Source organism: Nomascus leucogenys, chromosome 12 (genome assembly GCF_006542625.1).
Source record: "Nomascus leucogenys isolate Asia chromosome 12, Asia_NLE_v1, whole genome shotgun sequence".
NCBI classification, from domain to species: Eukaryota; Metazoa; Chordata; class Mammalia; order Primates; family Hylobatidae; genus Nomascus; species Nomascus leucogenys.
The window spans coordinates 87788697-87893965 of NC_044392.1; the positions used below are offsets into that span (position 1 = coordinate 87788697).

Sequence of the window (105269 nt, forward strand, 5' to 3'; positions counted from 1 at the left end):
TGGCTTTGTAACTGTGACTTCAAAAGGCCATTCCACCGTTCTATCAATCCAGCTGCTTCAGAACGTTGGGGAACATGCTAAGACCAGTGAATTTCATGAGCATGAGCCCACTGCCACACTTCTTTGGCCATAAAGTGAGTGCCTTGGTCAGATGCAATGCTGTGTGGAATACCATGATGGTGAATAAGGCATTCTGTGAGTCCACGGATGCAGTCTTGGCAAAAGCAGTTCGTGTAGGATAGGCAAACCCATATCTGGAGTAAATGTCTATTCCGGATAGACACTTATTCTATCCAGTGAGGAAAAACCTCTGCTCTTTCCATGATAAAAGAGGTCCAATATAATCAATCTGCCACCAGGTAGCTGGCTGATCACCCCAAGGAATGGTGCCATATGGAGGGCTCAGTGTTGGTCTCTTCTGCTGGCAAATTGGGCACTCAGCAGTGGCTATAGCCAGGTCAGCCTTGGTGAATGGAAGTCCATGTTGCTGAGCCCATGAGTAACCTCCATCCCTACCACCATGGCCACTTTGTTCGTGGGTCCATTGGGCAATGACAGAGGTGGCTGGGGAAAGAGGCTGAGTGGTGTCCACAGAATGGGTCACCTGGTCCACTTGATTATTAAAATCCTCCTCTGCTGAGGTCACCTGTTGGTGAGCACTCACATGGGATACAAATACCTTCACAGTTTTTCACCACTCAGAGAGGTCCATCCACATGCCTCTTCCCCATATTTGTCACCAATTTTCCAATCATGCTTCTTCCAAGTCCCTGACAATCCAGCCAAACCATTGGCTACAGCCCATGAATCAGTATATAATTGCACATCTGGCCATTTCTAATTTCATGCAAAGTGCACAACAAGGTGCACTGCTGGAAGTTCTGCCTACTGGGAAGATTTCCCTTCACTGCTGTCTTTCAAGGATGTCCTAGAAAGGGGCTGTATTGCTGCAGCTGTCCACTTTCGGGTGGTTTCTGTGTATCGTGCAGAACCATCTGTGAACCAGGCCCTAGTCTTCTCTTCTTCTGTAAGTTGACCATAGGGAACTCCCCATGAGGCCATCAGTGCAGGCTGAAGAAGAGAAGGCAGGGTGGCAGGAGCAGAGACCATGGGCATTTGAGCCACTTCCTCATGTAACTTACTTGTGCCTTCAGGACCTGCTTGGGCCAGATCACATTATATACCACTCCCATTTGATGATGGAATGCTGCTGTGCACAACCCACTTTATAACTAGATGGATCAGAAAGCACCCAGTTCATGATAGGCAGTTCAGGGAGCATGGTGACTTCATGACCTATAGTCAAATATTCAGTTTCCACCAAAGCCCAGTAATGGGCCAAGAGCTGTCTCTCAAAAGAAGAGTAGTTACCTGCAGATGATGGCAGGGCCTTGCTCCAAAATCCTAGCTGTGATTCACCTATGGGGACCTGCCAAAGGCTCCCAAGAGTATCCCTATCTGCCACTGACACCTCAAGCACCATTGGATTTGCTGGGTCATATGGCCCAAGTGGCAGAGCAGCTTGCACAGCAGCCTGGATCTGTTGCAGAGCCCTCTGTTCTGGACCCCACTCAAAACTGGCAGTCTTTTGGGTCACTCAATAAATGGGCTGGAGTAACACAGAAGACATACAAATAGTCAACAATACATGAAAAAAATGTTCAACGTCACTAATTACTGGGGAAATGCAAATTAAAACCACAATGAGATATAACTTAACACTTATCAGAATGGCAATTATAATAAAGACAGTAAATAGTTGTTGGCGAGGATGTAGAGAATAGGGAAGCTAGCATACTGTTGGTGGGAATGTAAGCTAAGACAGCCATTATGGAAAACAGTATAGAGGTCTCTCAAAAGACTAAATTATCATATAATCCACAATTCCTCTTCTGGGTATATATCCAAAAGTTTTAAAATCACTATGTTGAAGAAATATTTGTGCTTCTATGTTCATTACAGCATCAGTCACAATAGCCAAGTTATGGAATCAATCTAAGTGTCCATCCATATATAGAACATTTTATCCATCTGTTTGGATGATTGTATGTGTATCTGTATATGCATATATATACAGGTGTATATATATATATATATATATATATATATACAGGTGTGTATATATATATATATATACAGGTGTGTATATATATATATATGTACAGGTGTGTATATATATATATATGTACAGGTGTGTATATATATATATATACAGGTGTGTATATATATATATATATATATATACACACACACACCCACACACCACATATCTATATATTTACACAATAGAATACTATTCAGCCTTAAAAAAAGAGATTATGTTATGACATGGACGAACCAGAAGGACATTATTCTAAGTGAATAAGCCAGGTACAAAAGACAAATGTCATATGTTCTCACTTATATGTGGAAGCTAAAAAAATGGAATACATAGAAGCAGAGAGTAGAATGGGCATTAACAGAGGCTGGAGAGTTAGGGGAATGGGGAGATGTTGGTCAAAGTATATAATGTTTCAGCCAGACAGGAGAAATAAATGATAAGAATTTGAGGTGATGGATTTCTTAATTAACTGGATTCAATCATTCCATATTGTGTGTACATATATATATATATATCAGAATCATTTTATACCTCATAAAATATATACAATTATAACTTGCCAATATCCAACAAAAAATTAATTAAAAAATAATTCAATCCCTAGAGGAATTCCAGAGTATACCTGGAAGTAGATTTTGCCCAGCATGACTAATTCCAAGATGTAGTAATATTTGGAGAAACCGAGGTTTGATTAGGGTTATTTTGCTTCATTTCTTTCTCTTGCTTTTCTCTTCTCATTTTATACATATACCCAGACATCATGAAAGTAAAAGGATCACTTTCTCTGGCAGATACCACATGTGGATTAGGTATGCAAAGCATGAGTTCCTATAATATGTGCTTCCCCTGAAATAGACCCTACATACTGTGCATTGCTTTGTTTGTTTGTTTGTTTTTAACTTTTATTTTAGGTTTGGGGGTACATGTGAAGGTTCGTTACATAGGTAAACTTGTGTCATGAGGGTTTGTTGTACAGATTATTTCATCACCCAGGTATAAAGACCAGAGGACAATAGTTATTTTTTCTTCTCCTCTCCCTCCTCCCACCCTCCATCCTCAAGTAGGCCATAGTGTCTGTTGTTCTCTACTTTATGTTTATGAGTTCTCATCATTTAGCTCCCACTTATAAGTGAGAACATGTGGTCTTTGGTTTTCTGTTCCTGCATTAGTTTGCTAAGGATAATAGCCTCCAACTCCATCCATGTTCCCACAAAAGACAGGATCTTGTTCTTTTTTATGGCTGCATAGTATTCCATGGTGTATATGCACCACATTTTCTTTATCCAATCTATAATTGATGAGAATTTAGGTGGATTCCATGTCTTTGCTATTGTGAATAGTGGTGCAGTTAACATTCACATGCATGTGTCTTTATGGTAGAATGATTTCTATTTCTCTGAGTAAATACCCAGTAATGGGTTTGCTGGGTAAAATGTAGTTCTGCTTTTAGCTCTTTGAGGAATCACCATACTGCTTTCCACAATGGTTGAACTAATTTACACTCCCACCAACAGTGTATAAGTGTCCCCTTTTCTCTGCAACTTTGCCAGCATCTGTTATTTTTTGACTTTTTAAAAATAGCCATTCTGACTGATGTGAGGTGGTATCTCATTGTGGTTTTGATTTACATTTCTCTAATAATTAGTGATGTTGGACATTTTTTCATATGCTTATTGGCTGCATGTATGTCTTCGTTTGAGAAGTGTCTGTTTATGTTCTTTGCCCACTTTTTAATGGGGTTGTTTTTCTCTTGTAAATTTAAGTTCCTTATAGATCTGTGCATTGTTAAGTGCCTGTTTGCGTGATTGTACTTTAGTTGGCAGAAACCATATAGCTTATTACCCATTGTAAACTTAGCGTCTAACATGGAACTTGGGATACAATGTGGGCACTTTAAAAATATTTGCTGAATAGATAAATGAATGTCTCAAGCACACAGACAACATGCTTAATGCAAAGCTAAAGGATTTCACGGCAGGTGTGTTAAGAGGTGGAAGTTGAAGGAATTGTCAAAGGAGGACTTGAAGTGACATCCCAAGGCATACAGGGGCCATATAAAGAAAAAGATGATGGACCAGGTAAAAAGAAACAATCAAGTGATTAGAGTCATCATGAAATTACAACGTCAGTTCAGTGGGGTAGGAAGTGAACAGCACGGAGGGTTAGGAGGTTGTGTCCAGAATAGGATACTGGATTTTAAGATTTCACAGGTGCAGTTGTTTCAGGTCATTACTAGGTCAAAGTGTGGTCTTAGCAAGGCTTGCTCAAACCATATGGAATTGCCAATATTCAAATTTTTTACTTATAAAAATACACTTTTATTATTCAAACCAATAGTTTGCTAAATTTTAGTGGAGGTGGGGTGACGATCAAGGAATTTTGAGGCTGAGATATGAATTGACTCATTCATATAGATTCTGAGACCTCTCAGAGTGATTTTAAGAGGTGAGGGGGGAAGAGTGTTGTGCCTAGCTTGGGTGAGGGTGGTAGATAACAGTGAAGAGAAGGGATAAAAAACAGCATAAATCAATGACATAGGATGGAAGCTTTAAACAAATCACATTAGATCATAGGGGTAACAGCCTAGCCTGGAAGTTGCAAAGGGGAGCTTGGAGAATATTTCTCCCTACCCTCTTTTGATGCTGGATACTTGGATATTAAGAGAAGTACCAATGTCTGGGACAGATTTACCAGATTTACTCACTCACTTAATTGACTTATCAGAAACTAAGGTCATTGTGGGTCAATGATAGCATAAGGCAAAAATTTGACTTATTTTATCACCTATGACAATACAGATCCATTTTGCAATAAACTTTCCTATAACCCAGAGTACATAAGAATGTTTTTTCTTTGTTGTTCTCTACTTTCTATCTTATCTACATGCTAACATTTATCTCTTCTTCTCCAAAGTCACATGGTATGCATCTCTGGTTTACTACCATATCCCATGCTACATTTCACTGAGTTCACCCAAATGGGAAATTAAAATCTCAGTGAGTGACTTTTTGGAAAATTTCCAGGCGAAACCTATGGCAACCATGTTCTGCGAAGTTGGGACCTCAGGCTCATTTGTCACAAAGTGGCCTTCTCATCATGTATGTGCTTGGTTTGGTTTTGTAACATTCAGAAGAGGACCCCAAACTGATGCTTGCAGAGCTCATAGCTTGCAGTGAACGCCAAGAATGAGTTCTCAGACGATTCTAGCTGAGTCGAGCGGGGGACCACTCTTCTGAGAGAGTGTCACCCCAGAATCCATCCAAGTATTTATTGAAAGGGCTTGTTAAACTACAAACATCCACTAGATGGCCTTTTGAGGTCGGGTGGTGAGGGACCTATGGCCTTGTAAAAGCACTCAAACCACATTCTCAGGAGGCTGTTTTCAGCGTTCCTTATGACACACTCCATTCCTTGTCCTGTTTTCAGGGTCAAGGAGTTACATTTCCATGCACAAATAACATACACACAGTGCCTCCGTCTTTTTCCATGCCCCTACCTCAGATGCCTTGTACACAAGCTTGAATGTGTTGCCATGCACCCCCGACGTCTTCCCCTTCTTTAATTCTTAGAGCATGCTGGTCATCCAATGCAAGGTAAACTTCTATCGTTCTTCCCTGGTCGTCGATGCGCTGGGTAGCAGCAGAGAGCCATCTGCAGATGTCTAGCAAACAGATACAAGAAAGAATAACTATAGCGGCCATCACCCAGATGTGCATGTTTAACCCAGACAACCAAGTGTTTGGGTTTAACCATTGAAAGCCTTCTTGAAATTGCAGAAGGGTACTTGTTTGTGATTGCTGTGACCATTCTTCAAGTTGTTTCTTTAACTCACACTTAGGAGTAGAAACTTGAGAAGACAAACGGTCACGATAAGCCCCTTGCAGATGTGTGTTCACTCTCTCCCAAGCATATTGGGAGCTATTATACGGCAGAAGTGTGACACAGATAGAATTATATTGCCAATCACAATGTAAATTTTGATGGGTAATGAATGCCTGCTGCTGATTCTCTAGCTATTTAACAGTGGCTTTAAGAGCCTCCAGGCGAGACAGAATAGTTTTATCAATATTTACCTGTTCTTGAAATTCATGGGTTACATTATATACAATGTGGTTCACCACTGAGGCTGTGTGAATAGATGCTGTCAGAGAAACAGCCACAGTAGCGGCAGTTGCTAATATAATAATAGCTGAGACTAAAAAGCAATTAAAGTGGCCAGAGATCTTTTTTTCTGAGTATGAGACAGTGCTTTTCTAAATAGCTGCAGAGTGGAATCTCCTTCCCAGCTCCTGGTTAAATTTATGGGCAGCCACAATTCTGCATGCCATTTTACAATCATGACATAGGTTATATTTAACTGTGTAATGTTTTGATGAGACAAGCATGTAGCATACCAACTACTGGAAGAGACTTTAATACTATAAAAGGATTGATTCTGCTCTATGTTAGGAACACTTTGCCCAAACAAAAGTATATAGGCATGCATAGTACAAATCAGGACTGTGTCAGTGACATTATTATGCAAAAAGAGGGTATAGTTGCCACTGCTAGTAATACTCACCATGTTAAAGAACCCATTCAATAAAAGGAAGTCCTGGTCTCCAAATTTCGCTATGAGCAGGGCTTAAAGCTTGTTTCCCTCTTAGTTATAATATTGGTCCTGAAAGCCCATACTCTGACCAGGTGACAAAACTATTGGGAGGACTCCAAATCCAATAGTCTGATTGGCACACATAAGATAACCACGGGGACCCCATTATCAAACAGAGGCCCTTGATGTGGCACAGGCTGTCTGCGTGGCGAGCACTGCACGACCTCAAACTTATATTGCCAGTCTCTACTCAGACGGCATATAGGAAGATCAGGCCCTTTGTAGCTTCATTAGAGACCTCAGTAAGATTAGTGGTAACAGCAGAAATAAAGGTCAAGTTTGCAAGCTTAGTATCCCTTTCAGACTGATGGTAAAGATACTCCTGAAGAATGAGAGGAACACAGGAGCATCCATCGACTTCCTATCCAAGAAGTAGCATTAGATGACAAAGGCGGGTCAGCATCCCACCATGTAATAACATTAAAAACATGGGGATTTAGAACATGACTCCAATAAACATGTTCTTGAGCTGATCCCAGTTGGCAAAGGATAAGAATTACCAGCCACCCCAACATCCATGTCTGTCTTACTTTCTCAGAAGTTTCCCCAGTTACCACCAGATACATAAGAAACCGATTCTCTGCAGTTGCATGGGCTTCCATGGCTGCAAGCAGGATAGATGCCTATTGATCCAATCTCTTTAGCTGTCCCCAGGTAATGTTAGGTGACTTCTGAGTCATCATCATCATTGTTGGTTGATTCTCCGACAGTTCCTATTCTCGAGAACAGAGCCCCATATTCCCCCTTTTTTGTTTATTAAGATTTATTTTAAGAGTTTGATGAACTTATTTAACAATGGCCTGACTGGCTGAGTTAGAAGGAATACCAGTTTTGTGTTGTATGCGCCAAAGTTGCAATGCATATGCAAACTGAGCACTAAGATAGCAAGGTCCATTATCAGTTATTATAGTGTGTGGAAAGCTTAGAGTCATAATAGAATTAAACAAATGAGCAAATGCATCTTTAGTTTTTTTCTCCAGTCTGGGGTGTAGCATGTATCAGGCCTGTATAAGTGTCCACGGTAATGTGGAGAAATTTAAAACTTCCAAAGGATGGATACTGAGTAACATCAGTTTGCCAGATAGTATTAGCCACCAGACCTCGTAGGTTAGCACCAAGCCCTAAGGAAAATGGGGAAAGAGAATGCTGTTGGCAATCAGGACAGTTTTAATAATCATTAAAGCTGTGGTTATTAAATCACATATTATTATGTGAGCTTAAGCAAGTGTCAAATGAAACTGTTGTTTAAGACTACGGGCATTCTGATGGAAAACAGCATGATCAGCTTGAGCTCAGAAAAAAGCAGGAGAATCTGCAAACCACATCTGTGGTTGTACCAGAGCATCAGCTCAAGCATTCCCTTCTGACAAGGGACCAGATAGCCCAGAATGAGAGCGAATATGTGTGATGTAAAGAGGGTGATGACTGGCACAGAGGAGTCTTGCGCTGCAAGAAACAAAGCTAGGAGGGGTTCATTAGTAATGCCCTTCACATGTGCAAGATCTAAATGAGTAATACTATACACCACATAAGTGGAATCACTAACTATATTTATGTCTTGGTGAGGAAAAGTTTGTAAGGCCAATATCAGGGCACCTAACTCTGCCTGTTGTGTAGTTTTTAAAATGCTCCTGGATTCTGTGCTGCCAGTTTTGCATGGTATCTTGCCACACTATAGCTGCTTTTCCAGTTTTTCCTGAACCATCTGTAAAGAGAGTGATGGCATGAAGTAAAAGCTCAGAGACAACAATAGATACAAATTTCACAGGCACAGTTTGTAAAAAGTTCAGGAGCTTAGAGGCTGGTAAATGGAAGCTGATATTACGAATAAAGTCAGCCATTGCTACTTGCCAATCAAGATCACGAGCTAAGAGAGTATGAAATTGTTCCTTGCTTAAAGGTAGGAAAAGAGTAGCAGGGTCATATCCTGACAGCTGGATGCAACGTTGGTGTCCCTTTATGAGAAGAGAAGCTATTAAATCTGTAGTCTTTTGTATATGTTTAGAGGGATTATGAGACAGGTACATAACAGATGTAAAATACAGAAATGGCAAAAGGTAAAGCCTACCTGTTAAACTAAGGCATGGAAGCAATGGATATTTTAAATGATTTTTACTATATTTTGGCCCTTGAAAGTCATTAGAATGTGACTGCAAGTAGCCAGCATAATAAACCTGCATTGAGTTAGCTTAAGTATGTAAAAACAAAAAAAACAAAAAAAACAAAAAAAACACAAAACTCAAAAAACTTTTAAAAATGTCCTTTGGTGTTGGCCATTTTCCCGCATCAGCCTTTAGATGGAATGTCTTAGAAGTGAGCTTGGGAAAGTAGGGCTGTGGCCAGTTTCTTTTTATTCGTTCTGGGCTCCTTAGGCAGCTTCTGTTTTTAATAGCTTGCCACTTGTTGCTGCCCTTACTCTGAAAGAAAGGAAGACTACAAGTGGCAGTAAGAGGCCAAAGAATGACCGGGTGGTAAAGTGCGTGTGTAAGCGCAGAGGCTGGAGGCAAGAAGGTAACAGGCTGGGAGAAAACCACTCCGCTTATCTTCTAGGCCACCTACGCTTGAAGCCAACCCTGTTAGGTAAGGTACTGAAAATAGACTGGGCTTTTTATTATTTTTACCACCCTCAAGCAGAGAGGCTCAGGGGAGGAGCAGATAGGCAGCACAGGGTCTGCTTTGAAGTTTCTTAGCTCCAGTGTTTTTAAACATTTTATAAAAAAGCGAAACAAACATTCCTTACTGCTGCGTCTATCTTCTGACGATGACAGCAGCTGGCAGAGCTCATCCACCTCAGCCTAGTAAGCGTTTAACATATGGCTGTGGGAAAGCGTCCCTTATTAGCGGGCTCCTCCCACAGGGCTCTGTACTCTAGGCTCCTCCGCACTCCTTTGCCCACCTTAGGCTAGTAAGGTCGGGGTCACATGGACTGTTTCTTAGCCCTTTCCCTAGGGGGCCAAGGAAGACAAGGAATTGCTTGTCAACTAAGACATGCGAGGGGTGGCAGGGAAGGGCAGAAGTAGGAAAAGCAGCAGCACAGCAAGCAGCAGGCCACTTCCTGGGCACAGTTACTAAGGCACGTGACCATGGTGAGGCGGATCCTCAGGACCGGGCTGGAGCTGCCTGCAGCCACCTGGGGACTCGGTTTGTGCCTCTCGGCCTCCCCTCCGTCACCACAAACCCAGAAAGGGGCAACCTGCCCAGACTGCCAGTGACTAAATGGGCACTCCATAGCATCTTAGCAACTCTCCTGCCCCAGGCCTCTGTGGGCAGCAAGAAAGCCAGAGCTATCTAGGATAAAACCCAGGAGGCAGCATGTAAGTTCCCCTTATACTCCAGGGAAACAGAAAACCGACAAGGCCAGAGAGGCTGATGCTGGAAGTAGGAAATGAGAACTTGCATATTAGGAAGACAATCATAACCAGCCACTTTCCTTCCCTCTTGGAGGCACCCCCTCCAGCAGGGAAGTTTGTCAAGGAGAAGCGGACACCCGATCATACAGATGTTCGCAGACCGGGGGTCTTATCTAAGAACCGTCCCTTGGGCAGTCTCCAATCTCCTTAAGGGGGATAGGAGGCGCTGTTGGCTAAACGGGGCCAGCAAATGCAGGTCCGTTTAAGGGTGGAGGAAAGGAGGGCAGTGGCTTTTCTATAGGGGGAGGAAAAGGCTCTGGTCCGTCCTTATCCTCACTAGAAAAAATATCCTGCTCATGTCCTACGGAAGGGAATGAAGTAGAGAGAGGAGCACCCCCCTGCTGTTCTGGTTCCTGTTTTTCCTCACTAGAAAAAATCTCTTATTCCCCATAGAAGGGAATGAAGAGGGGAGAGGAATCTCTCCCTTTAAATCTTCTGAATTCCTTTCAGGTGGAGATAATGGGCGGTCTGACTCACCGCAATCTGGCAGATAAAGAGGATACAACGCAGAGCTTACCAGTGCCCAGGTGGTCAAAATAGTAACATTTGCTCATATCCTCTTTTCAGGCAGCGACCTACCTGCTCCCGTAACTCTAAATCTAAGGTTCCTTGATCAGGAAACCAAGGGCACCCCTGCCGAATTAAAAGCATAGGCTTGTGTAGAGCTCCAGGCCCCACAGTGCACTGGATAGTCTTAAGTAGCTGTTGCACTGTTTTAAAAAATACTTTCTGTTCTTTGGTCATTTCCTGACCCATGACAACCCAACCCCTGGTATTTTACGCGTGGGTCCCGTCCTCCTAATGGGAATCAGGACTGTCCCTTACTGGGATTCCCCAAAAATTAATGAGTTTTCCTCCTTCACGTGTAACTTCAAGGCGATCACTTCGGGCGCACCACTTGTAGAGCTTATAGCTTGCAGTGAAGGCCAAGAATGAGTTCTCAGACAATTCCAGCTGAGCGGAGCGGGGGACCACTCTTCTGAGAGAGTGTCACCCCAGAATCCATCCCGCCAAATATTTATTGAAGGGCTTGTTAAACTACAAACATCCACTAGATGGCCTTTTGAGGTCGGGTCGTTAGACACCTGTGGCCTTGTAAAAGCACTCAAACCACATTCTCAGGAGGCTGTTTTCAGCGTTCCTTATGACACACTCCACTCCTTGTCCTGTTTTCAGGGTCAAGGAATTACATTTCCATGCACAAATAACATACACACAGTGCCTCCGTCTTTTTCCATGCCCCGACCTCAAATGCCTTGTACACAAGCTTGAATATGTTGCCATGCACCCCCAACAACCCTCTGCCCATTTGGCTGGCAAAGCAACTGGTTGTGCCCTCAATAAACAGTACTGACTTTGGGAACATCAGGGTCTTCCTAGTCTTGGAACTCCCTACTGTTCAGTTTTTATAACAAATTTATATGTAAGAAATACGGGTCCTAGAAAACAGCCTGAAGGACACGCAATCCATTCACTCCAAATTTTACCTCTGGGGCAAGCTCAAGAGCTAATTGCTAGGCCTGCATTTTTTGGGTCCCTGTATAATTGCCTTTCCTGAACAATGCTGTGGTGTTACTCCTTTGGCTTACAGTGAAGAATGTAATTAGCCCTATATTAAACTTGTTGTTATGATTACTATACGGATGCTGCTTTGGCTGCAGCCCTTAACATCACAGTGCCCTAATAAACTGAGGATCCGTAGATAAAACTTCTTGTGGGTCTTATGACTAGGAAAAGCCATGCTTCTCCTGAGCTGCTTCTGGCTTGCTTTTCACTATAGACTCTGTTAATCTTGTTACTATATACACCTCATTTGTCCTACCTACTTGTCACAAAGTGAAATATGTGACTTGGCTGTAGCAATTGTACAGAACATTATATTATGCATTTGATGTGGTGGTTTTTCCTCTAGTTCTTTTTCCCCCATGTATTCTTTATAGGTTTATACCTGAGCACTTCTTCTAGTTTCTATTATATATTTTATTTCGTTATTTTTATGTTTATTGCATGTATCACTAAGATGGCTCAAATCTGATTTTGAAATAAGAAAGGTCTACAAATAAAGAAATTTTGGGTCTACACAGAAATGATATGCTAGATATTTTGTTTTCAATCATAAAGAGAGCCACCCACATCTTGACCTCATTGTGCTAATAACTGAGAACTCGAAACAATTTTCACAGGAATATCTACGCCTGCAGGCACTGGAATCTGTGCCTAGTCCTTCACGAGGACCGCCATACTGCTAGGCCTATACTTGCAGCCCTTTTTCCTCTTCTCCTTCCCCTTTCATCTGTCATGCTGCTGGTCTTTCTCATGCTTATTAAGGCCTTTGTGTGGTTCTCAAAGACCCCCTTCTCAAGCATATCTCTGAGCATATCTGCCTCCTGATTTCAAAAATAAATCCTCAAATGCTCTTTTTAGTGTACAGGAAAAAGGCCAATGCCTACTCATCTTTCTATCCTTAGAACCAGCATTGGCCTGGAAAATAATAAGCAGCTGGTGACATTTGTTGAAAGAACTGAATTACATTAAATAAACTAATGCATATAAGGCATTAGTTGGGCGCTTGGACAAAGTACACAATAAATGTTTATTTCTCAATCACTTTCCCTTCACACCTGGCCTGAAGCTACCTTTCCCACCTTATCCCCACTGCCATGGCTTAAAGCATCACTAACTCTTGTAATTTCATGCACATAACATTCATTTCTGTGCCTAAGGAACTTTCATTAAGCTGTTCTTTCTTTCTTCAATGCCATCTCTTCCTTAAATGCACCATCATTGCTCAAATTTAGAGAAAATAAGACATATTCCTGGTGATGCTGGTCCAAAGCGCCTATAAAACAAATCATGTTTTTTATATTTAAATAATTTAGATTGGTCTTTTCTTCACCAAAAGAAACCAAACAACTTTTAGCAACTCTGTTAGATTTATGCAATTCCATGTTGTTTTTAACTGGCAAAGCTCCTTAAAACAAATAAAACTTCCATTTATTGATACAAACCTTGTTTCTTTCTAGTATTCAAATTCATTAGTAAAAGACTCAATGATTATCAAATTTTCGGGTTTGGATAGTTTTTATGCGTATATACCCAGTTGTTTAGCATTTTATTTTATCGCCCCCTACAGGAAGTCTAAAATACATTTAGTATATTGGCCCCTGCAGGAGTACATTTCGTATAAATGTACTATACACATTTAGTATATCGCCCCCTACAGGAAGTCTAAAATACATTTTAGAAAATTTTATAATTAAAAAAGGATGAATGATTTATTTTATTTATCTCACAAAAATTCAGCCCTAGGCTATTGACAGCTGCAGTTCTCCTATCCACTTCCACATAATTTTTAAGATGTGAATGCCAGGAATGGTGCTGTTGATATGAATATTAGGACAAGGAGCAGACATTTCATCAGGACTAGGTGTCTCTGGCGGAGTCTGTGGAGGAATAAACAAAGATACTCGTGCAATGTTGGATATTTCTGATTTCAGATCGACCTTATCAACAGCCTGAATAGCAATGAAAAGATCTGTGCCATTTTCAAAAGTAATGTTTTCTGGTTTAAACAAAAAGACTTCCTCAGAGTTGGCTTCCTTTGGGATGAGAGCAGTGGTATTCACTTGAAGAGATTCATTGAACTTGTCTCTGAGATCAAGAATACTTGTACTTATTCGAATGATATACTTGTGAGCTAAAAAGAAAAAAGAAGAATGTGACTTTAATTCTGAAATCTTAAAGAAACTTCTTAAGCAGTAGAGCTTTAAAAAATATTTTAAAAGCTTTAAAAGTCTATTGGAAATTATATCATCACCCCATAAGGTTCCCAAATAAATGAACTGATGGTCCTATTTACAAGGGTTACTATCTCTTTTACATTCTTGTTTGTATATAATGACACAATGATAAGCGTAAAACTGGATTGGGCATGACGTAAAGCCTTGGTCAGCATTTCTGGGCATAGTGCCTGGCAGAAAGAAGAGATTGTTTAACAACTGTTTATTATTTTATTATTTATAGAGGGATTTTGCACCAATGCTTCTCAAACTGTAATGTGTGTACAAATCACCCAGGGATCTGAAAATGCAGATCTGAAAACACTTTCTAACAAGTGTTCATGGTATCTACATGCTGCAGTCCACAGACCGCACTTTGAGAGAGAAAGTCTGGTAGGACCTGAGGTTCCTTCCAAAGGAGCTCTGCTCTGTAGACATCTATGCTCCATTTCCAGGAGTCACTGCTACCCAGAAAATGGAGTTTGTCAAAGGACAGTTTGGCAAGATTTCAGAAACAAAGTGAGGTTTACCTTTCCTGGCTGAAACCTCTTACTCCCAAAGTATACCAGTTTTTCAGGTTTTAAATCTCTCTTCTTTAAATACATTTATCCCTCATTTCAAAGGACTGGCAAGATCCCTCCTGCCTTCTGCCCCCTAAGCCTAAGAACACGGCTGCCTGCCTCACCCGCTTCTGCTCCTCTACTTGGCTGGTAAACTCCTTTACAGGGTCCACACCAGGTTCAGCTTACCTGTTCCATGGTCATAGTCATCCCCGGGAGCTGTCCAAGTCAGATTAATGAGACTGCTCCCGTGAATTTCCGCCTTCAGGTCGGTGATTTGGCCAGGTGGGAAGAGATCAGGTATGGGAGCATTTGGGACATCGGAAGCCACAAATGAGCCTCCTGAGGATGTTCTGCTGAAACACACTTGCTTGTGTTGAACATCATCCTTATTAATTTCAGGTCTTGGTGGATTCCATTGTATTTCATCTGCATTAAAAAAAATACTCAATATGGTAAGCAGCACCACTAAATGGTGATACCTCCGTCTGTTTTCTTATCGGATCACCCTCTTCCTATTCCCCACTTCTACTTCTTTCCATCCACACACAGAATTAATTTTAAATATTTGGAGACAAGACCGCAAATACAGTTTCATCAGAGGGAAAAGAGCAAACAGAGAATCACAGGTTTTTTTTTATCTCTTAGATATTTCCTGGATATTTAGTGGACTAACCTTTTGGAATTTATTTTCATGACATTTGTCCTGAAATTGCTTATTTTCCCATCTTTTTGCCCATCCTGATCTTGTCTTCCCACCAGGTCAGTTTAAATACTACATTTGTTCCTTCCTTCCTTCCTTCCTTCCTTCCTTCCTTTTTTCCTTCCTTCCTTCCTTTCTTTTTTTGTTTTTGTTTTTGAAACGGAGTTTCGCTCTTGTCATCCAGGCTGGAGTGGCGTGATCTTGGCTCACTAAAACCTCTGCCTCCTGGGTTCAGGTGATTCTCCTGCCTCAGCCTCCTGAGTAGCTGGGATTACAGGCATGTGCCACCACACTGGGATAATTTTTGTATTTTTAGTAAAGATGGGGTTTCACCATGTTGGCCAGCCTGGTCTTGAACTCCTAACCTCAGGTTATCCACCTGCTTCAGCCTCCCAAAGTGCTGGGATTACAGGAGTGAGCCACTGCGCCGGGCCTAAATACTAACTCTGTTTTAAACCTCAGACTGCCTCAAGAAATGTATTCCTCCTAAATAATAGTGTGGGTTTCATTATCTTTCCTTTTATTTGGCAACTAATCAACTGGACCTTCGAGAATGCCTTGATTGTTTATGCATATTTCTTTCACTTTCTCGATGTTTGTATTTCATTTTTCTTATTAAATTTCAGTTTTTAATGAAATGTTTTATGTTAGAGGTTCCAAAATTTTGTAGTTTTGAAAGACTTCTCATTTCCTCAGTGAATGCATGGGAATCTAGTTCTTGTAGCGATCCCAATTTCATTCACATTCTTGTTGAAGAATGTATAAAAGCAATCCTGGAACTTAAAAAATACCCTGGTCTGTTCAATCTGTATAGTTCTCAGGTTCTCTTTTCTTTTCAATAAAAATATCTCATAAGATCCTAACGTGGCATTACTTAGAATTTGTTTTCTCATAAACTCTACCTCTTTATAGAATTTTTACCTGTTAAAGACCGTTTAATCTTCATACCCATTAATCTGGTCTTGGCAAAGATGAAGTGAATGCTCTAGCAGGTTCAGGGTTCATGTTGAAAGCACCAGTAGAGACTGCCATTAAGGCTTATTGAGGGATAGAGGGAAGAACATGGCCTTCTACTGTTATGCCAGGCACTAACACTATTAGTTATATGAACCCATAACCTCTCTAGCTTCTGTTTCCCCATCTTTAAAAACGGATACTTCCAAGAATGAAATGTATTACTGTAAGTAAAATGCTGTGATAAGGCTAGACTTAGCCACTAAACCAGTCCCCTTCCACCTCCTTCCCCTAACTCAAAAAGCAATGGCATGGGCCGGGCACGGTGGCTCACGCCTGTAATCCAGCACTTTGGGAGGCCGAGGCGGACAGATCACAAGGTCAAGAGATCGAGACAATCCTGACCAACATGGTGAAACCCTGTCTCTACTAAAAATACAAAACTTAGCTGGGCATGGTGGCACGTGCCTGTAGTCTCAGCTACTCAGGAGGCGGAGGCAGGAGAATCACTTGAACCCAGGAGATGGAGGTTGCAGTGAGCTGAGACTGCGCCACTGCACTCCAGACTCGCGACAGAACAAGACTGTCTAAAAAAAAAAAAATGCAGTGGCATCTTTTAAAACATTTCCCTCTATTATCACCTTTGCATGAGGGACACCATGTGTCTCTGAATCCTCTCTTCACTAAGCACACACCCAAGTTAAGATGACAGTGGGAAGGTTCTCAAAGGAGCTCTTCTCCTTCCCACACACCAACCTCAGGAAAAAGCCTGCCCAGGACAGGGTGGAGATTAATGGAAAACTAGTCATGGAACCCACTGGACACAAACTTGGTCTCAATTCCTTCTCTAGTCCAGGGCAAGTGTTTGTAACCAAAAGTGGTATGGGACTGTCTGTTTCATGGACATAATTTTCCCACCTGCTTACACGTGGGCTCAGTGTGCTGGCCTGCATGAAATTCATCTACTATGCTCCCTGGCCTGAGCAGGAGGAGAAAAGAGGAAAGACAGACAGTGGACTTGGAAAATGATATTGACGTAGATAACAAACCCTAAATTATTACTTCTTTATTCTGTGGAAATGATTCATTATGATAAATTAGAAATGCTTCAATGGAAAGAACTTCATTAAAAGTGTTTTTAAAATAATGATAAAACCTTTATTAAACACTATTTACCAGTAACAGTTTGTTAGATGTATTTAGTTGTTTATTCTTTGTGACCATCCTATGAGGTAGCTGCCATTATTATCCTTATTTTACAACTGAGGAGAGTGAAGTACAAAAAGATTACACAAAATACTGTATTGGATAGAGGGCTGGGCTTTGAAGTGAGGTGGTCAAAAGCTATGTTCTATCCAGTGATTTTCAGCTGGAGGCTAGTTTGCCCCCCTAAGGGACAGTGGACGACATATGGAGACATTTTTGATTGTCATGACTAGGGAATTGCTATTGACGAATAATGGATAGAGGTTAGGGATGCTGCTAAACATCCCACAACGTGCAGGAAAGTCCTCCACAACAAAGGATTGTCTGTCTCAAAATCTTAATAGTGTCAAGGTTGAGAAACCCCGATTTAATCATGCACCATTCTGCCCCACAGGCTTAATAGTTTCCTCTTGAAACCAATCCTTTTGCACAAGCCAGGTGTGTTATTACAGATTACTTGCCATTCTCAATCCAGCCAGGTATGTACAGTGCTCCACTCTGCTGGGGTATCTCTCTCCATCTGGCTGCGTTAACTCCTCCCAGAGCCCTCACTTTTACACTGTATCTACCATTCGTGTCATAAGTTGTGAAATACCTCGAGTAGACACCGTCATCCTTAGTAGCATCAGCACCTTGATAAAGAACGAAGGAATTAATAAATATCCTAAAGGTAACGGGGAGGGTATTTGTATATTTCCAACTCATATGTAGGCTATGAATTTTCAAAGCAACAAGAAATTCAGCATTAGCTCCTAAAGACCTTAAGATTTTGGTGTGTTGAGGGTAAGCCTTACTTCTTTCATCACTGTGTGTATAGTGTGTGTGGTTTTATGTGTATACCTTCTGTCTTCTTAAATTGTTGACTTTCTTTTTGAAATCTAAGATGATATTGTTTCTCTGTTACACCCAATGTAGCCCAGGGTAACTACTCAATAAGTATCTGTTGAACTAAATTAAACTGCTATATGCAACTGTGGAAGAAAAAAATGTTGTATGATTATTTAATAAAATTCATGACTTCTCCCCAGGGTAGATTTAGGTGGGAAATTCATTCACAAGAATCATTCTAATAAGGTTACTTGCTTCACAGTAAGCAGATATGTTTTTTTTTTTTTTAAGTGTAGAATTCTCTTTCTCTCTCTCTCTGATAGACTTCTTAAAGACAAGTATAATGGGCAGAATTTTCACTTTTGGGGCAAGCTAATATAGAGTCTGCATAGATGAAGGAATCATATAGGACTGTGCTTGAATCTATCTCTGCTGCTTTCTAAATGTGAAAGCCTCAGTGAAGATATTATAAAAACAAAGATTATATATGTCTTTGTATATATGTATTTGTGTATATACACACACTCATATGTGTGTATGTATGTATGTATGTGTATATACAAAGCACCTAACGCAAGATGATTATAAATTTTCCTCTCTTTCTTTTTTGGGGGTTGTGAAATACGCTATGACAATTCCCTAGAGACTCTGAATCTATTGAGCTTGAGCCATTAATGTGTTTTGGGCCTTGCAGAAGCCTTCATGTTTTCCAGCAGTTTCAAATGTAGGAATTGGGGGGAAATGGAGAACTCTCCCAACCAGACCTCAGTGCTGTGCTGCCTTGCCTGTCTAACTGCCCTCACCACACCATGCCCTCTTGGCATTCCCTGGTTGCTTCTTGGAAAAAGAAATAAATATTTTCCAATTTCTTGGGTGATTACCTGCTCCATTATCCAGTAGTTCCAAGGTAACTGTTTTTCCATTCACTGATTCAATCAGGGCTGTGACACTGGCCCTGAGAATTGGGGAGGCTCCTTGGCGAATATTTGCATAAACTATCATAGGGCTGGGGAATTTGCCGGCGTCCTTGTTCATTTTGGAAGTCACTGTAATTGGAGGCAGGGTAGCATTGGATGCACGGGACGTGACAGTCAGAGTCAAGGTTTGTGAGCTTGCTTGCAGACTGTATTTCCAAGTGCCAACCTGACCAAAACACATGTAAACATTTCCAGTGAATAACTTCAGGTGACACAGACCTGACTTCAGTGTCACATACAGGAAAAGCCTCCGATACAAGCATGTTGGAAGCATATCTAAGAAGAGGTGTGCATATTTGATACTCTGTCAGCCACGGGGAGCTTCAGTGTGTTTGAACTAACTATATCGTTCCCATTGTCAAGAAAATTCCACGGGGGGTGGGAGGGGGATGGTGAGGTCTGAAAGCTATGTGCTTATTGTTGCCTTGGTTTTATAAGAGACGAGTCTCTGAGATAAAGGAAATAGTGTTTATGATCCCAAAACGTCGAGGATCATTTTGCATCTTGATTACTATGTAATTTGAAGGTTCTCCTTTTAGTACCTGGACAAAATATTACCTATTTCCTTTCTCTTTACTTGCTGGCATACTGAGTGATTTTCATTGGATGGAGATCTTTTTTCCTCTTTCTCTCTTTGATTCAATACTGACTCTCCTTTTAGCAACCACCAACATTTAAAATGCTACAATTATTCTGTAAAAACTTTATTTTATCTTGTTGAATTATGAGAAAGAAAAAAAGCTGACTCCATACCTTAGCAATGCCTGCGATTTGGAGGTAGGCCATTTTGGTGTTTTTGTCCACTACAAAGCCACCTTGCTTCTGTCCACTGGGATCCCAGAGAAGGATCTGGGGAGGCTGCGTTGTCCAGGTGATAAGAAACAAAGTGTCCTTTCCCACTGTGCTGTCCACGATCACTGTGCCATTCATCCACTGGCTGTTCTGGAGGGTTAATCCCTTACTCTCAAGCTGTTAAGAAAAACAGCTCTTACTTTCTGGAGAATACAGCTCCCATCACATGGTCTTTTCCCTTCTGCCCTTGTCTCCCCAGTGCCCCATTAAAAAGACTTCAGTGATGCCTGAGTCCTTAATTTGGTGTTAGGAGCAATTATGATGCAGTTCTAAGTTAGCTTTCTAGCCTTAGCTTCCACAATTTTCCTTCCTCCACCCAAGTAAGACCACTTCCCCGAAAGGTCCTTGTGAATCCCTGACTCTTTGACTTTATTATCATACTCTTTACTTTTCCTGGAAGGCTTTACATTTGTCTTCTCCATGTATCTAAGCCTTCTTAGTCTTCTCTATTTGTCTAAACCTTACCCACCCTTCAAAATTCAAATATTACTTTCTCCATGAAGGTTTCTCTGCTGTCCATCTCATTTACCAGTTGTAAAAAATCTCCCCTTCCTCTGATCTCCTATAGGATTTTATTTCTATCAATCCTTTGACATTCATCACATTGTGCTTCACCCTCTATTTATTGGTATATGCAGCTCATCTTATTTACTAGACTATGAACCCTTAAGGGGACTCACTGTGACTTATTTTTTACCCACACATGGATTGTCTGAATTACCTAATTGCTAAGTCAGGTGGTATTGCAGGCCCCGTGGAGATAAATGACATAAGCCAAGGCCAACTTGTTTGGAATAGAATGAGGGAGCTGCAGAGTGGGAGTGAGGCAAGGAAAGATTAACAAGGCTTTTTTAGAAAATGTGATTTTGAGGATTATCTCCTAGGTAGTTATTGTCTCAAAGTTAGCACCTATTAGAAGACAGAATGGGCTGGTCATGGAGCCAGATTTCCTAGTTTCACAAGTAGATTACAAGCTGGCGTGTGGAGAAAGTGAAGGGCTATTAGACCTGGTTCTTGTGGCATGCTGGTGAATGAGTCTTGCTTATTTCTCCATCTACCTGTCTCTCTGTTAGGTTTCTTAAATACAAAAATCATAGGCAGAAATTTCCTAAATGTGAACTTGTGCTTTTATCACTTTAATTACTTTTCTAGGACACATTCCTACCTTTTCCAAAGCAGGCCCTTGCATTTAATTTTCTAAATCTGAACCAGAATAACCCAGATGGGTATAATTGCTGTCTTCCTAGATTGAATAGATGCTCCATTGGTAAGCCAGAAAGCCTATGGTTTCAAAATCTCTCATTATTAGGCTTTGACATACAGTTTTCCTTTACCTTTATCTGAACTTTCATCATAAAAATTATAATTCACACCAGTGTGAATGCTGATTGTTCACTCTCTCTAATTTAAAAATTAATGTCAATAATTTCTGCAATTACTAAAAAAGAGCATTGAAAAAATACATTTTTTCTTTTTTCTTAATAGTTTCAAGACTTTTAAAAGGCAATTTGGTTTTCTTGAAATTTTAGAACCAGATGGGCCATTGGAAGTTTTCTGTCTACACCTGGTGGAGAAATGAAGGTCCACAGAGGTGAAGTTCTTTGCCTAGGTCACATAGTTAATGGCAGACCCAGGACCAAGATCTGGGGGTCTGGACTCACACCGCTGGCTTTTTACAGTACAAAGCACTTTCTGTCCATTATATGTAAATCTTGGCAAACAACAGAAATTTGATGTAATGGAAAAATAAAGCAAGTAATCCCTGGACACTTGTCCCGGAAAATTTGTAATTGAGATGATCTACTCTGAAGAAAATTCTGAGCCAATTATATTGCTCTAGTTGCTTGTTCAGAGATGTTAAAAAAGAATTCTTGGACCTATGACAATTTATCTGCTGATTTCTGTGAGGAAGTCACTTGGTATTGCTTCCAAACGAGTAGACACTAATTGCCTTGTTTAAATGAGTAGTGTTGCATTTTAGGAATAATGTTTAATATCAAACTGGACCTTCTATTTTAAGTTTAATTCAGTACCAGAAGAGTGGAAAACTTAAAACTTTTAGCCATTAAATTCTCCATCTTGGCTATCATTATGTGCAAATATGAAAAACCAAAGATTAAGAACTCCAACCTGGATGGAGCGCTGAGAGACAGCTCCATTTCCTGATGAAAGGGCCCCAAAAGCATCAATGAGGCCATTGTTCTGAACTTGATCTGAAGCATATGTCTGTAAACCTCCTAAAATACAATTACATTTTCAGAAATTATTTTCCAGAAAGCAAATATTTGCAACATTTTAGCTGTTGTTTAGAGAGTATACAATATAAATATCCCTTTGCGTTATTAAAGTATAAATAGATCAACATCAAATAGGTGCCTACATTAACACAGAATTTGATACTTTTTTTTTTAACTTACTTATTTTTTTCTAAGACAGGCTCTCACTCTGTTGCCCAGGGTGGAGTACAGTGGCACGATCTTGGCTCACTGCAACCTCCACCTTCCAGGCTCAAGCGATCTTCCTACCTCAGCTCCCAAGTAGCTGGGATTACAGGCATACGCCAACATGTCTAATTTTTGTATTTTTTTTTTTTTTTTTTTTTTTGAGATGGGTTTTGCCATGTTGCTCAGGCTGGTCTTGAACTCCTAGGCTCAATCAATCCACCTGCCTTGGCCTCCTAAAATTCTGGGATTACAGGAGTGAGCCACTACACCCAGCCACTAATTTTTAAATCTTAGTAAATAATAGCTTCAGCAACATCTCGGTCACCTGGCTACTTCAACTATCTGCAAAGCAGCCATGAATCTCTGATATGATTTGATATTAATTTATGATATAAATTGATGTCATAAAATCTACATATTAAAGGTCCTGCACTTTTACACGAGAGAAGTCATTAAGCTGTACTCCAGGACTATTGATTTACTCTTATTTGAAACATAATTCTAACAAACGTGGCTTTAGAGTTTTCTTCTAAATGAGGAAAGGCACATATGTGACAGCAGCAAGAAATAACAGTGGACAAAGGGACAGTTACAGAATAGTATATTGTAAAAACAGGATTTTACACCAGGCCAGGCAGTCTTGGGCTATTTAGAATAGGTGTCACTAAATTAGTCGATGTGAAAGCACTTTTTAACTATTATAATTCCATCTGAACTTAAGGAAATAATTTCAGTAAGGCTGTTCATGCCCCACCCACATCCCCTTACCCAGCCAAGTGCATCTCTTCCCAGCTGCTCTAGGCACTGGCTTATAGCTGCCTCTTCTTCCAGGGAAGTATCTTACCAAAAGGGGCCATCCTACCTAGAGAGATAACATGCCCCTCTCCTCTGCCCTGTTCTGACAGTCCACAGCCAAAGACTGATAGACACAATGGTGCAAAAGGCCACCCTCCTGCCTCAAGGTGAGACAAGTCTGTGATGTACTTTCCATTCCAGAGTCCCCTGTGGGCGCAGCTAGACTCCGACCAGGTCTGCATCAATGCTTAGCTCCTTCCCTGGCCCTATCCTTTCCTCCTTCCTTTTCTCCTGAGAGCTCTCTCTCCTATAAATTGCATGCACCCAAATCCCTGTCTCAGGCTCTGCTTCTGAGAAACCCAGCCTAGGACAGGTAGTATTAGGAATAAACAGCTCTGGCATTTTAGTGGCCTCAGAAGGCAACTCAGTATAATAATTGAGATCCACAATATTATCCCTAAGTTAAAAAAGAAAAAAAATGTGCTCACCTACTCTGCTAAAGAAGCTGGTGACATATGGAATCTATTTTAACCATCTGTCTGTGTATGGGAGTTAGACACACAATACGTTAAGGTTTTATGGAGAAACTGCATTGTATTCCATTTTGGGAGTGATCTTTTGCCTTGTTTAACATGCCCTTTGCCCTTCCCTGCTACTTATTCTGTTTGGTGAATGCTTCTTCTCTAGGTAAAGTTAAAGGCTCCCTTATTTGTGCTTTATTGTACTTTCTGTTGCTAATATAGCACTCATGCCATGGTGTTATATAGTTAGTGGCTTGTCATCTGTCTCCCCTAGGTCTCTTGGCCAGCTGCCACTGGAAGGTAGTGGTTCCTGGCCCGGGAAGAAGGTCCTGAGTCCTCACTAGAGTGCTGTGCTAGTTCCGTCTTCTCCAGGCTGCCTTAGTCCTAGACACAAAGCTTTAAACTAAATGGGCAGAGTCCATTCAAACAGTCATTCAGGGGTAAGGGTGGCTAGTTAGCCAATTAGGTTATCCTATCTCTCTCCATCCCATCTTTCCCCCACTCCCCAGTTCACTGGAGCTCACAGTGCAGTAGGAGAGACAATACTGGGGGTCTCAGCAAATCATCCCTCACCTGTCATTTTGGACAGCTCCTCTAGTTCTTGAGCTGCAGAGGGCCCCAAGGCGACTGTGTGGATGATGGCACCACTTTGTTTGACCTCATTAAAGCACTCACTTATAGTGTTGTCTTCCCCATCCGTCAGCAGCACAATTTCAGATCCATCGGTTGGATATTTCTTCTTAATCACCTAAGGATGGAATTTAGGGCACGAGTTATCAGACTTAGCATGGCCAAAGTGTTTATGAAAATTCTGCTTACAGGAAAGGAGAAAAGAAATTCCAGATGGAATAACAAAAATTGTCTGGGAATGACCAAATATCTGTCTGTCTTGAAATGATACAATCTTAACCCAGCAGCATTCATGGAACTTGACCACTGTCTTTCCCCTTGGCTAGTCTGCTGCAGAGAGGGATGATGTGGGATGCAGGGCAACTCTAGGGGTGGACAGCACTGGGGAAACAGCAAAGGTGTTCCCAGTTTCCTTCACGTGGCCTCTCCTTGATAGGTTTTCAGAGCTTCCAAGATGCCTTCAGAAACCATCTCATTTAATGGGGATTATATTGGGGGGATATTAGACCCAGGGCAGACTTTAACTTGTATGATACTCACCAGTCTGACAATACCAGCATTTATGGCTGGCATTGGTTCTGATTGGTCATTACCTAGGTCACATGAGTTGTCAATATTTTTAACAGCCTTTCTGATTAAAGCAAAACATTTCATTTCCATTAATCCTCAGTTCCTAGTTGTTCTGTGACACCTATGTCTCAACTATTCCTGGTATAGTTGGATTATTTATTTATTTTTTTACATGGTATAGAGAGGATACTCTTCTGCCAATGTTGAATAAGATTAGGACAGGAGGAAAATTAGATAAAAGAATAATGCTATCTATTTAAGAAGAGAAAGCAAGAGTCCACTCTTCCCCTAAACAGAGTGGAAGGAGAGACCCAGAATGAGGGGAAACAAGAAATCAAGCCTAAGCATCTCTCTGGCCTAGAATCTCAGAAAAGAAGGCGTCCTCTGAAGGTGGAAGGGAAAGCTGAGGGCAGAGGAGGCTTCCGCCTCACTCACTGTTTCAGCCATTAGAGGAGGCTACCTTGACTTCCTAGAAGAGAACAGAACAGTGACTGTTGCTGTTGCTGTGTCAAAGAGCCCAGAGCCCAGAAGCCTGTCAGCTGTGATCATAGCCTTGGCCTTACTAAGCTACAGGCCAGAGAGGCCCAATTTGGATTTTCTTGTCGCACTCCCCATAACTGCTGTGTGTCATGGAAAACAGGCAAATGTTGCCACATATCCTAAAGAGGAGACAGAAGACAGCTGAGTTGAGTGTTGGCAGGTAAGAGAAGGATAATCCTGCCGCAGAGGCTGAGGAGTATACAGTATGGCTGAAGGCTGGATGGAGGATAGGGTGGTGCTCAGGGCTGTGCTCCAACAGGGAGAGCCAGGGTGGGGCTGTCAGTGGAGGAGGACCACTGGGCCCTGAGCAAGCCAAGAGAACAAGCCAAACTCGTATGGCCACAGCAGACACCACTGCAAGGAGCCCAGGGCAGACCTGACCAGGGCCTGCAGGAGGGACTAGCAGGGATCTTGAAGATAGTATAAGATCCAAGGTCCTTTGCCTCATCACCCTGAAGCCACATGAGCTTCTCCCACCCCACACCCAGACTCCACCCAAGGGGGCATCCTAAATTCCACTGGTATACTGCACACTCTCTCTCACTCATCTGAATGGAAAATGCAGAATCAGAAGTTCTCTCTTCACCACCATGCCATCTGGCATTAGTCATCTCCCCTAGGGTCTTGCACAGCAAGGGTTTGGTACAGCACATCAGTGATTTTATTGTCTGTTTTCCTCCCTTATTTGCTCCCTTAGTCAAAGCTTGGGTGGGTGACAGGGGTAATAAAATGCAGATGCATGCAGGCATCTGGAGAAGTGTTTCATAGCTGACTGTGTATGCAGTAGAAACCACTTTCAGGGAACTGATCTTCAAAGTGGACCAAAATGGTCAGAGAGACAGAAAGCACTTGAGGAAATGGTCAAGCCCATTGTCCACATCAAGCCATGTGAGCTGGAAACTACATATTCCTGCTGCCACATGGGAAACAAACAGCACTATTGAGTGTGATGTGCCCAACGAGCAGGCTTAGGGCAAACCTGCCTAAGACACTGCAAGGTTCTGAGACCTTATGCCTGCCAGCCCCTTTCAATCTCCTATTCTGTTTCATGTGGCTAAATAGTCTCCAAGTAAATAGGGAATATTGCTCCTTGGTTATCTCATCCAGTTGGACCCTAGGCATGTATGGAAACACTGGAAATGAAAGTTTGTTAAGCAACATAAATTGCAAACATTCCAAACTACAATAGAAAAACACATCTCACAGTAAATGCTGATCGAAGCCCTCTGCAGATGGACGTCCCTCCTGAAGCTGCTGCAGGTAATCTTTTGGCGAGTGTGTCCCTGTCACTGCCACTGTTTATCTGTATGAGTTCACTTTGTACATGGGCAGCACTGTCAAATGTCACCATCCCAACCCAGGACCCCAGCTCAACTGTCTGTAGCAGGAAAAGCTGGCCTGCTTGATTCAGTCGATTGAGGCGGTTACCAGTCTAAATGGAGAAGCAAAAGAAAAACAGGTTACGTTTAGATGGAAAGACTAATAACAGAAAAGGCCATAGGGAATTTGGAAGTGGCTGCCTTAAGGTACAGCAAATAACCACAAGCTTACTTGAGGCGTATCCTATGGGGAAAAATTTGTTATTTATATTTAGCAGCACCTTTGGGTAGAATTTTAGGGCCAGTGTATAAATAGTAAAAGATAAAAACAGATGACATAATCATTAAAGTTCAATGCATTAGTAATAATTCTAGATAAATTCTGTATCAGGTGATATGGTTTGGCTCTGTGTCCTCAACCAAATCTCATCTCAAATTGTAATCCCCATAATCCCTACACATTAAGGGAGGGACCTGGTGGGAGGTGGGAGGAACATGGGGGCGGTTTCTTCCAGGATGTTCTCGTTACAGTGAGTGAGTTCTCATGAGATCTGATGGTTTTATAAGGGCCTAAGGGGCTCTTCCCACTTTGTGCTCTCTCTCTCTCTCTCTCTCTCTCTCTCTCTCTCTCTCTCCTGCTACCATGTAAGACATGCCTGCTTCCCCTTCCACCATGATTGTAAATTTCCTGAGGCCTCCCCAGCCATGTGGAACTGTGAGTTGATTAAACCTCTTTCCTTTATAAATTACCCAGTCTTGGGTATTTCTTTATAGCAGTAGGAGAACAGACTAATACATAAGACTATGGACCTATAGACTTATATGTTGTCAGTGAAACACTACAAATGTTAAGCTCGTATAATTCATCAGATCTTGGCTCATAAATTGAAAATTAATTCAATTTGGCAAATGAGATAGTTGATGCTGAATCTTTGTTGAACAAAGTTGAAGTGGGCATTTCTGAAGATAATGTTACAGTTATAACTATTCTGGCCCTCGGGTTATGTTTATTCCCAACTAGTTCCGAGTCAGGGCCCAGAACATGCATATCTGTGACCAGCATCCAGAAGACCAAGACTCATTGAACATACCGCCATGCTTCCAGATTTATCAAGGACTAAACACACAATTCTTTGTCCAATCTGCAGCAATGAGAAGGTGGGATTGGGTGGCTGTGTTGTCATAGGAGTGGTTTTCTTAAAGTCCTCAGAATCACGGATCACTTCCCATGTGCTTCGGAGACTGCATTTTTGATTTTGCTTGTTTGGAGCTTCTTTGTTGTGGTTTTGTTCTGTACAGAATTCAACTACCTGAAATTGTCAATGAAATTATATAGATAATGGTAAACTATGTGGTAAAATATTTAATAGTTTGTTAGACCTGTCTGCTCTGCTAATGCATAACCTTGGCTCAATTGCACAATCGCTGTAGAACAGTGCTGGGGAAAATCACAGTAATAATGCAGATTTCCTACCTTAAACCAGGCCTTCAATCTCATTGGACCCTCAGTGCTCCTCAGCAATCCATTTACCTCCTCTTTTTGGTTTCCTTCCTACTCCTCAAATTTACCATTTGAAGCCATCACTACTCTCTCCATGGCACCCTCTCCAGCATTCCTCTCTTGGAACCATCTTATCTCTCCACCTTTATACCACCAAACTCCACTTCCTTACTTCCCACTCATTTACCAACACACTATATTCCAACCTTCAACTCCCAATGTTCCAGCTCTCTCCAAAATCCACTTGGATGTCTCACATGCTCCTCAAACTCCACATGTTCATTATTGACCTTATCACTTTTCTCCCATCTGCTCCTCCTCCTCATGCATTTCCTAACTTGATGTCACCACTATGCACCCCATCACCAAAATTAGGAAACTGGAAGTTTTCCTACCTTTTCCCTCCTAAAAAGTACCCAAGACCAATACATTTCACTATATCTCAATTTCATCATCTTTTCTCCATCTTCAATGAAATATCCATCACCCAAGCCATCACAGTTCCTCCCTCAGACGATTGCAGTTTCCTTTGTGACTTTTCCATCTTGTTTCCTCTCTGTTTGGTCCACCTCACAGCTGCCTGAGAGTCTTTCCTCTTACTCCTCTGCTTAACACCCTTTGGTGGCTCATGATTGTTCATACATTACAATCCGCTCTTCATATACCAATGGCAAACTCTATGACTTGGAGCTTTGCTTCATTCTCCATTCTCATTCTGGCTGTGTATTCCATGTCTCTAATTTACCCCACTATAGCCTGTCAGTTCCCAAACTTGCCAGCCTTTGGCATCTCTATTGCTCCTCCTCTGTCTTCTACATTGTAAACTCTACCTTCATGTTCAGCCAAAAAGTCACTTCCAAAATGTTTCTCCATTTTCTACTCTTCCTCCTGACAATTTCCATTCCACCCTTTATAGCTTCACAGTATCTTGTAGAAATTTCAGTAAGGCCCCTTTAACATTGCAGTGCACTTACTGGACTGGAAATCCATCTGATATGGTTTGGCTCTGTGTCCCCACCCAAATCTCATCTTGATTTGTAATCCCCACATGTCGAGGGAGGGCTCTGGTGGGAGGTGATTGGATCATCGAGATGGTTTCCTCCATGCTGTTCTTGTGATATTGAGTGAGTTCCCACGTGATCTGATGATTTCGTAAGTGGCAATTTCCCCTGCATTCTCTCTCTCCTGCCACCTCGTAAGGTGTGCCTTGCTTCTCCTTCGCCTTCCACCACGATTTTAAGTTTCCTGAGGCCTCCCTAGCCATGTGGAACTGTGAGTCAATGAAACCTCTTTCATTTATAAATTATCCAGTCTTAGATATAGTTTATAGAGGTGTGAAAATGAATTAATACACCATCTATTACAGAAACCTGCTTACTAAATTTTGCTTCCTCAAAATTTAGCTCTAGTGCCTGACACATAACAAAAACTCAATATAACTTTGTTGTTTTTTGAGTAACCTTAACCTCTCTGCACCTGAATTATTAAATCTACAAAATAGTGATAGTTATTATGCAGAGAATAAATGAGAATATATGCAGTAAGGTCAATACTAACACAGCCAATAAATGATGGTTCCTTTCCCTTTCTTATGTCATATAACACCTGCTAGTATTTATATCCCTTGCATGTGGGGGATTTTTTTTTAAGGCATAGTATACAAAAGAGAAGTAATATGATTCCTCCTCTCAGTGACTTTACAATATTATAATTCAATTACAAATCCTAATATCTGGGATTCTATTAATTTAGAAAGTAATCATTAGTTGTACAACATTTTTCTCTTTATGTGCATTTTTCAGGTCACGTGTTTCGGTAATGTTTTTATGTTATCAATATGGATACTTTTTAGGAACAAGACCTGAAAAACGTTTGTGTAAACCCCAGGCAGAGGCTTCCACACCTGACTAGGCATCAGATTTAACTCTGTGGCTAATTGAAAATATATAATCTGGGCCTCCTCCTGGAAGTTTCTGAATAGGCCTGGGAATGGACTGCAATGCCAAATAGAAGGACAATGGGCCTGGTGAGCCATGGCGCATCACATTTTAAAAACTTATGCTCCATTCCTATTGACAGACTCTTGCAATTTATTGCACCCTCTATTCCAAAAGGAAAATGTAATTTTATATGAGACTGGAAGATAGGAGAGACTTCCCACCGAAGTCAGTTAACTGATGCCTTCAATCTCATTTTGCGCAAAATTTCGGATTTATATATTTAGCAGTAATATCAATAACTGGCCAAGTTCATTTTATGACCAGTTAGTCACTAAAAAATTAAGAATTTTGAAACTATTTAAAGCTATTTAAACTATGTATAAACTCCCTAATGTAACCAACACTCTTAACAAGATAGAAAATTTCAGTTAACAACCAAAAGCAAACATGCAGTCTGAAAAGAGCTCTCTGAAAATTAAATCAAGAGCCTACTGATCATGTCTTTATTAACTAATAAAAGGAACTGCCTAATCCCCCTGGGTAAAGTCCTTATTTAAGTAAGAATGTGTGTGCTTGTATGCCTTTGTGAGTATTTAAAGTAATCCTAAGCACTTGAACTAAAAACTAGTGGGAGGGAGATGATGGAGAAGAAAGCGTGGACACGAGGAGAGTGACAGGAAGGAAGACAGGACTTTATCCTTGACTTGCACGCCCAGCTTGTCCCAGAGATAATCCACTGCTCACTGATGATTTCTCTAAACTTTGATTCTCCCTTGGAGCACTTGGATTAAAAGCCTCACTAAATTCATAAGAATCTGAGGGAGGGGGTGAGAACAAGGTACTTACAGAATCAACATGTTGTGCAAACATTATAGAAGCCTTCTCCGTCTGGTGGGATTGGAGTACAAACTCACATCCTTTTTCATAGAGTCCTGTTACTTTATTGAATGTGCATCTTTTGGTGTAACAGCTGCCTCCCTGACACTTCTTTACTACATTTGTACCAGTAATACCTGCTGAACATCTGAAAATATAGGAAGGTTAGATGTTTAGGTGATGTTGTCATTTCAAAGGGTCAGAGTCTATGCTCAGTTTCTGACAGATTGCCTTTCTGTGATTTTCCTCTCATGATCCAGGAAACAAGGACATCCCATCATAGCAAAATTGTTAAATTGTCATCAGAGTCATTTCTGTTTGCCGGAAAGTATCTGAGGGGATTACAAAAATGGCATCAGAATGTATTTCTGTGCAGCAGAAAAGCCAAGTCTGGCTTAGGGCTGTTGTTAGCATTAATACAGACTAAGTCCTCAGGCACCTTTGAATCTATTCCCTTCATCCCTAGAAGGTCAAGAGCCCTCTTTTATTTCCCACAAAAGATTTGCTGACATTTCTTGTTTGTTTGTTTTCTAATTAGTTTATTTCATATGGTTTTTGTAGAGTTCTGGTATGTTCATAGGTATTTTAAATGTTTCCATGTACTAGGTATTTATGACTTTTGTGGCTGTTATAGTTGGAATGCTTTCCCCCACATCTTATTGTTTAATTGTATTTTTTTAAGTATATAACAATGCATGAGCGGTATAGAAAATTTGGAAAATGGCAAAAAGCATGAAGAAAAGAAAAAAAACATGTCTCACCATCAGAAATGAGCTACTGTTACCATGTTGAAGCATTTTTCACTTTGTATATATCAACATAACACTCACTGCACAGATAGCTTTGTTTCCTGCTTTAAAAAAACTTAGCATATTTAATTTTTTAATACTATTATTTAATATTTTTCAAAATGTGGCTGGGTGTGGTGACTCACACCTGTAATCCCAGCACTTTGGGAGGCTGAGGCAGGTGGATTGCTTGAGGCCAGAAATTTGAGACCAGCCTGGGCAACATGGCGAAACCCAACTCTACCAGAAATACAATGAAAATTAGCTGGGCATGGTGTTGCGCACCTGTAATCCCAGCTACTCAGGAAGCTAAGGCACGAGAATTGCTTGAACCTGAGAGGCAGAGGTTGCAGTGAGCTGAGATTGCGCCACTGCAATCCAGCCTGGGAGACACAGTTGGGACTGTCTCCAAAAAAAAAGAAAAAAACAATTCAAAATATGATCTTAATAATTTTATATCTTTTAATACTATCATATGTATTCAGACTAACTTGTTGAACTTAGTTTCCCCTCCCAATTTGTCAGTACTAAAGTAAAACATCAATGAATAAACAAAATTTCATATCTAATTTTGACTGTATTTCCAAGTTTGCCCTGTGATTGATTCCCTGAGTAATTACTAGATCCAAAAGTTTGAACATTTTAAAGCCTGTTGATACAGCTGCTCTATCATTTCCTTACAATGCATTTTTAAACATGAAATCACAGGATCAAGACTTTTTTAAATTTGATATGTGTCACCCAAATTGCTTTCCAGAAAAGTTGCATGAATTTATGCCTCTAACAACCATCTCTGAGAGCTTTCATCCCACTAACAGTAACTTACTAGACAATAAATGCATCTCATCCTTGTCAAATTTACATCTCTCATTACTAGTAAGTATGAACATTTTTATTATTGGACATTTTTATTTCATTTCTTTAATTTTCTTTTTCTTGAGACAGGGTCTCACTCTTGTTGCCCAGGGTAGAATGCAGTGGTGTGATCATAGCTCACTGTAGCTTCAACCTCACCCCCAGGCTCAGGTGATCCTTCCACCTCAGCCTCTCAAGTAGCTGGGACCACAGGCATGTGCCACCATGCCAGGCCAATTTTTGTATTTTTTGTAGAGAAGGGGTTTCACCATGTTGCCCAGGCTGGTCTCAAACTCCTGGGCATTTTATTTTCTTCTTTTGTAAATTATCTATTCTTCTCCTTTGTCTATTTTTCTATTTGGATGTTACTGTTTTACTGATTTTTCAAAAGCTCTTTATGTGTTACAATACTAAGCTTCTAAAGCCTTTCTTTTTTGTTTTTGCAAATATCTTTTTCTGTTTTTTCCTTTTTATTTAGTTTATGTTTGGTTTGTCTGCAACAAAATTTTTAATTTATATGTAGCCACATTTATTATTCTCTTAGTTATATTTTTCAATGATTGAATGCATTGAAAGAACTTTGCTATCTAGGGATTTGATACTTATCAACATTCTTCCAGTTTTCATTATCATTTTGCTTTTTATCTTTAAAGAGTCTGTTAATTTTTTCCCCACACAGTTAAAAAATTGTCTATCTCAAGAAATCCTTTCTTCACAGACTTGTAATTCTACCTATAATAACTAAATTATCATACGTGTAAATGTCTGCCCACATTGTTTGTTTGCTTTTTGTTTTTTTTTTGAGATGGAGTCTCACTCTGTCTCCCAGGCTGGAGTGCAGTGGCGTGATCTCGCCTCACTGCAAGCTCCGCCTCCCAGGTTCATGCCATTCTCCTGCCTCAGCCTCCCAAGTAGCTGGGACTACAGGCACCCGCCACCACGCCCGGCTAATTTTTTGTATTTTTAGTAGAGACAGGGTTTCACTGTGTTAGCCAGGATGGTCTCGATCTCCTGACCTCGTGATCCGCCTGCCTCGGCCTCCTAAAGTGCTGGGATTACAGGCGTGAGCCGCTATGCTCTGGCCCACATTGTTTTAATTAATGTAGTTTTATAGCATATTTAAAATTTGAAAAGTAAGAATTCCCTTTATTACTTTCTTGTCCCCAAAATGATCTTAGCTACTGTCTACGCAATGAACTCTTGGATTTTTTTAATGAGGTAAAAATTGATGTACTTTTGACTAGAATTTCATAAACCCTATATATGAATTTTGTTGGAGTTTATATCTTCCATGAATCGAATGTCTCTCAATTTACCTTGGTTTTCTTTTAACCCTTTGAGAAGGAATTTATAGTTTTCTTTAAATACGTCTTCCACATTTCTTAGCATTGTTTCTACTTTTATTATACCTTTCATTGCTGTCTTGGAGTATTGTTCTATTATATTTTTGAACTGGTTATTGCTAATATATGGAAAAGTAATTTGAATATTTATTTTGTATCTGGTCACCTTATTGGCTTCCCTTGTCAATTTTAATTTCAATTTATTTCCTTGTGTTTTCTACGTGGATCACAGATCATCTGCATAACAATGATTTTCTCTCTTCCTTTCCATCTTTTTAACCTCCCCAGTTTTATTACATTGGCCACAATTTCCTAAGCAAGGTTGAATAATTGTGATAATAGTGGCTATTCTTAGTCCTGCCAGTGTCTCTAGTGTTTCCCTATTAAATATGAGGTAGATTGTTGGCTTTGAACAGATGTTCTGTATCACATGAATGAAGTAACCTCCTGTCCTGGGCAGTGCTGTTATTTGTGTGATTGCTTCTAAGCCTTAAAAATAATTTAAAATTTTGGAAGATAATGAGCAATACATATTATTAATATATTAAAATTAAAAGTTTTAAAGAGGACATGGCAATCATGTCTTATCTGTGGAAAGAAAAACGTGTTGTATATGTACTCATTTCTAGAATATCTCTAGAAGGAAATACTATTAATCACCCTTTCTGCCAAGGCAATATATGGTGTCTAACTGGCTGGAAGCTTAGGAAAGAGAACTGGGAAAGAGGTATCAGGTTTGGAATGGTGCCCACTGGGTTTGAAAAGTCAAAGCAAGGTATGATTGCATCAGAGAAGCCCCTCTGGGCTGTGGTCCATGTAATGCAGAGTGTACAGGCTGAAGGCATCAGGAAGGCTGTGCATGGCTCTAGGAGGCAGCAGTGCACTTGATGTCTCTCTCTCTCTCTCTCCTTTTTTTTGGGATGGAGTCTCGCTCTGTTGCCTAGGCTGGAGTGCAGTGGTGTGATCTCGGCTCACTGCAACCTTCGCCTCCTGGCTTCAAGCAATTCTCCTGCTTCAGCCTCCTGAGTAGCTGGGATTATAGGTGTGTGCCACCATACGTGGCCAATTTTTTTGTATTTTTAGTAGAGACGGAGTTTTGCCATGTTGGCCGGCTGGTCTTGAACTCCTGACCTCAGGTGATCCTGCCTCGGCCTCCCAAAGTACTGGGATTACAGATGTGAGCCACCATGCCCTGCCCACTTGATGTCTCCTTATGCCTGAAGAGATCCAACAATGAGGCATAATATAATGGAAATGGGCCAAGTGTACAGAGTCTGACTGTTATAAAGAAAGGGAAAAGTAAAGAGCAGTAATGGTCCTGTGGGAGAAATGGAAGCAAAAACTGTTCTGAGCCCCTTTTGAAAAAACTGTACTAGGTCAAGACAGTTAGGAATCAAAGCTGAGTGCACCTCCTTAGAGAGCCATCAGGCAAGCAAGACCGGAAGCAGACATGGAGAGGGTGTTGTACCAACTTCTACTTAAAAAGAGGGTGTTGTTTTTAAATGCAGGAATAAATGTGCATTTTTATCAAGTTTCTTTTGAGAATCTATTGGAACAATCATTTATTTTCTTCTTTTCTTCATATACTATATTCATTACTTACTATTACAACATTTTTGGATTTCTGGAAGACATTCTTACTTGGCTTTAATATGTTTGTTTTTCCCTTAATTTTGCCAGATGTAATTTACTATCCTTTTATTTGAAATCTTTGCCTCTATCTTTTTAGAGAGCCTGTAGCTACAGAATTTTTTTCATTCCATTTGTCAGGTTTTAGTATCTGAGTTATACTAACTCTTTAAAATAAATTAGGAAGTTCGCCATCACTTCTGTTTGCACTAAAGCAGTTTTTGTGCACTGAGACGGCTGGTTGCAAGAATTAGCCCATAAATTCATGGCAGCCAAGCGTTCTTTCCAAGTGTTGTGCTTGATTTCTACTGACATCGCACAAGGTTTAATTCAAACTGGGAGGAGTTTCTGTTTTGCTTTGATATTCGGATTGTTTTTCAGGTAAGTTTCACAGTCCCTCCCAAGCCCATTCATACTGACAGAGTCCACACAGATACCATTCTGGGCCGGGCATGGTGGCTCACGCCACCATGATGTCAGAGGTAATCCCAGCACTTTGGCAGGCCGAAGTGGGAGGATCTCTTGAGTCCAGGAGTTCAACACCAGCCTGGGCAACATAAGGGCACCCTGCCTGTACGAAAACTTAAGACCAGCCTGGGCAACATGGTGAGACTCCATCTCTACAGAAAATATAAAAATTAGTCTGATGTGGTAATGTGTGCCTGTAGTCCTGGCTACTCAGGAGGCTGAGGTGGTAGGATTGCTTGAGCCCAGGAGATTGAGGCTGGAGTGAGCTGTGATTGCATCACTGCCCTCCAGCCTGGGTGACAGAGTAAGACCCTTTCTCAAAAAAAAAAAAAAAAAAGAAGATATTATTCTGCCCTCAAGGCACTAAAGATCCTCATTAGCTCTGCTTATGTCACTGATGTTGGTATGGGATGATGGAGATACTAAACACAGCAACTGTAGATTTTTTATAGTTGGTACAGTTAGAAAAAAAAAGGAGGCAAATGATTTCTAGCTGCAGAGTGAAGAATTCAATTAACTGAACCACTTGTAAAGTAAACAAAATGGTAGTTTTGTGGAAATCTGAAAAAGAAGGCACTAAGAATGAATTTGAATTAGAAAATAAGCCAGGACACACATTTTTTAAAGTAATCAATTCAAGAAAAAAAAGATTGCAATTTAAAATAGTTTGGAACAAGTTAAATCAGAATATACATACCTTACTGCTTGGATTCTTCCATTGGATAAGTAGAATTTCTCATCATTATTGTACTCATCAAATACTCCCCATCGTAGATGAGCCCACTCATGGACAAATGCCCTACCTGTGAGAAAGTATTTTAAAAAACTGATTACAATAAGAATGGCAAAATTACCTTCTCACACTGGAAGAAAGCAATGTTTGGAATATTTATGCTTTGCTGTGTTAATTTTTTAAATTAAAGACTTGATTTCTTTAGATCTAATATCATAACTGTACATTTTCTTAAAATATAAATACTTATTTTGGCTTATCAAATGTTAATCAGGCACCTAGTAAGTGCCAAGCCGTTATTCAGACACAGAGAAACAGCTGCCCTATCCTCACATAGCTCCTGGCGTAGTGGAGGGCATGTGTGATTAGAAGCTAAAATGCCTGGTGGTGCAGGTATGATGACAGAGGTCAGCAAAGGCGGCTATGGGAGCCCAGGCATTCCTACAGCAGCCAGGGCAGCATCCTCAGCCAATTCTCCTCCCTCATGGCTCCTATCCCATCAGACCTCAAGGTCTCCTTACTCCATCTCTGTCTTTTTTATTCATTTTCACCTTTCCAGGCCCATTGCCACTTACTCCTGAATTGCTGCAGTAGTCACCAGATTGGCCTCCATGTCTCCATCCTTCAGGGTAAGTCCAACTTCTCAACATGGTGTACAAGGTCCCTGATGCCTCAGGCCTGCTCTTCTCTGCAGCCTTATTTCTTGCTGTTCTCCACTCACTTCCCAAAGTCTAGAATTAGGATGAATTCCTGAACTCCTTTTTTTCCTAGGTCATATCATGCTCTTGTTCAACTCTGGTCTTTTTTTACCTATGTTTCCTTAGCTTGGAATACTTCCTTCCTATCTTTGCCTGGATAACTCTTATTCTTCTTTGAAAATCAAGCTTCTGTGTGCCTAGAAACCTGCCCTGAAATCCTCATCCTAGGCCCAGTACTCTGCGTTTGCATTTCACCATCTCCCGTTAGGCACTTAAAATGATAAACAGTCATTGCTACTTACTTGCCAGCCTCCCACAATAGAAAATTGTCTCCATGAGGACAGACAATATGACTTCTTCACTGTCATATCTGGGCATATAGTGTCTAGAACTTAGCAGGCATTCAGTGATATTTGTTAAACTTGAGTGAATGACTTATGTACAGCTCAGTTTTTCTGGAATGTAAATTCCAAGGAAGGCTGAATTTGGAGGGTTATGTGAGGTGGGATATTCTGTGGAAACTCTAGTATCCCACACTAAGGATTGGGACTTCATTCTGTAGGTGTTGGTGGTCTCTTTAAAGATGATCGTGAGAGAGTTGGAGTGGAGTCGCAATACAGAAAGGAGACATTATAAAGGAATGGTTTTATATATGATCATGATGGCTGGAGTGGGCTCAGGAGTGGGATGGGGCAGTCAGGTCAGTCAATTCAACACTTGTTTGTTGAGCCATACATTGAGAATGTTCTGTTCCTGTTATGGAGGTGAAATGTGTTGCAGAACAACAAAGAGGTACGCTTGACACATCCTCTTGACCAGGTCTTTAAGCGCTCTAGTGTGTTTGGGGATGGGGCTTGGATAGCGTTCTTTCGTTTGCTTCTTTGCCTTATATGTTAAAACAAAATCAAGCTGGTTCCAGGGGATCCAAATCTTTTTTGAGGTAAAGATATCTAATGCTAGTTATTTAGTAAACAGTCACATTTGATTCTTGGAAAGTACATTTTATATATATGTCATTACTTGTTTAATATTTCCTCCAATAATTGTTATATGTACCTCATATATAAATGATAAAGTTTATTTATCATTGGAGTTTTTTCTTTAGTTACATGTTTTTGAGAGCTGAATTGCAAAGGTATTCTGTCTGCTACTCAAAGTGTGATCCACAGACCAGTAGAATCAACATCTCCCGTGAGCTTGTTAAAAATGCAGATTCTTGAGTCCCACCCCACACCTAATGAATGAGAATCCACTTTTTTTTTTTTTTTTTTTTTTTTTTTTTTTTTTTTGAGACGGAGTCTCGCTCTGTCGCCCAGGCTGGAGTGCAGTGGCGCGATCTTGGCTCACTGCAACCTCCGCCTCCCGGGTTCACGCCATTCTCCTGCCTCAGCCTCCCAAATAGCTGGGACTACAGGCATCCGCCACCAAGCCCGGCTAATTTTTTGTATTTTTAGTAGAGATGGGGTTTCACTGTGTTAGCCAGGATGGTCTTGATCTCCTGACCTCGTGATCCGCCCGCCTCGGCCTCCTAAAGGAGAATCCACATTTTAACAAGATTCATAAATAATTTGAATGCACGTCTCAGAGCACTGCACGTATACGCCATCTGGTGGCTATTGTATGAATTGCAGGTAGAAGATTTAATTCCGTTGTCTCCTTACATATCCTTAGAAACTTAATACAAATTAAATTCTTTTACAGTTATAGTATGATGCTATAATAATAATTTACGAGAATTCAAAATACCATATTTATACATGTATCTAAAGTAAATTAAATTCATAGCTGAGAAATGCTGGAAATTCTAAGTGAAATGCATGTTCTATTTTAAGTGAAAAATGCTATGATATTTTATCTCTAATAGTTTGGCTTATACGTGCTTACTCACAAAGATAATGCTAGTGTTGATACACTTTGAACATAAAATAGTTAAATTGTATGAGAAGTATGGTAGAATATTTCATACCTTGTGGTCCATATTCACGTAACTTTTTTCCTGCTATGAAATCAGGAGTGAGGTGGATCCTTTCACCCTTCTCTCCACAGTTGCCCATCTGCTCAGTGTAGGGTTCATCATTACCTGGAGGAGTAGACTCAGCAACCAGAACATCAGCCTGAAATTTAAGAAAAAGTTTTTATCATCACAAAGTTTCAGCAAATGAATTAACCATATTCGTACTGGAGTAAGTTTCAAACAATCACATTTCATTCTAGAGTATTTTGATTTTAAAAAATCTTGGTTACAGGAGAAAGTGGAATTTTAAAGAAGAACTTGATATTCTCACATTTTTGTAGGTCTCAAGTTTTGGTCTCACATAGTCAGCCTTTGTCTGCCATGTTTCAGGAATCAAAATGGCAACATTTTTGAAATAAAATCGTTTTCCTGTAGCTTCAAACAGATACGGAGACGCCTGGGTCACCATGTCCTGGGAAGAAAAAAAAAGCATACATAACAATTGACTGAAAATAAATTAAATTATCAGTCATTCAAATTCACATCTGGATTTCACATTTTCAAAAACTAGTTTTTTGTTAAGATGGGAAGAAGAAATGTAGAAATACCTTGTAATAATAATAGCTAAGCTTTGAGAGCATTTACCAAATATTCTGTGTCACCGAATAATCAGTAACAATGCAGACTCTGAAGACAGACTCTAATCCTGGCTGCACCACTTTTTATGGAACATTTGGCAATTTCTAATTCTGAGCCTCAGTTTTCTCATTTACAAAATGGAATATTATATTATAGTGACTGGCTGATAAGGTTGTGGTGAGGAACAAAGTGAAACATGTGATGTGCTAGGAACAATGTTTACTTCACACAAGCAAGTATAAAATATTAGCTACGCATTTCACTTGCTCCTTTGAGGATCCATAAATCTCTGAGGGTGAAGCTGAGACTTAGTATAATTCTCAAGGTCTCACAGCAAGTAGTAATGAAGAGAAAAAGTGAATGTGATTTTAACACCTGCTGACTCTTGTAATAATTTTGGGATTATATACTAAGTCAAATTAAATGTAATACTAAATGTTGTGGTATTATTTATTTATTCATTTTTCTTTTTTTTAAACTTTGCCAAGTGCTGATAGAAATATTTATTTTTTGTGCAGTGTGGTACTAAGAGACACAAGAAAATAGCATAATTATATATTTTCAAATTACACCTAATTTTACTTCTCTAAAATGAAATAGCTACAGTGTTAAATTATAAATGTGTCTGCAGATTCCCTGAGATATGTTAACACAGTAGAGTAGGGAGAGTGATAGAAGATACTGTTATAGAAAGGGGGCAGTGTATCTGTTAGGACTGAAAACCATTTGCTTCGAAAGTGAGCATAGACCGAGGAAAGAAGAGGCTGGAGACTGAGCCCAGGGAATGTGGGGGACCCCAGCATTCAGAGGTAGAAAGAGGAGGAGCCAATACAGGGGCCTCAGAAGGGCAGTCAGTGCCTGTAGAGGAAATGAGGAGCTGCGGGATGAGAGTGCTATAGGGAGGAGGGCGTGATCATCGGTGTCAAGCACTGCTGAGCCATCACTTCATATGAGGACTAAGAACTGATCACTGGACTTGGCAGCATGGTGAGCCCTAGTAGCAGAATAAAGACAGCAGCTCCGTAAGAGTGGATTCAAGAAAGTGGGAGGTGAGGCAGTGGAGACAGTAAATACAGACAACAACAGGTTCAGAAGTTTTTCTGTGAACTAAAGGGGAATGGAGAAATTGGCAGCAGCTGGAAGTGGACTTCAGGACAAGACAGTTTTGTTTGTTTTAGTGGGAACTATTATAAAGTATTTCTATGCTAATGGAAAAAAAAAACCCAAAAATGTAAAAGAAAAAGGGGTCATTGCAGGAGCAAAGTCCTCGTGGGAACAGACCAGAGTGACTAGACTCCATTGCCTAGTGGGGGTCGTGTTAGGAGCAGAAACGCTTCATCATTTTATGGGGAAGCAACACTTGGGTATTAGTGCATGGGTAAGTCCTACTGTGCCTCTTCCTAAGGGGTAAACTTGAGGAACTTATTTTATCTCTGACCCTCTGTTTCTCCCTTTCAAATAGTGATAATTATGGTTGCCTCTATTTTTTTTAAGTGTTCTTAATGATTTACGTTTTCTTCTTCTAAAACTCCCAGATTTTTAATACTCACTAGGAGAGTTTAATATTATGTCATTTTAAAAGATAAAATTACAAAATAAGCCAAGATCACCAAAGACTTGAAAAGTAGATATAAAACTTCATATATTAGAGTATTTTACCATTTGACTTGTGAAATGTGAATTTCCAATATCTCCCGGGAAGAAGAAGTAGCATGAAATGCTCTTGTCTTCCACATTGTAATAGAAACAATAATAAGGGATCTTTGTTTTGGCATCTGTTCCAGATTTTCAGAAAATCACCTCGTATCCTAATACACACTTAGACTCTCAGGCTGAGAGAAGGTTGGGGGTGACAGTTTATAGGATGGGCTAGAAATTCCGTCAGGACAGGGACAGTATATTGACCACTGGACTTCTGGTACCTGACATAATTTAGATGCTCTGTAAATATTTGTTGAATGAATAAACAAACGAATAGATAAATAAAGTGGGTTTGGTAAGTGGAAAACTGGTATAGAAGTGCCAAGACAGGCAGTGCCTGGAGTCCTGCATATTGCAGAGACTCCAAAATAACCCTATTGTGTACCTTCTTGTGTGTGTGTGTGTGTGTGTGTGTATGCGCGAGTGTATGTCTGCGTGTGTGCATGGGCTTGTGTGTGTGCACACGTGCTTGTGCGTGTGTGTGTATGTATATTTGACGGGGGAAGAGAGAGTTTCTCTCTGACTCTCCTTCCTCATCTTGTGACATGTACTCCCCCTGCTAATATTAGCAAGAATGCAGTGGATGGAAGTGGTGCAGAACCATCAACTGCTCTTGTAGGCAGGGAAATCTGGGGACTGTCCTGCTGAAGCAAGTATTTTTAAAGCTGACTTAGGGGCTTCTGTCCCCACAGGGGCACCAGGGGAAAGTCTCTCATCAGCAAGAAGGTTGTTGGAGCAGAGGGAGGAATGGTTGGGAAAGGTCTCCAAGCCCTCGATGAGGTCCCTCAACTCTGCAGATCTGGGACATCGAATAGGAAGGAGTTAGGGACTCTGAGCATTCTATTCACTTAAGTGTTCTTGTTACAGAGAAGGAAATGATGGAAGCCAACTTATCTCACCCCCAACTTTAGGATCCATACTGGAAAGCCAATTTAATAATTGTAGCGAGAAGTACGTACCTCAGGAAGAAAATCTCCAAGGACAATGAAGTGGAAGCACTTTGAAAGCTCTAGTCACTATATACTGTAGATACAAATTACCACGGTCACTGAAGATGAATACGGCATCTACATTCTCCTGGCATATTGCTGAACCCCATTGTCTAGCCAGAGACCGAAACACACTAGTCATGTGTTTGCTGATGCCACTTCCAAATTTAGAAACAATCAAAAACTCCAAAAACTCACTCAACATTTTAGATGATTGAGAGATTCAAGAGGTCTGAATCTCCCTTTTATCACAGACAGCCCGATCCTCTTTGGGTTAAGTAGGTAAGCTTTATGGTGAGTGACACCCTTCACTCTGTTCCCCACCCCCTACTGCTGCAATTCTCTAACCACACACTCCCAGCAGGTAGAGATGGTTTTCTTTCCAAACATTATCTTTCTGTATTTGCCTCTGCTTAGAGCAATGGATCTCTGGGGAAATCCCTCTGGGCCCTTGTTCTATTAATTTTCCATCTAGAGAGAGCCAATGACTATATCCACCATTTATTGAGCTCTTCCTATGTACCAGGCACTATGCATGCATTTTAAAGTTATTTTTTAAAGTTCCAAGATAAATTTAGATTAACAGAAGACATGCAAAATATTGCACATATTCTTACATACTCCACCCAGCTTCCCTTTATATGCATGCATTTTTAACTTTGATCCTCACAAAATCCAATAAGGGAGATATTTATTATTATTATTCCCATTTTACGGACTGATACTCTTACTAGTACAGCACTGCCTCTGGATGTGTTACAGCCAGATTCCAGGGCAATCTTTTATAAAGCATTTCCCCCTTAGTTTTGGCTGTGGTTGTTGTACAAGACCTTCTTCAAGAGTATAGATGCCCCTGCCAGGACAGGAAGTCTTCTTCCTTTCCCTTCTGCTACATAAGAGGTAGCAAGAAATCTCTGAAAGGATCCCTTGAATTGGGGCTGATAAAATGCAAGGTTTTCTCCCATCAGAGGGTCAGGGTTGTTCTTACATCAGAGATTTGCATCTGGGGCTCCTTTTAGGATCACAGGGAAGGGGGTTCCAATTAGGAGAATAAAAGGAGAGTCTGACTCATGCCAAGGGTAAAATCAGGCAAAGGATCTGTGCATCTCACCATATCTGTCAAATGTAGCTGACTCTGCCTTACTATAGAACTAAATAATTTCCAGTGACATAATCCACAGCAGTACATACCAATTTATCATTTATCAATTGCCAACAATGTATCACTCTGAGTTACGTGCATTGCATTTATTATCTGACACAAGAATCCTAATGGCTAATTTATTATTATTTCCATTTTACACATGAGGAAACTGAGACTTAGACATAAAAATACATGCCAGTGTCGTGCAGCTGGAATAGGGCACTCATGTTCTCTCCATATTTTTTAAAAAGCATGGATAATTACTATGAACTTACCTTTATTTGTTGAAGGAGTGTTTCATCTTCTGGCACATTGGGGTCGATTGCAACGACAATGCCTTCGTAGCCATTGTTGTTCAGCTGAATGAGTGAATTACTCAGGGCCCCTTCTAGAAGGTGAAGAATCAAGATGAACACAGAACTCTTAAATGGCCCCATTGCTGTACATCTCCCTGTGATTTCTCTCTTTGGAAAATGCGGGTTACGAAGGTGTCTTTCTTTACCATTATATATATACAGATATGAAAATATAGACACACGTTTCCGACTTATCAAAAGTGGTTTATCACAGGTCTTTAACCCCCTGACCTGAATGTGTTTTACTATTGCTCTTGTCTTCAATAGGAGAATGATAACAATATCTTAGTCTCAAATTACATACTTGTAAATATTTCAATTTGCCTTCAGCTGTGCCGGATGCTGGGGTGAGGGTGGGGGAGCCCACATCCGGTTCCTTGGAAGCACTCACAGGTGACAAGCAGCTTGGCTGTTGATAGGTTTGTTTACTTCCTGGAAATGTTTACCAAGCCATGGACATCAACCCACCCAAAGCCACCCCAACCCCCTCCTGCCCAGGAAAATCCAGACTGTTCTGCATATTCAATAAACATTTTGTAAGCCATATATCCAGTTATCCCTCATGGTGGTCTTTACCACAATGGTCGTTTTGTTTACCTTGACATAACCTCAACACCTCTTCATGCTCCCCTTAAACAAGAAAATATTCAATTATATTCCACATCCATTTGTACCAAAAGCATTAGCAAGTGATATAGATATTATTGACTATTTTATAATGGAGAGTAAAGATAAAATGTATATCTTACTTTGCAAAGCATACTCCTTCAAGTTCCTCATCAGACTTCTGCTTTCTCTATTGCATAGTTTCTACCAGTCAATAAAATTCCAGTTAACATCATTAAATTATTTTGCTGAAACTAAATGTCCCTAGGAACATGAATTATGGGCTGTCAGTGGCTGTATATATTCTTTCAATTTGCCAAACCTCAGTTGGAACCTCTAATTAGCCCCCCATTTTCTTGTATTGAAATACTTGAAATATCTCTTTGTTCATAAATTCATTTGGTCTTCAGATGGTGGTAAGCATCAATTTCATCTTGTCTAGCATAATCTTAAGCAATTAAAAGGGAAACACTGAAATAGAGTGGAAATACTCAATTATAACGTGGTTGTCCAGATGATCCAAAATATGCTTTTATATCAAAATACGTATACGTTTATTATTCATACAAAATTTAAAAATTTAGATTCCAAGATATCTCAGACCCCAAATGTATGTGTCTTTGCCTGGGTTCCCTAAAAAACAGAGCCTAAGGCAGGCATATGTGCTAAGAGTTTGAGAGTTTAATCCCAGAGCAGTGGGAATGAGGGAATGGGGAAATGAGTCAGGGAAGGCTGGGAAGCAACTAAAGGAGGAGCATTACTAAGCCCTGCAATGGAGAGACCCAGCAGGCCAGCCCACAGGTGCCCTTGCCTTCCTGTGTGGGATGTCTCTTAAGGGGCTGTGCAAAGAAACCACGCCTTGGAGCAGCCCTTTGGAGAGAGGAAGGAAAAGCGTTTGGCTCCTTCTCATCTTCTACAGGCGATCATCTCCCCCCAGACTTCCTGGCTGTGTCATCCAGCCCTTTTGGCAGTCACTTAGAAAGAGAGACCCCCATGCCTTGTGGTATGTGAGGAGCCAGGGGTTACAAGAGGTGGAAGCTTGACCTCGGGCAGTGGAACTGCTTGCACCTGCAAGGAGTGGATAGTGACTGAGGTGAAACAAATGACTGAGTGCCCAGTAGACAGATGGAACCAAGCAACTCTGAGGAAGTTCAATAAGAAGAGTCTGATACAGTCCACTCTTTGAGCTGCTCAGATTCACTCTAGTACTTTCATCATATCAAGTTCCAATATTATAATGTAGGATTTGTATTTCTGTGTGTGTGAGCATGAGCTGTCTCACTTTTTCCCTGAGAGAAGGTACAAGTTTAATCATTTACAGAATCTCCTTCAAAGTGGTGGTCAATTGCAATCTGCTCAAATGCATAAGGCAAGAGGGTTATTGAAATAAATTGCAACGCCTGCTGTTACAGCTGGTCTCAAGGCTTTTATAATCTCCCTCCTTTATCACCTATTTCCCTCACTTTTACTCAGCGTTTTGGCTGATCTGTATTGTTTGTTCTCTTGTTGGGGTAATCCCACCCTTCATCCCTGAGTGGGGTCTTTAGTTGTCCTGCCCTTGTTGGCTGCAGCTGCTGCATTTCCCTATGACAGAGGTCATCTGGTGTGACAGACTCAGTTTAAGGGCTCTCCAAATTTGCTTGGCATTCCCTGCAAGCTGGGTCTTGGCTGCTTGCTCAGTGGAGAGTTCTGGCTGCTGCTAAAATTCACACATCTCCTAACACCAGTGTTTCTTCTTAGCTTTCCCCAAGAAGAGGGCCTAGTTTAGCATGGCCTTCACTGTGCAGACTGTGTGGGCAGCTCCTCCATTCTCTCCCGTGCCCAAGTCTGGATTGAATGGATGCGCGGAGGCTTTGGCTCAGATAAAGCACTACACCATGGCACTGGGATCTGGCTTTGTCAGAGGCAGCCCAAATGGGCCAAATAACACAAACCAGAGATGCAGGGAGTTAGCACCCTAAGGGACAACCTTTCACCAAAGAATATTTCCAGCATTCTAGAAGTTTCCTTTGCGTTCCCTTCCAGTCAATCCCCCCAAAAGATAATTGCTATTCTGACTTCTATTGACACATAGGTTAATTTTGCCTGCTTTTGAACTTCATATAAACAGAAATATGCTATAGGTACTCTTGCATTTCGCTACTGTGACATAACATTTTCTATGTGAGATTCAGTCAAGTTGTTGAATGTAGCAGTAATATGTTCTTTTTCCATTCCATTCCACTGTAAAAATATACTGCAATTTACTTACCACCCGCTCTTGATGAACATTTGGACTATTTCCAGTTTGGGACTATTATGAATGAAGTTGCCATAGATGTAAGCATTGATTTCAGTTGCGAATATACAAAGAGTGACGTTGCTGGGTGACAGGGTATACATCTATCTAGTGACAAAGACTCCCTCCTTTGACCAAAACTTAAGTCAGGCTCCTGAGTCTTCTCTGACTAGATCTGACCTTGGGCTTCCCTCTCTGTCCTTGCAGAATCCAGTTTGAGCAAGAATCCTGCTAAGTCAGTTTAGGGAAAATCCCCACGTTTGGTATCTGACCATTCTCAGCATCTTTCCACCATGGCCTGCCTTCAGCAATGACCCTATCAAGTCATTTTAGCCAGACATTCCTTATCCTTGATGTTTCCTCGTAGGCATTTTTCATCCACTAACCCCACCCTTCTCCTTGGTTATAAATTCCCACTTGTCCTTATTGGAGTTGGAGTTAATCCACTCTCTCTCCCCAACTGCAAGACCTCCTTGCAATGGTCCTTGTACCTATCACCATGCCTCCCACCCCTTACTATCTTTAACAAGTGTTTGCATGAAGTTTTTCCTTGATACTAGATTATGTTGATCTCCCAAATACTTTTCAAGTGATTGTACAAGTTATTCCACATTTCCACCAGTACTTTGTACTGTCAGTCTTTCTAACTATCCATTTTCTTGGTAGTGTAGTCATATTGTTCTGTGGTTTTGATTTGCATTTTCCCTAATGACTAATGTTGTTAAAGACCTTTTTATATACATATAAAAATGTATACTTTTGTGAAGTATCTCTTCAAGTTTTTTTTGCACAATTTTTAATTAAATTGTCTTTTTCTTATTGATTTGTGGGAGTTCTTTATATGTTCTGGATACTGAGTCTTTTGTATTGAAAGATATATTGAAAATATCTTCTAGTTTGTGGCTTGCCTTAATAGTATCATTAGATGAATAGAGGTTTTTAATTTTAGTACCGTCCAATTTAATCTTTTATGTGTAATGTTTTTGTGTCATATTTAAGACAGCTTTCCCAAATTCATGAAGATATTATACAATATATGATTCTAGAAGCCTTGCTGCTTGACCTTTAACATTTAGGTATACTGATTGATCTCAAAATATTTTTGTGTATGGTGTGAGGAAAGGTTCAAGGTTTTTGTTTTGTTTTGTTTTCCTCTGTGATAGCCAGTAAGCCGAGAGCATTTATTGAAAAGACCATAATTTCCCCTACTGAATTACAGTTGTGCTTTTGTTGTGCATGAAGTGACTGCAGATGTGCAGGTCTGCTTCTGAACTCTCTGTTCTGTTCCTTGTTCCATTGGTCTGTGTGACTGTCCTTACCTTGATTATCTGGTAGTGTAAACAGTCCAGATTTGTTTTTATTCAAGACTATTTTGGCTACATTAGGTGCATTTCAATATAAAATTTCAAAGCAGCTTGTCAATTTCACATACAAAAAAATCTGGGTTTTATAGGAGTGCATTAAGTTTGTAGATCAATTTTGGAAAAATTGCCATCTTTATTATATTGTGTATTTCAAACCATGGAGATGGTATTTCTCTTCATTTTGAGTTTTATTTAATTTGTCTCAACTGTGGTTTATAGTTTTCAGGATAGAGATCTTGAGCATCTTTCATTAGATTTATTCTTAGGGGTTTTTCTTGGTGCTATTGTAAATGGTATTTTTATAAAATTCCATTTTCTAATTGCTAATCGCTGGTATATAAAAATATAATAAATTTTTATGTACGGACCTTAAATTTAGTGAACTTGTTTAATTCACTTATTTCTAGTATTTGTAGATTCTCTTGGGTTTTATATGTATATAATTATGTCATTTGTGAGTAATAACATATGGATTCTTCCTTTCCAATATTTTTGTTTCCTTCTCATATTGGACTAGCTAGGACCTTGAGTACAATATTGAATAGTGAAAAGAATGGATATTTTTTTTCTTGTTCCCAATCTCTGAGAGAAAAGCATTCTAAAGAATTCTATATTTTATCATTAAGCATGCTGTTACCTAGAGATATTTTGTAGATACCTTTATCAGATTAAGAAAGTCTCTTTGGGCCAGGTGCAGTAGCTCACACCTGTAATTCCAGAACTTTGAGAGGCCAAGGCAGGAGGACTGCTTGAGTTTGAGACCAGACTGGGCAACATGGTGAAATCCCGTCTTTGCAAAAAATACAAAAATTAGGCAGGTGTGGTGCCATGTCCCTGTAGTCCCAGCTACTTGGGAGGCTGAGGTGGGAGGATTGCTTAAGCCCAGGAGAGCCACTATACTCCTGCAATCCTGCCTCTCACTCTCACTTTGAACAGAGTGAGACCTTGAGACCCTGTCTTAAAAAAAAAAAAAAAAGTGCTTTTCTATTCCTAGTTTTTTGAGAGGTGTTTTTTTGTTGTTGTTAAATCATGAATAGGTGTTGAATCTTATCAAATGCTCTTTAAATATCTATTAGGATGAGTATATAATTTTTCTTCTTTGTTCTGATAACGTGATGAGTTACAATGATTGATTCTTCAATGTTAAATCACTCTTACATTCCTAGAGTAAATCTTAGTTGATCATGATGTAGTGTCCTTTCAATTTGCTAATATGTTGCTTAGGATTTTTGCATATTTGTTCATAAGATTGGTGTGTACTTTTCCTTTTCTGTAGTGTCCTTGCCAAGTATCAGTATCAAGGATATTCTGAGGCTGGGCGTGGTGACTCACGCCTGTAATCTCAGTACTTTGGGAGGCTGAGGCAGGCAGATGACTTGGGGCCAAGAGTTTAAGACCTGCCTGGCCAACATGGTGAAACCCTATCTCTACAAAAAAATACTAAAATTAGCTGGACATGGTGGTGCAGACCTGTAGTCCCAGCGCAGGAGAATTGCTTGAAACTGGGAGGTGGATGTTGCAGTGAGCTGAGATCACACCACCTGCACTCCAGCATGGGTGACAGAGTGAGACCCTGTCTCAGAATACACACACACACACACACACACACACACACACACGAAAATTAGAAAATATTTGGAACTAAATGATAATTAAAATATGGCATATCAAAATTTATATGACAGCTAAAGCAATAGTCAGGAGGAAATTTAAGAAACTAAGAAATAGTCATAAAAACTGTTTCAGAGTGTATACAGACAGAATATAAATATGCTTTTTTTTTTTTTTGAGACAGTGTCTTGCTTTGTTACCCAGGCTGGAGTGTGGTGACACAATCTCTGCTCACTTCAACCTCCACCTCCCGGTTTCAAGTTATTCTTGTGCCTCAACCTACCGAGTAGCTGAGATTACAGGCCCATGCCTCCATGCCTGGTAAATTTTTGTATTTTTTGTAGAGATGGGGTTTTGCCGTGTTGGCCAGGCTGGTCTTGAACTACCTGCCCCAAGTGATTTTCCAGCCTCAGCCTCCCAAAATGGTGGGATTACAAACTGTTTTCTAATTTTCCTTGTGAGTTCTTTCTTCACATATGAGTTATGTGGAAATACGTTGCTTAATTTCCAGACATTTGGGGATTCTCTAGTGATTTATTTTTGATTTCTAATTTAATTTCCCTGTAGTATTAATATGTACTATTATAAATATTATATATATACATATATATATATATACACACTAATATATTATATTCCTCTTCCCCCTGTGTCATAATCTGTTTTGTCAGGATGGTAGACAAGCTTCTGAACTCTGTTAGAGGGTGGGCAATCATTCTGTGATTCTCTCCATGTGCACATTATAAATTTGTATGCCATTTTTCCAACTAATCTGCCTTTTGTGAGTTGATTTTTCAGCCAAGCTTCAGAGGGCAATGGGGGTGTTTTGAGAGAGAAGGAAGACACCAGTCAAGCAGGCAGTTAGGGTGGGTCTTTGGTTGAATTCTTTCAAACAAAAGAACAACCAGCAGACATAGATAAGGGAACTTGCACAGAGGGGCTTGCCTAAGACACGCCCACAACTGCACAGATAAAAAAGGCTACACAGGTGACTTACCCAGAGATGCCTGCAATGGAAAATTCTGTCCACTAACACATGTGCAGTAAGAGGAACAAAGCAATATGGAGTACCTCAAGCTAAGGGCCCACAGGCACATTAGGAGGACAGGGTGGAGCTACCAGAAATTCATGCCTTATGCAAATGAGACACCCAGCCCTCATTGGTTTCTTATAAAAGCCTGTGCATTCAAAAATGGCAATCTTCTTCTTCTCCACGGTCCCCTCTCCACCTTTTATCTTCTTCATTTTCTTGCTTCTTCTTTCCTATGTTGGTGTGAAGTAAGATCATGCTAATTTAAAACATACTCCTTTTAGATGTTTGTTCTTTTATGTTGCTTTTGCTACACAGACCTAGGGAAATAGAAAGTAATTGCCCACTATACTGGATAGCTTCCTCCTTCCTGGGTCCTTGAGGCAACAGTTGTCAGAAAGCAGCTTTTTGATAAGACTCAGCAGCTTGTAGCTGAGAGGGACTGGGAAATAAAATGGCCACCATCTGGGTCACTCTCCACCCATTTCGGGAACCATCTTGCTGATAAGAGCTACTCATTCTAAGGGCAGGAGGGATGTTTGGACCAAGGCATGGCTTTTGATCTTTGGGAGCAAGCTCTAATCACCTCCATGCCTGTGTGTCTATGTCTTTGTGTGTTTCTCTATCACTGTGTACTCTTTGATGTGTCCCTTTCATACCTTACTTCACCTCTTTTTTGTGCCGGATCTGCGCATTAAACTTCCTGTAATATATACATACACAAGAAATCGGATTTTTCTTTCTTTCAGAGCCTGCTACTCATCTGACTTCCCTCTGCCTCTACTTCCTGTTTCCCTGCATTTTGCATTTGCAGATCTTAACACATAATGCAGCATCCACCCAAATTTATATACATTCCATCTTTATTTTTCATGAGTTGGATTTTCTGCCAGTCTTATACATCCAATCCTCCATTATAGATCATCTTAATTTTGTTTTAAATGTATTCTTTCTTCTCTTTTGTCTTATCAGCTTTATTTAGATCTGGTTCGTACTCTTGTCCTGCTTTTCCCTTCAATAAGGCCACTTTTTCTTTTCTTTATGTATCAAATATCCTTGCCTCTTTCTCTTCCTCCTTAGAAAGCAAGGTTTCTCAGCCTCAACATTATTGACATTTTTGGCTGAATAATTCTTTGTTGTAGGGGTGTTAGAGTAGGTAGCTAGGCAGACATGAGTAGGACTGGAGACAGACTCCCCACCCTCCACCAGGAATGTCAGGCAGCCATCAGGTGATGGTCAGGCAGTTGTTAAACTGTCTCTCTAAAATAATAATTGGTTGCAGCCAGCACCAGGAGAAGGTAGTTTCCCAATAGATAGAAAACACCTGAAGCTGGCGATTAGCACCTTCCCAGTAAAATCTCAGGAATTGGGCAGGTGGGCTCAAGAATGTGCACTAAGAGGCAAAATGGTGGAGTTTAACTGGTATATTACCTTCCTCTAGGAACACTCGACTGGTAAGGAAAAAAATGCCTAAAATGAACATGCACACAACTTTAGTAAACATACTGTGCATGCTCCCCTCCCAAGTGCTGGCAGGCCACTGCGAATGCGGACAGCCTGTCCCAAGAAAAAAACCAAGGCAGGAGAGATGCAAACCCCGGAACCATGCCAATGTATAAAACCCTAAGTCAAAGGTCAAAGAGGGCACTTGGATCTCTCAAGTTGCCCACTTGGCCCTCTTTCAAGTGTACTTTCTGTTCCCACTCTAAAGCTTTTTAATAAACTCTTACTCCTGCTCAAAAACTTGCCTCAGTCTCTCACTCTACCTTATGCCCCTTGGTCAAATTCTTTCCTTCAAGGGGGCAAGAATTGAGTTGCTGCAGACCCATGTGGATTAACTGCTGCTAACAGGGGCTGTCCTGTGCATTGTAGGATGTTTAGCATATTTTTATTTTAGATATTTTTATTTTATGTGTTTTGAGACAGGGTCTCACTCTGTCATCCAGGCTGAGTACAGTAGCACGAACATAGCTCACTGCAGCTTTGACCTGCTAGGCTCAAGTGATTCTCCTGCCTCAGCATCCCATATAGTTGGGACTACCGGCATGTGCCACAACACCTAATTTTTTTGATTTTTTGTAGAGATGGGATCGCATTTTGTTGCCCCAGCAGGCCTCCAATTCCTGGGCTCAAGCAATCCTCCCACCTAGGCCTCCCAAAGTGCTAGGATTATAGGTGTGAGCCACCATACCTGGCCTCAATTCTCTATTTTTAATGGGTGCTAAAAGAGTTACAATATGCATTCTTAATTTATCCCAGTCTACTCTGAATGAATATTATACCACTTTACGTATAATGAGAGTACCCTTCGATAATTCCGTTTGCCACCTTTATGTTCATTCTGCCCTTATTATCTTATATCTTACTTCTTGTTATTAATACCACAATATATTGCTTTTATTTCTGCTATAGTTAATTGTTTTTTAAAGGAATTGGGTAAGGCAAACCAACAGCATAGATACTTACCTACCTATTTATAATTTCTTTCTTTCTTTATTTTTTTTTGAGATGGAATCTCACTCTGTCTCCCAGGCTAGAGTGCAGTGGTACTATCTCAGCTCACTGCAACCTCCGCCTCCCAGGTTCAAGTGATTATTCTACCTCAGCCTCCTGAGTAGCTGGGATTACAGGCACTTGCCACCATGCCCAGCTATTTTTGTATTTTTAGTAGAGACAGGTTTTCACCATGTTGGCCAGCCTGGTCTCGAACTCCTGACCTCAGGTGATCCACCCACCTAGGCCTCCCAAAGTGCCAGGATTACAGGCATGAGCCACCGTGCCCAACCTATAATTTCCAAAAACCCTTCAATGCTATAGATCTGTTTTTCCATCAGACATCATTTTCCTTCAGCCTAAAGAAATTTCTTTGGTATTTCTTGCTGGCAAAAATTAGCTTCTACTTATCTACATTTTGAAAGACATTTTTGCTTGAAATCATTCTATGTTGACAGATTTTCTTTAGCACTTTAAAATGCTATTTTATTGTCTTGTGGCCTCAGTTGTTTCTGGTGAGTAGTCAGTCATCATTCCTATGATACGCCTAGGTGTTTTCTTTGTATAGATCCTATTTTAGGCTCACTTGAACATCTAAGATCTTTGGATTGATAGTTTAAATCAAATTTGGGTTTTTTTTTTTCAGATTGAGAGGATGCAGGTTTGGGGACTTTCCTCTTTGTGGTTGCTTTTTTTTGGGATTCCCTTCCTCAATTTCCAACTAATCTGACACCCAGATTGCTTACTTCTGACTTGTCAACCTGGAATGATGGCTACTTTCTGATTGAGCTCTATCCAGATGTTCTGAGCAAACTAGGGAGATCCTTTGGGGAAAATTTTGGTTAAATGTGGATCCCACCTCTATTTATTCTCCCCTTTTAAGGGTCATATCTCCTTCAGTTTCTGCTTGCTTTTGTCAGGATCCATTGCTTAAATAATTGTGTTCTACATTTTTTTCCAGAATTATAATTGTTATTTGTAAGAGGATTAGTTTGATATGAGCAGCTTCACCATCAGTGTCACATTAAGTTTTAAATGTAAGATATATCTAGGGGTTAACTCTTCTAAGAATAATTGCATTGTAATAAAAGATAAAGCATACACAATTTTTTTTTTGGTAGACTTTTTGCTATTAACATGCAAGTACAAAGGTACTTTTGGGACAGTCAGTAGTGTCCACATAAACAGTGACCTGCTCAGTGCATAGGCTATATCAGCAGCTCTTAAAAATTCCGCTTCCCCTCCTTTTGTCTCTCTTCCATTGAGATTTAATCTTCCTCTACTATCCCTAAAAGAACAGGGCAAAAAATGGGGGGATGCTCTCTTCACTTTCCAGAACAAATTTCTATCCACTACATAACAATGACTATTCTGGAATTTGAAAATAATATCTGCCCATATTGCTTAATTCCATAGATTTCTCTTCCCTCTCTCAGACAGCTGTGCATCCAACCCACAGTCTTCCTCCTCTTTCAATCTTGGGTCAAATTGTTAATGATGTCACGTGTATTGACATCATGGTATTCCACTAGTGACCAGCGAGCACATCATAGTTTTTCATTCTTTTTGGCCAAATGCCCTATGGTTTCTATTTTTTTTTTATCAGGTATTCGGAATCAACAGGGTCTTTACTGTGACTCTGTTCTATTGATTGCTGGAATCTCTAAATCTGTGTTTTCCTACATTTACTACATCTTTCTTTTTGTTTAATATTTTCACTCCTTACAACCACTGAACACTGTTTACCCTACGCACTTCATGAGATCACTCTTTCTATACTGTTATATTTGTTTGTTACTTTAATATCATTAGAACCCCTTAATTTTGCCTCTTATACTCACTAATTTCTGGACTTAAGTCCATTTGTTCCATTCCTGTACCCACAAAATGGAAGACAAACAACAACAACATCAACAACAAAACCCACCAGGTTTCTTTAAAGCTAGATCTGCTGTCCTGCTAACTTATCATGAAACAGTTAAATATCTCTAGGTAGAAACCCTGGCATCTCCCACACCTTCTTAAATAGGAGTAAAGGAGTAGTCTGAGAACCTGGCTCTACCTCTAATATAGCTTTGCCATTAACCAGTATAAAACTTTGAATTACTCACCCAACCCTGCATTTTCCTGTCTGTAAAATGAGGAAAATATTTGAGAACTTGAAACCCACTACAATCCATCTCTTGTGTTTCACTAGCCCGGTTTGAAACTAGAGAGAAGCAAATTCCATGCTAGCAAGTATAATAGCGATAGAGGGAGGAAGGATTGACTGCCAGCTAGGAATTGAGCTGCAAGGGTCTTGAAGCTTTCCTCTGTGAAAATGTAGGCACTGTGAGACTTAGAAAGTAACAGGCCAGACACTGGATCAGTATAAACTACAAGGAGGTGGCCTGGGTAGAGAGATTTGCTGGTCGTTTTTCTCCCCAGCACTGGTCTGAGTCTCTCACTTGGGGCTTCATGCTGTCTCTTTCTTCCTGTCCCAGTTCCCCACGTTTCCCTTTCCACCACCCTAAAACATAATCTAATTTTTATTCTTAATTGGTCCTGGTTATAAAACTTAGATCTAGTCTACATTATTATATATATTCTTCAATAAAGTTTTAAACTCTTTAATTAAAAAGGCAAATGATTTTATTGTTCAATAATCTTTTTTAAAAATAAGAGGAAATAGTAAAATTAAAGATGAAAGATGATTTTTATTTCCTTGTGACCTCTATATCCCCCTTCCCCTGCCCTTGGTAAGTAACTCTTGATGAAGAAAGGATTAAAGACTCTTATTTAACCAAAAAACAGAGCCAGCTAATCATTTCCAAAGGTTAGTATCCTTCTTTGGTTTAATTGAATAAAACTATATGTTCATATGTGTATTAAAACAAACTCAGAATAACGTCTTATCTTCCTTAGTTAAGGCATTATAAGGGCTATAACTATCAACCAATAATAACCAAGGCAGTAACTTAGAAAGCTGCTTTGATAGGAGTAGAAACTTACAAACAAATAAATTCAATAGACCTTTGTCATAAAACTGGTATGAAGAGACAAGGGTAATACCCATATTTTTAAAGATTACCTCTTACAGTGAAAAAAGATCTCTGAGCATTAGCAGTGAGATGTCATCTGTAATATATATAACAAAATAGCAAGAGGTAAAGAGCTTTGCAATAGGGGCTTCATATATAAAATATAGCATGATCTTCAGTTGTAAACAAGCAACCTGTTCTGCACAGATAAGGAGAAAAGAAGAATTAATCAAAGTAACTAAATGATTGCTTCACATAGACAGTTATAATGCAGACCTACCCTACTTTTCTCTACTTGGGGCTATTTTTCCACCTCAGTAAAACAAACTTTTCTTGACACTGGTCTGACTTTACCCTTCCCTTTGCCTTTAAAGACATTACTTTAAAGAATAATTTTTATTATTTGTTCATAGCCAAAGTCTAAGGGTTTTCTAATCTCCCCCCAAAAAGAATTTGTTGATCTACCATGTAAAAATCTTTTCTGTATTGTAAAAAACTCATTGCATTTTAATACAGTTTTTGATCTACCATGTAAAAATCTTATCTGTATTGTACAAAAACTCAATGCATTTTAATACAGTTTTGATGTTAATTTGACTTTGTTAGTATGTTTTTGTAGTCGAAGGCCATGGGTCTTATATCTAAGAAGGAAGACGCTTTGTATATTTGTTTATAATAATTTTGTTCCATTCTCTTTCTTGTCTGCTCTCTTTTTCCTGTTTAAAGTATGATGTGTCACAACTATAATAAGGCAAATGATTCCTATCAAACCCATTGCTGTTAAAACTCCTTTCAATATAAGATAATCTCTGGCAGGTACAGGATCAGAATTGGGAGGAATAAACAGAGATGCCTGGGCAATGTTAGATATAGCAGACTTTAAGGAGTTCCTATCCATTGCTCGTATTGCAACATAAATTCTGTGGCTTTCATGTGTTTCTCCATTTGGCTGATGTTCAGGTCCATTTGTGGAAATTTGGGGTGAGAACGTAAATATCTCCCTGATGCCAGCTTCCTGAGGATTTCGCTTTGATGTATTTACTAAAATAGCATTGTTAAAGTCATCTTGGATCTTCTGTAGACTTTTACTCATTCTTATTTCATAGCTTGTAGCTGAAATTAAAAAATATAAATAGGAAAATTAAGTCACTTTGAGTATATTTTCTAGTTTATTAGAAATTACTAATGAGAACAGCAACAAAAAGTCAAAATATTTAGAAATAAACATAACAAGAAATATGAATACAAGCAAAACTTTAAAACACTACACAAGGACTCATATTAAAATCCGAGGACTTTTTTTTTTTTTTGAAAAGCAAGATTCAGCATAAAAGATGTTATTTTTTCCTAAGTCATTTTGTAAATGTTATGTGATTTTTTGTTTTTGTTTTTGTTTTGTTTTGTTTGAGATGGAGTCTTGCTCTGTTGTCCAGGCTGGAGTGCAGTGGTGCCATCTCGGCTCACTGTAACCTATGACTTCCAGGTTCAAGCAGTTCTCCTACCTCAGCCTCCCAAGTAGCTGGGATTACAGGCATGCACCACCATGCCCGGCTTATTTTTGTATTTTTAGTAGAGACAGGGTTTCCCCATGTTGGCCAGGCTGGTCTCGAACTCCTGACCTCAGGTGATCCACCTGCCTCGGCCTCCCAAAGTGCTGGGATTTCAGGCGTGAGCCACTGTGCCTGGTCTGTTATGTGATTTTATTTAAAATGCCTCATTTCTGTTTTATCTAGTCAAGTTTATTGTAAATTCATATGGAAATTAAGCAATCAAAAATGAGCATATAAAGTCTAAAAAATAGCAATATGGAAGGACTAACCCTACCAGATATACAAATGCTATAATACCTCAGTAATTAAAATGCTGTGGTACTTACTGATGCATGAATAGACACATCAAAAAATAGGCCAAAACACATTCAGAAGTTTAGTGTATGATAAAGGTGGAATTCAAATTAATGAGGAAAAAATACAATTTCTGAATAAATGGTGTTGTGAAAATTGGGTAAAAAATTTGGAAAAAGACGATGGAGGCAGAAGCCTCAAAGTTAACATAAGCCTTAGAAAAGGCAAACTAGAAAAAGGTACTCTGTCAATGTTTACCCAAGCGAGAATAAGAAAGCCCTGAATCAGGGGACTGGTCCCAGGCTTCCTAGCAAAAATAATGGCCAGAAGTAGGAAACAAAAATGCACCAAGGTTTGCATGAGTTATGCAAAAAAATTCCCTGGAGCCTACTGATAAATACATGAATACATATTTACTACCCAACTTCCAGAAAACGAATCACTTCCAGTACTGGGAAGCACATGCTCTGTAGTGCAGAGCCCATTTCTACTGAACAGACACCCATAACATGTGGTGTTTATGCTTCTAGTCAAGGTTTCTGAGTGATTAGTATCAGTGAGTTAGCCAGGGCCTCCTCAGTCCAGGGGCAGGCAACACACTGTCCTTCTGGGACTCCAGGATTTAAAGCCTGATCAGCAACTCAGAGCTTTTCACAACAATCCTCTGTACCTTTTTCAGTTCTACTAGCCCCTGACCTAGTTATTAGAAATGCTGTCTTATGGAAAAATAGGTAATGAAATGAGCGAACCTACCCTGGCCTTGATCAAAGTCTTCTCCAGGTGCTGTCCAAGATAGGGTCAATTCCTCTTCTACTTTTACAGCTTCCAGGTCAATAATTTTGCATGGTGGAAACACATCAGGGTGGGGGCCAGCTGGAACTCCCAGCACTGAAAAGGAGCCTCCTGAGCTGACTCGGCTAAAGCCCCACTTTTGCTCCTCCTCATTTCTGCCTACTGATTTCCTTGGAGCATTCATCTGAATATTACCTGAGACAAAAAAGAAAAAAAAAGGCAAAATGACAAATTACAAAGCTTCTGAATAGCTTGTTCTCGACACAGTGAGACTTCCTTAAACCTTTTTTTCTTTACTACATCTTTAGAATAACTGAGTGTATTTGTACAATACTTTGATCACTAATTCATCCATTTATTCACTCAGTAAATCTTTATTTTATTTTTATTTTATTTTATTTTATTTTATTTTTGAGACAGAGTCTTACTCTGCTGTCCAGGCTGGAGTGCAGTGGTGTAATCTCGGCTCACTGCAACCTCCACCTCCCAGGTTCAAGCAATTCTCCTGCCTCAGCCTCCCGAGTAGCTGGTATTATAGGTGCCCGTCACCACGCCCAGCTAATTTTTGTATTTTTAGTAGAGATGGGGTTTCATCATGTTGGCTAGGCTGGTCTCGAACTCCTGACCTCATGATCCACCCACCTTGGCCTCCCAAAGTGCTAGGATTACAGGAGTGAGCCACTGCACCCGGCCTCAGTAAATACTTATGGAGGGCATATGCTGTGCCAATAATTACAGACAAAACAGTATCCCTCATAGAATTTATAGTCATGTTAATCATATTAATAAACATATATTTACAAAGTATGATAAGTGTAAGAAGGAAAGAAGACAGGATGCTGTGAAAGAAAATAATGTGGGTCTATAATTTAGCGTGGTATCAAAGAGGTAACATTGAAAGGCTTCCTAAAGATTGAGTAGGAACTGTCCAGGTAAAGAAGAGAGGAAAGAACATTCTAGGTGGAGGGAACAGCAAACCCTGAGATAAAAAGAGGTTTCAAGTTAGAAAAGCTAAATTAAAAGCAAGGAGAGTTGTTTGAGATGAGGTAGGAGAGAAGTTTACACAGGACCTCATGGTCCAAAGTGGTTTTAGATTTTAATGTTACATGCTGTAGGGAAGCAGGGAAGTGACAAAATTGTATTTGCTTTCTAATGGGACACTCTGGCTGCTTGGTGTAGAATGAATTAAAGCACAGCAAGCAACAAGGTGGCCACTTAGCCATTCAATAGTCCAGATGAGAGAAGATAGCAGCTTGGGATGGGAGATGGTGTGGAGAGGGGGGCAAGAAAGAGGCAGTTCAAGATGTCTTCTGCAGATGTCAAGCAAAAGCTGGTGACAGATATGAATACAGAATGGTGAAGAAAAGAAACATGGTTTAAAATGAAAAAAAAAAAAAAAGCTTCCAGGTTTCTAAAATAAGCAAGCTGGGAGGAGAAGCAGGGTAAGGAGAAAAAGAACAAAAATTAAATTACAAAGTTTGTGATTCCTGTAAAACATCTAATTCAAGATGTTAATGAGCCATTTAGATCTGGATTTTAAGTTTAAAAAAGAGATTTTAGCTAAATTTAATAATTTTAAATTTATGAATTTGGAGGTTATACACAGATAGATGTTATTAAAGGCATATGGATTAATGAGATTAACTAATAATAATTATTACTATAATGATAAGTAGTATTTTTTGAGCACCTTCTATGTGCCAGGCACTTTTCTAAGGCCTTAAATGTATCAGATATTTAATTTTCCCAGCAAGGCTATGAAAAGGGTACAATTATTACCCTTATTTTTTTAGATGATGAAACTGAGACACACAGAAGCTAAGTCACTTGCCCAAAGTCACACGGCAAGTAAGTGGAGGAGCTGGGTTTCAAAACCAGGCAATGTGGCTCCAGATGGTAAAGTAAGAAGGTTCAGACTCAGCCAACATTTAGAGGCCCGGTAGAAAAGGAGGAGCTGGAAAAAGAGCTTGATAAAAAATTCCAGAAAATAAGAGGTAATCAGGAGAGTGAGGTATCATAGAAACCAGGAAATGGCAAAGGAGGGATCAACTGGCTGTGTTTGATACTGGTGGGGTCAGGAAGAATGAGCACTGAAAAGTAAACAAAAAGTATAGAATCATGTTATGGAATAGTCCAAATGATTAGTTACAACTTCTAAAATACATGAATAATATCTATAAAGAATCTGCATTTTTGGAAATAAAAATGCTTAGAAGTCTTTTTTGAGATTGTTTTCAAAGACCATAGCATGATATATTTCTGTTGGTCTATTATGCTTTAACCACCACTTCCTATCAGGAACTATTATAATGGTGTTAAAAAGATAACTATCTTCCATTTATTTTGCACTTTTTTCTTGAAGAAAAGCAAAACATCTTCAGGAATCACTTAGTTGTCTGTAACATCCAAGCTCATATTTATTTAGGAACTCATTTCCTGTGTGGACTGTTCAGGCTGTTGGCCTCCGTCTTTCAACTGCTAATAACTTTTTGCTTCTTTCTCTTGCCTAAACCTCTACAGAGGAAACACGGAAGCAGGAATTGAGAAAACCCAGTAAATCTCTTTATCTATTAGTAATTCTGATGAAACAAGAAAGAGGTCAACATAATGACTAAAATGAAGTTAGGTATAATCTGTGGGCATTACCTATTGCCTTCCTGTTACCCCCCTACCGTGAATCACTGAGGATTGAAGAAACAGTCAACAAATTATGTATGGACTTAAGCGTAAAGAGTTTTGAAATTCTCTCTTTCTCTCACTCCCCGCCACCCCAGTACACACATACCCATCAGAGATATGTACATGAAATGATGTTACTCAAATAACAGTGCTAATGGTTCTTACCGTTTGCTGTGTAACCTGGTACATACATAGCATGACTCCCTGGAATAGAGTGGGCTAGGGTGCTTATGCTGGGAAAGTGATTGACATGCACTTTCAAGCTATATCTACCATTTACAGCAAAGGAGAAAAAATACCTCGAGTAAATTCCATCATTTTTTATAATATCAGCACCTGTATATATAAAAAACACAGTGTCAACACTTGTTGTCATAGTAGATTATTAATATTTAAGTCATTAAAAATGAGATTTAATCCCCTTATTCTTTCTATATAAGATATATTATCATGCTCTTATCTACTTTTTACATTCTCAGGTAATAAAAAGTCCAACAGGTCCATAATTTCTCCCTGTAATTTCTTACCTCAGAAAAATGATTTTCTAAAGGTGAATAAGTTGTACCATGCTAATAAAACATTTAATTATCACCTTTAACATTCTTGTACTTATCATTGAAAATAATACTAGTTTTTTCTAGAAATCAGCACATTCTTCAAGTTGCTTATAGTCATTGACCCTTTTGAGATATGAATAAAAGCCATTTTGTCCCTAGGAAATAAATATATATGCACATGTACACATTTTCATACAGTTTCAAGGGTTTATGAATGCCCTTGAAGTCACTTGATTAAGGACCTTTAATAAATAAAAACTTTGGTTAGTTTATAAAATAGTGTGAAATTACTTAATTTCCTCATTAGAGGGTATCTGGAACTGTTTTTCTAGATTCTAGGGGACTTGATGACCTGGAGTGTGACAGAATTTGGTAGCATCTACTGTGCCTTGCTTCAGGGGGCATTTCGAAAGGTTAGCCAGGGATGTACTTCCTTCCTTTTGCATTGATCTTCAGAGAGCAGTTCAATTCCAAGCCAAATTCATGACTCAATGGCAGGAAGGCCTAGACCCCAGGGCAGCAGGGGGAAGTCCAGCTGAGCCCAAGTACAGATCACTTTTGCCATTCAAGTACAGGTGGCCATATTGGGCAAGCAGCTTGTCCTCTATCCTAGAGGTCACTTCAGTTTTCATACCACACACACAGCCCTGCATAGCAGCAGTGTATCATTGCTAAAGTGTCCCCAGAATCTCCCTCTTCCCCACTGCAAAGGCAGGGCTCCTTAACATAAGAAAAGCAGGAGTATATTTAAATGAAATAAGAAGTGCTAAACATTTTATTATCAAGATAGATTTAGAACTCTTTTTTGTCTGTTGTAAGAAATCAAATCTTGGTATTTAGTGGTTTAATGATTAATAAGGTTTATCTTTGTTGAGAAATTACAAAGGAAAATCTCTCCACATTAAAGTCACCAGTGTCACCTCTTTTAATAACTGAGGCAGAAAGAAATGGGGAAAGAACATTGGCTTGGGAGACAGAGGAATTGGTTTGAAGGCCTGCATCTGTCACTTTGTAGCTATGAGGCTTCATGTCTCTGAGCCTGTTTTCTCATCTATGAAATGGAGATAACTTATCTTGCAGGGTTGTTGTGATGATTATTTGAGAGTATGCATGAAAAAGTACATTTTAAATTGTAAATCATTTCAGAGGTATAAGTTTTATTATAGTTCATTTACTGAGCAAATAAATACTGCTTCCATTATAAAAGCAAGTATTAAACAACTATGTACATGCGTGTTAAGGATTGATTGGAGGGGAAACAATTTACATTTTTATGCCTGAGCAGTATTTTTTATTGTTTCTTTTTTTAGGGCATACATTTAGATATCAAACAAATAAAATAGTTCCAGGGAATAATATAAAAGCCTATTGAGCTGAATCAGATGATTTTCCCTAGGAGAGTAGGCTCTGTTCTCCAGGCCAGCCCACAGGGTGGGGCAAGAGAGAAACATTCTGCAAAAGTACATTTTTGGACCATAAACAAAAAATGAAATGATGGATAAGCCATCAGAGCATGGGAAGTTCATCTGGATCCAATCCAACAGGCAAAACAAGAAGACTTCTCTGGTATCCCCCTGAGGTGGACTTGAACCAAAACCCTTTGAATGAACTTTTGTTTTCCTGCACATCATACATGATTGCCATGGCAAGATACTGATGGGCTACCAAACTTAAGACTCTTGAAAAAAGATTAACTTTGAAACAACAAAAGAATATAATTCTGTTAGTAGATTAAACAGTTCGGGCTGCCAACAGAGGCAGGTCTACTGCCATTCTAAGAATGTAATTTAGGAAAATAACCAAATAGGAAAGATGGAACAACAAAGGAATTTGTTTTTCAAAGGAGCTCAAGTGCTGCTGTTTACCTGGCTGGATCCTGTATCATCTATAATGTATGATGACGAGGCTCTGAACGCTGTATGTGCAGAATGAGAGCTTTTCTCTATTCTGATTCCACTAGGCTTGCAGGCTGGGTCTTCTTGGGACCAAATTACACATGTAAAAGGCATTGGCTGTGCTAGAACTGAGCTGTGCCCTCTCTTTAACCCAGCCTCTTGGGTCTAGGGTCATCTTATAGGTCACAAGTTCAGTTTCCAATTTTTTCTTCATAACTGGGGTCCAAAGGGAAAAAGTGGGTTTGCTGTCACTGCACCTCCCTTCTGATTTTCATTTGCTATTTTAACAGTCCAATCTGATTACTTCAGTGAATAATAAAGCTAGTGACTCTTAGAGGAATATAAGTATGTCATAAGGACATAGAAGCCTGCTCCTGTATGACCTCAGCAAGTGGAAGCCAGGACCAAGTTGTCCAGCAGCTGCCTCCCATCCTTTGCTCAAACATAGACACCATGAGGAGTCTCACGAGGACTCTCTTTTTCCATGTTAACCTGTAGCTATTCAGTATATCAGTGACTCTATGAGAATTTGAGAATAAAAAAAATAATTGAACTGAAGGAATCTTACAGATAAACTTAATATTGATACTACCGCATCATATCACAATGGCCGCTGAGAACATGATAAAATGTCATGACATTCCTTGTTACCTGCTCCATCATCAAGAAGTCTCAGCCTAACAGGATCACCAGTCTCTGGCTCAATTATGGCAGTGACAGTGGCATTAAGAATGGGATAAAATCCCTGTTTCACATTGGCATAAATCGTCACAGGATGGGGAAAATGGAGGCTGTCTCTTTCCACAAAGGCTTCCACAGTGGCTGGGGGCACAGCTGAGTTGGAGGCGCGAGAGGTCACTGTCACTTTCAGGGCTTGCGGAGAATGGTGGGTATTGTTCAGGGTGTAAGTCCAGTGCCCAGGCTGTAAAACAAGTCTTATTGTTTTGGAAAGTGTGAAAAAAAATCAACCCTAATTTTAAAGCATACATCAAACCTTCTGGAGAATTTTGCTCTTGTTTTGTTGATGTTGCACTTTTTAAAATACTACAAAAAGATGCCAGGAAAAGTAGCATTGGTTAAGGGATGAATAAATTTGTATTTACATGGCTTTCATAGCATAAGTCACCTTTATTTCTAGGTAATTCTTTAGGGAATTACACCTCGAATTTATTTGGAGTGAGGGAGGATACATCTTGATTCCCATTCCCCAAAAAGGAGTTTAAATATTTTTCATTTCTTTTTGTAACTGAGAAAATTACATCAAATTAAGTGGACCATTGTAATTTATGCGGACACCGTGGACTAAAAAGGCAACAATATCCTTCTTTCACTCCACTTCCCACAAAACTCCACACAGAAATCTCAATCAACAAAAAACACATACACTATTAGGGACCAAGAAAAGGACCTACTATTTTTAGTAGGTCAGGATTATACAATATCTAATTTGAGTAATTTGTAGAAATACTGCTAAACACTACTCTTGCCTTTCTGCCTGGGAAAAACCTACAAAAGAAAATCTGAAAGAAAAAGACTAAAATTACAATATGGCAGAAATTTGTCCTTTTGATTAAGCTAACATATATTGCTTTTTCTTGACTTCTGCTGCTGCTCCTTATCAAACCCCCAGAAGTAACAAGTGAAACACAACAAAGCAGAAGGAAGAACAGAAAAGCAAGGGGTTGAAGTGTAACTCAGGATGGAGAGTTCAGATGCACCACACCCTAGCCATCTTTCTTCACTGGGATTTTTGAGCTTCACCATTTTCCATTAAGTCATGATTCAAGCACCAAGCTTTTTTGTTTTTGTTTTTGTTTTTTGAATCATAACATTAGTGACAGATGCATGGCAGGAACTTCCACATCAAAAAGTTCTCTGAGTGTAATAAATGTTTTGATACAGGGCATCTAATCCAGACCAAGAGGTCAGGCAAGGGGAGCAAGAAGTAGGTAACGTGTCCCTGGCCCTTATACCCAGGTGTGAAAAGAACATGATGAATTTGGAGAAAAGTTCAATAGGAGCAGAGCATCGAAGAAGTTAAGAGAGAAGCTTGGGTAGAAGCCAAAACATGAAGGGTCTGGTATGTAAGAGTTACCACTTGGATTTTATTCTGAAACCACCAAGGAGGTTTTGAACAAAAGACAGACTAATTTGTGCTTCAGAAGGATCACTTTGATAGAGGTAAAGAATGGACTGGAGGGATGGCAGTTCAGAGTCAAGGACGCTAGTTAAGGGACTGTCAAGAGGGTGGCGGGAGCGGTGACTCACGCCTGCAATCCCAGCACGTTAGGAGGCAGAAGCAGGCAGATCACTCGAGGTCAGGAGTTTGAGACCAGCCTGGCCAACATGGCGAAACCTCATCTCTACCAAAAAATACAAAAATTAGCCAGGTATGGTGGCAAGTGCCTGTAGTCCCAGCTACTCGGGAGGCTGAGGCAGGAGAATCGCTTGAACCTGAGAGGTGAAGGTTGCAGTGAGCTGAGATCGTGCCACTGCACTCCAGCCTGGGTGACAGAGCGAGACTCCGTCTCAACAACAACAACAACAACAACAAAAGTGGGGGGTGGGGCATCATGTGAGGAGGCACTGAATTCAGGCAGTGCAAGAGTGAATCTGATTAACTTACAATTCTCCTTAGAACCATTAGTGGTTCCCTTTCACTTTCAGGATTCAAGGCCCTGTTCACTTTACTGTTGTGCAAAGCCCTTGCTAATACAGCTCCTGTTTATCTGTCTAGCCTCACTACTCCCCTCTCCTTCCTTTGCCTACATCCCTAACTTATAGATTACCCTACTCTATTGAACTACTCTAGTTCTATGAACAGCCATGTTCTTTTTATCTGAGTCTTTCTATGTTCTGTTTCCTCTGCCCACAATATCATACCCACCTCTGGCCTGTTATTCCTTATATTTCCATTTTGATGTCTTTGCTTCCAGGAAGCATTCTTCCTCCCACCCTCTTGTATGTTCTGACAGTACCCTGTTCATACTCTTACCATGGCATTTTATTGTAAAGTACCTGGAACAAGACCCAGCACACCCAGTAGATGCTAAAAACCACATGCATTGCATGTATTCATATTATAAATTCTAAGTAGAGATTTTTTTCTAAGCGTATAGAAAAGTGTGTTTGTATGGATTATGTAAAGAAATATGTAGGCTAGAAAAAACATTAATTGTAATACTAGTGGAAATACTAATTTTCAGTGTTGAAGTATTTGGTATCTAATATATAAAACTGGGAATATACCTTAGTTATTCCTCTTAAATTTTTAGTATTCACAAAATGGCCTTATAAATTTAAAGTAAACTTTTGATATATTAAAACAAGATTTTCTTTACACGATGCATTTAATCATGTGATTCAACTGAAAATCATAAACTTGGCTGAATGTTGTCCTTAGGAACAAGCTCACAACACCTACCTTAGCTGTTCCTGGAATCCAAAGACTAGCTGTCCGAAAAGTTAGATTGGTGATAAAGTTATTGGTGTCGTATTTTCGTCCATCAGGATCAAATAACATAATCTCAGGAGGACCACTGGTCTGCCACATAACTAGAAACGTAGTGTCGTTGCCCACAGTGTTATCCACAGTCACTGTGTTTTTCAATTGACGGTGAGGTTTAACATTTTCACCTGTACTTTCAAGCTGTTAAAGAGAAGATATATATGAGTTTCTGGTGTATGCACAATCATTCCATCTTTTTCTTTTTTAACAAACAACAATGAATTGGCAAAAACAAAAATAATTTAATTCTGACAGGTACTATAATTATACATTATTTTTCATATAAAAATTCTTTGCAAGGCAAAATATTGCATGTTATTTAAGTACAGTAGGTATAAAACATTTTGTTGTAGTTAATGCAAGTGTCATTTCATTATTCTTTATTAAGAGATGTTAGCTGTCCTCATATTATCTCTTATCCAAACCAACATTGGCCTCAGATCAGCAATTACAATAACAAGCTTTTAAAAATTTTCATTTGTGAATATGCTTAAATTTTATTAATTTGTATATAATCTGTCCAGATCCTTTTATATATTTCGATAAGAAATAAAAACTTGGGTTTTGGCATGGTTTTGCTACATTAAAAAATTATTTAGGCCGGGCACAGTGGCTCATGCCTGTAATCCCAGCACTTTGGGAGGCCGAGGCGGGTGGATTGCCTGAGGTCAGGAGTTTGAGACTAGTCTGGCCAACATGGTGAAAGCCTCTCTGTACTAAAAATACAAAAAAATTAGCCGGGTGTGGTGGCATGTGCCTGTAACCCCAGCTACTCGGGAAGCTGAGGCAGGGAAATTGCTTGAACCAAGGAGGTGGAGGTTGCAGTGAGCTGAGATCGCGCCACTGCACTCCAGCCTGGGAGAAGAGCAAGACTCCATCTCAAAAAAAAAAAAAAAAAATTATTTAGCCATTCACAATAAGCCATGTGTGTGCACACGCATGTGTAACATGTATACAGAGTACAAACGTATGCCTGGCCCTGTGCTAAAGGCTTCACAATCTCACTTGATCCTTATAAAAATCCTCTGTGATAAATACTATTATTATCCACATTTTAGAGATGAGAAGAGTAGGCTTAGAGAAGTAATTTGCTGATGGCACATACCAAGGGAGTGGAACCATGATAAAACCCAGTGGGCCTCACACCAGAGACCCTGCATTTAATCACTGCATATTTCCAATGGATACAAGTCTCTAAATAACTTTGAGAATTTACATTTATTAAATAAGCACATTAGTAATGCTTCGTTAAATTGCTCAAACCTGCAAAGCATGTAAAATTATATTGGTGGATAACAGCAAAGACATTGTGAATTGTTTGTTCAAAGGAATTTAAGAAATATTTATGGATTGCTGACGGCTGGGCCACATGCTATGCTGGGCCCTGGGCTGTTGAAGATTTACATGTAGTTCCCACCTCAGTCCAGTGGAGCTAATGACTCCAACAGCTTGTGGGGAGGGGGACAAGTTTGGGAACGTTAAGGCTTATTTGATCCCATATGAGTAATATTTTGTTAAATTTGTTTTTTACTTCTTTAAACATTTGTTTTTATTCCATATTGTTGCAGAGGAAGTCACAGGGCATAAAGATTGAGCATTATCAGAAGAGCCAGTTGTAGCCTAATCTGTACTATATATTGTCATTTATAATTCACATTTTTACTTCTTATTATGGAATTGTGTTTATTGCCTTCACTGTGTAAATATAATCTTCATGTTAAATAAATTGACAGGCTGCATTGATCACATCCAGCCATTAACTTGGCAGGTACACTTGCCATCTGTGAGGAAACTATAGATGAAATTTTGTTTAAAACATTATTCAGTTATGTCCAAAATAGCTTTAAAGTACTTTGGAAAGAAAAAAAATGGCCCTATAAAAAGGACTGAACTAGAGGAAGCTTTGGTGAGCAAAATCATGTAAGTTGTGGTAGTCAAAGAGATATTTACATATTTGTGGTAGAATTTAATGAAATAGTTGATACCCCTTATACAAGGAAGAGCTTCAAAGATGTTGAAGAAGCAAAAATAAGATGAATTCTGATTGACAGAAAGTTACTATAACACTAAAACTAAATTCACAGTTGCTTATTTTTCTTCTGCACCTTGCCTCTGCCACACCCCCATCTGCACTTTCAGCCGCAAGAAAGGAGCAAGCTCCACTCACAGACTTTGAAAAGCTGAGGTGGCAATTGTGGTAAATGGCTCCTAGGGCTGAAAGCCTGGCTCTGGTGATGCCAAGCAGCCTTTTAAAAGCCTTCCATACACAGCTGTTACATATTCAAGTAATGTTAATGAAGCACCTAGCACAATTCGTTGATTTCTCTTGTTTCCTTCTTCCTTCCCACTCCCCACCTGGAAATATAACATTGAGAACATTCTGACCTGAATACGTTGCTGGAAAATGTCTCCAGTTCCAGAGGAAATTCTACTGAAAGCATCAATCATGCTATTGGAGTTTGATATATCTGGAACAAAGAACTTTAAACCTCCTGAAATACATGATATGGATGTTCACTATTAAAATGGGTAAAATAAAAGAAAAGTAAAAGTTAAGCCTTTTCCAACAAGCTTTCTTTGCATTAGGGCGTTTGTTTTGGGGAAATGGGAGCTGTGCTTGACTTGCTTTGCCTGACATCCTATACAACCACATGGTAAGTGGCCCTAGGCCAGTGGTTTCAGCTATTCTATTCATGACTGTATTGCCAGGGCCTAGAACTTCTGTACAGTACATAAGAACTCAATAAATATTTATTGAATAGTCTTCAGATTAAGGTAATTTTAAGATAATTTAGGTTAATTGCTATTTACATCCCTATATGCTTACAGTTATATTCTGAAAACATTGCTTTTAAAGATAATTCAATAAAACCTTTCGTTTGTCAGATCAGCATGCCCATTTTTTATTGAATAAGGAATATAAGATAAAATTATTCTGTGCCTTATTTAGTATAAAAGGATATGTATCTTAAAACACTGTGTATGTCCCTATTATAGAAGTTAGTGCATTTAATCTTTTTTCTGTTTTGAGATGGGGTCTCGCTCTGTCACCCAGGCTGGAGTGCAGTAGTGCGATCTCAGGTCACTGCAACCTCTGCCTCCTGAGTTCTAGTGATTCTCCTGTCTCAGCCTCCCGAGTAGCTGGGAGTATAGGGACCCACCACTATGCTCGGCTAATTTTTGTATTTTTAGTAGAAGTGGGGTTTTACCATGTTGGCCAGGCTGGTCTCAAACTCCTGACCTCAAGTGATCTGCCCACCTCAGCCTCCCAAAGTGCTGGGATTACAGGTGTGAGCCACCATGCCCGGCCACAACGCATTTAATCTTAAACATATGTTTTAGCTCCATGATTATGCATGCTCAGACTGGCTTAACACAGAATTATAAAATATTATTTTTTGGATGTATATAGTTGGAATCTTTAGGGAAAATGTAAAAAAAATCAGCAAAATTTTGACAGATTTTAGCAATATGTGTGTGCGTTTTTTAAAAACAGTTTCTATATTTTCAATTAAGCCATATAATGAGTTTCACAGTTATGTCTTAGATAGTCAAGTTAAAGGGAAATGCTCCAAAAGATATGTTTTTAAACGGTTATTACCTGTAAGACGTGATAATTCCTCCAGATTTGGGGCTGCAGTTGAACCCAGGGCAATGGAGTGAATTGTTGAACCACTGCTGAACACAGTGGGTAAGCAATTGCCAAGAAGCTTATCATCTCCACTGGTCACTAATATCATCACAGAGCCATAAGCTTTTCCATTCAGTTTTTCAACCACCTGAACATAGAGAATTAGTCACTTGGAAGGAAGTGTAGTTCAAATTGTTTTATTGAGCAAAAGGATTCACTCTCATCCATCCCACTGTAGCTCCTACACCCCACGCCCATCTCCACTCAAGTTTTACCTCACCCCATCACAGCAGTTGTCACCCTACATTCCACTCCCAGTTTGCTTGTGAGCAGGGACTTTTCCTGCTTGAATCATCAAGGTGTCCCCATAGTTTAGAACTGTATCCATCATACAGGATGTGGAATACATTACTGTGTGAGAGGCTTGCCTCTGAGATCCAGCAAGTGACCGATAAGAGGGCCTACAGCAGTGGTTCTCAGTCTTGGCTACATGTTAGAGTCAAATGTGGAGACTTAAACAATTTTAATGGTCAGGTCACATCCCAGATCAATTAAATCAGAATCTCTGGGGGTTAGACTCACGCATTGGTATTCTTTTTGATCCCCAGGTGATTTCAATAGATAGCCAAGGTTTAGACTACGGGCAGCAACAACCATAGCTGATGTGTCTTGTTTGATATCAGATAAGCATCCCAGATGCTGAATGCAAACTTGTGTTGATTTAAATAAACTCTGTCATTCCTGAAACACAATTCTGGCCTTAATTGGTTCTGATATGCATGAAGTCTAGAATGACTATAGACAGAAGGTAGACATGCTGATTTTGACAAGAAAATTGAAAGGTAAAAATGGCCCAGAATGGCTAGGAACAGTCTAGAAAATGCCCAGATGTTGTTTAGGTCCTCTAGTCTTGTCTATTGTATTCATTTATTTTCTCATTCTGTCAACAAGCATTTATTAAGCAACTATTGTATGCTATGTGCTTTGCTAGGCACAAGGAGTACAATGGTGAATAAGGCATGGTTCCTGACTTTAAAGATAATCCATCATTACTTTCATAGTTGAGGCTGTTATGACCACCCTGTAACAGACTGCCCCTCATCAGAGGAAACCTCGTATACCAGATGAGGGAAAGGAAAATGACGGTGATCCAAGGCTTAGGATGCTCTACTGTACCTCAAATCCTTTCTTAAGCCCTGAACAAATGCTGACTTCTGTTTTAGCTGATACAGTGGTGGGCAGATATGAAACCAGCAACTTTCGATCATCATTGCTGTTAATTTGGTGTAGCTGGGCTCCGATCTCTCCTTTGCTGTCGAAACTGGCAATGCCCACGAAGGTATGAATTTCAACAATCTGCATCAAATAAAATTCTGCGGCTTGTTGTAGCTGAAGGAGTCTGTCAGCCTATGTCCCAAACAGGAAAAAAGAAAATGGCAACATTTGATTGGTAGACAAAAGTATGATGAAGTAACTCAATTAGCAAACATCTCTGCTAATTCTTTAGAGATGTTGGATCATAATTTTTTGAGCTTTAAAGAGTAACATAATATTAGAATATTGTTTGATTAATTGCAGGCTCAAAAATGCATGCTTTCAGGGAAAAGGGAGTGGCTTGGGACTCTGCCCCCAACAAGATGTTCATAATTTACCACTCTCTGTTTCTCATCATCCCCACTATTTCACTCCAACCTAGAATTCAAAGATTCATGAACCCAGCTGAGACGAGATTTGTAAGTGCTGTTTTAAAAATGCAGTCCAGGTAAAAGGAAACATTGCAAAGAGACCTTTGCTAGAGAGGAGTGGCAGTCAGAGGACCCATGATCTGCCCCGGCACTACCCTCTGCTATTGTGGTCACCTTAGGCTGGGTACTTCATCTGTAGAGTGAGGATGATAGCTTTCTTGTTTATGAAATTAGAATTGCTGTGAGGATCAAGTGAGATACATATATGGCAGTACAGTTATATCATGAAGGGCTAACCAGGTGTAAAGTAATATTAGTGACCAGTTTTGGGCAGATGATGCTATTGATTAATTCACTAGGGTAACTTGTTTTGAAAACTATGGGAAAAGAGAGGAGCAGCAAGCTGAGCTTCAATGGCCACCCACTCAGGGATGACCCTGATCTCTATCTCCAACTCAAGCATCTTCCTGGGTGGATCTAGACCTGCATTTCACACTTCTTAGGACACAGGTTTCTGGCTTAACTAGTAGGGAGTGATGATTTGATGACCATGAAGATGGCAACTCTACCCTTTGAATTCAAATACTGTTTCTCTTACAATATTGGGAGGTAAGTTGTAAAGGGGGTAAAACAAGGACTTAGAACTCTGCCTTCAACTTTTGCTAATTACGTGATCATAGTAAAATTACTTTTTTTTTTTAGCTTCAGTTTTCTCACCTGCAAAATGGATACTGAGTAAGCACTCACGATAGAATAGCTATTGCCATCTTCATGGTCATCAGATCATCACTCCCAATCTTGATCTCTACTCCCAGCTAGCTAAGCCAGCAACCCAGGACTCTCTTACCATTTCTGTTACCAGCCTCCATATTCTTGAACAGGTCCCATCGACTCAATATCTTAAATTTCTCTCAAATCCATACCTATGTCTCTATCCCATTCGCCACCTCTCAGATCTACCCAGTGTTAGTTATAGTCATACAAATGAATGCCCTTCCCTTGAACAAATCCTTTTTTTTTGGCCTCTTGGCCACTGCACACACTTTTCCGTTCCCACAAGTGTCCTCCTTTCTTCTCTTTCCTTACGTCACCCAACCTAGCAAGCACCTAGTTGAATCCTTCAAGATTCAACTCCAAATTGATTTTTTCAGTGAAATCTTCCTTGACCACTTTCTTCTACAGCACCAGGTGCCACCTCTTCAGTGCTCACATAGTAACTCACATCTCTGTGGAGCCTGGTCACATTGTATTGTATCTATTCACATGTGTGTGTCCTGTGTCCCTCATTAGCTGTAAGCATTTCAAAGTAGAGGCACTGTTCTTGTCATCTCCATATCCCTCAGGCCAGTGCAGTGTAGGCATCTGATAATGAATGGCAATAATGTTTCAATGACGTTGTTGGCAGGAAAAGGGAGGAAAGTTTGGTTTGCCATGAGTTTGTTACTTTGGGCTTATCTCCCTTCTACGTATTTCAGATGGTACTCTCAAGTACCATCATCTTTCCTCTTCGTTCCATCATTCTTGCTCAATACAGGCTGATAGCCAATATAAATTACTCTGAGACCATGTTTAAGAAAAGCATGCCACTGGGCATGTTGGCTCATGCCTGTAATCCCAGCACTTTGGGAGGCCAAGGCGGGTGGATCACCTGAGGTCGGGCGTTCGAGACCAGCCTGACCAACCATGGAGAAACCCCGTCTCTACTAAAAATACAAAATTAGCCAGGTGTGGTGGCACATGCCTGTAATCCCAGCTACTAGGGAAGATGAGGCAGGAGAATCACTTGAACCTGGGAGACGGAGGTTGCGGTGAGCTGAGATCGCACCATTGTACTCCAGCCTGGGCAATAAGAGCAAAACTCCATCTCAAAAAAAACCAAAAAAACAAAAAAAAATGCCCTAGTCAACTGCACGTAGGCAACATAACACAATTATTCAAATGCTGGCTATATTAGTGGAGTTTTTAGTTTTTCAGATATCGGCCGAAAAGGCAAGTATTCCAAGACTATTGATCCACAAAGCACAAGGGGATAAATTCTCTCCTTGGACAAGTACTGTTAAAATAAACAGCTACCATTTATTATTTATTTTGAATAAAAATTTCATATTATCTCATTTACTCCCCTCTCAATAACCCTATGAAGTAGACAGTGGTATGCTGGTAAATGTTTAATAACAGTTTTCTGATGAAGAATAAAAGAAAGGAAGGGAAAAAGGGAGGTAGGGAGGGAAGGAGGAAGGCAGGCAGGAAGGCAGGCAGGCCTGATTCGTAGCAACTGCCAGTTTCTGCGGGGTAAATACTCTTCCATGTGTGAAACCATGGTTGATTTCCTGCTGTCAATGTGACATCACTGAGTGCACAGTTGGGATGAAATTGTAGTAGCACATCCATACAGATGCAATAGACCAGAAATAACCTCAAGAATTTAGCTCAGGGATCAGCAGAAGTTTTCTGTGAAGGGCCAGATAGTAAATATTTTAGGCTTTGCTGGCCATAAGTTCTCTGTTGCAACTCCCCAGCTCTGCTACTGTAGCAATAAAGTATCCATAGATAATATGTTGACAAATGAGCATTGCTATATTCCAATAAAATTATTATTTGTGGGCACTGAAATTTGAATTTCATATAATTTTCACATGTCATGAAAAAGCCTCTTGTTTTTTTTAACCATTTAAAATGTAAACCCGTCCTTATTTTGTGAGCCATGCAAAACAGGTAGTGGGACATAGTTTGCTGACCCTGGGCATAGATAATAGTAAAAAATAGTAGGAAAAATTAAGAAGTGATGAATTTTGAGTATTTCATATATTTGTTTTCATATATTTTATTGTAAGCTTATATCATTTGTTATTAATAGCTATGTTTAATTACTGGTTTGCAGATTTCCTAGAACTTTAAAAGTTGATTCTCATAAAAGTAGGCACTATTATCCCTATCTTACAGGTGAGAAAGCTGCTTCAGGGAGGCCATCATGCTCTTTATAACAAAGACATATGACACAGTAGTAAAGGAGCCAGGATTAAAATACAGCTGCCTGATTGTGGAGACTAAGACTTTAATCAGTTAAAGCAGCTGGAGGCTGCTAGATTGTTAGATGACTGAGATATGGTCTTCTGTACACAATGACATGGAAAATAGCCATATAATGGACATTCACTTTCACTGCAAATTCACAGTTTACTTCCTCAACCAGGGATATTTACCAGTGAGTAGAATGTAGCCAGCAGGAACTTTTCATTATACATAAGAATTTGGATCATTATAGTTAAGAATTTTGGAAAAGGATCTTGTTTGGAAAGAGTTTCAATTAGTAGCAAAAATAAGGGTTAGAAATTATCTGTGGATTTAATTTATCTGCATTATCTCAACTTCTGGCCACATTCTGAATTCGTTCCTCCCAACCCCCCAAAAATAGGACGTCCTTGACTATTCCAAACCTTTTGCCTCCTCCAACTCTCACCCTTACCTCGTGAAAATAAAAATAATTAAAAACTGATAGAAAAGGCATGGTGTCCCGCACCTGTAGTCCCAGCTACTTGGAAGACTGAGATGGGAAGATCATTTGAGCCCTAGAGGTCGAGGCTGCAGTGAGCTGAAATTGTGCCACTGCACTCCAGTCTGGGTGACAGTGGGGAGGGAGAGCATCAGGATAAATAGTTAATGCAGGCGGGGCTTACTACCTAGGTGATGGGTTGATAGGTGCAGCAACCACTATGGCACACGTTTACTTGTGTAACAAACTTGCACGTCTTGCACATGTACCCCAGAACTTAAAATAAATTGAAATAATAAAGAACCGATAGAAAAAAGATAAATGTTTACATTCATTTTCGTTCAAAATGTTACCTCTGCCATTTTGCTGGACACATCCAGCACTAAACAGACCACTTTGTCACCAGCCTGTACAAGCGAGAATGTGGGAGGAGGTGGAAGCTCAGTCCCATTCATGGGAAAGCTGTGGTGAAAGTCAGAGGAGTCTGTGATTACATCCCATGCACTTCTGAGGCTGCACATCTGGTTCTGTAGGTTTGGTGCTTCTTGGTTGTGGGTACTTGCATTACAAAATTCAACCACCTGGAAATAAATACAGTCTTTAATAAAGAAAGTCACTTCTCCCAAAGCAAACATAGTTCTCATTCTCAAGAAACTATAGGTAAAAGAAAAGGTGAACTGAAAGAAAAGAAATCAAAAGTGGTACAGTGATATACCTCTTTCCTTCAAGAATGACATCAAATTTACAATAAACCTTGGCATTCTTGCTGGAAACACTAGCACCTTTGTGGTTCTGAGAGCAATCTCTATTAAAGTTTATTGCTATTAGATAACAAACCATGTATGTGTACATATATACACATAATCTTAGTCTTAAAAAACAAAACAAAACAATCTCCCTCCTCCCTTAGCACAATATTGTGTTAAGAAAACAGCCAGGAGAAGTTATCATGACCAGCCTACTTCCTGGAATAATATTTAATGATCACTGCACCTTTATTTGTTGATTAGTCAATATATATTTTTCAATCTCAAATATTGATCTCTGTAAAAATAGATAAGGGGATAAACAATTTAAATTTACTACTGATCCCCCCACCCCCACTCAATTTGGAAATATAGATATAATTTACAGAAATATAGACATAATTCACTGAATGATACTGAACCTATGTCAATACCCCACTTAAAAATATGGTTTGAATTGCTAAGTAATGCATTACCATCTATTCCCAGTGGTTCTATTACTACAAAGAGTCGATACTTCCTGTTAACAGAGCCATGGAAACTTAGAGTTAGAAGCAACTGAATAGCCTCTCTTGTCTCAGCTCTAATTTCATAGAAGAGAAAGCTGAAGCTTTGAAAGGTTGATAACTGCTGAAGGACATGAGTTTCTTAGGAAGGTGCAGGGACGAACAGAATCTAGTTTTGCTTTGCATTGTTTAACCCTTTTTCTTCCATTTCATGACTATGGTTATGGGATTGTAAAACTTTTCTGACAAGATATTTATGAGTAGGTCTTTCAAAACATCATGAAGATAGTACCTAGTCACAAATAATGTGGATCGAATGCATTAGGTTAGTATCAGATATTAAAGCTATAAATAAGAAACATAATGGATGGGACAAGAAATATGAAAAATTGCCTTAAAGTTACAAAATAACTTCTAGTCCTGACTAAAACCAGAATGAAATAAAATAGTATGTCAATCCAAGGGGCATTGGTCAGCCATGGAAACAAAGAGAAAACTCCACAGAGGCATGTGTGGCTGTACCCCCAGAGCTGTGAAGAGATGACCCACAGATGTGACTTACAGGTTTTTGTGAACTTAGAGAGATATATCAGGTCATGAAGGCTGATGCTACCAACCTCTGAATCACCTAACTCCCTCCTTTCTGATTCCATGCTCTCAGACTATTCCATGCATCTGGTGAGAATTGGCTGTTCCAGGCTGCTTCATCCAGAGAGAAAATAAGTTGGCCAGAGGATGCAAGTATGAGATCACCATGACAGAGTACTCTTTTTAATTAATAATTTTAAAAATAATATTCTGGATTTATATGCTAGTCTCTTGTCAGTTAGTTAGCATGTAATATTGACAAGGTTGGGTTTCTGCAAAGCAGAGTTGGTTGACTTCCCCTGGTGATACCTTACTTTTAAGTTCTAGACTATTCAAAACAAAGGAAAGAGATTTAGGAAATGCACTTCAAATACAGAGTGGTCTGCTACCTCAAACGAGAGAATTATAACCATTTATTATATCACTCATTAACCCAATGTAATTTCTTATGAAAGAATACAAGAACACCACCGTAAGAACAATTTATTTTGTGGTCCCGAGTCTCCTTGTTAAACCTCCCAGGAAAGCAAATAGTCACTTTCCTAAAGGTATCATTTTGGTAATTATCTTGGGGGCTCCAATTTTTAAATCTGTAGGATAAAACTAGATGAACTCTAGGGTCCCCCAAGTTCTAAAGTATAGTGCATCTTAATTGTCTTATAATTTAAATACTTGAAACATGGGAAGAGAAGGAATCCTGCAAGAGTGTGTCATTCCAAGGGCATACTTACAGAAGATAAACTTTGCATGAACATTATTGATGCAGTTGCATTTTGGGTGCTATTGTAGATAAAGGTGCATCCTTCTTTAAAAAGCTTACTAATAATACAGTTTTCTTGAGGGCAAGGACCTTTTTCACACACAAAAATGCCTGTGATGTCAGATGAACACCTAAAAATGGAAAGGGAAACTGGGAATTAGGTCTATTTTAGAAACACTTATGTTTCTTCTTGACTAGCTCATATAATTGTTTCAAGGATTGTAGCCTGCTAGATATATACAAACCTTTAAAACTGCTCTACTGGCGGGGCACTGTGGCTCACGCCTGTAATCCCATTACTTTGGGAGGCTGAGGCAGGTGGATCACCTGAGGTCAGGAGTTTAAGACCAGCCTGGCCGACATGGTGAAACCCCATCTCTGCTAAAAATATAAAAATTAGCCAGGCCTGGTGTCGGGCGCCTGTAATCCCAGCTACTCAGGAGGCTGAGGCTGGAGAATTGCTTGAACCCAGGTGGCGGAGGTTTCAGTGAGCCAAAATCGTGCCATTGCACTCCAGCCTGGGCAACAGGAGTGAAACTCCATCTCAAAAAACAAACAAACAAACAACAACAACAAAAACAAACAAAAAAACTGCTTTATTAAGAAAATTCACTAATTTAGAAATGCACTCTATTTTATTTTAAAGCATTTTATCTTGATGGAGGGGTTCTGTATTAACAAGGGCATTAACAACTAAATAGGGCCAAAGCAAAAGATACTAGGAAATCCAGATGGACTTTGGGAAGCCCAAGGAAGGACGTGAGTGGCAAGATCCTGGGTCAGTGCTCCTTTGAGTTCATTTCCACTTGGTATCAGGGGAAAAAAAGAGAATAAACATGTAATGATGATATTTAACAGGATTCTTTCCTAAATAAGCAATCTCAAATGTTGTTGATGGGAATGTAAAACAGTGGCACTTTTAGAAGAAGCATCAGTCAATAGCTACCAAAATCACCCTTTGACCCAGTAATTGTTGGAAGAATTTGATATGTGAATCTGTCTGCACGTATGACAAATGACACATGTTTAATGCTATGAACTGCAGTGTTACTGATAATACAAAAGATGGGAAACAACCTGTGTGTCCACAAAGAGGAGACTGGTTGAATAAATTATGGTATAGTCACATAACGGAACATCATGCAATTATAAAACACAGAGCGAGGAAAAACATATATTTCTATTCATTTGAATTTGCCTGAAGAAATATTGAAAAAATAAACAAGAAACTAATCAAAGTGGTTACTTAGAGGGCATGAGGGGAAACAGTGAAGATAGTGCTGTGAGCAAGACAGCTACAAGCATGACTCTTTATATTGTTTTGATATTTGAACCACATAAATACCAATTTAAAGAAAAATGTCATATAACTTAAGAACTGAAAAGTGAAAGGATCTCTTTCTTATCAACTAAGTTTTAGTTGCAATTAAATTAATTGCTTAAATTAGGCACTTATTTAATTGCTTAAGTTATAAGCAATTTTAGAGTCAAATAAATAATGAATTATAACATGAAAAAAAGTACTAACCTTGTCACTTTAATTTGATTTTGCCCATTTATGTAGAAAGGTTTGTCATTGTTATACTCGTCGAACACACCCCAACGGAGGTGGGCCCATTCGTGGACAAACACTCGGCCTGTGGAAGAAAGAGCTTTTGCTTTTGAGCTTCTAAAATCTCAGCAATGTGCCTTGCTAACTAGTGAAGATGTAACATTTCTTGACCGCACATACTCTTTGGAATGACCAAAGAGTTTAAGTTACTTCCCTTTCTCCCCTTTTCCTCTCCCCTATCCTATTCCCATCTCCTCCTACTCCACCACCTACCATCATAAAAAAGGCAGCATGAAAATATTTTTGGTCTTGTAAATGCAGTAATTTACTCGTTGCACATCTATTTGAAGCTAGTGAGTAGTCCCACATCCTCTCATCTCCCCAATGAAGCTGCCCAACAGGTTTCTATTCAGCTTCGTAGAGGCCTCTAAGTTCAGGGTTTGGAGAAAGGGAAAGAAGCATATCCAGATAGGCTAATAAAGCTTTCCTAATCTTCTGTCTGAGCTATCCAAGCAGACCTGCTTTTTTTTCTTGCAGGTAATTCTTCTATCTAGAGCAATAGTTGAAATCTAGGAGCTAGGGAAGGAGGAAGGAGCAAAAAAGGAGACTACAGAATGTTCTCCTCAGCCTGGATGGTCCTTTCTCTTTTATTTTATCCCTTATTCTCCATGTTTACATGTATTTTACAGCTCTTAGGTCAGGGAAACCCCCATCCTCTGCATGAGATCCTTTAGAACTTTCTCTCTCTAAATCTTACATTCCCTTCAAAGTTCAGACCACAACTTTCCCATATAAGCTTTCCAGATGAACTCCCTCCCAAAGCACACATTTCTTTTTTCTGAATTATTTTAAGTTCTGGGAACTCAGGAAGTGTGTGCTGAGTTGACTCAGGCTGTGGCGTATTGTGTAATTTTTGGACCTCGAGACAAAGGAAGGGAGGGTAACAGTCCAAGCTGTGAGTGTTGAGGGAAAGATTGTGCCTACTCATGAAATTTAGAAGTGCTGATGAAATCATGCTTGAGCAGAGATTATCAGCATCTCATGGTTACCAGGAAAGAAAAAAAACTACGTTTTTCTAAAGATTTATAAAGTGTTTTGTGAAGTGTATTTTATGGAGTGTTTCACTCCACTTCCTGCTAACTATACAGAGGATAACAAAATCCTTGTTAACAAAACCCTAGTTTAGATTTAACCAGGGATAAAGAAGAAAATTAAGACATCACTTGAAAGGCACTACTGTTACATTAAATCAAAAACAAAAAGTAAAGATTGGGATAGATAGTCCTTGACTGGCGAACTGTGCTCACTATTTTCTCCCTGAGATCTCACTCACTAAATACCAGTCTCTAGGCCTGTGACCCTGAATTCTCTCCCAAACTCCAGCCATCAATATCTAACCATAGGATGAACCACTTTCCCTGGCATAGTCTACTGCTCTTCACCATGAATTTGCCTAGATCCAGACTTCTGGGATTTCTTCTTGAAGCTGGTTTTTTCCATGTCTGACAAAAACCTGGTGTGTGCCTTGTTCCTTAATGCTGTCTCCACATGCCTCTTGCCTTTCCTTCTGAAGCATTTCAGACCTCTTTTTGTTTTTTATCTCTGGAGTATTTCTCATCGCTTAGAGTTGCTAGAATTAAGTACAATAACATTTGAAAAGCAAACCACAGAGCGGCTAGCGCATAGGAAATCCTCAGTGTCCTTGTTACTATCCTTCCCATCTCACTGTCTCCACCCATTTTTAAGTCTTGTGGCCTCATACCTTGACTTCTCCCAATTATTCTCCTGATACCCAGTTTCTCCCTCATTGATCAGAGGAAGCCAGATTAATCTTAAAACACTGCTTTGGTGGAGTCACTCCTGTGCTTAGAAACCTTGAGTGATGACTTGAAAATGTGGCCATTTTAGTGCATCACCTGGCCCTCATGTATGTTTCAACGTTTTCACCCACTGCCCACAGTCTCCCTGCACCATCATCGGAGTCCCTGTCTCTCCTATATGCCTTTGATTTTTCTGCTGCCACAGTTTTCTTCATAGTCTTCCCACTATTTTCTCCCTTCTTTCCATTTATCAAAATGATGTTCAACCTTGAAGACCTTTTCCTTTGTGAGGCCATTTCTGACCACCCTTGGCTCTAAATGACCTTTCCTTGACTGAATTCTTGTAGCACTCCTCTCTGGGCCACTAATCTGGTGCTGAACTCTTTCTAGTTCACTTTAGCCCCACATCTTTGCATGGGCATATGGCCTATCTCCCCATTCGAGTGGTAAGTCCTTGACAAGTTTCAGATTTTGTGAGTGAGTCCCTTTCAGCACCAAGAACATAATGTTATAAGTAGTACTGTCCAATGGCTATTGTTTTATTGGTCCCACTTACCTCGTGATCCGTAGCCAGCTGTTAAGTTATCATTCAGTAGGAAATTAGGTGTGAAATGAATGTATTTTCCCTCTTTTCCACACCCTCTGTATTGTAGGGTGTATGGATCATCTCCATGTGCCCCATACCAGTCAGTCACTATGACATTTGCCTAAATTAAAAGAAATGCCTTATAATACTTTCTCAGCTCTGTTGTTGGTGACATAAATGTATACATTCACTAAAGCACTTTGAACTTTACACTTAAGTTGTGTGCATTTTATTGTATGTAATTATAACCCAATTTAAAAACAGAATTGAAGAAAAACACATTATGGATGGAGTTTAAAATGCACCCACAGCTACATATCAATAAAATCACTTGGGATTTCCAAAAAGGTCTATGTTATGAAAACTTAGCAAGTTTTTATGGAACCTAATTACTTCCATTTGATCTTTCCACATTCAAGAATAAAATATTATCAAAAGTCAATCCTGTAAAAGTCTGATATAACAAAACACTATAAAATGCAATTAAAATATTTGAAGAAATTCTAAAAGCATTTATACATCATTTAGAACCATTCAGAAGGCTGTAAAATGTTACAGCCTTTTGTGAACAACTTTCTTTGGGTTATTTTATTGGTGTAAGACAATAGAACATTATTTCTTTGAAAATTTGTTCTTTCTTTCCTGTAACCAATTAGATCAGCAAAACGATCATTCCAATGAAGTTATATTTCATCTTATGGCCTGACCATTTCCATTACTGTTGCTAAAACATATTTTAAGTCCAAAACCGAAATATCTACTCATATAACTATCAAGACAAGAAAATGTTATATATAACATCGTTTCTTTTATTTTTAGGAAGAAAGATAACATATTGTTCTGGATATGCCCTTAAAAGTTAAATATGCTATTAAGTTTTTTAAAAAGCTGATTTTGAAAAAATAGATCTAATATGATCCAATATAAATAATTATCACTCTATGTACAATATGTATATGTGTTGTGTGTGTGTGTGTATGTGTGTCCATCTGTGTCTGTGTGTGTGACACTGAGAAGAGGACAATAATATTTTTCATTTTTATTTTCCATATTTCTACATTATTTAATTTTTTTCAATGAGTATAAATTACTTTTATAATAATTAACATTTAGTTTTAGAAAGATAAGAATTCAAGCCAAGGTCATTACAAGGAAGTACCTACAAAAAAGGCTGAAGAGGTCACGCTCTTGGATAGTCCTCGCTTGGGTAAAACCTCATTCCTATGTCTGAAAATTTGTCCTGAGGCCAAAAGGAAAGAGTGCCCTTCATGGAATGGAATACTAAGAGGCTGTTTGGGGTTACCTTATACCTTATAGACCACAGTAATTCAGCTCTTATCTACTTTTCCTAACCCTTTCCCCCTTCCTTGATTCCTACCTACATCACATTGTAGACTTGCAAGGACAGGAACTACCTTGCTGGTCCTTAGGTTCTCTGCAGTGCCTAGCATGGCCCCGTACATAATGATCATTCACTAAGTGTTTGCTTAATTGACATTCCGAGGTTAAAGAATTGGTATCCAACACATATATGAACAGCATTCAGGGACTATTGTTTCCTTTGGTCTTTCCATTCACTCATATTTTCACTTTTGCTTTACTTATTTCTCTCCCCTCCATTAGGATCAAGAGTGTTACCTATGGCAACCTGGTTTTGGTGTTTGTTGTCTCCAATACTTCTTAGTTCTATTGAAGGCCAAATGGATGCATTAAATCTCTATTGACAGCTAGAGACAACAAAGCTTAGTGCAAAAAGCATGGGTTTTGGAGTCAAATAGACATTCAAATTATGGCTCTGTAATTTACTAGCTGTTAGATTTGGGACAAAGTCCATACCTTATTCGAGCTCCAGTGTTTTAATTTGTGATCACAGAAACTAATTTGAAGTTATGTGAGAATTAAATAATATATGTAAGATGCCTGGCACTTAGTTGGAGCTTAAACACTAACTCTTCCCAGTTCCCCCACCTATCCTATCTTCATGTGCAAGCATTCTCAAATGCTTTCATCTGGTCATAGGTCAAATGCTTTTCACAGGCTCTTTAACTTCTTCAGGACATTGGGGTACCTATCTGGATTGCTATACCATTCAATTTCTGACAGAGTAGCTTTGAAGGAGAGCTAAGAACGAAACAGACTTAGGAAATTTCATACTGAGGGTCAGATATAAGGAAAGGGGAAAGCTGTACCACATGTTTGAGTCATTCTGTTAGAGATGTAGTTACAATCTCAAACCCACTCCATTGCTGAAACCCTGAGATAAGTTGCCAATGCCTCTACTTCTGGCCCTTCTGGTAGCTGCAATGGACTCTTGTTCACAGTTGACTTCAAACAGTGATTTACTATTTACATTATTTATCGTTTATTTATAGTGTGCACACTAGCATGTACCAGACATCATCATGGGTGCTTAATCATGATCTGCAACTTATGAGAGCCTTTCAAGGTGAAGTTCTTCTATAGGTGGAAAAAAAAAAAGGTAGCCATTCCCCTACTCACCCACATCCCCACATCCTTCCTGCCTTCCTTCTAATCTCCTTATTCCCCTAAAACAATATCCTGGACTTGAGCTAATGTGAAATTCTGATAATCTACACCATGGAATAAGACGGCAGTCATATTTTTATGTGCATGGTGGTTTATATTTCTGTCTGGACATGCATGTTTATTGCTCCTGACGGGATGGTAAATGGGTATAGTCATAATTGGAACTGTTCCCTTTGCAGCTCATCCTCAGTAGGATAAAACTAGTTCTTGATCCTCAACCAAACTTTTCAGAAAGGACTCCATAAGTTACAAAATAAAGAGATCTTCTGAGAAACTACTTAGGCAATGGCATTTGACTCATTTTTTACTGCACAATTTGCATTCATTTATTCTCATATATTTTGTTGATAACATTCTGCCCATTAATATTATTTGCATTGTTAATATTAGTGATTTGTTTTTACTTAACTTCTCACTTTTATAGTTTAAGCACAGTATATTTTGGTGTTTTTTTCCCCTTGAGATCATTGAATGAAATCCTGGATTCTTACCTTTTCATATGATTCTTGTTTTATTTTGCTGTAATTATTAGCTTTCCATGTGGCAGGTATTAAAATCTTTATATTTCTGAAAAATACTCTTCTCTTGGTAGCATTAAATAGGTAAAAAGAAGCTTCAGTTATCATTTCCTATAGTCAGACAAAAGAAAAACTTACTTTACCACTTGTAAATCCTGTATGTTTTGTTTTTTTGGTGTGCTTAAACAGTAATAAAAAATATTGAAATATTTTGAAGAGACCCATTTCTTTTAGAGAAAGCACTAGACTTTGGGAAAACATAGGAGCAAATTTTTTAAAAAAACTTTAAATGATTATCTGGAAGATTTTAGGACACTAATTATATGTCTGTGCTTGCCTTCATAGTTTTCCCAATTTTGAGAAAGGCTTTGAAGCTTTTACGGAACAAATCCTTTTCATGTCACACCTGTGGGCACATTCAAGACCACACCTTATGATGCTACTGATTTCACTGAAGCAATACCAAAAGGAGGCTCTTACGTCATAGAGCTATGATCCTCCCTTGCCATGTTAAAGTAAAAATAGTCAATTATGTTACAGCACATTCAAGTGAAAAGAAATAATTTTGCTTTTTGGCCCACCATACAGACTGTCACCCTTTCTGCCTGAGAATTCTCACCCTCAGGATGGAATGTAGCAATATGATTTTAAAAAGCATGCTCATTATCATGCTTATTCATCAGTTAAATATTCAATCTTTGTTGCCACAATGGGTTGTTATTTTTCTAAATTGCTACCCCAAAAACAGTCATGTAGGAAAACAAAAGAGCTGAAATTAGTAGCAACCAACAATAACAAAAGAGAGGGCTAGATCAACACTCTGTGAGCTGAGACTACACAGAATAAGATGAACAAACTGGCTTAGTTAGCCATAATCATAACGTTGTGGCGCTATCTTTTAAAAATGCTGTTCTCTCTGTTACTCAAATACAAACCGGGCAGGGTAGTTAGCTTTTTAAATAAGGCTACAGGTCTGATCAAATGGGATACTAGTATCAATTTCATAATTTCCACTCACCTTAATGTTTGAGATGAGGTTCTGATTCTCAGGTACCTGAGGATTAATTGCAATGAGCAGTCCATTATACCCATTGTCTTGAAGCTGTACTCCAGCTCCCAGGAATGGGAGTTCTGAACTTAAGACAACCAGGAGAGTCACAAACTTCAGGTCGCAAATAGGACCTGTAATGCTCCTTTGGGTCATGCTGTAGAGAAGCCTCCAGTTCACTCACACTGAGCCTGCTGCATACATTGTTTCAGGTTTTCAATATGGATGCAGATGGTTTCTTCCTGAACTTGCAAGGTTTTAGAACACAAGATGAAGGAGGTGTCTTCTTTGAAAAGTCTGGGGTGGATCCATCTGGGACCTGCCTCTACAAGTCCTTTTCCTCTAGGCAATGCTACACTTGCCTGTTCTGTGGCTGAGCTGCCTCCTGAATCATGGTTGGGCAAGAAACATTCTGCCCTTCATTCATTTTATAACTTCTCAGAAAGAAGAGGGAAATAAGACCAAAGGAGCTTAAAAGCAGGAAATCTGGGCTGGAAATCAGTATATCTGGACTGTTCAATCAACTTGCAGTAGAAACACAGAAGTCTATAGTGATTTTCCTCTCCTCATTTTTCATACCCTCCTCCATCAGTTGGCACAAGTACTTTCTACTGCCCTCAAGTCATTTTTCATTTGTTGCAAGATTTCCTTGCCTGTTTATTTTGAAGATTTAGAAATCCATTCTGCAGCCCAGTCCCTCCAGCCCTTGGGTCAGATAGTCTGGGCAAGCTCTCAGCTGATGGCTGGGGGTCAGATATCAGATATCCCCCAGGGAGGGCCAACTGCCAGGAACTTGGGTGCCTGTGCAGGTCTTTCCCTCTGGCCTTGCTACCTTTTCTCTCTGCATCAGGAAGAAGAATAGATTTCTCCTTCAGCTCTCTAAGGGCAAGGCCCTGCTTCAGTCAACCCTCCATTTCTCCGGGACCAAAAACATGATCTAATATATAGTAACCATCGCAAATATTTTATGACTGATTCATAATACCTGATATTTACCTCATGCTTTAAAGTTTACAAATGAACTCACTTAAATATCAATACTTTGATGCAGGTATAATTTGTACTTTTCAAATGAAAATAATGAGTCTTGGAAATTCTGATTATGAAAATTAGCCAATGAGAGAAGAAACTAACATTTTTTGAGCAATGGATTTTATTATGCCTATTTTATGGGTGACAGAACTAATGTTCAAAAAAAATCTAAGTAACTTGTTCAAGGTTGGGAGTATTATCATCATACTAGAATGAACCAAGTGACTCCAAATTCCACTGTTTTTCAGTATATCATGTTCTCTCTTAGTTACTAAATTATCTTAGTAATCTCGTTTCTCCCTCTTCTTTGTGTTTAAGAACACCGCACAGTGACAGCTATCGTAAAACTAAAGAAAAAGTTTTATTCACAGCGTCAGAGGTCCACAGCAAGCAAAACCTGTGACTCTTCCCTGCTGTGGCCCCGTCTCGGAACATTTCTGAGGAGGGGAGTGTAGCAGTTAGGAAACAGTCTGTCTCTGCTCTCAACAGGGATTTCACCAACATTGTCTCTTTTCTGCTGTACTGTCCATCTTCATGGGCAGTGTGATGTCACTCTTCTTCCTACCAAGGTTGGACTCTTCTGAACCTGGGCTTTGATATTGCACTGCAATGTTGACAGATGTTGAGGGAATTTTTTTCCCCTCGCTGTCTTGCTTGCATCCTATTCTCATGCTTCTTCTCACCTGCTTTTCCTTCAAATTCCAGCGGTGTCCTGGAAGCCTGGGCTTGTGTAAGGTCAGCCTGATGAAAGCTCCATAACTAAGTCAACTTCCCTTCTTTCACGTTTCCATAGCATCAGATAACTCACCTTTGCAGTATGATCATGGTAACAATGTCACATTTATATTGTATAACTGATTGTCAGCTTCCTGCTGTATGAGGGAAGGGATGGAGTCTGTTTTCATTCAGTACTTCCCCAGCACCTAGCTCAGTAAACTCTCTGTTGAATGACTGAATGAATGGAGTCAGAAGTAAATAAAACAAGATAGTGAAGGAGCCCCGGGTTATAGTGTAAAAATTCTTTCCCCCACCCTTGTTTTCTAGAAGGCATCTCTTCTGTTCTAGAGCAGTTTCCGTCTTGCTCCCTCTTGACAGGCAGTGCTTGAGTATGGCGCTCTCCCTGGAGAATGAGACGGCGCTGATCATTACGTGGCTGCCCAAGTGTCTTACCCTAAAGTTCAAAGGTCAGCTTAGCTGCCTTTTCTCCTGAACTGAATTCCCAGCCCTAGTTTTTTTCTGCTTGTTCACTGTGTCTTCAGAGTAGAAGGCTAGAGGTGTGGCAGCTCCAAAGGCTCTGTCTGTAAATGTGACTCATTGAGCAGAACAATGCACTTCATTTCAAATATCCCTAGCAGTTTATTTTCTTATGCCAACCTCTTGTGATTTTAAGAATAAAAATATTCCCATCGATAAACCAATATGCTCAAAAACTAAACTCGTAAGCACACTGCAAGACTGGCTTTTTGCCAACACCCAGGGAAGTTTTTCTTGACACTTGTATAGGTTGTTTGCTGTGGGAGGGAGTGATTGAGGACTGACATTGAGCACTCTCTTCACTTGTTTTTATCATTACGATGATTCCCTTGGGATGTGAGGGTGGAAAATATTGGCTAGAGAGCGCATGCAACTTTATAAAGAACAGCTACGAATGAACAATTTTGTCCCGCTTCACTTGGGTTGAAACCTGAACAAGCTCACTCAGGCTTTGCTTAGCCTGGGTTGAGAGTCTAGGCATGATACCTACTCTTGTCTGTCTGCTTTTTTTTAACTTATAATTCAGAGCCCTTTTTGTTATCAGCAACCAGGCCTGGGACTGGGCCAGCTGAAGGTCTCTTTTTACTGCCTTCTTCTTTCATCAGGCTGACCTTACAGCAGACAAAATTGAAAAGGTGGAGAAAATGAAATTGAGTAAAGGAATTAGAAATTACACTGAGCACAGCATCTTTTTGTGAAGTGTGACTTTGTCAATAAAGTGAACTTTTTATCCTTTCATTAAACAAAAATTAACTGATCATAGCCATAGATTTTAGATTTTATAATATCTGAGAAAGAAAATATACCTAAAGGAAAAGAAAGGAGGAATACAATTTTTAAGTGTTTATTTCAATGTTATATAAACTCTAGGAATCTGCTTTGCTTTTATTCTGCTTTCAAGAAAATAAGCGTTATTCAATTTCAGTAACTGAAGAATCTAAAGCACATCTTTGTTCATTGTCTGACTCTGCAGTTCAACCTGGCCCCAGAAGGGCCTGTCTATTTTTTTCATGGAGTCAGCTGGTACAGACCCGCAGTCTAAGTGAATACAACATCCAATTGGTGTCAGAGAAGTCCAGAGATTTGACATTTGGGGAAATCAAAGAAAATTTTGGATTATTTCCTCTCAGGCTTTGGTTTCAACAATCCCATTTAGAAGAGGAAAGTGTAGTACACTGTACGGTTGGGCTACACAGCTCATGGGTCATGTTAGTTTATGTAATCCCTGTGAAATAAATCAGAAAAGAAGAGAGACAAATTGTCAAGACTAAGAATTTAAACAAAACACAGAGTTTGCCAAGGGCCCAGATGGTACATTTCCTATCTCCTTTATCCAGTCTCCTTCAAATTTAGACCCATTTTCAAAGCAAAGGAACAAAGTGGATGGTCCAGATAGGGTCTGGGAAGCCATTTGTATTGTCAAATCACCACCATGTCAAAGCATGGAGATAAAGAGCAAAGGTGAAACACAATGAAACATAAACTCAAAATTGAGCATGTCAGGATAAACCAGTTGGTTTCAGAGATAGCTGCTTGAGAACCTGATGGTGAAAAGATTCCAAAATTGAACAAAACAGAGACTCTCTCACATTGCAGAAGGAGGCACTGAGTTTGGATATTGTAAAGACACTCTCAGCAATAAAGGCTTATGGGCACCAGTCATTATTAGAAACAATCTCTCATGTTTGTATGGTGCTTTGCACTTTTCAAAGCCCTTCTTAATCATACTGTATCTCATGAGTCACAGGAACTTATAAATTCTGCTTCTGTGGAAATTAAAGAATAGTAAGAGTAGCTATCTTCTTAAAGGACCATTTAGGTGAGATCTGTCTTGGATACAAGGTTAAGATTTAGCTCACGGGTTCTCTAAAATTTATTCCATGCGTATCAGCAGAGTGTACTGTGGAATGTAAAGAATGGGAGATACTGGTTTTATTCACTTGCTGTAGGATCCAAGTCACATCACCTAAACTCTTGAGGCTTGGTTTTGTCACCTTCAAAATAAGGAGGTTGATCTACTTAATGGTATTATTTTTCCTCACTTTTCCTCATTCAATTCACTTTGGCAATAACTCAACAGATTATCTTGTGTGCACACAAACACACCGAAACCCTCCAAAATTTGCCAAAGTGAATGAAAAACAAGAAATACTTTTAATGATAACCCAATTAAAAAATGGGAGAAAGTGTATGGAACATTTATCATTTGCAAAACAGCCTCAAACTTGACTTTTGTAAAAGACTGTTATATCTACTATATACCAGAGAGTATACAGCATCATGTGGATATAAGATATTATCATTATTACTGCTGTTACTTTTGAGAGGAAAAAAAAAGAGAAAGCAGAAGTGTAGGAAATTTATTAAAGAGATGAAAAATAACCAGCGAGACTCAGAACAGGACACAGAAGTAGTAGAACAAGAGTTCGTCTCTGTTCTTCCCTAGTTTCCCTTTGATTGCTTCCTGCTCTGACAGTGGCCTCCATATGTTTCTGAGAACCCAGGGATTTGCCAGATTCTCCTCTTGCTCGCAACCCCACTGGGAAGGGGTAGCGGGTATTTTTTGTTCTCCTTCCTCTACTTCTGCTGCTTCTAATACTCCATTTCACATTGCCTGCCCTGTGAAGAACAGGAAGCAACTATAACCAGTTTTTCAGCCGGCAACTGGGGGATTAGGGCTCCCCCTTCTGTTCTTGGGGTGCAGGTATCTGGGGCTATGAATCTCTAAATAAATTCTCAGCAACAGAATGGGCCTGCACAGACCTCCCTTCTAAAACGTACCAAAAGCTGTCTAGAACAGTGCTTTTCAAGTTTTATTATACCCAAGAATCACGTATTCAAATGCAGATTCTGACTCAGTGGGTCAGGATGAGACCAATATTCTACATGTCTATTAAGCTTCCATTATGCTTCCTTATATTTCTAATACAAATGTAAATTAATTTGTGACTGATGCAGCCTTTGTTTTATTTTATAGTTACCACTAAAATATAAATTGTGAATTAACAGGGAATTATTAATTTCAGCCAATCAATGACATCTTTAATAAGTGAAGATTACCCATAAAGAACGAATAAATCATTATGATAAACATTAACAACTTACACTAAACTCAACCTAATATATGAAATATATATTGGAAATTTATATTCCAAATATAAATTTGGTCCCTGGGCCATACTTGAAGTAACCTCTGGGTCAGGAAAGCTCCTGGGAAATGTCCAGGGATTTACTTTGTGTTTATAGCCTTTACACCAGAAAGAGGTAGCCTCTATAGTCTTTAAACACATTTTTACCTTCAATGGAAAAGGCCTGTGTATTCTTCAGAACTCAGGAGAAAAACATTGCATTAGTTATGGTGACACCATTGTTTAAATATTCTTTGTAAAGAAACAACTGCAAAGAACTGTGTGGGTTTTTTGTTGTTGTTGTTGTTGTTGTTTTTTAAAAAAAACAAAAACAAACACTGATCTGTAGGTTTTGGAATCCTAAAATTCACAATCACTTCTCTATTATTAAAGCCCTGCCCTGCCCCTCCCACCCCCAGTTCAATCCATCTATTTTCTTATGGATCATATGTGAGGCATGGTAAGACTGTTTTAATGGGCACATTTTTAAAAATTTCTTATGCCTCCTCAGTGATCTCCAACACATAGCCTCAAACAAGTGATTTTCAATGATTGCCTTACTCAGCAGGGGACTGCTCCCTTAACTTTTCTTACTCTCTGTTTTTGCACACTCTTTCATTCATTCATTCAAAAGTAAAATTCTGCCAATTATATCTCAATAAAGCTGTTAAAAACAAAACTGTGTTCCTACTAGATGCCAGGCACTTTTCTACGTGCTGGATATGAATGAACAAAACCAACCAAGTCCCTGTCCTGATGGAATTTCCATTCCAGAGAAGAGAGAGAGACAACAAAGAAGTATAATGTGATATCTAGTGGCCATATAAGAAATCAGATAAGGTGGGGAGGCAATGAGAAGGCAGAAGTTGGGGTTCCCTATTTTGTGCTAGGTGGTATGAGGAAGGCCTCGCAGACCAGATTATCAGGAGTGAGGGGAGGAATCATGCAACTACCCTAGAGTAAAACAGAGCAGATAGAAGGGCAAGAGGCTGAGACTGGCTGGTGCTGCAGTGGAGTGGGCACAGGACAGCAGAGTGAGAGAGGAGGTGAAATCTCTGGCTCTGGAGAGGCTAAAGCATCCAGGTGGCCTCTGGTGTACGGATCATGCAAAGCTTGCAACTTTATGTAAAGGATGGGAGTTTACTCTGTAAAATGGGGACTCAGTGGTAAATTTGGCAGAGTGATATAGTATGACCTTCAGACGTTCTTTTTGTAAGGACCACTCTGGCTGCTGAGTTGAAAGTCAATGGGAGGAGGCCGCAGGTGGAGTGGGGGCCAGTTGGAGGGTGTGACTGTAATGCCAGTGAGGAATGGAGACAAAGCTCAGACAACAGGTTGGGTTGTGTTCTTCGTCCAACTTTCCTGGAATTTCCTTTCCTCTCCCTATTAAATATTGTTGCTGTGTGGGTGAAATAAGAGCCCTTCAGCTTATAGGCTTATTAAGAGGAAGGATCATACTTCTTTGGCTGCCCAAATGGCCTTAACGTAATGCTGACTGACAAGAGATGAGATAAAATGAGAAACAACAACAAATATAATCTGAGACCTATAGTCATTGGTAGTCAAATGACAAAAATGTAGTTCAAGTTTAAGCTTATAAGGCTGTGGTTCTTAATGCCTCATCCATAAATGCTCCATAAATGGCAGCTGATTCTACAGTAATTATTAATTAGTATAATTATCAGTACTCTCTGTTGGAGTTCTCTTGCTCCTTAGAGAAGTATGTAAAATTGGCTTTCACCTTTGTCAATTTCATGGCCCGTGGAAGATCAAGCCCCTCCTAAATTTCTGCAACTATGCTGGATGCTCGATTTCTCAAAACTCCTGCTTCCCAGATCCACACCTGCTGCTTCTGTGTTTCACTACATTGTCTTAAATGTAGTATTTGGAATTTCTCAAAGAACCATGTATATACTGTGTTTGCAGCAATTTAGACTTTACTAAAGATTTCTTAGGGAAACTGGAGAGTTATTTATATCACAGAAAAAAATAAAACTTAAGCAGTCAGTGAAAATGGCAACATTCTTGTAAGGGAAGTAGCTGCACTTCAGTCAAGAGCAGGCCGAGGTGGCCTCCTGGTACAGCATGACTCAGCAGGTTTGGAGCACAGGTGCACAACCCTGCACATTATGTAACCACGTGACACGAGGTGCATTAGGTGATCACCCATGTGAGCTCATGCTTGGCTCGGAGCCATTATTGTCTGTAAAAGGTATAATTACCCTGCTAACGCTGTACATACAGCTCGCTCGCATCCAGGGAGAGAAAGTAAAGCCATGTCAAAACTGTCTATGATTCCTCAATGTTTTTCCAGCTACCCACCACTTGCCCACCGACTCCCCTCAGACCTCAGTTAGAATCTGACAATTGGCATCATGAACAGGATCCTGAGGAGAGTGAGCCTTTGGTCCCCCACTGATTCCAGGTTGGCCATGTGGCTGCAACATGGGTTGTGGTACCCTGTGGCGGCTGTTCTGCTTGGATTTGTTCTGGTGGAAACCTGGGCAGCAGTAGTTGGGTCCCCCATGAGCATGGAGAAGGTGCTGAAGCAGCTGGAAGCACAGACCACCAAGGAGCGAGCCTTTGCTGGCAGAGTTGGATGGGCATTTTTGACTGCACTATGAGAAGTACACACCCAGTCCCTGAGGGATGCAATGCAGATAAGGACCCTCCAGGTGCAGGCAGCGCACATGGAGGCCTGGCTACACAGCTCAGAAAGAGTTAGAAGCTGCCGTGAATGGGGACCTCCAGGTGTAGGCAGGGTGCCTGAAGTCCTGGCTACAGAGCTTGGAAAAGGAATTAGAAGCTGCTGTGGGCTGGGCGAGGTGGCTCACGCCTGTAATCCCAGCACTTTGGGAGGGCGAGGCGGGTGGATAACCGAGGTCAGGAGTTTGAGACCAGCCTGGCCAACATGGTGAAATCCTGTCTCTACTAAAAATGCAAAAATTAGCTGGGCATGGTGGTGCTCCCCTGTAATCCCAGCTACTTGGGCCATTGAGGTAGGAGAATTGCTTGAACCTGGGAGGTGCAGGGTGCAGTGAGCTGAGATCACAGCCCTACACTCCAGCTTGAGTGACAGAGTGAGACCTCGTCTCAAAAAAATAAAATAAAATTTAAAAAGCTGCTGTGAATGCTGGCCTGGGTCTGTTTTCTCAGCCAGAGACCCCCACTTGGTCAGATACCGAGGAGGAAGAACCCCTGTTGTGGGCTCACCCAGTGGCCCATCAGAAGGTAGAACATAAGCAGCCATTGGGGTCCCAAGGATAGGCTCAGAGACCCACCACCATAATGCAACATACTTCAAATACTGCCTATACCCCAACTGAGTTGTGGGAGTTAGGCAAGCAGTGCCGTCAGCATCCAGGGGAACCTCTGCTCATCTGGATGCTTCGTCTGTGGGATGAGGGAGCAGACAGTATCTCCTCTTCTGCCTCTGAGATGGAAAAGATGGCCTCTATCACGACTCACCCCTCCCTCCATCAGCGGTTGCAGGTTAGCTGGTGGCTGACACAAGGGCAAGGTGACCACACCTTGATTGATTGGCTATGGGCAGCCATACGGATGGTGTGGAACGACACCAGTGAAATACCTGAAACTGTGGGTAAATGGCAGTTGTATGCCAATTTGGTGCAAGTCACGTGGGAGATAAGTATGCAGCAGGCTATGTGTATTAGGATTCTCTTGGACAAAACTAATAGGAAATACATACATACATACATACATATGTATATATATATGAGAGTTTATTAAGTATTAAACTCTGTCTGCAAGCTGAGGAGCAAGGAGAGCCAGGTCAGGTCTCAAAATTGAAGAATGTGGAGTCCAATATTCTAGGGCAGGAGGTGTCCAGCATGGGAGAAAGATGTAGGCTGGGAGGCTAGGCCTGTTTTCTCCTTTTCACATTTTTCTGCTTGCTTTATATTCGCTGGCAGCTGATTAGATTGTGCCCACCAGATTAAGGGTGGATCTGCCTTCCCCAGCCCCCTGACTCAAATGTTAATCTCTTTTGGCAACACCCTCACAGACACATCCAGGATCAATACTTTGTATCCTTCAATTGAAGCGAGTTGACACTCAGTATTAGCCATCACACTATGTTTGACCTGAATGCCCCAGATGATGAACATTTCACCTCCCACATGAGGGATCTCATGTTGGGTTCTGTGCTCCCCAGTGCCTTTGGCTTCCTAGCTGCTGTCCTCACTCCATACGTAGGATGCTGCATACATGAAGTGACTACTGCTGTGGCGGCTCTTGGAGAAGCAGAAGGCCATTGGTGGGACCAAGGGCTCCACGCAGTAAAGAAGGGGAAGACGTCTTGCCCATAGGGGCCCCACCATGGAAGAAAAGGGGGCCACAATGAGTGACGTGCTCACAGATGTAGATAGATTTGATTTTGGCCGGGATTGGATGAGAGAAAATTGATAAGCAGCCCAATGAAGTACTCTTAACTTTGTGAAGACAGTTGTCTTCAGAGTAGCAATTCCAGAAAATGCCCAAGGGGGAGAAGGACGTTGCTGCGCCACTCGGTGCCACCCGGTTCCACCTGGGTACTTTAGCTCAAAGACTACTTGCTGCAGCCAGGTGGAAATGTAGAGACTTTCCTGTTTGATTAGGGAACTGGCTGAGGTCCCCGACTTGCAGGGACACTAGATAACTGGAGGCCACATGTGGAATTAGCAATCCACTGCTCCCCCACTAATGTACAGTGGGTGCTGGCACTGGTGGATACTGGCACAGATTGCAGCCTTGTTTATGGGAACGTAGGTAAGTTTCCAGGCAATTTTGCTTATATTGACAGTTATGGAGGCTGATCAGTGAAAGTGAAGCCTGTATCGTACATTGGCATGGGCTGTTTGGCTCTCCACTTATATACTGTGTATGTCTCTCCCATACCGGAATACATTCTGGGGGTGGAAATTTTACAGGGCCTGATGTTACAAACCACAGCAAGGTAATTCAGACTCCTAGTGCGTGTCGTGAAGCCAGTGCTGCATGGACATATGCATCGCCAGCCTCAGGTCCTGCCAACCCCAACGGGTTACTTCCATTCATCAATACCATTTGCCGGGTGGGCATACAGAGATGACTGAGACACTTAAAAAGCTGGAGGAGGTGCAGATAGTGTGTGGCACCTACAACCCCTACAATTCTCCAGTGTGACCAGATAGGAAGCCTGATGAAACTTGGCGGATGATGGTGGACTATCGGGAACTAAATTAAGTAACATCCACTTTGCATGCAGCTGTACCATCAATAATGGATTTGATGGACCATTTGATGACAGTACCACTATGTAGTGAACTTGGCCAATACATTTTTCTCCATAGACATCACTCCAGAAAGCTAGGAATGGTTCGCCTTCATGTGGGATGGGGGACAATGAACTTTTACAGTGTTGCCACAGGGCTATGTGCATAGCACCACCATATGTCATGGTCTAGTTGCCACACATTTAGCTGCCTGGCAATGTCCAGAAGGGGCCCGCCTATTCCATTATGTTGATGATATTATGTTAAACTCTGATTCACTTGCTGATTTAGAAGTGGCAGTGCCCCTCTTGCAGCAACATTTGGCAGCATGCAGTTGGGCTGTCAATGAATCCAGGGTCCAAGGGTCTAGATTATCTGCCAAATTACTGGGAGTTATCTGGTTGGGTGAGACAAAGGCCATCCCAGAGGTTATCACTGATAAGATTCAGGCATATCTCCGCCCCACCATGGTGAAGCACTTGCAAACTTTTGTGGGCCTGCTGGGATATTGGTGGGCATTTGTGCCCAATTTAGCTCAAATGATAAAACCATTGCATTGGTTAACAAAGAAGGGAGCTACCTGGGATTGGGATGATGTGGCTGAGATTGCCTTCCTGCCAGCCAAGCAGGCTATTCAGCCAGCACAAGCCCTATGTGTAGTTGACCAGGGGTATTCATTTGAGCTGGATGTGCATGTGACCATAGATGGTTTCCGTTGGGACCTGTGGCAGCACAAGGAGTGCTTGAGAATGCCATTAGGCTTTTGATCCCTATGGAAGGGAGCTGAGCTCTGGTATTCCTTGAGAGAAACAGCTAGCAGCTGTATATGCCGCCCTTCAGGCTTGTGAGAGTGTGACAGGATCGGCTGCAGTCATTGTGCGAATGACTTACCCAATAGCAGGATGGGTGCATCATGGGTAATGACCCCCCAGACTGGGATGGCACAGACATCCATCTTGGCAAAGTGGGCCGCCTACTTGGAGCAGTGGAGTATGCTGGGTACAAGCCCCTTAGCAGCAGAGTTTCAAGAGGTCTTGAGACCTGTAGTCTTAATGCAAAATAAGGCCTGAGGCACCCCTAGACCCTGAGCCTTCACCATTTAAGGAAGGGCGTCCCCCCACTCCCGATGTGGCATGGTACACGATGGGTCTAGCTGAGGTGCTACTGCTGCCTGGACCACGGTTGCAGTCCAACCTAGTACTGACATCATATGGTTTGAAACGGGGTATGGACAAAGTAGACAACGGGCTGAACATAGAGCACTATGGATGGTGATTACCAAGGAGGCGAAACCTATGGTAATCTGTACGGATATTTGGGTGGTCTATCAAGGTTTAACCTTGTGGTTAACTACCAGGAAAATACAGGAGTGGCCTTTGGCTACCCCCAGCAATGATGAGGCAGATGTCTTAGCCAAGGTCTGATGGTTAGAGTCGGCACCTACATGAGATGTGGCCATGTGGCTACACCAGAAACTGGGACATGTGGGGGTAAACTGATGCAACAGGTCAATATGCACCGGGATCTGTCCCTTCCCATGCAAGATATTTGGGAGGCTTGTCAGAAAGGCCCAGCACGTGCTCAGACATACCCTAATCAGAGGCAGCTGCCTAGTGTTACACGACAGTAACGACAGGGCAAGTGCCCTTGACCAGGTGGCAGGTAGACTACACTGGGCCACTGCTGAAGCTGCTAGGGTATATGCATGTGCTAACAGCTGTGGACATGGCCACAGGCCTGTTGTTTGCCTACTCTTGCAGGGTGGTCAACCAACAGAACACCATTCAGGCCCTGCAACACTTATGTGCCCTGTGTGGTTACCCTCTGGCCATTGAGAGTGATAGGGGAACACATTTCACTGGACAACAGGTACAAAAATGGGCACAACGAATGGGCATAAAGTGGGGACTCCATGTGCCATACAACCCACAAGCTGTGGGTATGACTGAGTGATATAACAGGCTCCTGAAGAATGGGTTATGCTTGCATGTCACACCCCCATCTTTGCAGGGCTGGAGTTCCAGGCTGGACCTGGTGCTCCAAACCTTGAATGAATGACCACCAAAAGGTGGCCCAGCCCCAGTGGAGGCTTTGTTACACCGGGCCACTGTCCCATTCAGTTGCAGATATATACCAGGGATGACCTCCTCTGACCATATATGGGGACGTATGGTAACCTGTTGTTGCCTGCCTCAACACCGTTGAAGGCAGGAGAACAGAAAACCTGGCTGTGGACCCTCCAAGTCCCCCACTGCTGGTGGCTGGCCATTGTAGCTCCCTTGGGGGAGGGCCTGCAGTGTGACTTGCATTCGCTCCTTGGGTGTTTGATGCATGGCTCCCATGGTTGGCTATTCATGGTGGGGCGGTCGGGGAAGGAGCCCTCCTCTGGGGGACATATGTACTGTCTGTGTGGCCTATTATGAGCTCCCCTTTGACTTTGGCACTGATACAGGACTCAAAGAAACCATGGGGAGCTGAGAAGGTGTGGTACCATCGCCCAGGGCAAAAGTCCTTTGGTGGCTGCATTGTTATCCAGGGATGAAAGGTTAGCTTGTATTTTGCCTGAGGGATGTGACTTACCCCCGTTAGTACCTGTGCTTGCTCTGTCACTTCGACATAGGTTAACATGCTCCAACTGCATTGTGGACCTATGCTGAGGTGACCAATGTTTTCAACTGTTGGGTCTGCACCACCCTTCCAGCAGCAGCTGCGGATAGCTTGCCTTGGCACATGCATCCCACATCTGCAGAGAACTGGACATAGTTGGAGACTTGGGGTCCCATAGCTGACACTTGGAATGCAAAGTGGCAAACTCTGGACAAAGGATGCTGCAAGACCCATGGTGCGCCCATCACCTGGCTGGCCTATAGCGTTTATGACAGGTGGGGCTGGCTAGTGGGGGAACATGTAGTACCCCTGGCCCAGGCACTGCAGTTCGTAGAGCAACATTGGGGTAACACCACTGTGGGATGGGTACCCGTCATGGCCTGTGCAAACATAACATGTGTCACCACACCGAAGATAGGCTGGAACAAGTGGCCCCACCAAGGTCAGGCCCAATGGACTTTTCGCCCCTGAGACTTTATGGGTCTGTGGGGACACAGGGTGGCCTTACCTACCAGATGACTGGATTGGATGTTGTACCTGGGGGTGGCCTTATGTACCTGCCACTGTTCTCTCCATGTTGCCCAGATGTCTGCGTAACTGGGAGGTGCTATGCTCTTTGTTTTTGCAAATGCAACGAGCCCCCTGGTGGTTCTACCCCTTGGCAATGACTATCCCTGGAGTGGGTGTCATAACTTTAGAAGCACAACTTACTGCTCTTGTAGAGCACACCACTTGGGCTCTGAATTACACCCGAGTGGCCCTCCTCCTGTTAATGGATGAGGTTGATCAGATCAGAAAGGTGGTGTGGCAAAACAGAATGGCCTTAGGCATAATAACTGCTGCCCAAGGAGGCACCTGTGTCCTTTTAGGAACACAGTGTTGTACCTTTATCCCTGACGATCAGCAGAACTTAACAGCAGCCCTGCAAGGGGTCTCATGGGAGACTAAGGTGGTTGAGAGACTTACTGATGACCCCCTGCAGAGATGGTGGCATTCCCCAGGCTCTGGCCTATACTGGGCCCTAACAGTCATAAGTAGCATAGCTGGGATCCTAGTAGTGAGCTATTGCTGTCTGTATTGTTGTGGGATATGGATTCAGGTCTCCACCCTATGGTCACGTATCCCTGCCTGGAGGAGGCCCTCAGCCTAGGGGGTGGAGTGTAAGCGATACAGCTTAACTTTAGTCAGGAGTAGGCTGAAGTGGCCTTCCGGTGCAGCATGATTCAGTGGGTTTGGAGTGCAGGTGCACAACCCCACACATTATGTAACCATGCCACATGAGGGCTCAGAGCCACTGTTGTCTGAAAAAGGTATAATTACCCTGCTAATGCTGTACATATGGTTCACTCATGCCCAGAGAGAGAGTAAAGCCATGTTGAAACTGTCTATGATTCCTCGAGTGTTTTTCTAGCTACCTGCTACTCACCCACTGACTCCCCTCATAAGCTGGCATGTTTTAAGGCATTCTTATACCTCTAACTTGATTTCCAGCTATATTTGAGGGCCCCATAAACCAAAATGTAGAAAGCTGTTCTGAAAGGATCAGGAAATACAATGGTCAAGCATGTTTTAAAGTTTAACCTAGGCCCAGCACATCCTCGTCAATTGCTCAGATGGCAAGCTGAGGCAATTAATTGAAGAGAGTAGTGCGAGGGTCCACTTGGGGGTGGTCACTGATGAAAAACACAAGCAGTATCAGATCCACTGTTTTCAGGAAATCCCTGGAAGCCTTGTTGCTGGTTTCCTACATTATTACCAGCAGGAGGGATGTGCCCCCATGATCCAACACTTCCAACACCAGGCCCCACCTCCAACACTGGGGATTACATTTCAACACGAGATTTGGAGAGGACAAACATGCAAACTATATCAACTACTCAGCCCCCCCCACCCCAAAAAAAGAACAAACTACTAAAATATGCAACAACATGGATGAATCTCAATCTCTCTCTCTCGCTATATATATGTATATATATATTCATTCAAATATGTGGGTGTGTATATATGTATATGTATATACACATATATACATATATACACACATGCATATTTGAATGAAAGAAGTCAGACTAAAAGGAATATATATTGTGTGATTCCATTTATATGAACACCAAGAATAGGCAACATTAACCTCTAGTCATATAAATTAGAAAGTAGTAGTCTCTCTGTGTGTGGGCTAGGGGAGAAGGGAGAGGCATAAGGGTAGTTTTGGTGAACTGACAAGCTACAGATACAAATAAACACTTTGGGCTGACATAAATGTTCTAAATTTTGTTTTAGGTATTATTTTCATGAGTGTGTATAATTATATAATTGGCAAAAGTCATACTCTGAACATTTAATACATATGTACTTTATTGAATATAAATTATACAACCATTTAAAAGTAGCCTGTAATCCTCAGGAATTAAGTAGTCACTGAAGGCACACCTTGGTTGGGAATGGCAGGAATGAAGAATACAAAGATTGTGGGGTGATTTTTCTATTTATGACTGTACTAGGATGCTTAAAGAAAAATGTGATAAGCTCAGAGGCCCAGAGAACTTCTATGATTACCTTAAAACTTTATTAATTGCTGGGATGACACATCCAAATCAAGTATCAATGCTGTGAAGAGCTAAATTACAAGGTAAGTTGAATAAACAGACTCCTCAGCTCTCTTATGTAAGAAATTAAGGCATTGATTGGGAAGGAGTTGGATCTTTAGAGTTGTGATAGAGAGGTTGGGTGAATTCGGATAGCTCTATTATCTTAATACACAGACACTACAGAGCTTTTTTCTTTCTGAAGAACTCCTCCCTTCCTGTCTATAGGGCTGGTCTTGTACTCCTTGAAAATTCTGAAGTAACTTAATCTGAGGAATTTACCTTGTGAATCAATTGAGAAGAACTGATTGTTCTCAAAACTCAACTGTTATCACTTCTTTATACCTCTAGACTACATCACCTAGTAGAAATATAATGTGAGCCACATACGTAATTCAAAATCTTCTACTAGCTACTTTTAAAATAGTGAAAAAGAAATAGTTATAGTTAAATTTTGGTAATATATTTTATTTAACTCAACATATACAAAATATCATTTCTGGTGGCATTGGTGGTATAGTAGTGACTATAGCTGCCTTCCAAAATATCATTTCAACATAATCAGTATGAAAATCAAGATATTTTATGTTCTTTTTCCATATGCAAAATGTGTGTATTTTGCATTTACAACATGTCTCAATTCAGAATCATCACATTTCAACTGTTTGAAATAGCTATAGGTGGCTGGTGGCCTTTGTATTCTCCATATTGGACCAGGGTTTCTTAATGTCAGCACTGTTGACATTTTGTTGTGGAGGATGTCCCATGCATTGTAGGATGTTTAACAGCATCTCTAGCCTCTACTCACTAGATGCCAGTAGGACACTTGCCCTTCCCCTTTGGCTGTGGCAAAAAAATGTCAAGAACCACTGGTCTAGATCTAAAGTTAGATCCTAACATGTTCCAGGGTGTAATAAAATATCTGACCTGGGAGAAGGCTTTCATACCAAAAAAGTGCAAGATTTTGCTTATTTATATTGGCAGAAGACTATAGAAAATGATAATGAATTCCAAGTGTGGCAGACCAGGGATGAAGGAATATTTTTGATGAGACCAAGATATTAATATGAATACATTTAGCAGAGACCATAATTCACTGTACTTGCTTTGAACATGTGGGAGTGGCTGTCAAGGTTTGCTCAGTTGGTTGATTGAAACTAAATAAAGTTGAGATGTTAGAAATCTCTTGATTTTAGAGGATTGAATTAAAAGACTTAGGGAAGCAGGTAATGAAGAGAGGTTGATTAATGAGTGCAGACATACAGTTAGATAGAAGAAATAAGACCCAGTGTTTGACAAATAAGTAGGGTGACTATAGTTAACGATAATCTATTGTATATTTCAAAATAACTAGAAGAGAACAATTTGAATGTTCATAGCATAAAGATAAATATTTAAAGTGATGGATATCCTGACTATCCTGATTTGATCTTTACACATTACACATTCATATAAATGTGTCCAATTATCACATGTACCCTGAAAATATGTTCATCTAGTATGTATAATTTTTAAAGAAGACTTAGGGAATAGTACTGTAGGAATGGATTTATCATATGTTACCCAGTCATCTCCTTTCAAAGGTGTTCTGAGAGGGCCAAAGGACCTTCTTTTTACTAAAGCATTGAGAAAATATAGGGAATGCCAGAATCCTTTAAAAGCTCTGTAGCTGCTATTCTATAAGCCTGGGGATAAAGATGCTGCCATTGCATGAAATCCCTAATTCTCTAATGGAAATAGTAAGATCCCAAAGTGATAGAGGCCAAGTGATACCATTGAGCCATCAGAGATGAGATATCT

At 40.2% G+C, this 105269-nt stretch overlaps 2 protein-coding genes across 2 annotated transcripts; both read right to left on the minus strand.

Annotated features, from left to right (window-relative positions):
* Positions 1–13410: 13410 nt before the first annotated feature.
* On the minus strand, positions 13411–45142 carry CLCA1 (chloride channel accessory 1). The gene is made up of 15 exons (XM_003260014.4): positions 45052–45142; positions 44374–44796; positions 39957–40097; positions 39638–39785; positions 36938–37043; positions 31128–31305; positions 27932–28150; positions 26726–26953; positions 24355–24529; positions 22152–22258; positions 19923–20138; positions 19074–19335; positions 17826–17996; positions 14691–14930; positions 13411–13859 (listed from the first exon to the last, which is right to left on the minus strand). The coding sequence occupies exons 2-15, from the start codon at positions 44533–44535 to the stop codon at positions 13468–13470; spliced, it is 2745 nt and encodes a 914-aa protein (XP_003260062.1). The 5' UTR covers positions 44536–44796; positions 45052–45142; the 3' UTR covers positions 13411–13467.
* A 12358-nt stretch (positions 45143–57500) lies between these two features.
* On the minus strand, positions 57501–87873 carry CLCA2 (chloride channel accessory 2). Its single transcript, XM_030825111.1, has 14 exons — positions 87582–87873; positions 86537–86674; positions 83469–83619; positions 81069–81177; positions 79512–79671; positions 77294–77521; positions 72939–73169; positions 71733–71910; positions 70517–70623; positions 68048–68272; positions 65275–65545; positions 62337–62507; positions 59454–59687; positions 57501–57969 (listed from the first exon to the last, which is right to left on the minus strand). The coding sequence occupies exons 1-14, from the start codon at positions 87765–87767 to the stop codon at positions 57527–57529; spliced, it is 2832 nt and encodes a 943-aa protein (XP_030680971.1). The 5' UTR covers positions 87768–87873; the 3' UTR covers positions 57501–57526.
* Positions 87874–105269: the final 17396 nt, after the last annotated feature.

What these genes read in the sequence shown, in the direction of transcription:
- CLCA2 (XM_030825111.1), bottom strand. Translation starts at nt 87,767, where the DNA reads ATGACCCAAAGGAGCATTACAGGTCCTATTTGCGACCTGAAGTTTGTG. An exon ending in TGTCCAGCAAAATGGCAGAG is followed by an intron (nt 73,170 to 77,293) that starts GTAACATTTTGA and finishes TTTGGGACATAG; the next exon opens with GCTGACAGACTCCTTCAGCT. An exon ending in ACTTCTTGATGATGGAGCAG is followed by an intron (nt 62,508 to 65,274) that starts GTAACAAGGAAT and finishes TTATATATACAG; the next exon opens with GTGCTGATATTATAAAAAAT.
- CLCA1 (XM_003260014.4), bottom strand. Translation starts at nt 44,535, where the DNA reads ATGGGGCCATTTAAGAGTTCTGTGTTCATCTTGATTCTTCACCTTCTA. An exon ending in CACTCCTTCAACAAATAAAG is followed by an intron (nt 40,098 to 44,373) that starts GTAAGTTCATAG and finishes TTTTCTTCCCAG; the next exon opens with GACATGGTGACCCAGGCGTC. An exon ending in ACTACTGGATAATGGAGCAG is followed by an intron (nt 17,997 to 19,073) that starts GTAATCACCCAA and finishes TTCTTTATCAAG; the next exon opens with GTGCTGATGCTACTAAGGAT.